Genomic DNA, 144,179 nt, shown 5'->3' with positions numbered 1-144,179 from the left:
TGCGGGTATCCAATTCACAACCAAACCAACTCTCGTTGGTGGACAAGGGTCACAAGTCCACACTACCCAAAAATCAAACCATAAACCATGTAATTCCTCTAAGCTACCCTCAGCAATTTCCCCCAACAAATCAACCTTACTGAGAATTAATTAGTGAAATTACCCATACCGGGTCAAACCGAGTCCTAGAAGAAGACTACTCATTAGTCATGTCTCTAAAGGCAAGATAAACAATAAAGATGGAGTCTTTAAGCATAATCATAAATGGAGGATGAATTCTACTTCTAAACATGCAACAATCCAACAATAATTGTGAAGAAAGATAATTTAATCTAATAATGAGGATGATTAAACTAAAAAACACAATCTTTAACACAAGCAACTCAAAGATTGAATCTTTGGGTGTAAATAACAAGGATGAACAAAAGAAAGATGAACAAGAGTGAATATAACAACAATCAAACAACAAGGATGGAAATTTAATATAAACAATCAAACAAAACTTAAAGGAAAAGCAAATGTAAACTAATGAAATTAGGGAGAGAAATAATACCAACTCAATAGCAAGAAAGGAATTAGGATAGAACAATAAAGAAGGAGGAACCTTCAATCTTCTTACAGCCCAATTTCTATTACTAATTAATTGAAGAACTTGTCTAATTAGGGAATGATTAACAAAGTAATTAACAAGGTTGAAACTTGGAAAAGGAAATAAATTCAGATCTGGGAGTGTGTGTACAAATGGTTAAGGGAGGGGGTATATATAGTTTGCACCAAGATTAGGGTAGGATTTGTAAATGGGCTTGAAACACTAGTTTGCGCTCCCGGCCGGTCAACCGGCTGCCGGGCCTATGACCGGCTGGGAGGTTCCTGGAAGTTGAATTAATTTCTTGATATCATGAGGTGTGCATGACCGGTCAACCGGCTCCCGGTCACTGACCGGCTGGGGGAACGCTTGACTTCAACCTTGACTTTTGGGCTATGGGGGAACGCCCAGCCGGTTGGCCGGCTGCCGGCCTTATGACCGGCTGGGAAGTTCCTCTAACTTCCTTAATTCTTCAGCTCATTGTTCTCCCAGCCAGCTGGCCGGCTGCCGGGCCACCGGCTGGGAATCCCCTTTGGTTGATTTTGCCTTGGATTGTAGACATTTGGCGTTCCCAGCCGGCTGACCGGCTGCTGTCCTACCGGCTGGGAATACCTCTCAGCATCATTTCCTTCTTCTTCCATGCGTAGTTTAGTCAACCCGTCTTCTTCACCTCATTTCTCCCGTTCCCGCCTCAATTTCTGCAAGGAGGCCACAATGTCATAGTAAAGGGAATCGGGACACGAAATGCGGGAAAGGACGAACAAAACCGACTCAAATAGAGTCGGAAAGCATGAAAATAGAGGGGAAAAATAGGGTAAAAGGATCCTATATCAAACCTCCCCACACTTGAACCTTACTCGTCCCCGAGTAAGTCCTCAACCAATGTACAAGGCACTACTAAGATAAATACGGAGAGCGGGTGCACAATATAAGCCTCACTCAACAACACTACTAACTAAGCCGATCGAGTATTAGCGCACTCAACGCCCCTTCAGCTCACAATTTGACACCCATGAGGGAAGAGTGCCCTATTGCAAGGCAAGTTGGGTCTTGCTAGAAAATTGCGACGCATCTATCATGAAAGCACGTAATCAGTCAATAGAATGCATCTAACAAAATGGTCCACTTTCCTCATCTAAGTGGCCGGATTTTCCTAACAACAAAACACGGTCTTGGTCGGGAGTACCGTCTCAGAAGTGCCAATCGAGGTGCCGACCCCCTAAGCATGACTCAAGCAACCCTCGTGTGACCAATGCTCAAGAAACAAATTCAAGAGCGGGGAAAGGGGAAGAGGGCAAGACCGCCGAGAATTACAAAACCGACACGAGATTCAACCCAAAGACCCATGACCAATAGGACCTAGGCAACGACATCCTCACGGTTTTCACTCGTCACTTAATGAAAGAACAAGGTGATTTTTTTGACCAATAGTAACCAAAATCACTCAACTAACTAAACTAGCGAAAACGTGCCCGCAATCTAATGTGTAAGACCGTCCTACGTCCGATGAAATGCAAACAATGGTAAAATGCACGCAATACGAAGCAACGGTTGTAACGGGGCTAGGGAGTAGGTCGAAATGGGATTGGTGCAAGCAGCGTTTGGATATGTGGAGCTCAAATCAAGAATTAGCCGACACATCGTACCCCATTTCTTATTGCAACACATGAGACACGTCTATGCCCTAACATAGCATGGATGACCAAAACTATGCAAAAATTGCATAAACCCAACTCAAATTGGAAAAATTTGAAAATACTCCTCTTATTTCAACAAATGCTAACATCTACACCGTAACAAAGGCTCGGTTTCCCAAGCCATGCAAAAAATGTGTAAACCCAACTCATTTTTGGAAAAACATCAATTTGCCCTTTTTATTTAGCAACGGCTTTTTCTACCCCATTTAATGATGAGGAGGGGTTGTTTCTTGCCTTTTTCTTTTCTTCACAACATGTATACACAACACAACTCATTTTTTTCTTTTTGATTTTTCATGACCTTTTTCACTTTTCTATTTTGTTTTTCATTCTTTTTCAAAACCTCCTATTTATATACAATGCCAAATTATACCAACTTCTGACCCAAATGGATAAGTATACTACCCATCACTATGACCCAAATCACCTCCTATAACACAATTACAAAACCGACCAATTCTTGATTAAGGAAGGGTGGTTATGGAATGTAGCTATTTTGGTAGGTTTGCCAAATAAATAGGCTAAGGCTCAAGGGGGTGAATCAAAAAGGGGAATAATGGAAGGGATAAAATAAGGCTATTTGGCTATGTGAGGTTCAAATGGAAACGGATTTTTGCTTCATATCATGTGCACAAAATGTAATGCAATTTCACAGTCTAAGGACGAAATGACACACTTATGCGTATTGATGTGACACGCCTCGCGAGGAGACCTACTCTCAAACCTAGATGAGGGCGGGGTATGAATGTACCCACCCTAGGAGGCTCTACCTTTACCTTTGAGTAGCTAAGTCGAGCCTAAGGTCTAGTCTACGGCCCTAGGTCTCACGAGATCGGTCTAAACTCATTGGTCAAGCCCACCTCCCTCGGCTAACTAAGAGGCCACGGGTGCGAGTCACGGGGAGGGGAAAGGCACAATTGGACACAATAGCTCATCATGGGGGTACTTGGTTCCCTTCCTAGACCATGTTCTTTCTTAAAAACTTTATTTACAAACGGATACAAAACATGAATTTGAAAAACACGTATATACAAGAACATATGCATGCGAAAATCAAATACAACAAGAATAGAGAAATGCAACAAGTTGACTAAGCCTAACAGCACATCAACACCACAATCCAATAGTTCCCCAAAGGAACATCCAAGGCACAAAAACCCGTCCTCCTCCATGTTACATAACAATATAAAAAGAGAGAGAATGGAAAAGGAGAAAGAGATAAGAACGTGTATACCAAGCGGTCTTCTAGTCTCCTTTTTGCCTCAAACGGTCAATTCCTATGTCAATGGTTAGCCAACAACAACATATATATATACAATGCAATATTTTTGTATTTTTCAGAAATTTTTCAATTTTTAGGCATTTTTTTGAATTTTATCAAATTTACAAGTATTTACAAATATAAACAAATATTCACAAGAGTGGATATTTTCCTCCCCACACTTGAGATGTACATTGTCCTCAATGGATAGGGAGTGAATAAGAAAAAGAAAGGAACATATATTTTTGAATTTTTGAAAATAAAAAGACATATTTTTGGTGATTTTTAATATATGAATTTCCTCCCCACACTTATTTATTTACATTACTTCCAAATGGAAATAAATGTGTGGAGGAAATTAAAATGAAAAGGCATGTTTTTGGGGTATTTTTTTTAGGCCCTCCCCACACTTATTTATAGACATGGGAGGGCATTTAGAGGAGTAAATTAACATGTTTTTGTTGGTTTTTGTCATTTTTTCATTTTTTTTTGTGATTTTATAATATGAATGCAATGCATGTTCTATTCTATATGCAATATTTAAATTACAATGCAAGCTACACTAAGTGAATACAATGTCTAAATGTGACAATATATTACAAATTGAAAATCTAATGCAATCCTATATGAATGCAACTATGTGAATTTCTAACTAAATGCATGCGAAAAATTAAACATGAATGAGAGAATTTGGATTAAGGGGAGGGATCATACTTGTCATTTTGCTTGAAAGGGAGGGAGTGGAGCCCTCATTACTAGGCTCTACTCGTACTCGGTCTCATCACCATCACCATCACCATCACCATCACCATCCCCGTCACCATCCCCTTCATCATGACTGACCCCGAACTCGGACTCATGGATGAAATCGTCCGTGTTCAAAGGGGCATCCGAGCCAAACTCCCCCATTCCCGTGCTCATGCCAACGAACATCTCCGTGCTCCCTCCGGCACCGCTAGAAGTCCCCTCAGTGAAGATGGAAGGGGCACCCCCGAACCACCTCGTGTCGTGTCCCTCCCCTTGAGTGGAAGGCGGGGTGGGAAAGACCGGGGCACTATAATAGTCGGGCTGCATGTTGATGTCGCCGTAAAGGATCCTCCCATCTTCCGGATGTCCGCCATCTGGGAATAAATAGTAAGAAGGGTGAAGGCCGTAGGGATGCTTGTATTGGCGCCTCATCATGTCATCATAGACCGGGAATTGATCAAGGCAATGGTCATAGTAAATCCGGTTGAGTCTTTGTTGAAGCTCATGCCGCTCACTAGCGGCGGTTTCCATGTTAAGCTTCATATCCTCCATAAAGTAGATGAGTTCGGTGTGGAGAGGGGGTGGTTGTTGAGGTTGGTAACTAGAGGACCCATCCCCTTGTTGGAAAGGTCCGGCAACGAAAGGGGAGGAGGGTGTAGCATACCGCAAGGTGGGTCTCGTGGGGATGATAGGTCGCTCACGAGTGTAGCGAAGATTGGGATTTTGTTGTTGTGGAATGGAGGGATCCTCGCGGCTTTCGATTTCAAGCAAATAGTGTGGTGAATTAGGCACCACTTTCTTCTTCTCGGGGTTAGGAAGGGGGATAGAATTTCTGTCAACACCATTCACCCGTATTTGCCAATAGTGAAGGCCATCATTTGGGTTAGTCTTCAACTAATTGAGGTTGTGGTGGATGTAGTTCTTGAAAAGCATTGTATCCCCAATGATGTATCTCATACCACTCAAGTTGACCCTTCGATTGAGCCATTTTGCCAAATGGGTGATGAGTCCACCCACAACAATTGACGTCGTTTGGCCCGGAGAGTTGCTAAGGCGATGCAAGGGCCAAGTGGTGAGCAATGTCAATTTTGAAGGTGGTGGGGTTGGAAAAAAGATAAGAGCCGAGAATTTCCAACTCCTCCGTTCGGAAGTTGTGATTCTCCTCACGGCCAAAAACAGTCCACCCCATAAATCGGTGCCAAACCCGAATAGCCGCATTATGGACAGTGTTAGCGGCTCTCTTGACCCCCGGGAGATCGTCTAAACCCGTAATTGCCTTCCATAAGGCCCCATGGTCAAAGGTCTCGGGTGCCTTGTGCGGAGGGCTTGTGTCAAGCCCGAAATGAGAGGCAAAGGTAGGTAGGGTCAAGGAGTAATCCTTGTTCATCAGACGGAAATGCAAGAAGGCTACCTTTTGGGTTTGGCAATGCTTATCAATACGAAGGGAGCTCAAAAACTCCCATGTGAGTCGGGAATAGGTTTTCTCATGAATCCCATACATCATTTTCATCCCATCAAACAATTCAACAGTAACTTGGTCTAGCCCTAAATCCCGCATGGATTGTCTATCAATGAATCGGGTCGGGGTGAGGGGGCGTTTCTTGAATAAAACGAATTTACCTTTTATGGTGATGGATACAAATTGGATATCCGGAAAGTCGGGATCGAAACTCATATCCTTCGCCGCCGCCGCCGCCACCATTTCTGCTTGTTGGAGGGCCAAATCTCCCTTTCTCACTCTTTTCTTTGGGGCCATATTGTGGTTTTTGTGGAGGGTTAAGGGTTAGGAAGGTTGTTGTGGTGGTTGTTGGTGGTAGGGAGGTGGTAGGAAGTGGTGGTTGTTGAGTTTGGTGGAGAGGGTTAGGGTTAGAGGGTGAGTGAAGGGGAGGTTGAGTCGAAAGAAAATGAATCAAATTGGGTGTTTTTCGTGTAAAATTGAGCATTAGAGTTCTCCCAGCCGGTCAGAGGACCGGCCGCCGGTCAACCGGCTGGGAAAACGAGTAATTTCCAAAATATTTCAAAAGTTACAGAAACCTCCCAGCCGGTCATAGGACCGGCCGCCGGTCACCCGGCTAGGAGGACACCCAATCACCAATTCTGCCATATATGCATTCCCAGCCGGTGGACCGGCTGCCGGCCTGCGGGCTGGGACATTCCTTTCTTGTCAATTTGATACATTTCACCTTCATAGCGCATTTCCAGCCGCTGGACCGGATACCGGCCTGCCGGCTGGGACTCCTCATTCTTCAATTCTTTACATTTCAATAAAAAGTTACAGGAACTTCCCAGCCGGTCAAAGGACCGGCTGCCGGTCACCCGGCTGGGAATACGTTCCCATGTCATTTTCACCAATATGCCCCTAGTCCCATATCCCATCACCTATTGGCCTCGACTGTCATGTTTTCGACTTTCAAAACCGACTCATGACGTCGGAAGAAAAAAAAAATCCAATCGATGGTAAAACGCTTGTTCATCAAACAAAATCCCAAATTCTTCAACAATTGCAACCAACATCAATCAAAATGGCAAGAATCACCCGTCCAAAATTTCTCATTTCCTACCTAATTGTATGATATTTACAAAGTTGCATGGGTTGCCTCCCATGTAGCGCCCTTGTTTTATGTCGTAGGCTCGACGAAGTCATGAATCACAATCAATTATGGAGAAGGTAGGTATTGATGGAGCTTACATTCTTCATGATAGGGGTTCCGGCAATGTAATGCTTGAGCCTTTGCCCGTTTACCTTGAAAGCTTGGTCTCCATCGGATATTTCAATCGCCCCATGGGGAAAAACTCGGACCACGGTGAAAGGTGCCGACCATTTTGACTTTAGCTTCCCCGAAAATAACTTGAACCTTGAGTTAAAGAGGAGAACTAACTCTCCCACCTTGAATTCCCTTCTCAAAATTTTCTTGTCATGAAACTTCTTAGTCTTCTCCTTGTAAATCCTTGAGCTCTCATAAGCCTCTAGCCTAAACTCTTTTAACTCATTGATGTCAAGAAGTCTCTTTTCTCCGGCACTCTTCAAGTCAAAGTTGAGAAGTCGGATTGCTCAGTGCGCCTTGTGCTCCAACTCTACCGGTAAGTGACAAGGATTTTCGTACACCAACCAGAACGGTGAAGTTCCTATCGGTGTTTTGAAAGCGGTCCAATAAGCCCATAATGCATCGTTGAGCTTAGTTGACCAATCCTTCCTTGACCGGTTCACGGTCTTCTCAAGAATCATCTTAATCTCACGGTTTGAGATTTCGGCTTGTCCGTTTGCTTGTGGGTGGTAGGCAAGACTACGCTGATGTTGCACCCCATGTTTCTTTAGAAGAGCATCTAGAGTCCTTTCTCGAAAATGCGTCCCGCGATCACTAATCACAATTCTTGGAACCCCAAACCTTGGAAATATGATAGTTTCCATGAGTTTTGTTACCGACTTTGCATCACAAGTTTTTATTGGGATAACTTCAACCCATTTGCTCACATAATCTACCGCAACAAGGATGTACTCATTCCCATTGGATGAGGGAAAAGGACCTTGATAGTCAATCCCCCCATACATCAAACAACTCTACCTCTAGGATATAGTTCATTGGCATCTCATGCCTCCTTGAAATATTGCCGCTTCATTGACACTTATCACACCCCTTGACGTAGGTTGCCACATCATGAAATAGGGTAGGCCAAAAGAAACCGCATTGGAGCACCCTTGCGGCGGTCTTTCTTGAACTACCATGCCCTTCACTTGTCATATCATGGCAATGTGAAATTATCGGCTTCACCTCTTCACTTGGAATGCACCTCCGAATTATCCCATCCGCACAAGATTTGTATAGGCAAGGCTCATCCCAAAAATATTGCCTTAGATCATGAAAGAATTTCTTCCTCTTATGTGAGTCATAATCATGTGGAATTATCCCGGAGACCAAATAATTGAAAATATCCGCATACCATGGCGCCTCACCCAAACTTAGGGACAACAAGTGATCATCGGGCAAATAATCATTGATAGGAAGCCCATTGTCAACATTGAGGTTGATTAACCGGGCTAAATGGTCGGCCACCACATTTTCAACTCTTTTTTTTATCCCTTATCTCCATGTCAAACTCTTGTAGAAGTAATATCCACCTAATCAACCGAGGCTTGGACTCCTTTTTGATGAGCAAGTGTCTCAAAGCCACATGATCGGTGAACACTATCACTTTAGCTCCCACCAAATAGGTCCGGAACTTCTCCATAGCAAAAACTACCGCCAAGAGTTCCTTTTCCGTTGTTGAGTAATTGGTTTGAGCTTCATCAAGAGTTGTGCTTGCATAATGAATTGCATCCACCTTTCCATCCTTCCTTTGGCCTAAAACCGTGCCCAAGGCTTGATCGCTTGCATCGCACATTAGCTCAAATGGCAAGTTCCAATCCGGAGGTTGTATGATTGGAGCACTTGTCAAAGCTTCCTTTAACCTATTAAAAGCATCAAGACATCGGTTAGAGAACACAAAAGGAGTATCTTTGGCTAACAATTCGGTCAAAGGTCTCGCAATCTTGGAGAAGTCCTTGATGAAGCGGCGATAAAAGCCCGCATGTCCAAGGAAACTTCTCACCCCCTTGACATTGGTGGGAGGTGGGATACTAGCAATGACCTCAACCTTAGCCTTGTTAACTTCTATTCCACGATTGGACACTATGTGTCCCAACACAACACCTTCTTGTACCATAAAATGACACTTCTACCAATTAAGCACAAGGTGAGACTCTTGACACTTGTTCAAAATTTTCTCCAAATTTGTCAAACAACTTTCAAAGCATTTCCCCACAACCGAAAAATCATCCATAAAAACTTCCATTTCTTGTTCAACAAAATCGGAGAAAATGGACATCATAGCTCTTTGAAAAGTGGATGGTGCATTACATAGGCCAAATGGCATCCTCCTATAAGCATAGGTGCCAAATGGACAAGTGAAGGTAGTCTTCTCTTGGTCACTTGGATGGATAGGGATTTGGAAGAATCCCGAGTAGCCATCCAAGAAGCAAAAGTAGTTGTGTTGAGCTAATCTCTCCAACATTTGGTCCATGAACGGTAAGGGAAAGTGATCCCTCCGGGTGGATTTGTTCAACTTCCTATAGTCCACACACATCCTCCACCCGGTTACCGTTCTAGTGGGAACTAATTCATTTTTGTCATTTCTCACTACCGTCATTCCTCCTTTTTTCGGAACTACATGAACCGGGCTTACCCACCTACTATCCGAAATAGGATAGATAATGCCGACATCAAGTAGTTTGAGGACCTCTTTCCTTACAACATCTTTCATTATGGGGTTAAGCCTTCTTTGTGCCTCAATGGAGGAAGCATCCTCATTTTCAAGTAAAATTCTATGAGTGCACAAAGAGGGACTAATCCCTTTGAGGTCACCAATTGTGTACCCAAGGACACCCTTAAACCTTTTGAGCAAAGAAAGTAGATTTGAGGTTTGGGTGTCATCAAGTTCACTATTGATGATGACGGGAAAAGTGGAATTATCACCGAGAAATTCATATCTCAAAGAAGAGGGAAGAGGTTTAAGTTCAACCGTAGGAAGAGGCGTGGAACTCTCCTCCTTCTTACCAACTTCCAACATTTAAAACTTGGGATCTTGTTCATGAATTGGAGCGGAATCCAACATCCACACATATGCAAGAGTTTCAACATCTTTGTCATCAACTTCATACCCATTAACAAGACAAGTTTCCAAAGGATCCATAGAGGAAGCTTTTGGGTCATGCTCCTCCATGGGATTCTCTAGAATGTCCACAATGCCGGTTGGCCGGCTGCCGGCCTTATGACTGGCTGGGAAGTTCCTGTAACTTCCTTAATTCTTCAGCTCATTGTTCTCCCAGCCGGATGGCTGGCTGCCGGGCCACCGGCTGGGAATCCCCTTTGGTTGATTTTGCCTTGGATTGTATACATTTAGCGTTCCCAGCCGGCTGACCGGCTGCCGGCCTACCGGCTGGGAATACCTCTCAGCATCATTTCCTTCTTCTTCCATGCTTAGTTTAGTCAACCCGTCTTCTTCACCTCATTTCTCCCGTTCCCGCCTCAATTTCTGCAAGGAGGCCACAATGTCATAGTAAAGGGAATCGGGATACGAAATGCGGGAAAGGACGAACAAAACCAACTCAAATGAAGTCAGAAAGCATGAAAATAAAGGGGGAAAATGGTGTAAAAGGGTCCTAATCAAAGATCACCGGTTGGCGTATGTGTATTGACTATCGTAAATTAAATTCCGCAACAAGAAAGGATCACTTCCCCTTACCATTCATTGACCAAATGCTTGAGAGGTTAGCCTCTAACAAATTCTTTTTCTACCTTGACGGGTATTCGGGATTATTTCAAATCCCAATACACCCGGATGACCAACATAAGACCACCTTCACATGCCCTTATGGTACTTTTGCATATAGGAGAATGACTTTCGGGCTATGTAATGCCCCCACTACCTTCCAAAGATGCATGATGAGTGTCTTTTCCGATTATCTAGAAATCATAATGGAAGTTTTTATGGATGATTTTAGCGTTTATGGGAAAGACTTTGACTCTTGCTTGTATAACCTTTCTCTTGTATTGCAAAAATGTGAAGATGTTAGTCTCGTTTTGAATTTAGAAAAGTGTCACTTCATGGTCAATGAAGGTATTGTTTTGGGTCATTTACTCACGGAAAAGGGCATCGAAGTTGACAAAGCCAAGGTTGAGGTGATAGAGAAACTCCCACCTCCCGTGAATGTTAGAGGGGTGAGGAGCTTTCTTGGTCACGCGGGTTTTTATCGCCGTTACATAAAAGATTTTTCAAAAATTGTGAAACCCCTCACTCAACTTTTGCTTAAAGATGCCCAATTCCAGTTCACTGATGAGTGTGTTAAAGCCTTTAATAGAATCAAGGAAGCACTTATCTCGGCACCAATCATCCAACCACCAAATTGGGAATTACCGTTTGAGATCATGTGCGATGCAAGTAACTACGCCGTTGGAGCGGTTCTTGGCCAACGGGTAGGAATGGCTTTACATGCTATCTATTACATAATCAAGACTCTTGACTCCGCACAAGTGAGCTACGATACCACCGAGAAGGAGCTCCTTGCCATTGTCTATGCCTTAGACAAATTTCGTTCCTATTTGCTTGGATCGAAAGTGATTATTTTCTCGGATTATCGTGCTCTTAGACATCTCTTGATAAATAAAGAAGTAAAACCAAGATTGTTGAGATGGATTTTTCTACTCCAAGAATTTGATTTAGAGATAAGAGACAAAAAGGGAGCCGAGAAAGTGGTGGCGGACCACTTGTCAAGAATTCGATTCCATAGTGATAAGGGAGAGACACCGATCAATGACTCTTTCCCCGATGATATCTTAATGGACATTCAATCACAACTCGAGAGACAAACCACACCATGTTTTGCCGACTATGCTAACTACATTGTGGGAGGAGTCCTTCCTCTAAATTTGAATTACAATCAAAGGAAGAGATTCTTGTTTGAAGTAAAGAGGTACTTTTGGGATGATCTCAATCTTTATAAGGAATTTAGTGATGGACTTTACCGAAGATGCATACCACAATGGGAAGTTCAAGGTGTTTTAGAGGGATGTCATTCGTCCCCATATGGAGGACATCATGGAGCACGAAGAACTATTGCTAAAGTCCTTCAATCGGGCTTCTTTTGGCCTACCATGTTTAAAGATGCTAGGGAATTTATTCTCCATTGTGATCCTTGCCAAAGAACCGGGAACATTTCTTGGAGGAATGAGATGCCACAACGAGGAATATTGGAGGTAGAAATTTTCAATGTATGGGGAATTGACTACCAAGGACCATTTGTATCATCTCAAGGAAACACATACATTCTTGTAGCCGTTGATTATGTATCAAAGTGGGTAGAAGCAATTACTACTCCAACCGATGATGCCAAAACGGTCACTAAACTCCTCAAGAAAATTATCTTCCCAAGATTTGGAGTCCCTAGGGCAATCATTAGTGATGGAGGGACACATTTCCATGAGAAGAAGCTCACATCCCTTTTGACAAAGTACAGTGTTTAACATAGAACCGGCTTGGGATACCATCCTCAAACAAACGGTCAAGTTGAAGTTTCAAATAGAGAGATCAAACAAATTTTTGAGAAGGTTGTTAAAAAGACCCGTAAGGATTGGAGTATGAAGCTTGATGATACTCTTTGGGCTTATAGGACGGCCTACAAGACTCCCATAGGAGCCTCCTCTTACAAGCTAGTATATTGAAAAGCATGTCATTTGCCAATTGAGCTATAATACAAAGCTTTTTGGGCAATCAAAGCTCTCAACCTTGATCTCAAGCTAAGTGGCCAAAAGAGGATAATGCAAATCCAAGAGTTGGAGGAATTCCGACTACAATCCTATGAGAATGCCAAGATATACAAAGAAAGGACAAAGTTACTCCATGATAAGAGAATCAAGCAAAAAATCTTGCACAAGGGAGACAAAGTCCTTCTATTTAACTCCCGATAACGACACTTTACCGGGAAGTTGAATTCTAGATGGATGGGACCTTATGTGATTACCGAGGTAGGAAAATATAGAGACTTCGAGATAAAGTCAGAAGATGGAGACAAATTCAAAGTCAATGGCCAAAGGTTAAAACCATATTACTAAGGAGTATTCATTGGAGAAGTCGAGGTCATCTACCTCGAACCTCCCCCTCCATGAGAAGATCATCAAAAAAAGAGTTTGGTGGAGTCCTCTCCAAACCACCATTTGTAAATATACTAACTCTTTTCACTTGTATTTTTAACTTTACCGCATTTTAATAAGAAGCATGATTCTTGACATGAGAGTAGTGAGGGAGGGTCACTAACTCCTTTTGATGAATGACGGAATTAGAAATTCAGGTGTGGGGAAGCGCTCTCATCAATTAAGAAAGAAGAGGACCAAAAAGGAAGAGATTACCACGGGCAGACCTGGGCCCGTGAGAGAGACAGGCAACCCGAGAGTCCCAGTGAAGAGCCGCTCGTCTTGGCATGTATCCGAGCATTCTGGATACAATCCGCTCGTCTTGGTGTACCTGGAAGCTGAAGAAACTGCGCTGACTATGTATCCGAGCGTCCCCTGGATAAGACGCTCGTCTCAAGCAAAGACGCTCGTCTCGCTGAAAATCCGAGCGTCCTGGCTACTTCAAAATATGGGATTCTGCTCTGACTATGGATCCGAGCGTCCCGTGAGCGATCCGTTCGTCTCCGGAAGCTATGATCCGAGCGTCCCGTGCTCGATCCGCTCGTCTCCCTGCCGTCCTACTCTTCTATTTTCTCGACAATTAAAGCACCTCCCCACCACACATTTCGTGACACCTCATCCTTCCTTCCTCTATAAAACATAAAACCCCCTCACATATAACCCACAACACATCAAAAGCATCCACTTATCTCTCTAATTCAAAAACCCCCAAAACCTAGGGTTTTCAAAAAGGACCCCAAATTACAAAAAACATTCTCATCAACAAATCAAATTCAAGATCTATTTCTAGATGAGACCAACAAGGCCTTTACCTAGAGAAAGGAGGAGAGCTAGAGTGATTGGAAGTTCCTCAACTTCCCAGCTCAACACTCTAAGAAGGAAAAATGAAGAAGTTGTAGATTTCTCAAGACAATGAATTTTCAAAAATTGAATTTGTTAATGATGTCCAAAGGCTCGTATTTCATCGTTTACTCGGTAAGAACATTCTATCCACTAAATTTGTTTGTCATGACACCTCGAGAAAACTTGGCATCCACGATCAAACCAAGGCACTATTCGAGCTATTTGGTCTTTCTAGTATGTTCAATATGCATGAGCTCACCTATAGGCCTTTGGTTCTTGAGTTTTTGAGCTTCCTAAAGTTCTCCACTTTAAACAATACAATGTTTGTGCAATTCCGTCTTAAAAATGAAACCCGGATGATGACATTGGTAGAATTTGCAAGTGTGCTAGGTCTCGATGTTTCGCCTACCCGAACATCTAGACCTTGAAACTACTCTATAGCACCCCTTTGGCGAGCTTTAACCGGTCGCGACTTTACTTACATCAAAGAATGCTCGGCCTCATACATTCAAAACCCCATCATTCGGTGCACCTATCGGTTCCTCACGGGCACATTTCTAGCCCGCCGCGATCCCGCGGTCGTCAACGAACTCGACCTTGTTTTCATGGAATCTTACCTCAAAATACAAGGGAGGAGTGGCTACCATTTCAATGCACCACTAGTACTTCTCGAGAAATGGGCCAAGTTTAGGAATGGAGACGATGATGGCAAGATACATATTGTTAATGGAGGGTTAGTAACCAATCTTGCAAAACACTTTAACCCTAACTTCAATCACAACATTGCCTACACCCCTCTTCCCGGAAAAACAAGGATCGATTAAATGTTACTCCTACAACAACATCATTGGATAGCCCTTGAGGGCTTTGAAAAAAGGATAAAGTGGATCATCAAAGGGAGCACCTCTATTTACCTTCCCATGGACGGATTGACAAGAATTTCACCTAGAAGAGGACTCCTCTCTCAAGTCCCGTCTTACCTCATCCCGACAAATGTGAACCGGGCTAACCAAGATCAACCTCCTCCTCCACCTCCACAACAAGAAACCCAAGCAAATGACAATGAAAAAGTTGTGATCCCACCATACCCCTTCCAATATCAACCATACAACCACCCGAACCCTTTCATCCTGCCTAGAGATGATTTTGTCACGGGTATACTACAAGACATGCATCTACGGCAATTTGAGGCCAATGTGGATAACTACTATGCTTTGTGTCCTCAATTCCACCGATTGGCCCGGCAAGGACACGTTAGTGAGGAGGGAATTCTTCCCTCTTAGGCCCAAATGAATATCCTCTTTCCGAATTCGGCTAACGCCAATGGTGGAGCGCATGATCAAGAAGAATAAGAGGGTGAAAAATCGAGTGGTGGTGATACGGTGGAGTTAAATAGTGAGGAGGATGAATTCACGGACTTTCATGAGAGTGATTCATCAAGAGAGCCTTGGGATAACAACTTCGGAGGAGATGATGATGACCTTTGACGAACACTTCATGAGCTAGGTGGAGCGGGCATGAGGCACCCACCAAGGCCAAAGTGAAGTCTTTCTTTTCCACCTCATTTCAAGTTCATGACAATAATTTCATGTTTTGTTAACTTATTTCACCATTAATTGTTTCATTCTTGGTGTCCTTGTAAAATTGAAGGACTATATTTCCACCTAGGCAACATTTGGGTGATGATAGATTAATTTGTTCCCACTATGAAAAATCCAAAATGACAATTTTAGATTCATGCATAGCATTTTTGTGCATGAACTCCCCCATTTTGACATTAGAAATAGTGTCTCGTTTGGTTTGGGGAAGTTCAAGCATACGCATTGGGAGTTAATTTAAATTATGTTCTCCAATCAAACAAAAATTCATGCATCATGTAACATAGCTTAGTTTGCATTCACTTTTGTATATATATCATATAGTTTGCATTTAGCTTAGGAATCATGCATTTTCATATAGCTTGCATAATTTCCTATCGTATTGGCCATTGAGGACAATGCACATGCTAGTGTGGGGATGGGAAATTCTAACATGACTTATAAAACAAAAATGATAAAAATTGAAATTTTTTGAAAAATACAAAAACATGTCCTTTTTATTTCATAAAAACATAAAATTCATAAAAATTTGAAAAATGCAAAAACCCAAAAACGTGTTCATTCCTTTTTAGTTTAGAATTGTATATATTGTATGTACTTGTTTGTTTACTTGTTTGTTTATCCTTTTTCACATTGATCGACAACGCCACATCCGAGACATGAGGATATTGAAGACCGCATGGTATGATCTTTCCAATCTTCTTTTTCCTCTTTATGTTAATGACTATGTGGCTTAATTTTGATTGATGCGGTATAAACAATGTGATTATAGGATTGCATTTAGATTATTTGGCATACTAGTTGGTAGAAGCATATGCATTAGGTTGTATAATTGTTAGTTACATCATGGCATATAGTTGCATTTAGGAAAAGATTTTGTGAAAGCATCTATTTGGGAAACTTGACAAGTGTATATAGGCCCTTGTAGATACTTTTTCTTTTTGAAACTTTTCTTGTTAGAGTACTTGTAAAACACCCTAGGATGTGTCATGCTAGTATCCTTTGACCCATGGATTAAGGCCTAGTCAAAAGTACCTTGTGGTGTGATAACTCCTTGGCTACCGTTTATTCCAAGGTGACCCTTGAAACCATGCAACCAATTTCCATATTCTACCACATTTTGTCATCAAAAAGGGAATGGGCACAAAAATTGTTCAAATTTGAGTTCAAGAATTGAAATGAAAGTCAAAAAGTTTGCAATTGCATCAAAAGAAAAGAGGAGTAACAAAAATGAAAACTCCTATGCTTCAAATACAAGCACCCTCACTACAAATGGGGTAGCTTTGAAAATGTTCAAAAGAAAATGCAAAAAGTTGAAATTGTCAAGTGTTGAAATGCCAAACATCAAAAGAAATGGTAAAAATAAAGTGTTCTCAAATGTCAAATGCCACAAGAAATTGGGGGGAATAACAACAACAAAAGGCAAACTCCCACATGAAACTCAAATTTTATTAATCCCTTTTCCATCATATCCACTTTTGTGCATGATAGAGAGGGGACGACCCTTTTTCTTGTCTAGGCAAGAAGGGAAATTCCGCGATCCTTCAGTGTTTCTAACACCAAAGGGAGCATACTCTTGACGAAAGAATTTAACGATTGATGACAAAGGTACCCTAGCTTGACACAACTTGGAGGTGATTTATTGGTATCCTTCTAGGCTTAGTAGTTTGAAGAAACCGTATCTATGATGGAATGTGTACCCTTAGATTGCTTCCCTTCTAGATAATTTCCGCCACTTAGATGAGGAAAGTGGCTATTCATTTTTGTAGATGCATCCATTACTTGATTTGTGTGCTTTAGTGATTAGATGTATCGCCATTTTGGCAAGCCCCACCTTGCCTTGCAAAAAGGCATCCTACCTCATGGTTGTCTTGTTGTGAGTTGAAAGGGAGGAGTGAAACCCGCTAATTGTCTCACATCGGCTATATTAGTAGGTTAGTTTGAATAAGGGTCCTAGTTTTTGTCACCTCTTTATTCGGGACAAGCAAAGGTTCGGTTTGGGGATGTTTGATGTGACTCATATTTGAGCACATTTAGTCCCCGAATTAGCCTCGTTCCTATGCTTTATAGTGCATAATTGGGTCATTTACTATCTTTAGTTTCCCATTTTGCATATTCTTTGAGGTTTTGTTTCCTTGGTAGGAGAGGAGTGCAAACCTTGCATTTACATGGCGAAATGGAGCTAAATTGTGTTGGAATATGTGTCCTCCGACAATAATGCGATCACAACTGTCGATCATGATGATCACATGTTTAAATCTCATTCTAAGAATACATGTGGGAAGTAATATTTTACTTTCAACTGGTACACACATATCGGTAATGATTGGCTGACTAGAGTTTGACATTACTGTCGTGCGACGGTGGTGATCAGTTGATCCCCTTAGGTCATACCTAAAGGGTAACACTATTAATTGATTATTTAATTGATCGTATGATGATACAGGTTAATTAAATTACTTAAAATTGACGGACAATTTTGGAAGTAATATTTACGTATCTCATTATAATTTGATTAAATGAGATACGGTCTAAGTGATCGAATTGTTTTATTACTTAGTTGAAATTATTGTTTAAGGAAACAATTGCATTAGAATGAATAATTCATTATAAATACAAGATATTGTGATTTATAATTGGTAAGTTATTTGGTACAAGTAATTATGAATTACTAAAGTCGATTTTGTACATGACGTATTTTTATTAATGCGTTGATTTTTAATATGTTAAAAATGCATAACAATTTTACATGACTTGTGACATGTGACAAATTGACAAAGATAAAATGGAATCCATTTTATCTTAAATGGACTGAAATAAGGAGTGTATTAGGCTAAATATTGTGTTGATTAATTTTAAGTGGAAAATATAATCATTTACCTAATTGCTAGCCATGCAAACCTAGTTGTTTTTGTGAAGAGCAACTTGATCATGCATTGGCCAACACCACCCCCACCCTACCCGGTTTTGTCATAGTGAAAAGCCAAGGGTTTTTCTCTATAATTTGTCTAATATACACTATATGCATCTTAGTGTATTATTCATTCAAACATCATCTAAAATATAGAGTTTTAGAGAGATAAATTACTTCTTCTTCTTCCTTCTCTTAAACCGAAAATTAAGAGACCAAAAACAATATTTTTGGGTCAATTTTATTCAAAATTAATATTGTTCTAGTATCAATAATATTATTTTTATTAAGAGGTTATCTTGGGTATTATTCCTTGGGAGGGATTCTATACTTGAATCCTTTGTTCATCCATATTAGGAGAGCTCAAGAACAAGTGAGTAGGAGATCTCACTTGTGCCCAATAATCCGAAATTTCCAATGTAAGAATGATGATTTCTTCACTATATTTACTTATGTTTGCATGCATAAGATCTAATTAATTTTATGACTAAATTAAATGGAACATATAAGAATATGTCGAGTATTATGAGATATAGATTTCTATCAAGTGGTATCAGAGCAATATTTAATTTTTGTTTTGCATTTTATTTATATGTCGCATGCATAGCTAAATCGCCATAACTAAAACATGCATTATCATTAAATCGAGTTTATCGACCGTGTCAATTACAATTATCATAGTTCACCGCTTTAGTTCACTTAAAACGTGATAGATAATAAATTGACATGACCTCTCGCTAAAATAAACAATTGAGACTTAGCCTTACCAAAGAGTAGAAACCATGAAAACCTATTTCGTGAGGGAGTGCACTCGGCCACACCGGGGTAGAAACCTTGTTACGTAGGGGAAGTGGGTGATAAATGTCTATCCACCGAATTCATGTTGATAAGGGATGAATTGGCTACACCGTGCCCAAGTTAATGTGGATTTGGATCATGGACACATTTATTCGAAATTTGGGTTGAACTCAACAAAAGTATTGATAAGGGATGAATCGGCCACACCGTGCCCTTGTCGGATATGTTTTGGGCTAAAGATAAATGTAAATGTAATTTTATCGACCAAGAGTTCTAAAAGTAGAATCGATTAAAGCGTTAATCCACCGAGTTATATTGATAAGGGAAGAATCGGCCACACCGTGCCCAAGTTAATATGAATTTGGATCTTGGAATCATTTATAATAGTTGGGTAGAGGTCACTATATAAATGCTCATATCTTGTTAATTTATTTACAAGTATGATATTAAAAAAACAAATGTTAATATTTCCTTTTCCTCCATACTTGTAGTTCATTACAATGAATCCACCAAACGCTACTACACCGATAACTATTGAGTCTTGCCACAATGTTTTTGACGATGTTTGCTTCAACAATGATTTCGACACTACTAGAGAACTTTATTTTGGGATTGGTTCGGATGGAAACCTAAACTTCATCACTTCTTCTAAACCTCTTACAAGATCTCTTGTAAGCCGGTCTCAGGAAGACCGCCTCATAAAATCTATAGGATCTTTGTCTTTGGAAGATAAAGATGCCAAAACTAGTGGGAGCTCAAGCAATCAAGTTCTTGCTTCAAAGGGCAAAAAGTTCAAGAAGAAGGGAAAAAAAGGGAAAAACTTCAAGCAAGTTGAAGATGAGGGCCATCATTGCTATGGCATGGGACATTGACTTAGGAATTGTCCCGTATATTTGCGAAATATAAGGGAAGGAATCATCGTTCCAAAAGGTAAAATTCCTAAGGAAATTTATGTTATTGATATAAATTATACTTCCACTACGACATGGGTACCGGATACCGGTTGTAGTTCTCACCTTTGTAATCATTTACAGGGTTTAAGAGACGTGAAGAGGCTTAGCAAAGGAGAGTGGATCTACGCCTTGGAAATAGAGCTCGAGTAGCGGCCGAATCCAAAGGAACTTATGTATTAGCTTTGCCTAATGGATTTGAGTTGTATTTACATAATTGTTTTTATGTGCCTACACTCTCTAAAAATATTATTTCTATCGCTATGTTAGACATGGACGGATTTTGTTTTGTCATTAAGAACAATCGTTGTACTATTTCAAGGAACGACTTGGTTATAGGCCAAGCTTCTTCCATTAATGGCATTTACATTTTAGAAACCTCAAATCCGACTAATGATATCTATAATATTCAATCAAAGAAACTCAAATCAAGTGACCCAAATGAATCGTTCATTTGGCATTGTCGATTAGGTCACATAAACGAGAATCGCATCAAAAGATTAATTTCAAGTAATGTGATTACACCATTTGATTATCAATCATATGGAACATGCGAATACTGCCTTTTTGGCAAAATGACTCGTAATCCTTTTAGAAGTAAAGGAACTCGAGCAAGTAAACTATTGGGACTCATACATACCGATGTATGTGGACCAATGAGTATCACCGCTCGAGGAAATTATGACTACTTCATAACCTTCACCGATGACTTGAGTAGATATGGGTATATCTATTTAATGAAATATAAAAGTGAAGCTTTTGAGAAATTAAGGAGTTTCAAAACGAAGTAGAGAACCAATTGAACAAAAGAATAAAGGCACTACGATCCGATCGTGGTGGAGAATATCTTAGCCTTGAATTCGATTCACACTTGAAAGGTTGTGGTATTATATCACAACTTTCTCCACCCGGAACACCACAACTCAATGGTGTTGCCGAAAGGAGAAACCGAACCCTACTTGATATGGTTCGATCAATGATGAGTCAAACCGAGCTACCAAACTCGTTTTGGGGATTTGCGATTCAAACCGCAATTAGATCTTTGAATAATAGTCCCACGAAGTCAACCGAAAAGACTCCATATGAGATGTGGACGGGAAGAGTTCCTAATATATCCTACATTAAAATTTGGGGATGTGATTCTTAAGTCAAGGCAAAAACCGACAACAAGCTTGCCCCAAGATCCGAAAAAAGCATCTTTGTAGGTTACCCCTCGACCTCTCGAGGTTACTACTTCTACAAACCTCAAGAAAACAAAGTGTTTGTGTCTTGCGAGGCTGTCTTCTTAGAAACAGAATTTATTTCTAAGAGACAGAGTAGGAGAAATTTTGAACTTGATGAAGTTCAAGAGCCACAAACCGAAGTAGAGAAGCAAGAAGATGTTCCTTCGTCATCTAGCGCGGTTGTCCCTCCTCCTCTTAGAAGAACTGGCCGAGTTATTCGTCATCCCGATCGATATGTGGGACTTATTGAAAAAGATGGAACACTCGATGTGTTGCTTTTAGAAAGTGACGAGCCCGCCACCTACAAGTCCGCAATCTCTAGTCCTAATTCCTTCTTATGGCTTGAAGCCATGAAGTCCGAAATGGATTCTATGCTTAAAAACCAAGTTTGGAACTTGGTAGATTTGCCTAAAGGGGCAAGACCTCTTCAATGCAAATGGATTTTCAAAGTCAAGAATGGCATAGAAGGACATGATGATGTCTACAAAGCTAGGCTAGTGGCAAAAGGATTTACCCAAGTCCAAGGTCTCCATTATGATGAGACCTTCGCCCCGTAGCCATCTTTGAGATCCATACGGATTTTGTTAGCGATTGCCGCATTTCATGATTATGAAATATGGCAAATGGATGTCAAAACCGCTTTTTTAAATGGGCATTTAGAAGAGGAAGTGTACATGATACAACCCGAAGGTTTTGTTGATTCTAAGAATCCTAACAAAGTGTGCAAACTAAAGAGATCCATTTATGGTCTTAAGCAAGCATCTAGAAGTTGGAGTCATCGATTCGATCATGTTATAAAAGAGAATGGTTTCACTCGAAGTGTTGAGGAACCATGTTTATACATGAAATTTAGTGGGAGCAATGTTGTGTTCCTAATCTTGTATGTCGATGACATACTACTCATTGGAAATGATATTCCGATGTTATCTTTTCTTAAGAAGTGGTTAGGTAACCACTTCCAAATGAAGGATTTAGGAGAGGCACAACGCATATTAGGTATCCGGATCCATAGAGATAGATCCAAGAGGATATTGGCACTAAGTCAAGAGTCTTATGTTGATAAGATTCTTCGACGGTTCAGCGTGGACAAATCTAAAAGGGGATTGGTACCTATGGTAACTGGGACTATATTGAGCAAGTCTCAATCTCCCTTCGAACCCCATGATGTCGAACGCATGAAGATGATCCCTTATGCTTCCGCTGTTGGATCAATCATGTACGCCATGATATGCACACGTCCTGATGTCTCGTATGCCTTGAGCATGACGAGTAGATATCAAGGAAATCCAGGTGAGAGTCACTGAATAGCCGTCAAGAACATCTTTAAGTACTTGAGAAGAACTAAGGATTCTATCTTAGTGTTTGGAGGAGACACCAAGCTCCGTGTTAATGGTTACACGGACTCAAGTTTCCAAACGGATAGAGATGACATGAAATCACAAGCTAGTTTCGTTTTCATGCTCAATGGTGGTGTCGTTAGCTGGAGAAGCTTCAAGGAAGCTGTGACTGAGGATTCAACAACGGAGGCTGAGTACATTGCAACATCAGAAGCTGCCAAGGAAGCTGTGTGGATCAGGCAATTCACGGAAGGTCCAAGAGTAGTACCTACCGCCAATGATCCCATCACTCTCTATAGTGATAATAGTGGGACGATCTTCCAAGCTAAAGAGCCTAAATCTAGTATTAGATCTAGACATGTACTTAGAAAATATCATGTAATTAGAGATTTCATTGAAAGAAAGGAAATTGCGATATGTAAGGTTGGGACGGATGATAACATAGCCGATCCGCTCACCAAGCCTTTATCGCAGGCCAAGCATGATGGACATGTTGCGTCCATGGGACTTAAACATGTACCAAGTTTATGTTAGATTTTGAAATGAAATAAAAGGGTTGTTTTTGTTCATGTTCATAATCACATTTGTCTTTTATCTTTTCTTATACATTGTTATATCCAAACGGGTTGTAGTGACAAAATTGAACCCCGTTAAAGTGAACACGGATTAACATTGTATTCGCCCATAGTCACTTGTATGAGGTGACGTCTCGAAGTGACTAGAGTGTTATGCGATTGATGGCAAGTTCAAATGACATGGAGTCATATGAGAATGACTAGTCGATCACATAGGCAGACTGTTATGAACAATATATCGGGCCTTATGACCGCTTATAGAGTTCTGGCAAATTTATATAGCCTGGTCGTGGCGAGAGCTACTATAGTATTCAAATGAGTCGATTCTTTTGACAAAAGACTATTCGCCTAAGATGGCACAGTTTCAGATTAACTTTGATTTGTGTAACTACGACCTTCGTAAATGGGGTCAAATGGGCATATTTTGGGTTATGATGGTTGTGGCTACTCGAAGGGAATAAGTGCGATAGGAATTGTCCACCCCTTGTCAGGGTTATAACAATATCTCAGGGCCACTCGAGGAGTAATGAAATGGAAATGCGTGGCCACGCTCAGAAGGTATCCATGGTGGATAAATTCCGGTCAATAAGTTATTCTCCAGATCGAGGAAACCACTCTTGATATGATCACTTGCAAGTATGACCTGAAAGACATCTTGCATTGAGTGAGAGATAGTAATAGGACAAGAGGATTGGTGATGCAAACTTGGCGAGGACAAGTGGGAGATTGTTGGAATATGTGTCCTCCGACAATAATGCGATCACAACTGTCGATCATGATGATCATATGTTTAAGTCTCATTTTAAGAATACATGTGGGAAGTAATTTTTTACTGTCAACTGGTCCACACATATCGGTAATGATTGGCTGACTAGAGTTTGACATTACTGTCGTGCGACAGTGGTGATTAGTTGATCCCCTTAGGTCATACCTAAAGGGTAACACTCTTAATTGATTATTTAATTGATCGTATGACGATACGGGTTAATTAAATTACTTAAAATTGACGGACAATTTTGGAAGTAATATTTACGTATCTCATTATAATTTGATTAAATAAGATACGGTCTAAGTGATCGAATTGTTTTATTACTTAGATAAAATTATTTTTTACGGAAACAATTGAACTGAATGAATAATTTATTATAAATACAAGATGTTGTAATTTATAATTGGTAAAGTGTTTTGGTACAAGTAATTGTGAATTACTAAGTCGATTTTGTACATGACGTATTTTATTAATACGTTGATTTTTAATATGTTAAAAATACATGACAATTTTACATGTCTTATAACATGTGACAAATTGACAAAGATAAAATGGAATCCATTTTATCCCATTTGGACCGAAATTAGGAGGGAGTATGGTGTTTAAATTATGTTAAATTATTTGAGTGGAAACAAAATAATTAAACCTAGTCTCCTAGCCATGCAAGCCTAGTCTTTTCTTGGGAAGAATAGAGGCTCATGCATTGGTCTTTTCTCCCTCCCCTACCCGGTTTTTCTAACCTACACAAGCCAAGGGTTTGTCTTTTGGTACATACACTACTCTTGAGAGAGATAAATTACTTCTTCTTCTCCCTTCTCTTAAACCGAAAATTAAGAGACCAAAAACAATATTTTGGGTCAAGTTTATTCAAAATTAATATTGTTCTAGTATCATTAATATTAATTTTATTAAGAGGTTATCTTGGGTATTATTCCTTGGGAGGGATTCTATACTTGAATCCTTTGTTCATCCATATTAGGAGAGCTCAAGAACAAGTGAGTAGGAGAACTCACTTGTGCCCAATAATCCGAAATTTCCAATGTAAGAATGATGATTTCTTCACTATATTTACTTATGTTTGCATGCATAAAATCTAATTAATTTTATGACTAAATTAAATGGAACATATAAGAATATGTTGAGTATTATGAGTAAAATGTTGAGTATAATTAATTTTATTACTTCTTCTTCTCCCTTCTCTTAAACCGAAAATTAAGAGACCAAAAATAATATCTTGGGTTAATTTTATTCAAAATTAATATTGTTCTAGTATCAATAATATTAATTTTATTTAAAATTTTGAATTTATTTGAAATTTTTATAATTTATTTGAAGTTTATGGCTTTTATTGTAATTTTAAGTCCTTTTATGAACAATATTAAGAAATATAAGTTAATTATTGTCAAATGTTAGTGGAGACTAATTTTGAGTCCTAAGATGGTTAGGGTAATTAACTAATACATAAATATGATTTTATGTAATTTATTGTGATTTTAAAAGGTTGAATCACACAAATCCGTAAAAACCGATTAATATACGATATTGGCTCCTTAAAGTTGATTTAGCATAAAATTGGGCATGTTCATACATATTATAATGCTGCATTTTATTTATGATTGTCATAACTTTAATTTATGTAATTTTTGAATTATGTAATTTTACTTAGTATGGCCTTAGTTTTTAATTGGTATTACCCGAAATGTATGGGAATATCGATTCGGTTGTAATTTATTATGATCTCGTATCACCGTTATGTAATTTAATAGATTTCTTTTATTTTAATTACAAATATAAAATAGGAAATTATGTAATTTGTTATGTAATTTATTTATTCCGGAGTTCCTTGAAGACGGTGCCACTCAAGAAGGCGATCCATTAAAGACGGTGTTATCTCGAGATGCGTGCCAAAACCGAAGTTCAAGGGACCAATGGAGTTGGTTTCCGAATTTGTAATAGTTTATTAGATTTACTATTTTAGGATGGCCATACTAGGATTTAATTTATGCTTTGCATTTTATTTATATGTCACATGCATCGCTAAATCGCCATAACTAAAACATGCATCATCTTTTAATCGAGTTTATCAACCGTGTCAATTATAATTTTCATAATTCACCTCTTTAGTTCACTTAAAACGTGATAGATAATAAATTGACATGACCTCTCGCTAAAATAATCAATTGAGACATAGCCTTACCAAAAAGTAGAAACCATGAAAACCTATTTCGTGAGGGAGTGCACTCGGCCACACCGGGGTACAAACCTTGTTACGTAGGGAAAGTGGGTGATAAATGTCTATCCACCGAATTCATGTTGATAAGGGATGAATCGGCTACACCGTGCCCAAGTTAATGTGGATTTGGATCATGGACACATTTATTCGAAATTTGGGTTGAACTCAACAAAAGTATTGATAAGGGATGAATCGGCTACACCGTGCCCTGGTCGGATGTGTTTTGGGCTAAAGATAAATGTTAATGTAATTTTTTATCGACCAAGAGTTCTAAAAGTAGAATTGATTAAAGCGTTAATCCACTGAGTTATATTGATAAGGGATGAATCGGCCACACCGTGCCCAAGTTAATATGAATTTGGATCTTGGAATCATTTATCAAGTTAGGTAGAGGTCACTAGATAAATGCAATAAAACTTGTTTAAATTAATTTTTACAAGTATTATTATTTAGAAAACAACATATGTTTTATTCCTTCAATTTCGTTTTGTAGATCGCATCTATTTCTCATAACAAATGGCCACTCCAAACACCAACGCCACACCTCTCACTAATACTTCATGGCTCCGATCCTTCATGGATCGTTGTAAACTTGAAAAGAATGGGTCAAATTTCTCCGATTGGGATGCCCAACTCAAATTAGCCGCTCAAGGTGACGACAAGCTTCGTTACCTCACCGAGGCCTCTCCACCCGAACCTAATGCTAGGTCGAGTGCCGCTACTAGGGAAGCATATGAGGCTTACCACAAGGAGTCCGCCGCAATGAAAAATGTGTTGATTTTTGCGATGGAGGCGGATCTCCAAAGGAGAGCCTTTAAAATGGGCACCGCTAATGAAATCTATTCCAAGCTTGTGACAATGTTTTCACAAACTCCGAGAATCGTCCAATATGAGGCGGCCGCGGCATTCTTGGATCTCGACTTTAAGGAGGGCCAAAAGGTTAGCCCTCACGTGCTCAAATTGATGGAGCTAGTCGAGACTTTGAAGATTCAAAAGGTTGAAATCCCCAAAGAGCTCATTGTATATAGGATTCTACACTCCTTATCCAAAGTCAAGGTATATGTTTAATTCCGGGTGAATTTTAACATGCAAGACAAGGACGTGTCTCTTGAAGAGTTGCACAAGTTACTTGTGCAAACCGAAAGAGACATGGGGTTAAATATTAACCCACCTAAGGATGTGCTTAACATAAGCACCAAGAGCAAGGGGAAGTTCAAAAATAATGGGAAGAAGGGTAAGAAGCAAGCTCCCACTTTCACCAAGGCTAAGACTTTTGAAGCTAGCACTTCCAAAAGACCAAGAAGGGTCCTCTTGACAAATGCCATTATTGTAATAGTGTTGGACATTGGAAGAGGAATTGTTCCAAGTATCTTGGTGACATCAAAGCTGGAAAGATCACTCCAGTAGGTAAATGACTATCCTTTCTTTTATGTTTCTAATTCAACTATGGTATTGTGATACAAAGTTGTGATAATGTATCCCCTTTTTATTGTAAATAGGGCCTCCACCAAGCAAGGACATGGGAAAGGAAAAGCAAGCTTGAGAAACCATCAAGAAGCTACGAGTAGCTTCCATGAAACTTGACTTTTTATTGTCTTATTTTAATTTATGTTTCGGATTTTTAGAACCTTTTGATTTCCGTGTTCGACATGGAAATGTTTGATCCTTTCTAAACAATTGTTGTATTTTGGATTATGGTGGCTTGGTTTATTTGCAACCCAAGTCACCCGTTTTATCGTATTTTTCTTGTTCTAAAAATTCGTCTATATATGCTTGCACATAGAAACATATGATCATCCACTTAAAGTGATATAATAGACAACTATAATGATGGGATTCATTATATGTCCACAAGCTTAAGGCTTGTGTATGATCAATTATAAAATGATGATTGAGTTGATGAACTCTCTTAAAGGAATGTCAATCACCAAGTACACTTATCAAATTTAAAACTATTAGTCAACCTATGATATAGTCCTCCTTATACTTTAAAAAATCATTATTTGTGTCTCATAAGCTATCTTTGAATCTCTAGTGTATTTATTCTAAAGATAGAGTGGGAGAAAAATGAAGACAAAAAGAACACAAAGCAAATTTGTGTACTTGTGTATATGAGATCTACGCAAGAAAGAATGATTTGTATACCTATATTGATAGTGTACACGAATAGATGAGATCTATGGTCTCGAATAGATGAAATTTACATGACAAAATAGACCAAGTGAATTAATCAAAAGAATATGTTCTCAAGATAACTACACGAGGAGACCAAAAGAAAATTTTGGAAGAAGAATGACTAATGTAAAGTCTTAACAAGAGATTTGGCTAGTTTATGAGCGACTTTTGACAAATAGTTTCAATATTGAGATTTACTTAAGAGCCTAAATAAAACAAAGTCGCATCCACAAAAATAAATGTGATTTATGACTAAAAGTTGCAAAGAAAGATATGCCGATATCTACAAAAGCTAAATTAATTGTTAACCACGCTAGTGTCATTACTTAACCTCATTATGAAAATGAAATGGTTAAACCTCCTTCCAGAAAAGGGTATTTTGAGAGGGACGTATATTAAATGAAATTCACATTTAAATAATGACATTGCTACGCATCATTATAAAATGAATGAGTTAGAGATTAAAATCTCTTTCCATAAGTTTAAGATTGAAACCTTTTCAAAATAGGTATTTTGAAAGGATATGCTGAGAACATATATGGTTTTATCTTAATAACTTGGCAAAGCAAAATATATTTCAATTCTTGAAATATTTCGATTAATTAGTCAATTGCGAAACATGTGGAATTAAGTGGGAGTTGAAAATTATCATGTGAAGACATGGAATTTAGTGGGAGCAATCATCTTCTAAAAATTTATAACTCATTACTCATTGAGAATGACGAGCTAATACTATCTTTCACAAAGAAGTATTTGAGTTTTCAATTCTGGATGAAAATGGACTATGATGAATCCAATCACATCAGGAGATGTTGGATAGGTATTGAGATATACACATCGAATCAACGAGAAACGTAGGTTGTTCATGTCAATGAAAATGGAATTGCCATTAGCAGTCATGGTCGTTCATTAAACCTAAGAATGGTTGATCACATGATTATTAGTTACTAATGTTTCCGCCATTAGAATAATCATTCACATGTCCAATAATGAATCATATGCATAAGAGCATGATGAATCATTGGCAAGCCATAGAAGAATCGTCATGAATTCTCGAGGAGAACTAATGAGTGATTCCAGTGATGGACAGAACACTCTGTTATGTGCCAAGAGGTTGTACGTTTTGAAGTTCGATCACACGTAAGGATTTATGAAAATCCTAAGCTATTCAAGCTAAAAGGAGAAATAAGAAGCTTTGAAAAATACTTAGTTGAAGTAAGAAGTTACTCAAAACTGATATTTTCTAATATGCTAGGACTTATGAGAAGTGCTAGGCTAATCATCTTGACAATTGTTGCAAGACTCTACAAAACGTATACCTAGTGCATTGTGAGTTGGTACAACACTTGACCAGTGCAAGTTATATCATCCACCACAATTCATTGGTTATGTGATAAACAACAAGAAAGTTCTTTATAGATAAAGAACCCAAACCTAGGTTAGGAACCTATATGTGTACTTGGTAAGGTTCATGCTATGAAAGATAAAATGAATATAAAGGAAAATGCAATATAAGAAGTTTGAACACATGGACACTTGGTATGTTAAACTTCTATTGCAATCAACTAGTGTTTAGACACTTTCGATATACATCACAAGGTTGTAATATGGTATTGACTACCCGAATGTGATGTCGACGTTTGTCGTTTGAGTTATTATTAACTCACCTTATACTTTGTTACATCCAAACGGGTTGTAGAGACAATTGAACCCCGTTAAAGTGAACACGGATTAGCATTGTATTCGCCCATAGTTACTTGCATGAGGTGACGTCTCGAAGTGACTAGAGTGTGATACGATTGATGGCAAGTTCAAGTGCCATGAAGTCATGTGAGATGACTAGTCGATCACATAAGCACACTGTTGGGAACACCTTGTTGGGCCTTATGACCGCTTTCAGAGTTCTGGCAAATTTATATAGCCTGGTCGTGGCGAGAGCTACTATAGTATTCTAATGAGTCGATTCTTTTGAGTAAAGACTGTTCGCCTAAGATGGCACAGTTTCAGATTAACTTTGATTTGTGTTACTATGACCTTCGTAAATGGGGTCAAATGGGCATATTTTGGGTTATGATGGATGTGGCTAGTCGAAGGGAATAAGTGCGATAGGAATTGTCCACCCCTAGTCAGGGTTATAAAAATATCTCAGGGTCACTCGAGGAGTAATGAACTGGAAATGCGTGGCCACGCTCGGAAGATATCCATGGTGGATAATTCCGGTCAATCAGTTATTCTCCAGATCGAAGAAACCACTCTCGATATGATCACTTGCAAGTACGACCTGAAAGACACCTTACATTGAGTGGGAGATAGTAATAGGACAAGAGAATTGGTGACGCACACTTGTCGAGGACAAGTGGGAGATTGTTGGAATATGTGTCCTCCGACAATAATGCGATCACTCAATCGATCATGATGATCACATGTTTAAATCTCATTTTAAGAATACATGTGGGAAGTAATATTTTATCACAATGGTCCACACATATCGGTAATGATTGGTGACTAGAGTTTGACATTTTCGTCGTGCGACGGTGGTGATCAGTTGATCCCCTTAGGTCATACCTAAAGGGTAACACTCTTAATTGATTATTTAATTGATCGTATGATGATACGGGTTAATTAAATTACTTAAAATTGACGGACAATTTTGGAAGTAATATTTACGTATCTCATTATAATTTGATTAAATGAGATACGGTCTAAGTGATCGAATTGTTTTATTACTTAGATGAAATTATTGTTTAAGGAAACAATTGCATTAGAATGAATAATTCATTATAAATACAAGATGTTGTGATTTATAATTAGTAGTTATTTTGATACAAGTAATTATGAATTACTAAAGTCGATTTTGTACATGACGTATTTTTATTAATGCGTTGATTTTTAATATGTTAAAAATGCATAACAATTTTACATGACTTGTGACATGTGACAAATTGACAAAGATAAAATGGAATCCATTTTATCTTAAATGGACTGAAATAAGGAGTGTATTAGGCTAAATATTGTGTTGATTAATTTTAAGTGGAAAACATAATCATTTACCTAATTGCTAGCCATGCAAACCTAGTTGTTTTTGTGAAGAGCAACTTGATCATGCATTGGCCAACACCACCCCACCCTGCCCGGTTTTGTCATAGAGAAAAGCCAAGGGTTTTTCTCTATAATTTGTCTAATATACACTATATGAATCTTAGTGCATTATTCATTCAAACATCATCTAAAATATAGAGTTTTAGAGAGATAAGTTACTTCTTCTTCTCCCTTCTCTTAAACCGAAAATTAAGAGACCAAAAACAATATTTTCGGGTCAATTTTATTCAAAATTAATATTGTTCTAGTATCAATAATATTAATTTTATTAAGAGTTTATCTTGGGTATTATTCCTTGGGAGGGATTCTATACTTGAATTCTTTGTTCATCCATATTAGGAGAGCTCAAGAACAAGTGAGTAGGAGAACTCACTTGTGCCCAATAATCCGAAATTTCCAATGTAAGAATGATGATTTCTTCACTATATTTACTTATGTTTGCATGCATAAGATCTAATTAATTTTATGACTAAATTAAATGGAACATATAAGAATATGTCGAGTATTATGAGATATAGATTTCTAACAAATTGATCGCATCTAATGACCAAGCATCAAAGGGAAGACGATACTAGAAAGCCTATGTAGATAATAAAGTAAAACGGGCAATGATGAAAGGATCCTTGCATCCCCGGATTGATCCTCACGGATTATGAAAAAAGAAAAGAAGAAATGTTGTCTGCCAAGGGATCCGAGTGGATCACATAGGATCTGAGCGTCTCCCCACCACCATCAGAACGTCCCGTGACCAAGACGCTCGTCCTGAAGCAAGAAGATCTGAGTGTCTCCCTTGACAATCCGCTCGGATCGTACCCTAGAGAGCCCGTGCCTGTTTTCAAGTTGCTCGGATCATGGCAAGACTAGCAAAACGGAGATGCTCATTTCCTTCGAGAGGAGCATTTCCTCAACTTTTCTTAAGGACTTAATAGTCATTTAAGCCCTTAGTAACCCTAATTTATGTACCTAATCTTTAGTATAAATGCCCCATTGTACTACTTAGATTAGGATGCTATCTTAATCATCTAGTAATCAAGTTCTAATCAATTAGTAATCATTCCTTAATCTTGTAATTAACTCTTAATTTAGTCTTAATACAAATCTCAATACTTAATCTTTCCTTAATTTCTCTATTGTTCATCATTTATTTTAGGTAATTAGAAGATCATTTGGGTTTATTGGGATATTGACAACCTTCAATCAATCATCAAGTACTTCTATTATTCTTTGCATTATTATTTTGGAATTTCCATAGGTATAATTCTCTTAATCCTTGGTTTAATTATTGTTAATCATTTTCATTCATTCATCATGTTTTGCCTTGTTAATGTGATTGACAACCTTGTTAGCATGTTAAACTTGATCATGAGTGAGTAGTTTCCTTAGTTAGGATTAATGGGTAATTAGGAAACCAACATGGGGAATGATTCATGCTTAATCTAATATGTTCACATAATTTATTTGCTTGCTTGTTGTGATTTCAACTTATGCACATGTTATGTTTGATGAAATGCGAGCCTATGAATCCTTGCATTTTTTACCCATCACTTATCTTTTCAATAAGGCTTGTAAGACATAAACCAACTCGAGCCTTATTAGACCATGCATAATGTTGAATAGGAAGGATTAAGTCGACTTGTAGGTGTTGTACAATCTAATCGTGTAACACCCCAAAAATTTGAGTCAGTTTAGAAATATGTGGAAAATATTTTCGCTAAAATAAAATTTTAGAAAGAGGAAGGAGAATATTTGTAATGCAAAATTCAAATTTGAATAGTAAAGAAAATCGTACATCGATTTGGAAATCGAATTGAAAACCAATAATAACTTGAAACGGAAAAGGGAAAGAAAACAAAGGACGTGCGATAACTATAATTAAGAACGCAAACTACCTCGTATTTAAAACCTTACTTCAAGGTGAAGTACTTGGGAGTCAAGCTATATAACTTAACGTTAGTATCGTTTCGTAATTAAAATTGGCCCAAATACAATTAGAACTAACTTTATTATATATAACCAAACCCCCCCTTTCTCAATTCTCGTTTTTCTTTCATTTAGTTCTAATATTTAAATTTGTAAACTAATGAGGTAATGTCTATTACTCAGCTCGTGTTTGTCCCATTTGGGCTACCTGTCATGGTGACGGTTTATTTTCAGGTTGCTTCTGCTGGCTATTCAAAAGGATTTTATTTCAAGACAAGATTTTATTTAAAGATTTCTAAAAGTTTTATTTCATTTTGTGTAAAGAATTCGTAATTTGTAAGACGGACTTTGTATATTGATTATAATACCTCCCTATTTTGGCCCAAAATTGTATGTAATTATAAATTTTTAATTAGCTGAAAATGAGGGGTGTTACAATTGGTATCAGAGCGATTCCGTTCTTGGTTTGGTGTTGAGATCTTCACATCTTAACATCGCTAGTTTTAGTTTTCAAACTCTTTTTAAAAATCTTGAGATGCGATTTGTTTTGAATTTTAAATTTAAAGTTGAACTTTATCTTAAGGTGGGTGGACTGTTCAGTTTTGACAAGTCTTCATTATGGATTGGTAGTGTTCTACATTGCAGCAGGAACCCTTTCGTTCCACTTATGAAGACTGCACTTTTTGACAACTTTACTTACGCTTTTTGGAAAAACGTAATTTTAAAGGATTTTCACTTCGAGTATATTTGTAATTGTTGGTTTTGAAAGCTGATTTTTGTCCTTACAACTTCATCATTTCGTATTTTCAAGTTTCGAGTCCGAAACTTCTTTTTAGGGGGAGTGACTGTAACACCCCAAAAATTTGAGTCAGTTTAGAAATATGTGGAAAATATTTTCGCTAAAATAAAATTTTAGAAAGAGAAAGGAGAATATTTGTAATGCAAAATTCAAATTTGAATAGTAAAGAAAATCGTACATCGATTTGGAAATCGAATTGAAAACCAATAATAAATTGAAACGGAAAAGGGAAAGAAAACAAAGGATGTGCGATAACTATAATTAAGAACGCAAACTACCTCGTATTTAAAACCTTACTTCAAGGTGAAGTACTCGGGAGTCAAGCTATATAACTTAATGTTAGTATCGTTTCGTAATTAAAATTGGCCCGAATTCAATTAGAACTAACTTTATTATATATAACCAAACCCCCCTTTTTCAATTCTCCTTTTTCTTTCATTTTGTTCTAATATTTAAATTTGTAATCTAATGAGGTAATGTCTATTACTCAGCTCGTGTTTGTCCCATTTGAGCTACCTGTCATGGTGACGGTTTATTTTCAGGTTGCTTCTGCTGGCTACTCAAAAGGATTTTATTTCAAGAAAAGATTTTATTTAAAGATTTCTAAAAGTTTTGTTTCATTTTGTATAAAGAATTCGTAATTTGTAAGCCGGACTTTGTATATTGATTATAATACCTCCCTATTTTGGCTCAAAATTTTATGTAATTATAAATTTTTAATTAGCTGAAAATGAGGGGTGTTACAAATCGATTCGGTTCTGGGACCCAAACCTTCTTAGGGATTGTAAGATATACACTAACTCGATCCCATCACAGCAATAATTGATTGATTATAATTCGAGAACATGTTTGTATGATCAACTCCCAAGTATTCCCCTATGAACTCATGATACCCTAGTGCTTTTAATCAATTGTTTACACCTTCATTTTATCTACCTTGCTTTGTTTTCATTGTTGATTAGTTTTAATTGATCTCCTATCTCAACCCCAATTTGTGACACCCTAAGACACGACCATTTACAATTGAAAATCCTACATCAATACCCGTCCCTTGGGATCCGACCTTTACTTGCCTCTTTACTAAGAGTAGTTGGTGAAGTTATAAATATTATTTTGGTTGGGTAACTTTTGACGACGAGTTTAAAAACCTACAAACCAGTACTATCTCGAAAAATCGAGATGCTAACCTTATTATTTACTTGGGAAGATCTTGCTAAAGGCTCCTGGAAAAATGGGGGTGTTACAATAACTCACATCCTACGTGTTTTCCGAGTCATTTTCAAGTGAAATACGTCACTTAAAGCCATCATAATGTATGTCTATTTCAAATTCAATTTACAATCTCGACTTTCGAAAATAAACCTAACCATTATATAAGCCAAAATAATGTCGATTTCAAAACCTGTCTTTCAAAAATAAATCTGATCATATTCTAACCAAAATAATGCTGAGTTTAAAACCCGTCTTTTGAAAATAAATCTGATGATTTTCAAGATAATATAAGATAATTTCAAATCCCGTCTATGAAAAGTAAATTTGATTATTTTCTTGATAAAATAATACAAAATTTTACCGGTTATTAATAGGATCATTAGTATCTTCAATGTCTTCTTAAATAAAATCAATCACCACCAAGTTGTTTGGTGAGCCTAGTGATAGGAAACTATCAAGTTTGATTTTAGAATTTGTTGGATTAAAGATTTTTTTTTTTAAATCATATAACCTAATTCCCGAACTATTGACCTTACTTGTTGACTTAAACATAAATTCTAAAATATGATGTTTTAATATATTGAATTAAGGACTAATTAAATTTTGGCTAAAGAAAAAAAAACCAAAACAGACATAATGTATATGAAATTGAAAATTGAGTGATAATTTTTGCCTTAATTAGAGCAAGTTCAACGGTATAGCTTAGGGATTTGCTTACAATTTCTCAAAATTGCAAGTTAGTTGCTACACCATTGGAGAAGGATATGTTGAATGACTTGCCTTAACTTGTTGCTTCATTAAGCTACTTGCTTAGATTGGCCCATAATTACCAAGCAACCAATAGAAAATTAGTTCCAATAATTTTTTAATTTTTTGTAGTGTTTATGAAAAAAATAATTTGGCATGTGTCTCCCATCAAGCTAGTATAAAAGCTAACTACACCATTGGAATAGTTTACTAGCTTAGAAAGGTTGTAGCTTAGGAAATAATGTGGATTTATCAAGCTAATTGATTGTTGCTTACCATTGTAAAAGATAACCATTTTGAATCAAATTTTTTATTTTATTTTTATTTTGCCTGTTATTGTGGAATTTTATTACGTGGCATAGGTTATTGACATTTGACAAATATGTTTAGCAAATGATACACGACAAAACAACGTTTGTTAATATGATTTATTAGAAAAGCATTTTAGATGTATTTTTATTACACAATCTAATAGTTTAATATTCCCTCCAATTTCCTATTATCTTCACTCTTTCCTTTTTTGACACTAGTTTGATTATTTTCCTTCTTTCCTTTTTTTTGGTAAGTTTCATTCTTTTTTTATTATTTTCTCTCTCCTATAAACTTTACCACTTACACTACTTTATTCATTCTTTATTCTTTATTATTTTCTCTTTCCTATAAATTTTACCACTTACACTACTTTATTCATTTTTTATTAGTTTTCTTATTTGTTGTGCCCAAAAGAGAAGGGAGGATCAATAAAAATTGAAGGGAGTATAATACTCCCTCCATTATTCAATATAAGACGTTTTAGCTCTTAGATAAATTTTCTGTTTTACATGACGTTTTACATTTTCAAAGCCATAAAGACTCCTTAATTGATGTATTGAATGCATAATGCACGCTTAAATTTGCTATTAAGTTTGAAAGACTTCACATGATTGGTTAATTTGCTTGGGAGAAATACATTTTCTATTCCAAAGTCCATAAATACTCCTTAATTAATGCCATAATAATGAGTAAAGAATTTTCTTAAAAAGTGTTTTTTTTGTTAAACGTCATATATAGTATAATGGAGGGAGTAATATACTACAAACCGGCCCATTCATAGAACAAACATTAACACCAATAATGTTTAGTAAAATTGAAAATCAAAGTCAACTACCATATGACGTAATTAAACAAAAGTAGTTTTAAGACCGCTTTCATAGGTAAAAAAAATAGATGAATAAGAAAACAGACCCTAATAAGCCAGCCTTCTTTTAGATGATTCTACATAAAATTAGGGTCATAGTTTTAGTTCTTCAAATTACCTCTCTGTACAATTCACTTACTTCTCCTCATTTTTAATATCCTTTACCACCATATTACCCAACACGGTAGTTCTCTTTTCCCTTACCTAAGTGTCACAATAATGGCATCATCAAGCTTTTTTCGGCGAGCCAATAATGTCTACCATTCTCACCAGCGTTTCCTCGTTGCAATTGCCATCGTCAGGTCTCTTCTCTCTTTCTTCACTATATTTACACAATTTGAGACACATTTTATCGTTCTTACCTTTTTATTCTTAACCCGTTAAGTTGATAATGGATGAGTATGATGATAGATAATATAACATTGAAAATAAATATATTTGATTCTGTTCAAACCCAGAAATCTTCATGATTGATTGTATGAACTATAAAATTATATGATAACTTTGTATGATGAAGAGAGGGAATGAGAGAGAGAGAAACGTAGAAGAAGAATGATTGTATTGATTATAATTGTGTAAGAAACAGAATACAAGGATGAGCTTCTATTTATAGCATAACTCATATTGTTGGTTGTAACAAATTCTAACCAACTCTCTAACTTGAGTTAATTAACTATAGTTAATCTTAACAAACTTTATATTCTAATATTCCCCCCTTAAGCTGGATGTTCTTTAAATACTAATCCAAGCTTAGAGGAAAGAAATTGATGTTGTTCACGCCCAAGTGGCTTTGTCATAATATCGGCCAACTGCAGACCAGTTCTGATGTGCTTTGTAGTCAGGAATCCTTCCTGTTGTTTGTCCCTTACAAAATGGCAGTTTATAGATAAATGCTTTGTTCTCTCGTGGAAAACGGGATTCTCAGAAATATGTAGGGCTGCTTTATTATCACAATAAAGGATGATGGGACAAGTTAGTGGTATGCAAAAATCCTTCAATAATGCTGATAACCATACCAGTTCTGAGGTAGTATAAGAGAGACTTCTATACTCAAATTCAGCAGAACTTTTGCTGACTGTAACCTGCTTTTTTGTTTTCCAAGACACCAAGGATTGCCCTAACTTGACACAGTACCCACTCAGGGATCTGCAGGAATAAGCGCACTTACCCCAATCTGCATCACTGTATGCAGTCAATTGCAGATCAGTGTTGCGTGTATAAAATAATCCAGCATTAATGGTCCCTTTTAAGTACTTGACAACATGAAGGGCTGCCTGAAGATGAGGCAGTCTAGGTTGGTTTACAAACTGAGTTAAGTGCTGAACACTATATGATATGTCTGGTCTTGACATATTAAGGTATAGCAATCTCCCAACAAGTCTCCTATAAGGCTCAAGATCAGGAAGAAGGTCACCCTGATCAGTGGATAACTTAAGTCCTTTCTGCAGTGGAAAAGATACCGCCGTGCAATTCTCCATTTGCAAATCTAACAATATATCCATGATATACTTTCTTTGATTGATCATAAGCCCTTTGTCATTCCTGGAAATTTCCAATCCTAAAAAGTACCTCATACTTCCCAATCCTTGATTGAAAATGCACTATCCAACTGACCTTTAATATGACTTATCTCTGTTAATGATGTTCCAGTCAATAGAACATCATCAACATAAACAAGGAGTACAGTGAACTCATCAGTCTGTTGATTATGTTTGGTAAACAATGAATAATCATTCCTGGACTGTGTATACCCATGCTTAACCAAAAAATTTGTCAATTCCTTATTCCATTGTCTTGAGGCCTGCTTCAACCCATATAGGGATCTTTTTAGTTTACAAACCAGTCCTGATTCAACATTATAGCCCTCAGGAGGTTTCATGTAGACATCTTCATCAATAAAACCATGCAAGAAGGCATTATTAATATGTAACTGATATAATGGCCAATCTCTTGCTGCAGCAATAGCCAAAAGTGTTCTAACAGTTGTGAATTTGGCTACAGGTGAAAAGGTGTATTTGTAATCTTTATCTTTTACTTGATTAAACCCCTTTGCTACCAACCTTACCTTGAATCTTTCCACACATCCATCTGGTTTATACTTGATCTTATACACCCAGTTGGATCCTATAGCCTTATATCCTGCTGGCAGCTGTACTAACTCCCATGTGTCATTCTTTTCCAAGGCTTGTACTTCATTTTGCATAGCTGCAAGCCTGCAACCCATCTCTCATCTGTTTTTGCCTGATTATATGTATATGGCTCATGCTCTTGTATTACATTAGCCAGAAATCCAATATATGCTGGACTGAAATTATCCAAAGAATGTAACACACTTGCTTGAAAAGCAGTGGCAGTCGTTTGTGCAGTTGCAGTTGCAGTCTTGTGAACATTGTTAATATTCCTGATATTCTGACCAGGCAACTTGACTTGATATCCTTGTAGCCAGGTAGTTAATTGTCTTGATCTTGTGGACCTCCTTACATAGAATTAGTATCATTTTGCTGCTGATTTTCAAGTGCATCAGTAACATTGCTTATTTCAGTGGTATATGCCTGATCTGAGACAACATCTTCAAAATTACCAGTAACAGGTGATACCGTCGTAGAGTACCAAAGATAAATTTATATTTCCAAACTACTAATATAGCTAGTGGCAGTCAGGGTCGAACCACATAGAGGAGAATGTAATTTATAGTTGTCTAATTCTAGTCTAAGGTAACAAATATGAGGGGGATTTGAGTTGAGTTGATCTATAACTAAAGGCAATAAATGAAAAGTAAACTAAGCTAGTAGATGAAATCAAATATCAAAAGGGTGCTAAGATGGTCGGTTCACTATAGTTTCGGCGGCAGCATCCTAGGTAAGTCTGAAATAATCACGTGAGACGGGAAAATAAGAAGTCCTCTCGGTCCTTTCTTAACAGGTAGCATCTTTCGATCCCGCTACAGGTCCCTAATATCACTAATGCTAACTTTCGTCCTGAAAAGTGATTTAAAAGACTAAATTAACTTATCTCTCGATCTTATTAATTTAGTCGTATTAATTAGGTAGTCTATTTCCCTCCCCTATCTTTCGATCTTATCGATTCGGTCAATTCCTAAACATTCAACTAGTCGCGTGCACTCGATTTGTCAAATATAGAAATAAAATTAATTAAAACGAAGGTAATCTCACGTGGCCGGTCGATCGACCAGATAGGCCGGTCGATCGACCATGGCGCGATTTCAGGTCACTATTCTACGCCGCCTACTTCTACAGATTCCCTACATCCTAGCACAGGGTATTTAGCTACTCATGTTTGCGATAAAAACAACAACAAGATTAACGAATAAAGATACTGAATTCATGGCTAAATTAATTAAATGAACAATTAACATAAAACCATAATCGGCTTTGGGAATTCTAACCTAACAATTCTATACTACGAATGAAAGTAATAAAACTGAATATTAGAACAGAAGAATACCTTATAGAGGAATTGCAGGGGAAAGATCAAAACCGAATGCAAAAAGAAACTTTATTAATGAAAGAACAAACTAAACTAATGACTATCGAATTGTAACTTAAGAACTTGATGATAAAACTGGATGATTATTCTGAAAACTAAGGTTACGTTATATAGGAATACAACGCAACTCTTATTCCTAAACCTAATTACAATGGGCTTCGGAAATCTCGTTCTATTAATTCACGTCAGAATTAACGGTTTGGTCGATCGACCATGCAGCTCAGTCGATCGACCAACCTACGCCGTACAGTAGCTTCTGTTCTTCGTGCTCTGGTCGATCGACCATGAAGACAGTCGATCGACTGCTTTAGCTGGTAGTTGGCTCCTAATTCTTCATAAAGTTGTCTTTCAGGCCTCGAGATGCGCACCAAGTTCGTTTCTTGTGTAAATACTTCATGTCAAATGCAATGCAAGATACTCGGGGACGGATTTAGCTAGATATCTACTTATTTCCGCATAAATCTGCAATATTACATAAAAATACGAAAGTAGACGAAATGGGGCAAATAGTAGCATAAACTACACAAATGAGCTCTGAAATGCGTGTAAAATAGGGCGTAAAACAACATATTTAAGACACGCATCAAACTTCCCCAAACCAAACCCTTTTTTGTCCCCAAGCAAGAACTAGACTCGATCCTAAAACCTAATGGAACGAGTTCAATCTCAGAGCAAAATGCAAACCGAACAGTCTAAACCAATTTAATGCAATAACTAACGATCAACTAGCAATATGAATCATGCAAACGAGTTATGTAGTCGTTAAAAACTGCTGAACCGTCAACTATAGAGGCTTATCAAATTGGACTCTCACGGGTCGCTCGAATCACTCATAAGCACTGGTGAATAATGTATAAGATAGAAAGAATTCATTTTTTAGTGACACTCACCTGACTACGACCTATAAGAACATGCCTGAAATCTAATATGAAAATAATCTCTACAACCATACATATGCATTCCAACCAAACAAATGACCATGACACATGCCGAGGTAAGTATGGATATGTGAGGCTATGGGTAAGAAGAGGCAAAACAATTATGAGAATGCGGAGGTATAGGTGATCAAGCTAGTACCTAAACAAAACCATATGACAACATCCAACTTCTTGCTCAAAATTTCAATCGAAACGGTGCTAATAGCAAGCACAAATCTCACAATCTCCGATATAATTGTAATTCCCCAAATGATGATAATAAAGCATAGGAATAAAATCACCAACTAATCAAAACTCCAACCATGTGATTTTCGAATTTTCTTTTTCTCGGGCTACAGTCGATCGACCAAGATGGTCAGTCGATCGACCGGATTTGGCTCTTTTGTCGAGCATGTTCTCGTTTTTGTTCTCTTTTCTTTTTCTTTCTTTCATTTTTCAATTGTTTTTTCTCCTTCATTCTTTCATTTTTCAATTCTTTCTTCTCCTTCATTCTTTTTATCCAACATCATCTCAATAAGAGCATATGCAACCAAAAATAATAAGAACATTCCCAAAGACTAATACTACTAGCTTGACAAAGGCGGGCTGAATATAGGATGTAGTAAAAGGGACAAAAGGCTATTTTTGGCTTTGTGAAGCTTATGGGCAAAATGAATAAAGGAAACCTCTTCCACATGTGTCAACAAACCACAAACCGAATGCATACAGGTATCAAGCAGATTAAGTTCATATTTATGCAAATTAATGTAGCATGCCTCATAAGGAGTAACTACTCACAATCCTAGATAAACTGGTCATGAATGACACCAGTTATAAGCTCTAAAACTCAGAAATATAAGTAGTTTGCCAAAAAGCTAAGTCCAGTCTCAAGTTCAGCAAGAAATGTAACGAAAACTTGTAGACTATGCATATAGGATTCTACTAATAACATGTCAATTAGCAAGGCTCAGGCATAAACAGATGAAAATGCAATGTCATCATTGAAATACTACCGTTCCGACTCAACCTATATGCTAAAATAAACATGCATTTTTTGGATTTTCTTTTGAAAAGTTTTCAATTTTTTTGAATTTTTTGTATATATAAGGGAAATGAAATAACAAATGCAAACTGAAATGCAATAAACGTGAAACAGAAATGCAATAAAACATGTGAATGCAATGCAAAACCCTTCCCCAAACCAAATCACACAATGTCCCCATTGTGCAAAATCATGTAATGAAATAAAAAGGAAACGGAAATTTGCGATAAATTAACTAAACAAGACACGAAGTAAGGACTCGGAAACTCACAAGACTTTAAGCGCAGCAAAAGGAAACCTCCCCAACCCAGCGTGAGCTAGGAGGTTTCAGTAGCCAGCAGTGCTACCATAAAGTACCTGAAAAGACAGAAAATACCGCGCATTATCCGAGAAAACAAAAATGAAGCGGAAATTACGTGCAAAGAATTAAATTGAAGAAATAAGTACAGCAGCTACAGAGGTCGATCGACCGATGGTCCTGGTCGATCGACCAATTCACGATGATCAGAGGGTACTGATCTTTGCCGAGGGCGATCGATCGACCCGGCTAGGTCGATCGATCGACCTACCTACCCGATTTAAACTTGACTTCTTTCTTCGGATTAACTCAATGAATTGAGTTAACTTGGTTTAATAACCTGTAAATGCACATAAAAACGCGCCCAAAATTGCGCTAAACCCAATTGTGTGATCTAAAGACGGAAATTAAACTAAGCACACACTAAGAGTTCTTATTTATTTTTTTAAACAACTACGAATTTTATTCGCAAAACTAAACAAATCACATCCGGGTTGCCTCCCGGCTAGCGGTGGTTTCAGACCGGTCCCGCTCGACCTATTTTTCTTCAGCAACTTACTCTAATGGAGCCCAATCAAAATAACTCAAGGCTCTCAAAGAACCTATCATACATCTGCGCATGTGCTACACAAAACTGTAAGTAGCACCATAAGATAGAAATAACATAGGAAATTAAAATGTAAAATCATTTAAGCCTAACAAATTTCCTATGGCAACTCCTAAAATCATCCACAAAATAATTCTGCCCTCCAGCTAAGGGCGGAATATAAAAGCTCAAGTTAACCACAGGTGGAGAATTAGAGAGCTCAGGAGCAATTGACTCAAAAATAACGCGAGTAGAATTAAGATGCTCAGACGGGTATGAACTGTGAGGTGGAGAAGTCTGGTCAACTAAGGGAGAAGGTGAATAATCGTCCCAAATGCATGGTATAGTAAAGTCAAATGGGTCAATGGGGTCTCCTAAAATAGGCTCATCATCTATATCATCATAAGTATCCCATTTGACCTCAAGACTGTCTAAATCTACCTCCTCACTCTTCGCATCGCTAGACTCGTCAAGATGGAGATTCTCATAGAGAGCCTCCAAATCATCCTCACTATCTGTGTAAGAATCATAAAGGGATTGTTGACTATCCTCATAAAAAGGATTGTCAACCACGCTAGTGGTCTCCTCTATGTCTCCGTCAGCATTTCCTAGATTGGTTTCTAAGGTCTCACCCACCCCATCATTCAAGTTAACATGAAGAGAAAAAGTAGGTTTAAGAGATTCAGTAGCAAACCAATTAAAGAATTCTAATACCTCAATTACGGGGATTCCTTCGAAATACCACTTACCTATAGACTCGAGGTATGCTCGCGTAAGGTCATTCATATGCCGGAAAATAGTGCAGCATATTTGGAGATCAGAAAAGGCATCTCGTCTGGGCTCAATAAAATCCCAAAGTCTGGCTAAATAAGCACCAAATATTTCATCCTCTTCCTGTGGAAAACTTAGAACATGAAACATGAGAATGTTCTCAAGGAACCGAAGTTCCCTGAGACTAAAGAAAGAAAGACTAAAATTAAAGACAACTAAAACTAGCGCTGCCTCTCCGACAACGATGCCAAAATTTGATACCGTCGTAGAGTACCAAAGATAAATTTATATTTCCAAACTACTACTATAGCTAGTGGCAGTCAGGGTCGAACCACAGAGAGGCGAATGTAATTTATAGTTGTCTAATTCTAGTCTAAGGTAACAAATATGAGGGGGATTTGATTTGAGTTGATCTATAACTAAAGGCAATAAATGAAAAGTAAACTAAGCTAGTAGATGAAATCAAATATTAAAAGGGTGCTAAGATGGTCGGTTCACTATAGTTTGGCGGCAAAGATCTAGGTAAGTCTGAAATAATCATGTGAGACGGGAAAATAAGAAGTCCTCTCGGTCCTTTCTTAACAGGTAGCATCTTTCGATCCCGCTACAGGTCCCTAATATCACTAATGCTAACTTTCGTCCTGAAAAGTGATTTAAAAGACTAAATTAACTTATCTCTCGATCTTATTAATTTAGTCGTCTTAATTAGGCAGTCTATTTCCCTCCCCTATCTTTTGATCTTATCGGGTCGGTCAATTCCTAAACATTCAAATAGTCGCGTGCACTCGATTTGTCAAATATAGAAATTAAATTAAATAAAACGAAGGTAATCTCACGTGGCTGGTCGATCGACCAGATAGGCCGGTCGATCGACCATGGCGCGATTTCAGGTCACTATTCTATGCCGCCTAATTCTACAGATTCCCTACATCCTAGCACAGGGTATTTAGCTACTCATGTTTGCGATAAAAACAACAACAAGATTAACGAATAAAGATACTGAATTCATGGCTAAATTAATTAAACGAACAATTAACATCAAACGATAATCGGCTTTGGGAATTCTAACCTAACAATTCTATACTACGAATGAAAGCAATAAAACTTAATATTAGAATAGAAGAATACCGTATAGAGGAATTGCAGGGGAAAGATCAAAACCGAATGCAAAAAGAAACTTTATTAATGAAAGAACAAACTAAACTAATGACTATCGAATTGTAACTTAAGAACTTGATGATAAAACTGGATGATTATTCTGAAAACTAAGTTTACGTTATTTAGGAATACAACGCAACTCTTATTCCTAAACCTAATTACAATGGGCTTCGGAAATCTCGTTCTATTAATTCACGTCAGAATTAACGGTTTGGTCGATCGACCATGCAGCTCAGTCGATCGACCAACCTACGTTGTACAGTAGCTTATGTTCTTCGTGCTCTGGTCGATCGACCATGAAGACCAGTCGATCGATTGCTTTAGCTGGTAGTTGGCTCCTAATTCTTCATAAAGTTGTCTTTCAGGCCTCGAAATACGCACCAAGTTCGTTTCTTGTGTAAATACTTCATGTCAAATGCAGTGCAAAATACTCGGGGACGGATTTAGCTAGATATCTACTTATTTCCGCATAAATCTGCAATATTACATAAAAATACGAAAGTAGACGAAATGGGGGCAAATAGTAGCATAAACTACACAAATGAGCTCTGAAATGCGTGTAAAATAGGGCGTAAAACAACATATTTAAGACACGCATCAACAGGTGTGGCAGCTTGGTTTTTAGTAGAACTAGGAATAATAATACTATAAGTGGCTGGATTAACCAGCTCAGAAGTAGTGATCATAAGATCATCATTATTTTTATCTTTTGAAAAGAGAAATATTTTCTCTTGAAAGGTCACATCCCTTCTAACAAAAACTTTATGAGCATACAGGCAGATTTATGAGTTGTAAAAACATGAGAGTGGACAGAGTACTTACCTGCAAAATTAGCAGAAGAAAGATGAGGTTGTTGATCAGAAATTCTTTTAAGAACCTGACCAACAACAGAAGTAATAATCCCATCTAGGACATCAGCATTTAGTGAACCAACTGCATTAGAACTGTTATTGTTATCAGCAACATTGTGACCAGAATGTGTAGCAAGCTCCAAAGAAGCATCATCCAAAGGAGACTAACCCATAACATCTGCAGAATTAGCTGATTTCTTGGTCTGATTGTTCTTGACAAAATAACCTTTACCTTTGCCCTTCTTATCACCAAGAAATTCTCTTACAGAAAAACAATGATCAGGATTATGACCAGTTTTATTGCAATATGGGCATTTAACCAATCCAAAGCAAGTTTCCCTGGTGTGTCCATCCATGTTACAGTGATCACAATGTTTTATGACAACTGCACCAGGATTCTTGGAACTCGGAAAACCATCCTGCCTTTGTTCAGGTTGCTTGAAACTCGCATAAGCATTAGAGTCAGTTAAGCTAGCAACAGAATAAGTTATCTGCTTCTGTCGCTCTATCTTTTGCAGAAGCCCTAACACCTTGTTGAAACATGGAAGTGGATCTATAGAAAGAATTTGGGTTCTGATGTTATCATAGCCATGATTCAAATTCATCAAGAATTGGATCAATTTTGCATTGCTCTCCCTTTCAACCATCCTCCTCATCAGGGTGAAGGAACAAAGGTCAAGTTTACCACAAGTACAAACTGGCAGAGGGTCTAAACAGTCCAAGGTTTCCCAAAGATTCTTTAGTTTGCCATAATACTCTATCAATGAAAGATTGTCTTGAACTATATCTCCCAACTCCTTAGTCAACTGATAGACCTCTAAAGAATTTGCTTGACCAAATCTTTCCAACAACTCACCCCAAAGTTCTTTAGAGGACCTTACATACTTCAGACTTTCCTTCAGAGACTTCTCTAAAGAATTTGAAATCCAGCGCAAAACCATATAGTCACATCTTAACCACTGATTAAATCTTTTATCAGAAGTAGGTGGTTTTGGACAAGTCCCATCTACGAACCCAACTTTGTTCTTAGCAGCTAATGACATAAGAACCTCCTTTTTCCACCCCATGAAATCATGGCCATCAAAGGGTAAAGCAGATAAAGACGCAGAGGGTTGATCAGTAGTAGACAAAAATAATGGGTCATCATAGTAATCATAACTAGAAGAATCCGAATTTCCAGTAGAATCAGGCATGATTGAAAGAACAAATCACACATTAGCAGAAAATTTAGAAGAACTTAAGGAGAAAAGAAGCACAGAAACGATGTATAAACGAATCGAATGCGGAAGCGAGATTATTATACCTATTTCTTGATCAAAAGGCAGTCAAGAAATAGAACAGAAGGAAGCCAGAATCTCAATACTGAACGATGATACCATGTTCAAACCCAGAAATCTTCATGATTTGATTGTATGAACAGTAAAATTATATGATAACTTTGTATGATGAAGAGAGGGAATGAGAGAGAGAGAGAGAGAGAGAGAAACGTAGAAGAAGAATGATTGTATTGATTATAATTGTGTAAGAAACAGAATACAAGGATGAGCTTCTATTTATAGCATAGCTCATATTGTTGGTTGTAACAAACTTCTAACCAACTCTCTAACTTGAGTTAATTAACTATAGTTAATCTTAACAAACTTTATATTCTAATAGATTCATCTTGTTTATACTTTTAACTTTATACTTGATTCGATATATTTTCATGGGTTATTTTAATATTTCAAAGTTGGTGATATAATGAACTTGCTATGTACCTTGGTAATAATGGGTAGTCTACTACATTTTTTTGTAGATGAAAAATATTTTAACGATGCGCTATGTCAATTTTTTAAATAAACCTTAAATTTGAGAACCTATGGAAATCTATATCTTCCTTGTTCTAATAGGAGATTGGAACAATTGAACGAAGTTGTTTTGGATTATTATGTTATATATGCATTTTTGAATAAAAGTAGTTGTTTGAAATATGACATTTATTTAATCACTAATAATATGTGTTATGGAACATAAGAAGCACGTACCTATACATTCTCTACATTTCTCTCTCTAAAAAAAGAGAGCTTTTCTCCCAAGAAAAAGGGGAGCTAGGGTTCTAGTATTCTTCACGATTATCAATTCTCTTTTCCAATTATTGGATATTCTTCACTCCCTTTTCCGAAAAGTCTATCCCCTAATTAATCATTCTCTTTGTTGGTTTACGCTGCTAGGGTTCTAGTATCATATGATTATGGAAGGGGGAATTTAATTGGGTTTTTTCTGGGGAATCTATTGGAATCATTTATCCAACTCTTAATCTACCTTCATCATTGCACTGTTGCTCAATTAATTGGGTCTTTAATTTTTGGGTGGCTCAAGTAATCTTCTGCATCCCTCTTCTCAACTGTCACTCAGTTGGTTTTGCCAAGAAACGATCCATTTTCTGGGTTGTTTTTCTTCCTATAAATGACACGATGGGGTTTTGTCCACCTTCAACCCCTCCACTTCCTTCAGAATCCAATAATCACAAATCATATATCAAATCCTTACTTCTTCATTATCTTAATCACTCTCAATCAAAACCAAAACAAATGGACTTCGAAACTCAATTTGGGCGTTTTGGGAACGCTGCTAATAACAACAATGGTGCGGTTCAGGGAGTGGATGTTCATCAAAATTTTTACAATCATCAAAATTACCATCAATCCCACCCAAATACTGATTTCCAACCTCAGAATCCACTGCACATTAACCTCTGGCGCTTCCCTAGGTCAGGGGGAGTGATGAATGTTGATCCTTCCAAACTTGGGAAGTCTAGGGACTTTTGGGGGAAGTGTATCTTGGGGTTCCTTGTTGACTACCGTCTCTTTGAGGCGAAAAAGGTAAATGACATCATTAGGAAAAAATGGAGAACTAAAGGGCGGGTTAGGGCATATAAAATGGGAGAGATTTATGTTCTATACTGTGAGGATGATGATGATAGGGCAGGGCTTCTGGAGAGGAGTACTTCAACAATGGATGGAGCTATGATGGTCTTTGCGCGCTGGTATCCTGACACAGTGCCAAGGACGATAAGGTTCCCCTTTGCTGAGGTCTGGGTCCGGGTCTGCGGACTGCCTTTTGAGTTTCTAACCATGGATGTGGCTAATACAGCGGGTAAGTTGCTCAGTCACCGTTTCTTCGTTGAACCTTTCGATGTTGTTCCAGAAAATGATTACCTTAGGATTAAAGTTTGTATTAAGCTGAATGAACCCCTAATGCCGGGTTTTTTCCTGGCTATGGAGGGAGGCTACCTCCTCTGGGTTCAGTTTCGTTATGAAGAGCTATTCAAATAATGCATAAAGTGTGGGAAGGTAGGGCATAAGGGGGCACAATGCCGAAAAAGTGTTACTGCTATTGTGTCAAATGTAAATGGTGTGCTTGATAGGATTGAGTCTAATGGCTTCGTAGTTTTTCAATCCCATAGTAATCACACCATGTTTAACCTTGATTTACGAGCTACCCCACCCACTACTAGGTTCATTAGTTCAAGGGTCCGTCTGAGAAATGGGGTGGATAGAAGCAACAGGCAAGGCAGAGAATCTCCTGAAAGGGTCATTGATTTTGACCTGGGCATTACTCTAGGAGGTAGGGTTCTTCTAGGGATGATTTTTGCTGTAACGGCCCAGCCTTTTGCTAGGCCTGTGGTTTTTCAGGTGGGCAATGAGATGGGTAGTGAGGATGGGGGAGCTGATGTCCAGGGACAGGGCCATGACCATGGTATTGGTCCGTTGGGTGATGCTGTTATGTCTGATGCTCAGGAGGGTGGCCCTTCAAATGGTAACCAAGCTGCACATCATGATCTGGAGATGCCTGATGTCCACCTTTCTTATCATGCTCCCATCAGCGGGGAGTTAAATGGAGTGGAGGCCCCTTCTGGAGCTGGGGCTGTGACAGGTGCTGGAGGGTGGCTTGATGAGGATCCAAATCTAAATGAGGACTACCATAGTGTGGGAGATGAGTTTGATACACAGGGTGATGTTACCATGGCTCAGTTGTATCAGTTGCATCAAATGCAGCAAAATGATCCCTATCTGATTTACACTGGGCATGGTAACCTGAGTGGAGTTCTTGACCGTGATCTACGCATTCAAGAGAAGATTCTGAGCAGAGTGGAGGGAGACCTGGACTGGGCTAGGATGGATGATGATCACAAGGGCTTTAACCAAACTTTTGACACCCCTCCTGGTGGGTTGCCCATCAGGTACCATCAACCTGATGGTACTACTATCCATATTGCTGCTGAGGACCAGATTTTTAATCAAAATGTGGATTCTTCTGGTGGAATCAGGAGGTTCATCTGGTCTGGTCCTTTCTGGTGTTGTGAACCCTATTGCTGCCACTGCTTCTGCTGGAAACACTGATGCAATGAATCAAGCTGATCTTTTTCTAAATGAGATTATCTATATTAGTGACACTGACTCTGAAGCTGCACCTGCTTCTCCTGCTCCTGTTTATTCATCTTCTCCAAGCGTGCTGAACTGGGACACTGCTACACAAGACTCCTCCAGTTACAGTCAGGCCATTAACCTGATTTCTGAAGATGCTCACACCACTGAGTCTCATCCAGTTCCTAGGCGTGTTGTCTTAAACAAAGTTAATACTGATCTTGTTCTCTTTGTGGGTTATAATGGAGTTGTTAAAGCTGAAGATAACTTAGACATTTTGAAGCTCCATGATGCTAAAGGTGACCTTTCTTCCACTGCCATCACCAAAAAAGGCAAGGAACTTGATTTGGGATCTACATCCCTTTTACCTTTGGAAGTTTTTTTGATGGGAGTTGAGGTTAATGTCACTGAAACTTCTGCTGCTGCTGCAATGAACTCTCTGGGCATGCTGAGGACAACTTCTTTGTTGTACCAGCTGTTGGCAACAAAGCTCTTCTTCATGCTCACATTGAAGTCCATGGCTCCTCTGATTGGTGTATGGGACTGGCTGACCTCTACTGTCATTCTGAGATGAGTTCGAGCTTAAAGGAAACTATCAAGAGGGCTAAAAAGAGGAAGTGTTGCACTGAGTTGGCTGATGGCCTAGTCAATGCTGATTATGTGAGCTCTTTAGGACGAGCTAGGGATTATCTGGGTCATTTGGCTAAAAAGAGGTGCTGGGATAAGGGAAATAATGCTGCAACAAGAAACACAAAGGTTGTTCAAGTCAAGACAGCAAGTTTTTGTATCAAAATCACTGATGATGAGGAAATGGTGGAGTCAGACTCCTCGGTGAACTTCGACGGTGGCTTTGCGGAGGTTCGGTCTTCACAACCTCCTCTCTCGCCATGAATGGACTTATTTGGAATTGTAGGGGTCTAAATAACGCGCTCGCCCCTACGATTCCTAAAATAAGAGCGCTTACTAGTAGTAGTTATTATGATTTTCTCTTTCTTATCGAAACTAAATGTAATGTAAATAATGTTAGTCCTTTATTTCGCCGTTTTGGTTTTGTTATGACCGCTGGAATTGTTGCAAATGGTGCGGCGGGTGGGCTTTGGGTTGGATGGAAGAAAGAAGAAAAAATGAGCCTTATTGAGGCGTGTAATAATTTTATGGTTCTCCTAGTGGAAAAAATGAATGGGCGTTTATGGTACCTTGTGTTGTTCTATGGTGCATCTAAATTTGAGTTAAGGGAGACGGTTTTTGAGAATTTAGAGGCCTATTTACACAAGCTTTCTCATCCGTACCTCATTGTGGGGGATTTTATTCAAGTGGATTATAGGAGTCATAAATTAAGTGCCCGTAATTCGCACATACGAGGCGCTTGTTCCTTCAACAATTGGAAGTTACGGAATGAGTTTATTGATATTCCTTTCAAGGGGCCTAGGTTTACTTGGTGTAACAATAGAAAGGGAGACCACAGAGTTTATGAACGACTTGATAAGGCGCTTGGATCTAAGGAGTGGTTTACACTGTTCCCTGAGACGGGCATCAAGCATCATCTGATCCAGATTTCGGACCATGTACCTATTGAGCTTGATCTTCACCTTACTAAACCAACCGGCAACAAACCTTATAAATTGGATGCTTGGACTTTGGATTATCCAGAATGCATTCAAGTTATTAAGGACGTTTGGACTGTGCCTGATAATGGTTCCCCCGCCTTCCGAGTTGCTCGGAAGCTTGCTAGGGTTAGGCAGCATGTTAAGAAGTGGGCCTTAGATAAAAGGAATGACTGGTCTGACAAATGAGATGATTTTGACAAACGTCTGGAACATGCCATGGAAATTGCTACTGCGGGAGGTGGGGAGGAAGAATATGAACTTGTAAATACTGAGGTTCGTGAGTTTGCAAGGGTAATGGCAATTTACCGGAAGCAAAGAGCAAAGTTGAAATGGTTAGTCGATGGTGACACTTGTACTAAATATTTCTTTAATTGGGTCAAGGGGCGAGCGGGAAGGAATTATATACTGGGCATTAAAAGAAATGATGGAATCTGGACTTACGATCATGAGGAGATTAGCAACTGCTTTCAGGAATCTTTTATCAACCTTTTTTCTAGGTCGCGTCAGGCTCAGCAAACTCGTGGAGGCTTTCCCTCCCCTTTCACTCAGATACTCGGAAAAGTTCACAAAAGAGTAACAAATGATGATGCGGACTCTTTGGGTAAGCCCTTTACTGCTAAGGAGGTCCGACAGGCTGTTTTGCAAATGGGGCCGATGAAGTCTCCTGGCCCTGATGGTATTCCGGCAGTTTTCTACCAGCGTTGCTGGCATCTTGTGAAAAAGGATTGCACGAAGGCTATCCTTTCCATCCTCAACTCTGGTGCTGTTTTGAAGGAAATGAATCGTACTTTCATTGCCTTGATTCCCAAATGTGATAGCCCTGAAGAGGTCAAAGATTACAGGCCAATTAGCCTTTGTAATGTGTTTATGAGGATTATAACTAAATGTATCACAAACCGCATGCAAAAAGTCATGGGATACTTAGTAGGGGACTACCAAAATGCTTTCCTGGCTGGAAGAAGTATTAGTGATAATATTTTGTTAGCCCATGAAGCGATCCATAAGGTTAACACTCACAAGCATGGAAAATTTAGTAAGGTCGCCTTCAAAGCTGATATGAGCAAAGCTTTTGACCGAGTACGGTGGGATTTCCTTCAGGCTGTTTTACTTACTTTTGGTTTCCCTTCGAGGCTGGTTAGCTTGATAATGAACTGTGTCTCGACTGTAAGTAATGAAATATTATTGAATGGAGTCCCCCTCCGCCCTTTTAAACCACAATGTGGCCTCCGGCAAGGTGATCCTCTATCACCTTATCTCTTCATCCTATGTATGGAAGTTTTATCCTGCAATATCGAGAGGGCACAATCCAGGGTATTCGCCTGTGTCGTGGAGTGTCCCCCTTAACGCATCTCTTATTCGTGGATGACTCGGTTTTCTTCTTGCAAAACAAAGGAATGGCTGTACGCCATCTCAAACGTCTCCTCGTTAATTACTGTGAGGCTTTGGGTCAGGTCATTAATGACGATAAGTCGGGGATCATCTTCAGCCCAAACACCACTCTACGGCAGGTAAGGTCTTGTTTAAAATGTCTCAACATTAAGCATAACAAAGGATTTGGAAAGTACCTTGGCCTTCCAACTGAGTTCCAGGAATCAAAAAAGGCGGTTTTTATGGATCTTGTAGAAGCTGTTATGAAACGAATTTCTTCGTGGAATGGGATTTTTCTTTCTCCAGCTGGAAGACTTACCTTAATTTCCTCCGTCCTATCCAATCTCTCCATTTTCTTTCTATCGGCATTCAAAATTCCGGTAAGTGTGACTAAGAAGATTAATGCTCTCTTGTCACAATTTTGGTGGGCTGGATGTAAATCAGGTAAGTGCCTCCACTGGTGTAGTAGAATCTTTACTAGTCTACCGAAGAGTGAAGGGGGACTTGGTATTCGAAATGTGGGTTGTCTCAATCAAGCATTATTGGCAAAATATGCGTGGAGACTTGTGTCAAATGAGGCATCGCTTTTCTGTTCGGTTTTCAGAGAGAAGATTCTGGGACCCTTAGGAATAGAAAACCATACATGGCTTTGTAGTAAAAAATCCTATTCCTGGGGGGCTCGGAGCATCACCCATGGCTTAAAGCTTATTAAGGAACATATTGGCTGGAAACCTGGGATTGATTTTAATCTTAATGTGTGGGACAAGAAGTGGGTAAACGGACGAACCCCGGAGCCTAAAGACTGCCTTCTTGAGGAAAGCTTTATTTTCCTAAAAGATCTTCGTGTTAAGGATATCTGCATTAATAATGGAGGGTGGAATGAAGATTTTATCAAGTTACTTTTTACTGAAGAAAGCGCGGATCAAATCTTGGCCATCCCTCTTTGTGCTTCTCAATCACGAGATGAGATCTTTTGGCCCTTCACTAGCAGCGGCATTTACACTGTTAAGAGTGGGTATGGCATTATCTTCCACAATTATTTCAATGAACATGGATCTAGAAAGGATAAAGAACGACTCCACGCGAACTGGAAGCTCTTTTGTAGGAAAAGATTATGGAATCTGCCGGGACCTCAACTTTGGAAAATTCTTCTCTGGAAAATTATGGCTAGTTCCCCTCCGGTTGGAAGTGAGTTTGCTAAAAGGGACTTGAACTGGGCTCCCTCTTGTACTATGTGTAACAATGCAGGCGATTCCGTGGAAACTCTTGATCACCTTTTCCGTGACTGTCCTCTTAGCTCAAGGATTTGGGCTGGATCGGGGCTGGGTATTAATGTCAGTCACCTTCCTACTCTTGATGTTTGTGACTGGATTTTAAACTGGGTTCTGTACCTGTCCGGTCTTGAGGATGGGGTTAATCTCGTTTTAAGCTTTCTCGTGATCTTGGTTAGTATTTGGTCTTTAATAAATAGCATCCGATTCAGGGGTGAAGTCTTTAACCCGGATGTCTTCTTCACCAAGACTCGCCAATTGATTAAAGATGTTCTTCAAGCAAATGATAAGAGTAACAATGCTCCTTTGCATCTGCCTGGTTTTGAGAATGGTGTCTCGGGCTCTTCCGCTGAAGACGATATCGACTATCAGATGCTCCGTGTGGGCCGGCCCTTATACAATATCGGAAGTTTCTCTTCTTGTCCTATGGTACGTATATATGTTGACGCCAGTTGGAAAAAATCGTGTCTGGCGGGTTATGGATGGATTGTCATTGGGCCTGAAGGGGAAACTAGATATGAAGGTTATCTATGTGGTCGGGCTGAATCTCCTCTTCAAGCTGAAGCACTTGGGGTGAAGGAGGCCATCTCTTGGGCACGACAGGAGGGAATTCTACACGTTGAAATTTCCTCTGATTGTCTTTCGCTACTGACGCAATGGATGGGAAAGCAGACAAAGCATCATCATATTAGGGGCATCTTACATGACATTTCTCTTATTTCATCTGGTTTTCATTGTTTGTGTTTTAGCTATGTTCGCAGGGACTGTAACTACAGAGCTCATGCCTTGGCAAAACAGGCTATGAGTTCGCAATAGAAACCTTTCTTTCCAGCTGCAAAAAAAAAAAAATAATAAATAAATAATGTGTTATGTTTGTTACGTTATGTGTTTCATCTTTTTGCTCAACAACCACTCGCTCACGATATAAAAAGAGTATTCTCCAAAACAAACCAACAAGTCTCATTGAAGACGAGCATATTCGTCATAAGTTGAAGACAGGTCAAGTAATATCCAAGTGGGAAGATAAGACAAAAAGCAGAATGCCTAGGGAGTAGTATTCTGCTTTTGTCTTATCTACCCACTCGGTTATTACTTGACCCGTTTTCAGCTTGTCCCGGATATGGTCGTCTTCAATGAGAATTTGTGAAAACAAAACATCCAAACTTAATTTAATTCTAGCTATCTTGGTATGATGGCGAATGTTACTCAACTTAATTATGCGCTTTTTATTGAAAATAAGATTACTTGAGTTGTTATTAATATGCCATCTTAATAAATACGTTTTCGAGTGCAATAATTTGTATTTCTTTCATCCTCTAAATCAACAATATTGTAACACAATATTTATCAATTTGCAATAGTTTATATACGATAATAAAATCATTATGGGAATTCCATGACTATTTCAAATGATGCATTCCGAAAGTTTTCTAGATACATGCATCAACGAACTTCTATTTTAATTTGCTTTATTATTTCATACTTCTAAGTCAAAGAACATTGCACCATTAGTATTCTATTTTAATCATGATACAAGAAGTATGATCATATAAGTTGTTAATGACAATCATTGATGATGATGATGATGATGGCGGTACTCGTGGTGACAGTACTGGAGGAGGGACACTAGCATACACAACATACGCAGACGCTCGAAGCATCGTTGATGATGCACCAAAGAAGAAAGTGGTGGTATTAGGGACTGGTTGGGCAGCAACAAGTTTTGTGAAGAACTTGAAGAATTCATCATATGACGTTCACATTGTTTCTCCTCGTAATTACTTCGCCTTTGCGCCTCTTTTGCCTAGTGTTACTTGTGGTACAGTTGAAGCTCGTAGCATTGTCGAGCCTATTCGCAACATTGCCAAGAAGGTACATGCATCTATTATTTTTATTTTCTTGGCTCTTTAACCTCGAGATATGTTGACAATGATGGAATAGTTTAGTACAATGGTGGTTTGATGTGCTTTCATATTTTCGACTATAAATTTTGCTTCCTTATGTAGTATAGAGTAAAGTAAGTGTTTTTTATATATCAGAACCATAGAAGTGCATTCATAGCGTGAGAGCAGAACGAACCCTAATTTATTGAGGACCTAATCTGTTGAGTTTATCGATCCGGTACTTAAGAGGGGAGGGGGTGAATTAAGTACCCTTTTAAAAATTAAAGCGAAATTAAAGCACTAGATCGTTCACGAATTTCCTTCTGAAACAATACACAGGCCAATTGAACAATCTCGGTGACTGTTCAAACAATCAGAGTTGTGCTGTATTGTTCGTTTGCGTAAATACGTGAACCCAAAAAGAAAAACAACTAAAAACAAGAGCAAACGAAATAAAAGAAAGCAAGAGACACACAATTTTTAACGTGGTTCGACCTACTCTCTAAAGGTATACGTCCACCCTCTCTCTTATTAATATTTCTTTATAACCAAACTCGATTACAAAGAAAGCCCCCACGATCAACTCCGATCGTGCGACTCGAGTACACGGCTTAAAAAATATTTTGCAAAATTCAGAAGAGAAAAAATAAAGAGGCAGTTCAAAACAGATTTGTAAAATACGCTTTTCAAGAACGAGCACTACTGACTTTGCTGAAAACTTATTTTGACTCTCAAACATCACGTGAATTCTTGGTAAACATTTAACAAATGATTTCCGTCTTATATAATTGCTAAGGAGTTGACCTAATTATATCTTTGTAGTTAAGCAAATAACAAAATCTTTGACCATGATATTTTTTAGTTGCCTTCTCAAACACAAACTCCTCAAAACAAAAAGATATTTTTGAACAAACAAAGGAGGATCCCACAGAACACTTTTCCACCAAAAACAATTATAAGGAAAACATCTTATCTTGAAATTATTTTGTCCAAAATAATAAGCCGTGAGTTATTGGACCGAACAAAAGAGTAAACACACATTTTATACTCTTACATATTTCTAGACCCAATCCAAGACATGATCCAAGTATCGTCCATGTTTTCTTCCGAGCAAATACGATCTACTTGTGAACCTGTCATACACACGTCTAGCACACAACATTAATTTAGAGGGATATATAAAAGTTAAGGACTTGTCATCATCAATAAAGTAGGTGCAACAAATTCCCCCTTTGATGATGGCAAGTCCCTAAAAAAGTTCTGAAACAGTTCCCCCTCAATAATGGAATACTCATGCAAACTTTCAAGAAAATCCAAGACAGCAATAACAATAGAAATAGGAAACAACACGATCAGTGTAAAATAACTAAACCAAAGTTCATGAGAACGTAGAGAGAAAGATCGTCACAATCAAAAGTCTAAATCCATATAGCTACTAAGTACTAGAAGTCCTAAAGCTTTCCCCCTCTTGACATCATCAAAAGGAGAGGGACGATCAAAAGATGTTAGCACAGAGTACCACAGTCAAGATGTTAGCACAGAGTACCACAGTCAAGAAGGCCTCAATGCAACTACCGGAAACAGTCAAAATAGACATCATCGTAGCTAGTACCGACCATGAGACAGAGTATTAAACATACAGTCTTAGCATAAGAAAGCATAAGCAAAATAAAAGGGTGAGGTCAGGACAAATCAAGGTGGATGGGGTAGACGAGTTATAAGACGCTCAAGAAGGTCAGGTAAGGCAAGGAGTGGGGTAAGGGCAGATTTGATAAGCTCGATGTCAGCTGCAAATTGTCCCCAAGCGACCAGCCAAGATGTCATGAAGAGCCCTCAACTGAGACGAGATACCACGAATGGTACTAGCACTGCAACCCGCCCCTACATAGCCATCTCCACTCAACCCAACCAGCTTATCATCCACAATGCAAAGATGCATTTGACCCAGCAACCCATCCGTCATACAATCCTTCATAAAAACACAATATTTATCAGAAGGCAATGCTTTCTTCTGCCACATGATGTGGGACAACCACATACCATACAGGAGCTCTCTTTTAGTCTGAGTCACCTTCTCGATTTCTGCTTAGTGACAGCGATCACACCCGTCTGTACCTCGGCCGCAACTTCCTTTATGTGGAAGAACATGAGAGAAGCCAAGTTCACAGGCCGCCCCGTCATTAAGCAAAACAGAACCAACAGATCGGGGATAGAGCAATAACCGCGAGAGAGTGTGCGGGGTTTGATAGTGCGACGAATGCAATTAAACAAGAACTGATGTGGTCCATCCAAACGACTAGGAGGAATACGGGTTTCCGTAGTAGCAGGCGGGTCAAAATATCGTAAGACAACCAGAGAACCAAGACCGTCTATAGGAGGCCACCCATTTGAATCAGACAGCTCAAGACCCGTATTTGGAATATGGAACATTCGGGTAACCTCATCAGTACTAACCATAAACGATTTCCCATTTACCACCGTGGTCAAAAATTCACCAGAGGGATGAACAGTAACAGACTGGTAGAATTGAATAATTTTGGTAACAAAAACCACATAATAATCAGAAAACATACCAACCCAGTTTTGAGCTTTAAGAATTTCCAAGAAAAAATTAAAAGCTTGCTCAGATTGTAGCCAATGTTGCGGGTAATAGCGACCCAGAAGAATGGAATGCTCAACTAGGCGAATGCAATGTTGTAGTGTCGTCTCCGACAGTCCCACACCTTTTAAAATTTCAATAACTCGGTCTTGATCAACCGAGGTGCAAAGAGTCGCAGATACATCATCATCATCCGAATCATCTTTAGCCCGCTTTCGTTTTACAGATCGGCCCTTTGCTTTGAAATCATCTTTAAGCACATCATCATTATTGGCATCATCCCAATCTTCATCACAAATATCCTCTTCCTCCACAACTTTTCCTTTCCCTTTACCCAACACAACCGGATCTTCCTTTCGGTTCTCGGACTCTGTGGGTTCATATATGATAACCCCTTTGCTTACCCCCTTTCGTGTTCTCGTATCTTTTGTGACTATGGGTGTGGTGCTCCTCGAATCTGGTGCAACAGCAGACGGCTCCTTGACTTCCGTGACTGGTGGCTCAGTTTCAATTGCATGCAATTTTTTCGAGCGGGTAGATACAAAGGAGGGTGAAGGGTTGGGTTTTGAAGTTGGGATTTTGGATTTGGGAGAGGTGTTGATGGGTATGGTGTCGTTTTCTGGTGAAGGGGTAGAGTCGGGTTCAAGTGGAGTTTCGGGATTGTCGGAGGGAGGAGTGTTGTTGGCGGTGTTGGTGAGGGCGGCTTTGGATCTGGTGGTGGTAGCGTAGCGTTTTTGAGGGTGGTCGTGGCTTTAGCAGTGGTGGATTGAGCTTTCTTTTTAGCCATGGCGCCGTCGAAGGAGATAAGGGTTTATGATTGATTTTGGGATTAATTTGATGAGGGAGAGGTAGATGGAGAGTTATGAGGGTTACGGGTATGAGGTGAGGTTTTATGAGGTGGGTCGGTTGGAGGATATTTAATACGGATTAAATAGGGATTTATTTTGCCATAATTAAAAACGCATAAGTCAGATACGTTAATATTCCACTATGGTCAACTCGCTACTAATCTATATGAGACATAGAAACGACTAGAGTAAGCAGATTGCACCTCGACCTCAATGACCTAGGACAAATTGCAAACACATAATCACGACTGCTCCAAATTAGTCAATCATTGGGAGATAGATTTTAGGACAAAATAGACTACGAGCTATCATTCAAAAGACCCAATTCCAACCGAATTTTCTCAAATTGTTAACTAGCCAAATGTTTAGTAAAAATATCGGACAACTGATCTTCTGTTTTACAAAATTTTAAGCTTATGTTCCCTTTTTCTACGTTATCACGAAGAAAATGATGACGAATGTCAATATGTTTTGTCCTGAAGTGCTGAACGGGATTTTTAGAAATATTAATTGCGCTAGTGTTATCACAAAGAATGGGAACACAATTAATGATCATACCATAATCCCGCAGCTGTTATCTTACCCATAGGATTTGAGCACAACATTGAGCAGCAGCGACATATTCACTCTCAGCAGTAGATAAAGCAACCGTATTTTGTTTCTTGGAAGCCCAAGAGATAAGACACGGTCCTACAAAGGTGGCAATACCAGAAGTACTCTTTCTTTCAACTGAGCAACCTGCATAATCTACATCTGAATACCCCGTGAGGGCGAAATTGCAATCCATAGGATACCATAAATATAAATCCTGAGTTCCAATCAAATATCGAAGAATGTGCTTTACAGTTGTTAAATGTGATTCTTTGGGATTTGATTGAAACCGGGCACACAAACAAACACTATAAAGAATATCCGGACGACTAGCTGTGAGATATAAAAGTGAACCTATCATACCTCGATACACCTTTTCATCTACACTTTTACCTTTTTCATCTTTGTCAAGCTTGAGTGTAGAACACATAGGTGTAGGAAATGGATTAGCCGTAGTCATACCAAATTTCTTTAGCATCTCCTTGATATATTTTCTTTGATGGATCATTATGCCATGTGTGGTTTGCTTTATCTGAAGACCCAAAAAGAATCCTACCTCGCCCATCATGCTCATCTCAAACTCCGATTGCATAAGATTGGAAAAATATGCACATAAAACATCATTAGTTGCTCCAAAAATGTTATCATCTACATAAATTTGAATAACTAATAAATCCTCCTTCACCGGTTTTGGAAATAGTGTTTTGTCAACGGAACCTCTTTGAAAACCATTTTCAATAAGGAACTTTGATAGTCTATCATACCAAGACCTAGGTGCTTGTTTAAGACCATAAAGTGCCTTATCTAATTTATAAACATGATTAGGAAAATTACTATATAAAAAACCGGGAGGTTGTTCAACATATACTTCCTCTTGCAAATAGCCATTAAGAAACGCGGCCTTAACATCCATTTGAAAGAGTTTGATACCCATATGAGCGGCAAAAGCAATAAGGAGACGAATGGCTTCAAGTCTTGCCACGGGTGCAAAGGTTTCATCGTAATCGATCCCTTCCGGTTGATTGTATCCTTGCACTACAAGTTTAGGCTTGTTTCTCACAATCACACCTGCATCATCCAATTTGTTTCGAAATACCCATTTCGTTCCTATGACGGAACGATCTCTTGGGCGTGGTTCCAAATGCCACACCTTGCTTCGCTGAAATTGATTTAGCTCTTCCTGCATAGAAATAACCCAATCAGGATCAGTTAAGGCGTCATTAACATTAGAAGGATCCAATTCTGATAAGAATGAGTAATGAGCACAAAAATTTCTTAGAGAAGATCTAGTTTTGACTCCCTCATGAATGTCAGTCAGAATGTTATCCATTGGATGTGAACTTTGATGCTTCCAACGTCGAGGAACAAATGTTTTACATTTCGGTAGATTGAACAAAGATCTTGAATTATGTTCGATTCTCTTCGACATATGTATTCGTAACCGAACAAAGACTGATCTTTGTTTCGATTCTGCTCAACATCTGTATTCGTCTTTCTTGACGTATCTGAGCTACTGGAAGCCTGATTTGTCTCATTAGACGGTGCAGATGTCTGTTCAGGCTCGGCTGAACTTGATGATTTTTCACGACTGGGCAGATCTGTGTTCTGTTCAGTTCCCCCTGAATTCGTGGACTGTTCTGCACCTGTTCCTTCCAACGATGAAGTCTCCTCCTCTAGTTCAGGTGGATCATCTCTTACAAATCCAATCTCAAAGTCATCATCATCCTGCAATTCAGCGTTAAGCACATTAGTTTCATCAAAAATTACATGTACACTTTCCTCAAAACACATAGTTCTTTTATTGTAAACTTTATAGGCCTTGCTTTCGTTTGAATATCCAATGAAAACCGCCTCATCGCTTCTTGGATCAAATTTTCCTAATTTATTTTTGCCATTGTTATGAACATAGCATTTTGATCCAAAGCAGCGGAAATGTGAAATGTTTGGCTTTCGACCATATAGAAGCTCATAAGGCGTTTTCTTATGGATATATCTAATAGCGACACGGTTACGAATATAACAAGTTGTGTTCACAGCTTCGGCCCAAACGTTTCTAGGTAACTCGCTACAAAGTAACATGGATCTGATCATTTCTTCCAAAGTTCAATTCATTCTTTCCACTACAGCATTTTGTTGCGGTGTCCTAGGAGCAGAAAAGTTATGATCAATACCATGTTCCCTGTAAAAAGATATAAACGAATCATTCTCAAATTCTCTTCCATGGTCGGTTCTAATGGAGATCAATTTGTGACCAAGTTTGTTTTGAAGTTTCTTAATCAAAACGTGGAATTCTTCAAAGGTTTCACTTTTAGCATGTAAAAATAAAGTCCAAACAAACCGTGAATAATCGTCCACTAGAACACATACATAAAGACTTCCACCTCCGCTTCTAATCCTCATCGGACCACACAGATCCATGTGAATGAGTTCTAGAGGCTTGGTGGTGCTAACGAACCTTTTAGATTTAAAAGAACTTCGGACATGTTTGCATCGAGCACAAACATCACAAACTCCGTCAATTTCAAACTTCATAGGAGGTAGGCCTTCCACTAAATCGAGTTTGTAAAGTTTGTTTAGAGATGAAAAGCCAACATGTCCAAACCTCTTATGCCATAGATTAGGATCGTTTTTCATTACGGATAAACATTTAATGGTTTCCCTAGGAATGCTTCCAAAGTCAGCCACATAGATGTTATTAACTCTCTTACCTTGAAGAACAATTTCATTAGTACTTTCTTTGATTACATAACAAAGGTTTGCATGAAACTCGACTTTATTTCCTTTGTCACATAATTGAGTAATACTAATCAAATTGTGTTTGAGACCCTTTACAAGCAGCACATCATCAATGGAATGTGAAAGAGACTTACCGACTTTGCCAATACCAATTACTTCACCTTTTTTGTTGTCTCCAAATGTCACATTTCTACCATCGTAGGTAGATAATGAGAGGAATTTGTTTCTATTACCTGTCATGTGTCGTGAACATCCGCTATCAAGATACCAACGGCTGCCTCCTCTCATGTGGCCCTGCAAAAGAGAATTAGTTAGATGATTTAGGAACCCAAACAAGTTTTGGTCTTAGGACGAACGGTATCTAAAACATCTTTTCTAATCCACATTTTCTTAACAACTCTTATGTTTCGATCCAAATGACCTAAGCGTTTTTTACAAGCATTAAATATGTGGCCTGTGTGCACAAAATTTGCAAAGAATGTATTCAGGTAAACCCACGTACTTATGCTTGCGATAATCTCTCTCAATGGGTTTAGGTCTTTTAATCTCAACAGTACTGGCGTTAGTCTGAATTGAACAGTCGGGAGGAGTGTTTACTTTCTGTTCAGGGATCCAGATAGTACGATACTGATAACCGCTCTACCTGAAATCAGAACGTGAGTCATAGCCTAATCCAAGTTTATTGTTGTTCTTAGATTGATTGACTAGAAAATCAAGGACTATAGTACTACCTTCCCATTTAGCAATTACATTTCTTGCATTACTTAAATCAGTTTCAAGATTGTTGACTACTACGGGCAACTTTTTATTCTTAGCAAGGAGAGAATTATAGTCATTATTAAGTCTATCAAACTTAGAACAAATTTCAGAATAAGAAGTTGAACTAGTAACATGCAATCTTTTAATCTCATCTAGTTCATTTGTTAAGACGTGGATTTTATTAATAAGAGACTCGTTTTCAGCAGTGAGTTCAGATTGAACAGTCTGGTCGACTGTTTGTTTCTGTATGTTTTTCAGATTTCGTCTTAACTCTATATTCTCCTCCGCAATACTTTCAATTTCAGATTGCATAGCCTCAAGACGCTTGTTTTGTTCATAACTAGTATCCAAAGTCTCATCAAGCAATCTTACAATTTTTTCTTTAGACAAAGATCTAATCTTAATTTTGAGATTTGAGAGATTTACCTCATCTTCGGATTCGCTATCCGATGCATCAGAGTGAGCCATGAGACACCTTAGAGAGTCGTCATCCCTTTTTCGTTGAGATCTAGGCTTGTATATAGACCCTAGGCCGAATTTCTCATCTTTCTAATTTTCAGAAGGTTCCTCGTCCTCTGAATCGGACTCACCCCATACAGCAGCTATCATTGCACGTTTGTACTCCTGCTTAGACTTTTCACGTTTATCCTTAACTTTTTCTTCTTCCCATTTAGGGCAATTTCGGATCTGATGATCCCGTTCACCGCATTTGAAACATCCCATTCTAGATATAGAAGGAGATGAGGAAGACGAAGAAACAGATTTCTTTGGTTTATAACTTTCGAACTTTCCTTGATTTTGCTTTCTAATTATTTTGGCAATTCTTTTAGACAACAAGACAACTTTCTCCTTAAGATCACTTTCATTATCACTTGAGATGGCATTCAAGGCCAGACCCTTAGCTTTGGGTTTCTCTTCGGCATCATTTTCAAGTGTTATTTCGTGTGCCATAAGAGATCCCATTAAAGCTTCATAGGTAAGAGTGGCTAAATCTCTACACTCTTCAATGGCCGTGACTTTTTGCCGCCATTTCTTGGTAAGACTTCTTAAAATTTTACGGACAATGTCCTCAGTTTCAAATTGTCTACCAAGATTTGAAAGTTCATTAGTTATACTTGAAAAATGTGGAGACATGTTTTTTATAGGTTCATCCTCGTGAATTTTAAAGTTTTCATATTGTTGTATTAAGAGATCAATACGTTGTTTCTTTACTTGCACGGTCCCCTCATAGGCTAGTGATAAACTGTCCCAAATTTGTTTAGCCGTTTTACATCCTGCAATTCGACTTGTTTCTGATTCACCAATTCCGGATTGCAGGAGTGATATAGCCCTAGCATTCTTCTCCGCCTTTTTGTAATCATCGGATGTGTAGTCCTTGGGCTCTTTTACACTAGACGCACCATTGGCATCGGTGGTAGTGATAGCCTTCGATGATTACCCAACATTCATAATCTGTTCCTTGTATGAAATGCATCATACGATTTTTCCACCAGCCATAGTCCGTGCCATCGAAGACAAGACATTTGACAGATTTGGAATTCATTGAGAAAAACAAAAGAAAAACTGATAAACTCAAAAGGATCAAACTCTTTGCGATAAGGCAATCAAGAGCACGAGGCTCTGATACTAATTGTTGAGTTTATCGATCCGGTACTTAAGAGGGGGAGGGGGTGAATTAAGTACCCTTTTAAAAATTAAAGCGAAATTAAAGCACTAGGTCGTTCACGAATTTCCTTCTGAAACAATACACAGGCCAATTGAACAGACTCAGTGACTGTTCAAACAATCAGAGTTGTGCTGTATTGTTCGTTTGAGTAAATACGTGAGCCCAAAAAGAAAAACAACTAAAATTAAGAGCAAACGAAATAAAAGAAAGCAAGAGACACACGATTTTTAACGTGGTTCGACCTACTCTCTAAAGGTCTACGTCCACCCTCTCTCTTATTAATATTTCTTTTATAATCAAACTCGATTACAAAGAAAACCCCCACGATCTACCCCGATCGTGCGACTCGAGTACAACCCCGTACCCCAATAAACGCTCTCTCACAAAAGAGAAAATCACAACACAAATTGTCTCCTTATATGGTTCAACAATTGGAACGATGGAGACAAAATATTCTTATGAGTATAAGAACTTGTGTACTCAAGAATGATCTTATAAAACACGGCTTAAAAAATATTTTGCAAAACTCAGAAGAGAAAAAATAAAGAGGCAGTTCAAAACAGATTTGCAAAATACACTTTTCAAGAACGAGCATTACTAACTTTGCTGAAAACTTATTTTGACTCTCAAAGCTCACGTGAATTCTTGGTTAACATTTAACAAATGATTTCCGTCTTATATAATTGCTAAGGAGTTGACCTAATTAAATCTTTGTAGTTAAGCAACTAACAAAATCTTTGACCATGATATTTTTTAGTTGCGTTCTCAAACACAAACCCCTCAAAACAAAAAGATATTTTTGAACAAACAAAGGAGGATCCCACGGAACACTTTTCCAACAAAAACAATTATAAGGAAAACATCTTATCTTGAAATTATTTTGTCCAAAATAATAAGCCGTGATTTATTGGATCGAAAAAAAGAGTAAACACACATTTTATACTCTTACATATTTCTAGACCCAATCCAAGACATGATCCAAGTATCGTCCATCTTTTCTTCCGAGCAAATACAATCTACTTGTGAACCTGTCATACACACGTCTAGCACACACCATTAATTTAGAGGGATATATAAAAGTGAAGGACTTATCATCATCAATAAAATAGGTGCAACATAATCTCAACTAATTCATTCTTTAAAAACTAACCATAGTGAAATTATAAAATATAACTTAACAAAATGAAATATGCTTCATTTCCCCTTAGAGCACCATGATTTAATTTCTACCAACGTAATTTAATACTTCCTCCATTCAACCCCACTCTACCACTTTACTTTTTCACGTTTGCTAACGCATGTTTTACGCGGTAAATATCGTTAGTTACGTATTTGCAAAAATTATAAAAGTTACATATTTTTAATGTACTCGTAAAGACGAATCAAATAAAATCTCACTTGAATATATTTTCACTTATGTATTAAGAGAAAATTGCAATTGAAGATTCATTTGTGAATAGTATGCAAAAATCAATATGATAGAGTGAAGTTGAATGGAGGAAGTAATATTTTTGAGTCAATGATAATTAATCCACTCGGTTCTTTCCATAGTTTTTGTCTTTACTCTCTAAATTTTCTTTATTTTCCAAAAAATGGTGGGACTTCTTATTTGATTTATTTCAATAAAGATCTTTTCTTTCACTTCTTATACCATCTTAGCTTTGGTTAAAAAGATAAGGTTTTCTTCCTTAATTGTCTCTTGACTTGTCGAAGTAAAAAAAATTGCCAATGAATGATAAAGTTCATTGATTGCTTAAAATTTTTTAAAATTGGTCTTACTGAAACGTTAGTAATGGTAAAAAAATAAAATACGAGAACAGAAATATAATTCTAAGAGCAACCAAAATCAATGCACTAAATTAAAAGCTACATGAAGAGAGTGGTACAAGGACAGGCCGATTTGTCATATCATGTTTTGAGATCCTTAGTTTTACAAGAGAAATTTATCATTTGGCCTCTATTAGATTTGTTTTCAACTATACCTATTTTTTATAAGTGTCGTTTGACTATTTATTAATGAATTGATCCTTCCTTTAAAAAAAAGGGTTATTTCATGGAATAATCCAACCTATGCCTGTTCTTCTTATATTAATCCAACCTATGTTTTAACTCATATTAACCTGATCTATGCACTCATTTATCTTTCACTGAACTTGGCTAATTTTTACCTGTTATAACCTGTAAAATTTCCGGTCATACAACTATGGCCTATACCTTGTTTGCTCTTCTTCACTGAACTAAGGTCATTCATTTTCTTCCTTCAACTTTTCCAAAATTAAAAACACAATCCAGAAAATCACATCTCTAAAATCTCTCAATCAATCACTCTAACACCCCAGAAAAACGAACTAATCAAATAACCTACCCAACATACAAAAATCCTTCACCATCATTGATTAATGTAAAAATAAAAATATGGGGGTTGAGTACTGAGACACAATCCTAGGTAAACCTTAATTCCCTTAACTTCTTTTCTCTTATCAACTCACAACAATTTGCTTCACTCCCGCCACTCTCAATAAAACATTAACCATTTGCATTGCCTCTTATAAATTGCATCAATCCTTCACCATCATCATCTGGCTCTTCAGCCTTATTGGCATCATCAAACCCTTGATCAATCTCACCTGGGTTTGTGCTCTGATCGTGCATCGAGGCCTTTATTGCGGTCGGAATCGATGTAGATTTAATTTGGATGTCGTGTGTGGTGTGTTTAGCCAGGTTTGGAGTTTTAATTTGAGACACAATAAAGGTCATTTTGCCTCCTCCATCAACAACAAAGATAATTTTATAGAACCCTAGATCCCCAGATTAATTTGGGGGTAATATTAATTTGGGGTTTGGGGGTTGTACAAGGGAGAAGATAAATAATGTAGAATGAGGTCATATAAGAAAGAAGATGATTTATTATGAAGAAAGGAGCAATGATGAGATGAAACGATTGTTTGGTGATTGGTGATGAATGAAGGGGATGAAATATTGTTAAAAAGGTTATTATTGTTTTTAATTTTTTTAGGGTGACCTGACAATCAAATAGACGGTTATCTGGTTTATTGTGAGAAAAATGAGTGTATAGGTTAGATTAATATGGGTTAAAACATATGTTGGATTGATATAAGAAGGAGAGACATAGGTTGGATTATTCCCGTGAATTAACCCTAAAAAAAATCAATGCACTAAATTAAGACGAACACTTATTCCAAAGTTCTTTGCAGAGGGTCTTCCGATTCTTTAAGACGACCTTTCAGTTGGTACTATCTATGAATAATTGTAAAGTTATGAAGCGCAAATTATAAATACTTTCATGACTTTAAGTATTGTATTTATAAATGGTTTTACTTATATTATACCACGTTTAATAACAATCTTGATATTTTATTATCCTCCCCTTTTTCATCCCTCTAACCCGATTTTTTGTTTCGATACTAAGACAAATGATCTTACTGTCTTAGTGTCTTTGTATAGTATGTATCCAAAAAAGTCACATAGTAAGTTAATCCTAGAAGTGGACTCAACATTAACTCAAAATAAAAAACACGTCAAACCTCACCCGAGCCCACCGCAGTCCGCATGATGCGGCCTGCTCGGGTTGGCCTTCTTCCATTTCGAGCTTCACTTTTTTTGCTTTTCTTTGAATTTCTTTTTTGACTTTAATTGACCCTCATTTTATGACTGGGGTTTCCTTGCTTTGAGTTCACATATGGACAGATTAATTCTCCAACTAAAATCAGCATCCTCAAAGCATGATTACAAAAGGGGTTTAACAAGTTTACAAGCACATTACAAGTTTTTTTTTTTTTGGGAAAATGTAAGCATTTCATTAATGATCATCAAACCACTCATACAATTTTGCACCCCTTACAGCTTTGCCTTTGAGTTAGGCCACAAAGAACTCATACATCATTAGTTACTACAAATTTTGTTAAACCAATCATGTGTCTTTGAGAATTTAGACAAAAGTCTACAATTGCTTAATCGCATCTGAATATCCTTCTTGCATCTCTTCATCACCACACTTGGCATAGGAACAAACTCTTCAATGCGACATTTATTCCTGCACCACCATATGAAATACATCTGCGGCCAACACAAAGAAGAATCGCTTGTTTGTTGGAGAGATCTGCACCTCAGGTGCACCCACCATGACAGAAAGTTCTTATCAGGGAGCTGCAACTGAAGCCAATCAGAGAGAAAAACTAAGCATCGTCTGCTGAAAGAGCATTGGAAAAACAAATGCTCCAAGCTTTCCTTGTCATCACCACATAGGTAGCAGCAATTCAGAGGAATGATCCCCATTCTAACCAATCTGTCTTGTGTTAAGAGTCGTCTATGAGCCAGTAACCACATAATAAAGCCATGCTTGGGGACAATTAACCTGTTAGAAGTCCAAGCATGCCAAGAGACATCCATCCCCTCATCAACAAGCCAACCATACCCAAGCTTGATAGAATAATCAGTAAGAGTATTATTGAACATATGAGGTTTAACTAGCTCTTTAACCCAGCAAATTTTCCTCCATGCCCAACTAGCTCCACTGCCAGGAACATAGTCCTCCCAAGCTTTATCTTTCATATAAACTGCATGAATCCAGCGGACCCATAAGTGATCAGTCTTTTGAGCAATCCACCAGGCGTATTTTGCAACTGCAGCTATATTCCAACAGTACAGATTTTTCATTCCAAGCCCACCCTTCTTTTTTGCCTTACAAACTTGCTCCCAAGCAACCAGAGCAGGACTCTCTTTTATATCAGTGCCATGCCAAAGGAATTGTCTGCATAAGGAATCTATCTTAGCAAGTATAGATTTTGGCAGGATAAAAATTCGTGCCCAATAGTTGTGAAGTGTACTTAGGACAGCTTTGATCATCACCACTCTACCAGCATAAGACAATTTTCTTGCCCCCAAACTTCTTATTCTGGTAGTTACATTATCAATCAGGCACTGACAATCATTTACTCCCAATCTTTTAGGAGATATGCTCACTCCCAAATATTTGAAAGGAATTTTGCCACTGTGCATTCCAGAGATTCTAAGCATCATTGCCATGGTGTGCTTATCAACCCCATTGCAATAAATCTCAGATTTTCCTTGATTCATTACCAGACCAGAAGCTAATGAGAAAGTCTTAAAAGCCCTCAGCATCAGCAGAAAAGATGGTACATCACCTCTGCAGAACATCACTAAGTCATCTGCAAAGCATAGATGACTGAGCTGCACTCTCTTACAAAGAGGGTGATATCTGAACTCAGTCCTCCTCTGAACCCACAATAGAATCCTACTGAGATAGTCCAGGCAAATAGTGAAGAGAATGGGGGAAAGGGGGTCCCCTTGTCTCAGTCCACGTTTCCCTTGAAAATACCCAAAGACATTCCCATTTAAGGCCATAGAGAAGGTGGGAGTACTCACACATTGCATAATGAGCTCCACCCAATGACTGGGGAAGTTTAAAGCATTCAACATTTGTCTCAGAAAGGCCCATTCCACAGAGTCATATGCCTTTTGTAAGTCAATCTTCATCATTACTCTAGGGGAGCAAGCTTTCCTTCTGTATAAACGAATTAAATCTTGACAAATGAGCACATTTCCCACAATGTCCCTCCCCTTAATGAAAGCACTTTGAGAGGGGCTAATTATCTCAGGCAAAATAGTATTCATCCTATTACACATAACTTTTGTAACACATTTATAAATGGTGTTACAACAAGCTATTGGTCTAAATTGGGTGACATGCTCAGGAACATCCACCTTAGGTATCAGAGTGAGGACAGTTGCATTACAAGCTTTCAGAATTTTTCCAGACTTAAAAACATTCTGTACAGCAGCAAGAACATCCTTCCCTATGATGGTCCACGCATCTTTGAAAAACTGGCTACTATATCCATCCGGTCCAGGAGCTACCCGGAATGGAGAATAGTGCAGCCTTTACTTCAGCATCAGTGACAGGAGCAAGAAGGCTATCATGATGTGCAGTAGTTAAGCAAGGGCCAAGCCTGACAACCTTCATATTAACAGGGTCCACAGGTTTGGATGTGCCTAATAACATGCCATAATATTCTTCAAATGCACCCTGAATCTCCTCTTCTTTCGGTGCATAACACACCATGCATATTCTTAATCTGATAGACTCTATTCTTCATTCTTCTGTGTTTAATACTAGCATGAAAGAATGCAGAATTAGAATCTCCCTCATCCATCCATTTTTCCTTTGATTTTTGTTGGAGGTATTGATGACAAGCAGTTTTAAGGACTCTCAATTCCTGAGAACAAGCATATTCAGCATTACAAAGTTCCTGATTCAAAGGATCCATCCTAAGTTGTTTTTGAAACCCCTCAAGAGCAACTGCAGTCACATGGGTGATGTTCTCAATGTCACTGAAGTTACGTCTATCCAGTTGTTTTAAACTATGTTTCAAGGATTTTAGTTTCTGAGTAACCTGAAACATAGGGTTCCCATACACAGTTTTCTTCCAATGTGTCTCAACCACCCTCAGAAAATCGTCCACCAGAGACCACATATTAAAGTACTTGAAAGGACTACCCCTCCTCTCTCTTTCTTCCTGAAAGTAGATCACACATGGGCAGTGATCAAAAAGCCCTTCAGGGAGAAAATTGGCAAAACAGTCAGGGAAGTCATTCAACCATTCAGCATTTACCAAAACTCTATCAATTTTGCTATAGACTTTGGACCCATTTTCATGCTTATTGTTCCATGTAAGCACATTACAAGTTATAACGCCAAATTACAACAAATTCTTAAATAGGCATATTACGTTGATATTCAACTAAAACAAGGTAGGTGAACAAGTTTATTATGATAAAATGATCCTAAAGACTTGACCTCAAATAAACAAAATCAACTAGGGAATACTCCCTCGACAATGTACCCATTTTTCATTTTAGGACAATCCAATGTACCCATTTCTTTTATTGACAAAAAGTGGACCAACATAGCCTCATTTACAATATTCTATTTACGCAAAATACCATCAACTCTTATTCACTCTACTCACAAAAACTAAGGGTATACGAGTCTTTTTAACATTACTAGTCGTTGCTCCGCGCCCTCCCGGGCGCGGTGCCCCAATTTGGTTAATCGTGTAGGTGACCTCATTAATAAGCATCGTAACGGAAATGGATATTGCGATTCACATTCCCCAAAATTCATATCGAAGATAGCAAGTACTATTCTACATACAGTCATACACTACAATGGTGCAAGCTAAAGAATGAATAGTACTGTAAAATACCCACAATACAACATAGTTTAGCAAAACGCACCAGAGGCATTGTCATATGAATGGACGCGGCTCAACAACCAGACATATACGTACAGGGAACACAATTAACACTATAACTTAGCTTACGTGTAGTTGGAGTAAGATGAAGTTAGTAATGCAAAGCATTTGTAGTAGTGTTAGGTTAACACTATACAACGTTAAATTGACACTTATTGATTCAAAATTGGCTCCTAATTCAAGAATTTCCTTCACTAACATTTCCTGTGTCGTTGGGAAGGGTACCTTGTGGTTCAAGCATTCGGATCAATTGCTGGAAGTCGGATTCTAAAATTATTGAACGAACTTCCATCGGCCTTGCCATTATCAGACCCAACATCGCCGCTTTCACCTCCGTTATATCAGCGCACCACTGATGTCTTTCCGGCTTAACTGATGCGCGCTCTACATATCCCAAGTGATCCCGCGCCACAACCCACGCATACCATATCCCTTATCATTATATGTTGCAGCTACTTCAGTAGTTCAGTGCCTGCGCTATACACCAATTCCAAATAATTGTTTCAATATTTTATTGCATTTCTCAGAACATATGGTTCACCTTCAACTCCGCCATTCTTTACCGTATTCTTATCATTTCATATTGCCAAAAGCACCATAAACGTTTTACTGAAATCCTTCATATCCTTTGTCTTTAAATTACTTCGGCTCCATTCCTCATTAGTTTTGAATCGATTCCATGCTTCATCCGTGTCAATGGTCATAGACTCCCATACTCTTTTGATAAAAAGGCATTGAATTAGAGCATGTACCTCCTACTCAATTGTCAAATTACATCGGCTGCAAGTAGGATTAAAATCGTGTACAAGGAAGAGCATAGACTCCCATACTCTTTAGTAAATTTGCGGCACAAGGAAGAGCATCACAAAAGCCAGCAGGCGCGCCACAGGAAATATCTGACCTTAAGTGGGGTTTCAATCTTCCAAATAGCATTCCAGATGGGGTCTTTTCTGTCACTGCTTCTTAAGGCTTCTTCACAGCTCATCCACCATCAAATGAAAGCAAAACACCTCTTCACCAAGTACACCCCATCCCTGGAATAATGCCATATCAGTTCATCCTCCCTCGGGCCTATGCATATAGGAATTTAAGTAATCTTGTTAACTTCAATTCCTAATACACTTTCGTATACCTTCCCTACACTCCATTCACTGCCATCCAACCATTCTGACACTCGAACCTCCTTATTCGCAGCACAGAAGGACCAAACTCGGAAACTTGTTGCCCCAAGCATCCATGCTTCACATAACTGTAACCCTGAAGCTCGGTAAAGAACATCCCAGCAATGGTCTTTCAAGGTTTGACCGTTTGTCCCTTTTGTAGTTCAGAACTCGAAGCTGGTACAAAGTACAAGAGAAGTAATAAGAAAGGAAAAACACAGAGTAAAGGGGACGTGTTACACATCACGTGAGATGCACACAAAAACTATATTCGGAATAGTGTAAGAGTGCTTCTTGTTTTTTAATGTGTATAGATAGATATACTAAACTAAATGCGAGAATTGGCTGGCACGATGTTGATGGCTTTATACTTTCACATTCTAAATTTGGAAATCTCTTCGACACGAATAGAATTTTAGCTCAAGCCCTTCCCATAACATTACCGTTCATAAGCTACTTCGGTGGGAGCTTAGAGTTGTAACAAATGACTAGAAGCACAAAGAAGCCGCAAAGAAGCTTGGGAAGACTGACATGACGCGAGACCAAATGAGACCTAAGCAGAATTATACGAGAACAGACATATATTGCAATTGAGACGAACTAATTGTTGTTGCCCCGAACTTTATTGGACACAGTGTTGACCCATTTCAAAATGGATCAGCACAAAAATAATCAGATCAAAACTACCAGAAGACACCTAAATTTTCCGAAATTAACAAATTGAAATTACGCCCAAGTAAATCTACATAACAAATGGCACGAATCTTAATATAGTACTCCCTCCATATCTTATTGATGTTTCCAGACTATTAAAATACTCGTAACATCATTAAAAAATGGAGGGAGTAGTAAATAAAAACTCCAGAGATGAGACGACATCACAGTTGAGCCCCGAAATAATCAGAAAATAGCACACATGAAATAAGATTTTCCAAAGTGTCAAATACTCGAATGACTGACCAGAACTGACTCAATCCTTAGCTAATTTGAATGAATAGACTGCCAGCTGCATATGTATGTTGTATAGCAGGGCGCTACCCAAGCCGACTACTGCTAGATGGAATTCAAATGCAAAATATTTCTGGCAAGCGAGAAGTCGATATGCATTGCCTAGAATGTTGTGGGCTTGGTAGTTCATGACTTTATGGTCGCACTTCATTATCTGTATAAGCCCTTCGAAACATGACATCTATTCATATGCGTAGGTAAAATGGTTTGCATAGGAAAACGAAAGCAGATAAAAAACCAGGCAATTAATGTGAATCAAAAGAGAGACGGAGGTTACCAAAGCAAAACAAAAAAAAAAAAGATGAAACTGTCAGATAAGTAACTTCCTTCCGGTTAAGCCTACAAATACAATTGATATTGAAAGTTAATAAAAAAAAATGGATTAAATCCTCACAACAAACACACCTCAACCTCTAAATCTTTTGATGATGTTAAAAATAAAGAACGAGACATAAATCTGGAATGCGAAGGTAAACATAGATTGCACGACCATAGTTTTTAAAAAAACTGTGATTTATGATTTTAGCAAAACCATAGTAGTTAAAAAAAATGTGGTTCATCCCAGACAACATTCCAGGAGGTTAGCGTGGAACCTTGGTACGGCAAGAGTCAAGGTATGAAAATTTGAAATGAACAAATTATACCGGTTTATATGGTTCCACAAAATCCTTCGGGAGTATTAACAACTCTGACTCTAATGTGGTGATCAAACCACTAAATCAAGTCTGAACAATTATATCAGGTTAATATTCCATCGAAAATGGGGGCTAAATTAACATTTCCTATGTCTCCGTCTACAGCGACGACCAAATATGAACTTTAAAAACGTCAATTAAACACAAAATTCCACTAAACTCAATTCAACCTTATTTGGAAATATCTCAATTCTCAAACAAACACTAATGACCCAGTCAACTGAAAAACAATAGCAACCCACGAAAAATAAACAAAGACTCACTTCAATCAAACCCTAAAACCAGTTCAATAAACATGATCACTATATTTTTTTCTAAATTAAGGTACAATTTTAAAGGATAAATAAGCTTCATCACAAAATTCCATATGCTTCATCTCACATATAAGCTAGTATCACATGATTCATATGTGCATCTAAGAGCGATGCCATACAACATAATGAAGGATAAATAATTCTTATTGTACCAAAACTATCCTATACATGTGAAGATGGTAAACGGAGAATCGGGAATAAAAGGAAACACGCTTGACAAGTACATAAACAACCGAAGGAAGGTGGAGAAGGAGAGTTGACCGACATATTAACGAATTAGTAAATGTGTTACAGGCTGCCACTTTCTCAAACAAATAGTGCCTTCTCCATATGTACTTGTGGTCATTAAGTTAGCTTTTAACAGCTTAATAGGCCTCTCACATATTCCCATATCAAAGATGCGCTCGATCCTGGGCCGTCTCAACAATCAGTTACGTCTCTATTTCAGGTAAGTTATGGGCTATACTTATGGGCTATACAAGCACCCCATCACAAATGAAGATGATGAACTACCTTGTCACGTAATGGATTATATACACAGAGAAGAAAGAGATAAAATAAATCTCAACCACCTGGAACTCTCAGTTGTTTTAGTATATAATCTTAATTAATTATGCTCACAACGGTCACAGATATCAGCTTCTATAATTAAATGAGATTTCCTAGACATGATCCAACGTGTCTTAGTTAATCTAACGATAATTCTCAAGGCTTGATAAAGCTTAGAATCGTAATTAATTTAGCTAACCGGGTTTACGAATGTGCTAATTGAGAGGAGGCCAAGGTTTGCCTCAAATCCCACCATTTTCAAACCTACATTTGTATCTAAAAATGAACAAAACTAATGAACTTACCAATGAAATGAGGACCTCCTGAAACAAACCTTGAATAAATGAAAGCCAAAACCGCCTAGAAAAAGGATATGCCACCTTCAAGGAAATCCTTCATCAGAAATCCTACCCCAAAGTCAAATAGTTTAAAATATTCAGTATAAAAGTAAGCTACATTTAGATCACAAACCCAACCAATACTCACCAGTCACCATACTAACAGTAATGCATTATGCCAAAAAAATTCAGGATATGTGTTTTAGCGTAGCCGATGAAATTTTCAACCTTAAAGCGGTCATCACTTCCCTCATGTTGCACCGAAACTGCAATTTGTAGCACAATTCATTTCAAACCATGAGTGTTCAGATCAAAAACATATGTTAACAGATTAAGACAACAACCATCACCCCAAGAGTACCATAGGGAAGTAAATGTTCCGCTCCAAGATACTACAAGTAAAAAAAACATACAAACAAATAAGCACAATCAACGAGAACAAGGAAAAACCCCTATGGATGCGCTGGCATTGCCTGCTAATCTGAAGGAAACTAAAAGGTAGTCAAATAAGCGGTAAAGAGTTGTCGGGTGACCGGTGAGTGTTGGCGTTTGAAAAAAAAAACGGTGCTGCCCAAGAATGCAGCACATAAATTCCGCCTTCGGGCCCTTGCCAACAGCACCTCCATGCCGAGTAAACACGTGTACACATGATAGTGCCGCAGGAAAAGAAGAAAGACGACCATGGAAATAACATTTCGACTAAGTTTGATTTATGTGTCCGTTTAACAGGTTTTAGTTCTCTTTTATTCACCTGGTGATTTCAATTGCTTAATTAGGGATCTGATACGTGTTTAGTTTGTGTGATTAGGGTTTTTATTAAGCATAAGTACAGGTTTCAGTGGCCTAATTCTTCATGGCTATAGTAGATGAAGTTCTTTCGTTTAAAAGAGTAAGGATGTAAGGATACTATTCTCAAACCCAAAAAAATTCAGAAAACCCATATCATCAAGGCGTGAAAATCAAACGCACCAGTGTCAATGACTATAAAAAGAAATAATGCTTACGACACAAGCAGGTCAAATATAATATGAGCGTATCCTAGCTTATGTGAAACAAATGTAAAGGAGGAGTTAAATCTGTAGGCAACAATTAAAGCTCAATCAACTTGTAAGTATGTGGACTAAAGATAATTATACCAATACCAATTGTGAGATCCTAGGGGGTCCGTTGTTGTCTAAAAACAATAACTACATCTATGTCACAATTTAACCTCAAACCACTGCCAGACAATGAATAAATTGGAAAAATCAGAAGAAACCCAGATCATATAAACCCATCTATTCATCAACTAAGAACAGCAGGAAAATTATTTGCCAGTTCCTACACCACAATATTATAGTATGATCCCTACATACAACAAACCACCAAATTCAACTAAGATCTCATTTGAGTCTATCTCACTGTGAAATAATCCACGATCAAAATAAAAGCGGTCCAAAAAACAATTGAATACTCTGTAGTATTTAGCAGCAGTCATTTAACATGAGTAAAATGGGTGCATAATTAATAAAACCACAAACAACAACAACAACAACATCAGAGCCTTAATCCCACAAAGGTAAACAAAAATAAGATGGCATACAGAATAGTTAATACATGGTTCTCGCCGCAGCCATCATCGTCATGGCCATCATAAGTAGAATCCCCATCATCTCATCTGCGGCTACTCCAGCTGTTCCTGCCTGTCAATTAATCCGAGAGCATTAAGGAACACTCTTTTGCGAGTTGGGACTATAGTACAATGACATAATAAACTCACCACCTAATTTTATCTATAGTTATAAATATAAAAAGACTATTTTTTGCACAACGCAAGACAAAAATTGTTCATGGTGCTGCTGCAGTGTGACCTCATAATACAACAAAGGTCGACAATTTACCGCATCAACAAATAGATACGGCTTGTCTGCACAACCGTCGCACCTATTGTATTCCATCCCAGAAAAATCACACCGCTAGTCTGTGCATGTTTGCGGAGCTAAAAATAAAAACAATGAAATCCTAAAATTAGGGAATAGAATAAACTACAAAAACGAATTTCATAATCAGTATCAAAAACAACTAATTTCAGGAATCATTATAATACCCTAGCACAATAGAAAATGAATTCAAAATTGCAATTAGAGAAATGAATAAACAAGGGAAATGAATTTAAAAACCAAAATTCAGTATAATACGCTAACCAATAACGGATTCAAACTGAATAAAGAAAGGAAAAAGAATTCAACATCGCGTATACAAGGGAGAAAATGCCTTTGATGAGTGGTGAGGGAATGAGTGAATAATGAGAAGGATACAAAGAATGGCGTAAAGGTAAAGTTGTGGCTGTGATTGTGAGAGAAATGGAGAGCTAAGATCATAAGGGTAAATCAAGGGCCGAGGGAGAACTTGGGTGTGCACTACTCATAGCTACAGTAAAGTTCTCTCTTTTTAAAGTGTAGGGATGTTGTAAATGGTATTCAAAAAAACTTAGGACATGTAGTAGTCATCAAAACCACCGCAGAAAAAGAAGTCCTCGGAGATGGTACAACAAAAGTAAATCAAATGTAACAGTGGCAGGATCAGCATAATACTACCTTGAGGTCCCAGCCGGGATGAAGAATCCCCAATCTCGACAGTCCAGCAATAGTAAGCAGCTGTAAATGTACTTTGAGGAAGTGTAGAGAACAGCTATGGTAAGCAAACTTAAGGATCGCATACATCAACAATCCAGACATCCAAACTATCAATACCACCACGGGTCAGTATGCGCGTAGATCCTAGATACCATGAGCTCCTGAACATGCGATAAAAGTTGTGAATGTATTTTGCGAAAGCAAGGTCAAAAGTAATTTGAAAGCAAACTAAAAGATCGCATACATCAATGCCCCAACACAAACAACCAGGGAGACGAATACATACAGGTCTATAGGCGCCAAAAGCTTGGTACCACGAGTACCTGAAAGTACAATAACAAATTAGGATGACCAGTCAGCGCGTCAGTTTAAGATAAAATGACGACACTGCGAATTCTTAATTGGTCAGCCATAACAACTATCCCAAGGGACAACTACCAACGAGTACACAACAATGTAAAACACCTGCGCCAGTATGCAATCTACATGACCATGTCGGGCAAACCGAGGGCTAAACCTCTAAATCAGCCAAGGACAATGAAAAAGCTACGGTTATGAACTTATTAATAACTTGTTTGGTCAAGCAACAGAGGGCGCCCCAATAAACACCTCCAAAAGGACCAGCACAACAAAAAATGATCGTACACACCAACACTACTACTAAAGAAACTGCAGTCAAACACAACGGAAGAGCGCCACAGACCCGGAAACCGAATGTTTTGCTTTCGACAACAATAAGAACAACTAAAGTAATACCAACAAACAATCCGGGTAACAATAAGGACCATAATAACAACGACAAATTAAAATAAAAAACATAGTAACAATAATAATAATAGTAATAATACTTTGCATATGAACCAGTAAAAGTTATTCATATAATGACAGTTAGTGATATACATATATAACTACAACCTGCACAGTGAATAAAGAATATGGCCGAGGGGAGTATGTGGTGCCTATGTTCCAGTTAACGAAAGCCTAATCTTTTTCTTTCTTTAATTGTCCACAAATAGGCAGGGTGTTGTTTTAGACAGGTGGCAGTCGCAACGTTTGGAATGGTCATAGTCTCTTGCAATAAGGCACTTTTACGAAAACCCAAACCGTTTAGAGCAAGCAAACCAAGTCAGTGCAATATGATATGCCCGATAAGGCACTTTTACGAAAACCCAAACCGTTTAGACGCTTACCACAGACATGCATGTAGCTTGATGTTCCTCCCGGTAAATCTCAGATATATATGCCTGACAGTATGAAGTAAAAAAATCGTATGGGTGAAAGAAGCTGCAATTTGGTAATAGAACATATTCAGATAGTAAAACACCGAATCTTCATTCCATCGATATTCTTTCAGTAAATATGATATTGCCTATATACCTTGACAGGCCCAAATAATCCATTGAAATTTCCCAAAAATAAACTTGTCACTGGCATCCACCGACGCATTTAGGAGTGAGGGTAGATCCGTACCTACAATGATGAAGATCAGGTTTACTCGCGAAATTTAAAAAATAGGTAAAATTAATTTTAAAGGTAAATAAGATGAGAGAATGTCATAAGGAATTTTGAGAAGGAGCTACTGAAGGGATTATCTATGGAGTCTGTGGGTATGGTAGGCAAGATGAGTGGCTAATAGAGTTTTAATTATACGAAAGCTATTGACTTTCGAGATAGCGGAATCAAATCAGAATTAGGGTTAACATCGAAACAACCAGATCTGAGCACAACCGGATGTTTTTATGTGATTATTTGCAATTTGTATAGAATAAACAAGATTTGTGATTGTATTTGTGAGAATAACGAAAGTAATCCAGCAAAAACATTTGAAGGTGACATCCACGGACCACTACCGTCACCAATCACGCCACAGCCATCCTGAACTACGACCAACAACGATTGCCACCAACGAGCATAGAACAACTGCCTATCACAAATTCACAACCACCATCAATGAACCGATCAAAGTGCAGCTAGCTTTAGCTAGCTTTAATTTGTGGCTAAACTAATATACCAGCAATACACCTAAAAAACCGAAGAGATAAATACCAAATCTACATTGAAGGATGAACTTGAGCTTGATGGTCTCCGTCCTCAAAAACTACTGCACCTGCATTAAAAACCCCACACATCAGGATTCAACCGAAAAAGGCAAATGATGACGAAAATAAATAAGCAAAATGAGTCAGACGAAAAACATCAGACGGTCACCACATTTCTCCTATTCATCATAATCTCTGTCAGTTCCAATAGTTCCATGTATAAAGTCAGAAACTTTAATACGATGAGGAACAAGGATATAAAAAAGTCAAATGATACCTCTGTATATGGACTCAAAAATTCATTCGGAAGTGTTAACAAATCCCTCTCTAAACAACCATCAAAACTAAGACCAACATTTAAATTAGGTTAAAACGCATCAAAAATCTAGCTAATTCAAGACTCTTGTTTCATAACCTAAATCCATGACCAGCCTTGAGATATAACAAACTTCAATTGAACATAAAAACCCATAAAACCCCAAATCAACCCTGAAAGAAAAACCTCAAACAAACGCAAAACACTCGATCAACTTGTAACCCCAAGAAATTAAGCAATGACCTATTTAATCAACACCATTATCATAATATTGCTAATCTTTTTTTCCCTTTACCGTGATTCCACTTACAATAATCCGCAAACTTGATTGACAATTGCCCGAAAGAAAATTCTAACTAAATGATCACATAATAACACAAAAGTAGCAGCATAAGTACTATTCACGCCAATGATAATAATGATAATAGCAACAGCAGTACGCCGCCATCGACGATCACAGTACATCAACCCAACCTCCATTCTAAAATCGTGTCTAAGAGATGCTCCAGCAAAAACTACGCATATAGACTTATCAGCAACATGTTTACCGCTTAACAATAAGTTAAACGAGAACGGAACCAGAGTAGTTTGAAAAAATCAACAAATAATAGGATTTAAGATTAGAATTAAATACCTAGATCTTGATTAGAGAAGCGTATCGCGCCGAGAAGCAAAAGACGGATGAAAATTAGGAGAATGGAAGAAAAGAAAGCATGGGTAAACCGTTGAAGGAGGGGTTGAGGATCGAAGAAGATGAAGCTTCGATTGGCGCGCGGCGGATTGAGAAGAAGGTTGTTGATGGTGAAGCAGTGGAGTAGGATGGAGAATGAGGAGGAAGATGAAAAGGCAGAAGGTAAAGCAATGAAAAAAAGATAGGTTAAGTTAGAATGAAAGGATGAGATTGAAGGCAAGAGATCAACGGTGTACATTGCACACTTACTATTCATTGCTACAGTCCCTAAGTTGGGGCTTTTTAAATGGTAAGGATTAGGTGTGTTTTCTTACATTTGTGCCTGAGTCCATGAGTACATTGAATTGGATTGGAGGGTGTATTACATAAGGGAACAATTACAGCATGGAGCATACGGGGAATGTTTTAGTTGTATGATGGCTGGTAAAAATGAGTGGAGATGATCTCTAGTTATAGTTTTAATCACCCTTCGCACTCCCTTAAAACTCTTTGGATAAGAAAAATTTAGAGTTGTATATTTATAATCATTCCTAAAACCACCATTAATGTTCTAAACTCTACTAGAAACTACTAACATATTCATGACCCTTGATTCCTTGAAGGCTATTCACAGACTCCATACTATTTAAATATTCCAACTATCTCTAGCTAAAATATTATAGATGACTCCACCATGTACTAGAAACTCTACAAGACATTACATGATTTCGGAAACTTATAGATCGTTCTTCTTTCTTCAAGACTCTTCCACCAATCTCAACCCCTTGGTTTTTGAAGCGTGCTCGATGCGTGAATTTTCTTCGAACTTTCTTCCTCAGCAAAGTTGTAATCGTTCTGTCATTGTCGACCCTTGATAGCCATGCTCAAGTGGTTTTATCGGTAACCAACGATTTGTCATCTAATACCCTTTGTTGAACGCATCCCCGCTGCATCGCAGGGTTCATCCCTCCTTATATCTGTAGTCGATGCCAACTCCTTGGCGGCATCATTCCTAGTATGTAAAGAATCCGTCATCGCCTTATTCATCTTGTTCAAGCCTGATATTAATTATCGCTCCATTTTAACATGATGGTGACCATGTCTTATCCATATTGCGTAACTAGGTCGATGAACCTCACACGAAGCATCAAACCTTTATCATCTATGCTGACTACAATAGATTTGACCTTCCCCTTTTACTTTCCCACGAGGACTGATACTCTATACGACATCCATTGTATTTACGCAGCTTTAGGGTGTGTTTGGATTGAGGGATTTGGAGCGAAAAAAAGGGAGGGAAAGTAGAGGATTTAAAATCTCTTGTTTGGATAGCAAATAAAGGTGGAGAGAAATAAAGGGTGAGAGATTTGGAGGGATTCATTTTCCCTTATCCAAGGCAAATCAAAATCTCTCCACAATAGGCAAGATTTGGAAGGAAATAGATAAGGCAAATCAAAATCTCTCCACAATAGGCAAGATTTGGAAGGAAATTGTATCCAAACACCCACATCCCATTTGCCCTCCCCTTTCCTTACCTTCCTTTCTCTTCCCTCCTTCCCCTCCTCTGTTAAGAATAAATAACCAACCTATTTATTCTTCCTTTATTCAATCCTATTTTCTAGTCTTCTCTTAGCTGTTAGTTGAGTCAATTGTATATCATAGTTGAGTCAATTATAAAAACACATCCTTAAATTACATTTTATTCAACTCACCCTCAATTTTGGTGTATCATACGCCAATATCCTTGGTCATCCTAAGCCCACTTAGTTATGTGTTGCTCTTATGTCATTTGTACCGACATCAAGATCTTTTGCCTTTGTGTCTATTTGTTCTTCTAAGTAGAGAGAACAAAAAATTGATAACTTTTCAAGTAGGTATGCATTAAATATAAAACCTTCAACTAGAATTTTGTTACCAATTTTTCTTTTCAAATGATTTATGTACCTGCAACTCTGCAAAGGTATTAGTCAAGCAAAGAAAATGAGAGTTGTCAATTAACAATAAAATGCCAATTAATGATTCAAAAACATACGTCATGACTACCTCCAAAATGGGTATATATCTATTTATATTGAACGAGACCACCGACTTTGACCACGTAAATATTGCATACTATGGTAAATAATTAAGGGGAAATATTTTCTCCATTTTGAAAATGATCTCAGTGATTTTTTTTTTTCTCGAAACTTGTCATATTTTAAATTTTCACACTTTAAAGACACTAGACTAATCTCATTTATCTCATCTCATTCCTTCTTTGTGAGGAGATAATATTAGACCTGGCAAATGAGTCAACCGAGTCGGGTTCGGTCGGGCCAATTCGGACCGGGTCAACTTAGGTATGTCATATGATCAAGTTAGTTCGGGTCAGGTCGCATTGTTTCGGATATGTTAGTCGAGTCATTTTCTAGTCAATAAGGTGGGGTTATTTCGGGCCCGGGCATTTCGGTTAATGATTAACAGAGAAAAAAGTATGTTTAGTATAATTGCTTATTTTTAGTTTAATTTTGATAATTGATTCTTTATTTTAACATAAATAATATTACGTGTGCTTTGAAATTAGTCATTTTAAGTCTTTTTTGGTCAATTACAGTTATTTTTTGTCGGGTATTGGATCTAGTCATTTTGAGTCGGGTCAGTTTTGGATCGTCAAAGCTTCGGTCATGTTTGAGCTGGGTCGGGTCAATTTGGGATTCGGGTCACATCCTGGGATTATTGTTCAGGTCAATTTCAGGTCTCAGGTCGGTCTTTTCGGATCGGGTTAGTTTGCCCTGTCTAGGAGATACCATAGACAAACAAATACGTAGTAAATGTTTCGTAAATACATAGATAATCACGACTTTTTAGCCAAACTAGTTTTATACCCGTGCAAAAAAATGCACGGATTTACTATTTAAATTTAGTTAATTATAAAATGATAAATAAAAATAAACAGATTATTATTAAAATCTATATTATGTGTTCACATATGAAATTAGCTATATTAATATTAATTATTATTAATCACAAATGGGTATTGTAAACTTTCGAAAATATGAAATTGGTCATATATAAAATATACATAATTTAAAGTTTAAGGTCATATAAAAAAGAGATTGTATATTGTAAACTTTCTAAAATAAAATCCGAAATTGATGGAGTTTTTTAAGTGGTGGGGTAGGGGTAAAAAAAAAGTCTTTTGGTTTCCTAGTTTTAAGGAGCCAATCAGAAGAGTTTAAAAAAACTCAGCTTTTATGTCTTTCAGACTTTTTAAAAAAGTTATTTAAATATTATTGTCTTTAATTATTTCTGTTTTTTTAAGTATTTTTCCATATGTTCATCTCATTCAAATTTAAAGGATTTGACTTTTAACATTAAAGCTAATTAAAGTGAATAATCGGAACAACTTCATGCATGTAAGTATGATACGAAACTTATATTTCCTCCTTTTTATATTTCTTTGCATTTATTTTAAAGTTTATATTTTTTTCGATTTGGAACGGGAACTTTTCAAATCTACTTGTATTATACTGGTTATGTTATATTTAGTTCTTTTTATATTTGCTTTCATTTATTTTAAAGTTTATATTTTTTTGATTTAAAAAAAAAAAAACTCTCTTACGGAGTAATCTATTTTCTACGAATTTTTTTTATCTACCTCTACTATATTGTTTATGTACGAAAATTTAAAAAAAATGACATATCAATATATTTTGTTGTTAAAATGTTAAGAACTAATATACTTTGTTTTTGTGATGTTGGAATATAATAGTCATACTGATTTTTTTTTTTTTTATTTACACAATGAATTTAACTACTCATTCCGGATGATTAATCAATATGCATTGTTCACATTTTATTTGTTCAGGTTGGAAGTAGGAGGACGATTATTTGAAAATTTTATTAATTTTTCGTAATTATAATTTATTAATGTGTAATTGTATAATGTATGATTTTGTGTAAATGTAATCTTAATTAAATAAAATTAAGATGGTAAGAAGAGTGTAATTAATTATGTAGAGATCATGGCGGTCCCCACGTCATAAAAAAAAAAGGAAAAAAAAAATTTATAACAGCCAATAGAAATCCTTTAAAGAACCCATCTTTTATACTATGTAGATTAGAGCATACACGTACTATAACTCCAAGTTAAAAACCTACAACACACCACCATTTTAAAGCCTTTTAAGAACAAAATATCTGATTAATACTGAATTTTACAAATTTATTTCAAGTGTTTTTGTGATCAGGATCAAAGATGTTTTCATTTTCACATACATCACCATTGGGAATCACTTGCTCGAAATAATTGTTTTCAATATGCGTGAAATACAAATTATATTGATTTAAGAGCGTTCTCCAATATAGAAGCTCCCAAAAAAATACTTTATTGTCATCTATTCTTCCCTTTTCTCCTTCAATTTCAAGTCATCATCAGATGCATCAACGATTGTGGTAAATATTTTACACATTTCATGAAAGAATAATATCAAAGATATTATTCTTGGGTGATATATTGTATTATGTGTAATCTAGTAATATTAGTAAAGTGTATAATATAGTTACCTATATTATAGGAAAGAAGATTAGAGGTAGAAGATTTGTTAGGGTTTTAACATTGTATATATGGTTTGGTTGTACGCTGCTTTGTTCAATAAGAAAGATACATTAACTTCCTCATTCCTCTGTGTTTAAGTTTTCACATGGTATCGTGAGCATAAAATCGATCCAATTTTTTTTTTCTAAACCAAATCAATCATGGTAGGAGAGGATAGCAAATCAGGAAAGGGATCCGGTCCAAAGACCATTCCCACAACATCACCTTTATACCTTCACCCATCCGACAATCCAAGCCTTAATGTTACACAAATTATTTTCGACGGCAACAATTATGATTTGTGGGCAGAAGCTCTCAAGAATGGACTCGATGCCAAGAACAAGTTAGCATTCATCGAAGGAAAGGTCAAGAAACCAACCAATCTTGACGATGAAGAAAGTGTTGAGGCTGTGGCTTGGAGATCGTGTAATGCTATGATAAGAGCGTGGCTTCGGAACGTAATTGATCCGAAGTTACATGCTAGCATATCGTTCTCTCAGCCAGTAAGTGAAATTTGGAGAGAATTGGCCGATAGATATGCGGCAGGGAATGCACCCCGCGTTCATCAGCTAAAAACCGAACTGAATGAATGCAAACAAGGGGGAGATTCCATTGTTGAATACTACACACGGCTCAAAACAATTTGGGACGAATTGGCGAATTATAGCAAGGCTAAAGACTGCACCTGTGGAGTGGCTGCCTCGCTGTTGAAAGAACGAGAAGAGGAAAAGGTACACCAATTTCTCATGGGATTGGACTCTAAATTGTATGGAAACATACGATCTAATTTGTTGATGGAAGACCCGATTACCACTCTTACGCGCGCGTATGCTCTGATGCTTAGAGAGGAACGACATGTTTCCTTAACCAAAGTTAAGGAAGAGAAAATCGATTCCGCCATGGCAGTTCGACATCATGGCACTGGTAGGGGAAGAAATATCAATTACAAATCTGAGGGTGAGGAAGAAATCAAGCCACCAAAGTGCAATTATTGTGGGAAATTTTATCATAAAGAGGAAGATTGTTATGATAAACATGGTTATGAGGAAGTGAAGGCTCGAGAAAGGGGACGAGGAAGAAGAGGCGGCAGCTATGGACGAGGAGGATATGGACGAGGCAGAGGTCGAGGACGCAACAATTACCAAGCAAATGCAGTTGGAGGTAGCTCGGGAATAAAAGATAGCGGGTCCTCGAAACAGAACGTGCCCTTCTCGGATGAAGAAATTGTTCGACTTCGAAGCTTGATCATGGCAAGTCCAGATGGTGTCGACAAATCACAAGGTATGAAATCTCTTATTAATGTTGAATGGTTGATCGACAGTGGAGCGTCGCACCACATGACGGGAAGCCGAGACATTCTGGAGAATGTTTGGGTAGAAGATGATTCCACGGTTGGCTTGCCAGACGGACGAAAAGTTACTGCCAACATTCATGGACAAGTAAAATTGAACGAGAATTTTATTTTGAAGGATGTATTGTTTGTGCCAACCTTGACTTGCAATCTTATATCGGTGAAACAATTGATAAATGAAAACAATTGCGTAATAACATTTTACTCCGACTATTGTGAAATGCAGGACAGGACTTCGAAGATGACGATTGGACGGGGTGAGCATCGTGAGGGAGTTTATTATTATCGATCAATAAAAGAACAATCGGCTGCACAAGTGACGGTTTCCAAAGAAGCACGGCTGTGGCACAGACGATTGGGACATCCTTCCAAAAGTATTTTTGCACGTTTTTCTTCTTTAGTTGGCTGTGATTTGCATTGGACTGCCGATGAGGTTTGCGATTCATGTTGTAGGGCAAAACAAACTCGTAATTCTTTTGCTATTAACAATAAAAAATGTGGTGAATTGTTTGGTTTGATACATTGTGATATTTGGGGTCCATATCGAGTTGCTAGCTTGACACGAGCACATTATTTTCTGACCATAGTTGACGACCATTGTCGAGGGGTATGGATTTATCTCATGAAAAATAAAAGCGAAGCAGGAGATTACCTTAAAATGTTTTGTCAAATGGTGCAAACACAATTTGAAAAACATGTTAAAATCATCCAAAGCGATAATGGGACGGAACTGTTGTCTGGTGATATGCAATGTTACTATAAAGAAAATGGAATTTTGTTTAGAACTAGTAATGTAGATACACCACAACAGAATGGTCGGGTCGAGAGAAAGCATCGACATATCCTAGAAAAGGCACGAGCCCTACGGTTTCAAGGGGGGTTACCACGATTTTTTTGGGGAGAATGTGTTATGACAGCTGCGTATTTAATAAATAGAACTCCCACACCCTTATTAGATGGAAAAACGCCCTATGAGATTTTATATCGGAAGAAACCCAACCTTGAAAATTTAAAGATACTAGGATGTCTATGTTATGCGCACAATAAAGATACGACCCGAGATAAATTTGGTGAGCGTGGGAAAAGGTGTGTGTTCATAGGATACCCTCACAGTAAAAAGGGATGGAAACTTTATGATTTACAAGATAAACGAGTCTTTGTGTCTCGTGACGTAATTTTCTATGAGCATGTATACCCTTATTTATTGTCGGGGAGTGATTCTTTATCACAACACGAGGATGGTGCTGTTTTAGGATCGAATACGGGCAAGAAACTTGCATTCGATCATTGTATTGTGGATGATATACCTCTTGTTGTGAGGGGGAGTGATGATGAGTTAGAGGAAGAAGAAACAAGGCACCTGGAACTGGCCGAAACAGATGCCACAGCAGGAGAAGCCATTGGAACCAATGGAACGAATGGTACAACGACAAACACTGTTGAAGAGGAAATTAATAATGAAGGGGCTCGTGAGATGCAACCTGAGGGACAAAATGTCGAAAATTTGGGTCGAGGTGCGCGAGAACGATTTGAGCCAGCTTGGAAGAAGGACTATTATTGTAAGTCGACAAGAATAATTCCCACGAAAAACGATGCTCACCACACACAATCGACATCTTCACAGTCAGGTACGCGTTATCCATTAGTTAACTATGTTGTTACCAATTGTTTTTCATTATCTCACAGAGCTTTCATAGCCAAGTTGGACGAGAATCGTGAGCCCAGCCATTACCATGAGGCAGCGAAAGACTCGAGATGGCGGGAAGCGATGAGTAAAGAAATTGAAGCATTGGAGAAAAATGGAACGTGGAAGGTAGTCCCGCTGCCAAAAGGAAAGAAACCCATTGGTTGCAAATGGGTATACAAGATCAAGTATAGAGCAGATGGAACAGTGGAGCGATATAAAGCAAGGCTAGTAGCACAAGGTTTTACCCAAGTGGAGGGAATAGATTTTCACGAAACTTATGCACCTGGCCGCAAAGATGACCGATTATGTACGATGCTTACTAGCAATTGCCGTGATGAAAGGATGGAATATCGAGCAATTGGATGTGAATAACGCATTTTTACATGGAGACCTAGAAGAAGAGGTCTATATGAGAGTCCCACAGGGCTTCGAAAGGAGAGGAGACAACAAGGTGTGCAAGTTGATGAAGTCAATTTACGGTTTGAAGCAAGCTTCGCGTAATTGGTTTGCAAAGTTAACGGTCTCGATGAAGAAATACGGGTTTGTCCAATCTCTTGCCGACTACTCCCTGTTTACCTTGAATCATGACGGCACTTATATTGCGGTGTTGGTGTATGTAGACGATATGATCGTTGTTAGCAATGATAGAAAGGAATGTGCGAAATTCAAGCAGTTTCTTGACAAAAGATTTGGCATAAAAGACTTGGGAAAGCTCAAATATTTTTTGGGTATTGAGGTGGAGCATGGCAAGGAAGGATTGTTCTTGAATCAACGCAAGTATGCAGTGAATATTGTTGAGGAAACGGGGATGAAAGGAGCCAAGACAGCTAGCACACCGATCGCGCAGAGACATGGTTTGGCGTTGGCAAAGGGATACGTCCTTAAGGACGTCATGAAATATAGACGTTTGGTTGGAAGATTAGTTTATTTAACAATCACAAGACCGGACCTTGTGTATGCAGTACACATACTTTCGCAATTTGTGAATGAACCTCGTAAAGAGCATTGGGAAGCGGCGTTAAGGGTTGTGCGATACATTAAACGAAACCCAAGCAAAGGCATTTCCTTTAGGAAGAATTCGGAATTTCAAATCCAAGGGTATTGTGATTCGGATTATGCTAGTTGTCCATTGACGAGGCGTTCATTGAGTGGTTATTTTGTTGCATTAGGTGGTATGCCCATTTCGTGGAAGGTGAAGAAGCAAAACACAGTTGCCCTTTTGACAGCTGAAGCGGAGTATCGGGCGATGGCAAAATTAGCAAGTGAGCTCGTGTGGATTAAGTCATTCATGGCCTCGCTAGGAGTCTTTCACTCACAGCCGATGAAAGTCTTTTGTGATAATCAAGCGGCCATTCACATAGCAAAAAATCCCGTCTTTCATGATCGTACAAAACACATTGAAATAGATTGCCATTTTGTACGACAATATTTGGTGTCAAAGGTCATCGAAACATCTCATATTCGAAGTAAGGAACAAATAGCGGATCTTTTTACCAAGGCACTTGGAGGAGAGTTGTTCGATCATTTGCAATACAAGTTGGGTCTCGGATTACCAAGAGCTCCAACTTGAGGGGGAGTGAAGGTGATATATTGTATTATGTGTAATCTAGTAATATTAGTAAAGTGTATAATATAGTTACCTATATTATAGGAAAGAAGATTAGAGGTAGAAGATTTGTTAGGGTTTTAACATTGTATATATGGTTTGGTTGTACGCTGCTTTGTTCAATAAGAAAGATACATTAACTTCCTCATTCCTCTGTGTTTAAGTTTTCACATTTCAATATTCTTCTCCTGTTAATCTTTAGTAAAGGCAGTGTTATTTCGAAGGAAATGTCTTTTTAAAATAAATACTTGTCTTCCGAAAATAAATGACGAGTCGGTAAAATTCGTCTCAAACAACCGAAACAACTCCATTTTCTGCTAATCTTAAACTGAAATGACTTAGTCCATTTTCATACAATATGGACAAGCATGTTGACCCACAATGGCCCCATGTGCCTTCAGCAAAAATATCACCGATTTTCCACAAATATGCAACTATTAGATCAAAGTTTTATTTCTTTAACACATTGTAGGTATACATTTATATATTCGATAATAGTTTCATTTTGTGAATCAATGGTTGGAACTACGCTTCTACGTTTTAAATGGATTCTAAGGACAAGGAACAATGATTGACATGAAAGTGATCGCTTTATTAAAATACAAAACCACGATGGCAGGTTGTACAAAGTAGTTATAACGACCAACATGAGTACGACTTCTTGAATTAACTAAACGGTGAAACCCATCAGTGCACCGCCAAAGTGGCTCTCTTAAAATACATATGGATGCTCCCAATGAAAATGTTTCCGTGCCTCATCATTAGACCTGTCAAACGGGTCAGGCGAGTCGGGTCCCGGGTCGGGTCATACGGGTCGGGTCAGAATACGGGTCGGGTCAAATACGGGTCGGGTCAGATACGGGTCGGGTCATACGGGTCACGGGTCGGGTTAGGGTCAGAATACGGGTCAAGAAATAATTTTTAACGCCTTTTTTAAACGATTTTTTTAATTTAAAAAATATTTTTTTAAAAATTAAAATATGTTTAAAATTATTATATTAGTCATATTCATCATATACAATAATTATATTGATATAATTATTAAAATAAAGTTTTTTTAATAATTATTTTATTATTAAATATTATAAAAGTTATATAAAATTGACTTTTTAGTTGAATTTTTAATTTTAAGTAATAAAAAAATAATTTTTTAACTATATTTTCAAATATAATATATAAATAATAATATTTTTAATAAAATTCATGATTTTCCCTTGACCCAACGGGTCGACCAGTTCGGGTCGGGTCTCGACCCTAAAATAACGGGTCATTTCGGGTTCGGATCAAACGGGTCGCGGGTCGAAAAAACCGGGTTTGTAACCCTAAGAAAACGGGTCGGGTCGGGTCGGGTCGAGTTTTGACAGGTCTACTCATCATCGTCACTTCGATGATACATTATTCCACTGACAGTTTTTTTTTTCTTTTAATATCACTCATTTTCCTCGCTATGTTCCTTGTTGCCTTGGCAACCTTGGTGTAAGATCAGAGTCAACACTTTTAACTTATTTGTCACTTTAATTTGTTTTATATTTGTATCTGATAGAATTATATTCCGTGATTCATTCATTATCAGAAGTTACAATATATACTAGCATTTACAATGGGAACGCATAGCTAAACTAGGTAACTAAATATATATAAATATATTATTTACTAATACACCCCCGCAGTCGAAGCGGGAGGAGGATGGATGCTGAGACTAGAGCGAAAATGAGTGAAAAGCTGGAGAGGTAGTCCCTTCATAAAGATGTCCGCGTATTGAAATGGCGAAGGAACATGAAGAACTCGAACGCGTCCAAGCTGCACCTGTTCACGAACGAAGTGTATGTCTATCTCAATATGTTTCGTGCGCTGGTGCTGTACGGGATTACCCGAAAGATAGACGGCAGAGATATTGTCACAGTAGACGATAGTAGCATTACGTAGTGGCATATGAAGTTCGAGCAAAAGGTTACGTAACCAAGTTGTTTCGGCCACTACATTAGCAACACCGCGATATTCAGCTTCGGCACTAGATTTAGACACGGTTGCTTGTCGTTTGGATGACCAAGATATCAAATTGTCCCCGAGAAATACACAATACCCGGAAGTAGAGCGGCGAGAGTTGGGGCAGCCGGCCCAATCAGCGTCAGTATAAACAGTTAAAGCATGAGATTTGGACACGGAAAAAGTAAGGCCGAACTCTAACGTACCTTTGATGTAGCTTAGAACACGCTTCATGAAATGCAAGTGTGGTTCCCGTGGGTCGTGCATAAATAAGCAAATCTGCTGAACCGCATAAGAAATATCAGGACGTGTGATAGTAAGATATTGAAGTGCACCTGCAATGCTTCGATAGAGCGCGGGGTCAGCAACTTTCGGGCCGTCCGTGGCACTTAATTTAGCCGAAGTGTCTACTGGAGTAGCCGTGGGATTGCAGCCAGTCATAGATGCCCGTGCAAGAATAGACTTAGCATACTGTTCTTGAGAAAGAAATAAACCGGTTTTGGAACGAGTGACCGTAATGCCAAGAAAATGATGAAGTTTACCGAGGTCCTTCATTGCAAATTCACGGGACAGAGTGGCAATTATTTGCTGCAAAAATTGTGGGGAAGAAGCAGTAATAACAATATCATCATCGACGTAAAGAAGTAAATATGCAGTATGGTGGCCTTGTCGATAGATAAATAGAGAATTATCACAAATACTGCTCCGAAATCCTTGCGACGTGATGAACGTAGCAAAACGATGGTACCCTGCCCGGGGGGCCTGTTTGAGGCCATATAATGATTTCCGAAGTCGACATACATAGCCCGGTTTAGTCTTATCGCTGAACCCGGGTGGTTGATGCATAAATACCGTTTCGTTCAAATCACCGTGTAAAAATGCGTTCTTAACATCCAATTGATGGATTGGTCAAGAACGGTTAACAGCTAAGCTTAACAAAGTACGAATAGTAGCCGGTTTAACAACAGGGATAAATGTCTCGTCGCAATCTTTACCCACCTGCCGTGTTTTACCATTAACCACCAAATGCGCTTTATAGCGCTCAAGCCTACCATCGGAGCGATACTTATGGCGAAATAGCCACATGCACCTAATCACATGAGCATCGACGGGTCGGGGTACTAAATCTCATGTACTATTTTCAATTAGAGCACGATACTCGGCTTTCATTGCGGCTGTCCAATTCGGGTCACGAAGGGCGTCTTTGGGAGACTTGGGTAGGGGACTGATGGGTGTGGGAGTGTGGTTGAGGAGGTTTTGACGGTCGATGGGCTTGAATATACCGTGACTAGCACGAGTAGCCATTTGGTGGGTTGGGTGCGGTGGAGCTACGGGGGACGCTACAGGGGATGTAGCAGGGCTGGTTGTTGGGTTTGGTGTCGTGGCAGGGGTAGTGTGATGTGGTGGGGTAGTGTGAGGTGGTGGGGTAGTGTGGCTGGTTGTTGGGCTTGTGGGCGAGGGAGGGGTTATTGATTCGGTTTGGGCAGGGGGATTAGGATAGTTAAAGTTGTCGAGGGGTAGGGGTGTTTGGAGGAAGTCGTAGGTGGAGGAGGTGGTGGGGTTAGTGGTGGCAAAAGGGAAGGTGTGTTCGTCGAATGTGACAAGCCGGGACAAGATAATTTTGCCTGAGATGAGTTCAAGACACCGGTACCCTCGGTAGTTAGCGGGATAGCCTAAGAAAACACAACGAGTAGACCTTGGTTGAAGTTTATTTTGACGAGTGGCGGACAAATTTGGATAACATAAACAACCAAAGACTCTTAAGTGGGAATATGTGGGGTGATGGAGAAAGAGAGGGGAAGCGGGAGATCGATAGGATAGGAGTTTGGATGAATTTTTGAAATGCTTCGGATTTGAATTTGAGTGGATAATGTGGGAAATAATCTGTATACTTCCCTTAAAATGAAGGATTATAACGAATTTAATGATGACGATCACTAGTCATAAATTAAAATACATAAACAAAAGTAAAGGATTCAGAATCAACCTTCGGTCCTAGCAAATACGGCCAAAGAACAATATCAAAATAGATATTCTCCTATCAGTTGCACCCAAGATGCTCCGAGAAATGCCCTTGATTTTGCTAGAATCGATCCAAAAATTAAAATAATTTTTAGGTTTTCTTTGTGTTTTCCGATGAGAGAGGTGGCAAAAATGAAAAATGAATTAGGTCAGAATATCCTCTCCCTCACTCACCTAACCGAAATAAGGAGTATTCTTTCCTTATTTTTGGTTATTCCAAAAATGTATAAAATGTGTTAAATTGCCATCTAGTGAGGATCGAACCCATGACCTCTTGGTTTGTGTACCCTCACTATCACCACTATGACACATTCAACTTATTGATATTAAATATAACCGATTACATTTAATTACGAATTAACAAATTAATTCGTCCAAGCTAACATTACATACATTTAATTAAATATAACTTATTATATTTAATTTACTTAATTCTGATTAATTGTCTCAACTAATATTATTTAATCTTCATTAAATAATTGTCTCATCAACACATTGACTAACTGTTTAGTCATATTAGGCATCAATATGATCATATTTCTATAACCACATCTCTCAAATACATCCTATTGGTGTGACCTTTAGGGACCAGTTGATCACCGTCATCTGTATGATAATAACGTCAAACTTTCTAGCAAGCCAACCGTTATTAGGTAAACGTTAATCAACTGATTAAATATACGAAGTATACCCTTGTGAACCTGTAAGAGATTTACAAATATTATCACACTAATTTGTGGAGGACACAAGCTCCAACAAACCCCCACTTGTCCTCACAAGTGTATGTGCGATAACCGATTCTCATATCCTAAAATTTCTCCCACTCAATGTAAAACAATTTGCAAATCTGTATTCATAAAATTCGTATTTTACAAGCGATCATCATCAAGAGTGGTTTCCCCGACTAGAGAGTAATTTAACTGATAAACGAATCAACATTCGAGCATGGCCATGCATTTCAGTTACAACTCCTTGAGTGGCCCTGAGAAATAACTATACCTGATAAGGGTTGGATATTTTCTTCAACTCGAATCCTGCAGATGTAAGCACAGTATGAAATGACCCAGAAAAAATCTACTTAGCCTCCGTTTCGGCAGACCGTGAGAAAGAAACCAAAGTCACCCAAAAACTGCCTTAATCTCAAGAGACAGTCGATAGTCAAAAGAATCGACTCTAGGAACACAATGGATATCCTATCCACGACCTGGCACCGAATGTTATTAAACATTTAGGACTCCATTACGTTGTCACAAAAAAGTTGTCCTACGAGGTATCGTTATAATCTCGCATCATCCGTGATCGATCATCAACCGTTTGATTTATGGCTCGTTGAACCCACCATCAATCGACCGCACAATATAATAGCCGGAGTTATCAGCTCACATTGGCGATTACGGACCAAAACAAATATAATGTAATTGATTCACTTTGTGGCGTTCAATTTTGTCAAGACAATCCACATGAAAAACAAAATATTATATATAAAACGATGAAGTTATAAATAGTATATATGAAAAAGATAATGTATCAAATCCATAATCAAGTACTACAACTCAGGAACGCGTTTAATTCCCATGGAATTAACGTGCCCTACATGCTTATCATAATTCAACGGTTTAGTGAGAGGATCCGCGATGTTATCATCCGACGCAATCTTGTCTATCACTATTTCCTCTTGCTCCACATAATCACGGATCAGGTGAGCTTTCCGATGTACATGTCTAGATTTGTTGGCAGACTTTGGCTCCTTAGCCTGGAAGATGGCACCTCTATTGTCACAATAGATGGTGATCGGGTCATTCGAAATAGGAACTACCGTAAGTCCTTGTAAGAATTGACGCATCCATATCGCTTCCTTTGCTGCCTCCGAAGCGGCATAGTACTCGGATTCAGTAGTAGAATCTGCTACAACACTCTGTTTGGAACTCTTCCAGCTGACCGCAGCACCATTAAGAGTGAAGACGAACCCGGACTGAGATTTTGAATCATCTCGATCCGTTTGGAAGCTAGCATCTGCGTAACCGATTGCGCATAGCTTAGAATCGCCTCCATAAGTCAATACCCAATCCTTAGTCCTCCGTAGGTACTTGAGGATGTTTTTAACAGCTATTCAGTGTGTTTCACCTGGAGTCTTTTGGTACCGACTCGTCATACTCAATGCATATGCCACGTGTGGACGTGTTCATATCATGACATACATGATCGATCCTATTGCAGATGCATAAGGAACACGACTCATGCGCTCAATCCCTTCAGGCGTCGTGGGTGACTGAGACTTGTTCAACTGCATCCCAGTCGTCATTGGAAGGTTCCTCTTCTTGGAGTTGGTCATGCTGAACTTCTCAAGAATCTTATCCAAATAAGACTCCTGACTAAGTGATAACGTCCGTCGTGATCTATCTCGGTAGATACGGATTCCCAAAATGCACTGTGCCTCACCCAGATCTTTTATCTGGAAATGGTTCTTCAACCATTCTTTAACCGAAGATAGGAGAGAAATGTCATTCCCAATCAAGAGTATGTCATCGACATACAATATCAAGAATACAATCTTGCTCCCACTCGACTTGATATATAAGCATGGTTCCTCGACCGATCGAGTGAAACCATACTCTTTTATCACCTGGTCGAAACGATGATTCCAACTCCGAGAAGCTTGCTTGAGTCCATAAATGGAACGCTTAAGCTTGCATACTTTCTTAGGATGTTCAGGATCTATGAAACCTTCGGGTTGCACCATGTACAACTCTTCCTCCAAATAATCGTTTAAGAAGGCGGTTTTCACATCCATTTACCAAATTTCATAATCATGAAAAGCGGCAATCGCTAAGATTATCCGAATGGAACGTAACATGACTACAGGTGCAAAAATCTCATCATAGTGCAATCCGTGCACTTGAGTGAAACCTTTTACCACAAGTCGTGCCTTATAGGTATCTGGTTGCGCGTCTACAGAACGCTTTATCTTGTAAAGCCATTTGCACTGTAGAGGTTTTACCTTATTAGGTAAATCAACTAGATCCCACACGTCATTCTCATACATGGAGTCCATCTCGGATTGCATGGCTTCGAGCCATAGCTTTGAGTCGGAACAGGTCATAGCACCTTTATAGGTAACGGGTTCATTACTCTCTAGGAGTAAAACGTCATTCTCCTCGACCATACCAATGTATCTCGTCCAGGAGGATGAGAGACTCTACCCGACCTCCTAGGTTCCTCGGGAATATTAACCGTATCAATAGTTGGAGGAACAACTTCCTCCATCCGTTCCTCGGTTGTTGGTTCCGGGAATCTGCGACACTCGAAGGTTCTATTACTTGTCTTGTTCTTGAGAAATTCTTTCTCTAAGAACGTCGCACTAGCCGCAACAAAAACTCGATGTTCGGTAGGCGAATAGAAGTAATGACCAAATGTTCCTTTTGGATAACCTATAAAGTATGTCTTGACCGATCGCGAGTCGAGCTTATCCTCGTGTCTCCACTTGACATAAGCCTCGCAGCCCCAAACCCGAATAAAGGACAAGTTAGGGACCGTTCCTTCCACATTTCATATGGAGTCTTGTCGCTTGACTTTAGACGGACTTGGTTAAGTATAAGAGCAAACTGAAAAAGAGCAAAACCCCATAATGAATCGGGCACTACCGTGTGACTCATCATGGATCTAACCATATCAAGTAAGGTTCGATTTCTCCGTTCGGACACACCATTTAATTGAGGTGTTCGGTGGAGTTAATCGCAGTAACGATTCCACGAGTCTTTCAGGTGTTGATCAAACTCATTTGAAAGATATTCGCCACCCCGATCTGAACGGAGTGCTTTAATCTTTCTAGCTAGTTGGTTCTGTATCCTGTTCTGGTATTCCTTGAATTTCTTAAAGGACTCACTTTTATGCTTCATTAAGTAGACATATCCGTATCTACTCAAATCGTCCGTGAAAGTGATAAAATATCTATAGCCATCTCTAGCGGTAATTGACATAGGTCCACATACGTCCGTATGTATGAGTCCTAATAGGTCACTAGCGCGCATTCCAACACCTTTGAAGGAAATTCGAGTCATCTTGCCAATGAAACATGATTCACACGTGCCATATGTAGAAAAATCAAATGCGGGAATAGTCCCATTATCGACGAGTTTCTTCACGCGTTTCTCTTTTATGTGTCCCATTCGATAATGCCATAGATAGGTTTAATCTTTGTCACCAACCTTTATTTTCTTATTATTCACGTGTAATACTTCTGTAGTTTGGTCTAAGATATAAATTTCATTCATGGAAACTGCTTTACCATAAATCATTTCATTGAAAGAGAAAATACAGCTATTATCATTTATTGAAAATGCAAAATCGTCTTTAGCAAGTACGGAAACAAAAATAATGTTCTTAGACAAATTGGGTACATAGTAATAGTTATTTAAAAATAACTCAAAACCACTAGGAGTTGGATTACATATGTTCCCTTCGAGACAGCAGCAACTCGTGCTCCATTCCCGACTCGCGGGTCCACATCACCTTTTTCTAGAGGTATGATGTTCTTTAGGCCCTGCAAATGATTACACAGATGAGAACCACAACCAGTATCAAGTACCCAAGTTCCGAAACTTGCATGGTTAATCTCAATCATATGAATATAAGAGGACATACCAACAGGAACGACGCGGCCTGCTTTGATGTCCTCACGGTAGACGGGACAGTTCCTCCTCCAATGTCCAGTCTTGTGACAATGGTGACACTCTATGTCACCGCCCGTGCTCTTTGCCTTGCCCTGTGAGCCACTAGTCTCACCAGGCGCACTCTTACCGTTTCCTGGCTTTTTAAACTTTGGCTTACCTACAGCTAGGTCGCCATGAGCCTTGCCCTTACCTTTACCCTTGTTGGAAATCGTGAGAACATCCTGTTTCATGCTCCCACTCAATTTCATATCCTTCTCGGTCTGTACGAGAAGGGAGTGTAGGTCATGAGGACTCTTTTTCAAGTCATTCATGTAATAGTTCGCCCTGAAAAGGGCAAAACCATCGTGAAGAGAATGAAGCATTCGGTCAATGACAATGCTCTCACTGATTTTACAATTCAGTGCCTCCAGCTTCTCGACATTCTCAATCATGTTAAGAATGTGTGGGCTAACCGGTTGGCCCTTCTGGAGTTTCGCATCAAAGAAGCGACAGGTATGCTCATATGTAACGATTCTCGGTGCTTTTGATAATTCGTTAGTGAGCGTAGTGAAAATCTTGTTTGCACTTTGGGCAATGAAGCGTCTCTGCAAATTGGTTTCCATTGCAAAGATGAGTACGTTCTTTATCGCACCCGCTTCCATAACGAAATCACTATAAGCGAGTGTCTCGTTGACTCCTGAATTGGGACCTAGGTTGACCGGTATTGGCTCAGTTAAGTACTTGAGCTTACCGTCGCAATGGCGCATTCCGTAGTGCCGCCTCCCGTCCGCAAAGTTGGACCCATCATTTTTCGACGTGTGAACCGATTCATCCGGTCCATGAATACTTTCGGCCAGGACGCGCGATCAAGTGTGGCACTAGGCATTGGGATTGCGTTATTTCCACCATTTCGTTTGTAATAAAGATTATGAAAAATAATCGTGTTCTACACTGCGAGAAGAAGAATAATAAAAAAAATAAGCATGTGCATCGTTTATAATTTTAAGTCTAATGAACTCACATATAACGCGAAGACTCAAAACATTTATACAATTGACCTCCCTCAAGAATTATATAAATGATCCCAAGACTCAATTCTCTGTAAATTGATAAGCTAACCTTTTAGCTAATTCTACCGTTAGAATTCTTGGTCGATAAATTTCTCGTAAATTTATCTTTAGTCCATCATAATCACGAGAAACTCTTCGGACTATGATGTTGAGGTAAACTAAGTCAACACAACTACTTACCCAACGTAGAAGGGGTCATATTATGCCTACCGACGAAGAAGGGATTCATAGTTGTTTGCCCTTATAAAGACTAATCTCAATTTCCGTTTTAGAGGAAGATCCCATCAACTTTATTTTAATTCATTTTAAGTGAACTAATATCTAGCATGCGAGAATGAATAAACTAAGGTGATGGCTTAAAGACAAAGATGATATCTCGTATGTCCATGAAAACTAACATACAACCTATATGAGTCAATTTTCATGCATTTTATTAGTAGGTGGTTTGGTTTTAGGCGGAATATGATGCATAAACTAACATGTGAATGAAAAGCAATAAGAATGAAAAACGTAAAAATAGTAAAAGTCCTAGTGTGGCCTATCCTATCAAAATGAACAATAAATACAAGTTTGGAATCCTCCTTGGACCCGAGAAGCTTGTCTTGATGTTCCATCTTGATCCATGTAGCGGGAGTGAGCTCCAATCTCCATCTTTAGTCTTCTTTTGAAAATTACAATAAATAAAATTTACATAATAAACCTATTTATTACATTCTAATTTCAAAACCCAAAAACTAAAGAAAAATAAAGGAGATTCGAGATCTCATAATTACATTAAAAAATATGTTTCCTTCATTACGAAAACATAATTTGACTAAGGCCACCCTAAGTATTACAACTGATTGAAAAAATACGTAAATTAAATTCATTCAACAAAAATAAAATATAATGCATCAACTAAAATAAATTAAACATACATGACACAAATCCTTAATTTTGTTGATTAATTTATCCAAACCACCAATTTAAATCAAATTAAGTGACAATTCCTCAATTAATCACATTAATTTCAATCTTAATCCATATTAAACTTGTAATATGAATTCAATTCGTCAAAATTTTAAACTGCTTTAAAATAATTCGGTATCTTTTAATTGTGAACCGTTTCACAATAACTAATTGGCCAAAATCAAAACAAAAATAAAATCCTTTTTTTTATTTGGTCTCGGCATAAACAAAGAAAAACAAAACAAGCATGTTTCTTATTTTATACACGGTTTTATCTGTAAAAACCGAAACAATTTTTTTTTTTTTAAAAATTCTGTCCCCTGTGAACAGTAGCACGTGAACAGTAACAACAATTTTTTTTTTTTCGGATGCTTTTCCAAAACGGCATAAACAAAACAACCGCGAAAAAAAAAAATTCACGGTTTTTAAATTAGGACCCTAATGCCTTTTTAATTTCAACTTAATCTGCATTAAATCAAACATGACGATTCCATTTATGTTTTAATTTAATCTGCATCAAATCAAACATCTACCAATTTTTCATATGATAATTTTAACTGATTAAAACAACATTATGAAAAATAAAAATGGAAATCTCGCATAAAAAAGAACAAACACCGGCTGCAAACATTTTTTTTTCAATCGGCATTAACAAAAAAAAAAAAAAAACAGCCGTGCCCTAAATTTTTTTTTCGGAAACCCTAAACGTTTACATACAATTTTTATGAAAATCATCAAAATTAAAATTCGTGGCCTTTGCTCTGATATCACTTGTGAGAAATAATCTGTATACTTCCCTTAAAATGAAGGATTATAACGAATTTAATGATGACGATCACAAGTCATAAATTAAAATACATAAACAAAAGTAAAGGATTCAGAATTAACCTTCGGTCCTAGCAAATACGGCCTAAGAACAATATCAAAATAGATATTCTCCTATCAGTTGCACCCATGATGCTCCGAGAAATGCCCTTGATTTTGCTAGAATCGATCCAAAAATTAAAATAATTCTTTTCTATTTTTCTCGGCCCATAGCCGAAATAAGGAGTATTCTTTCCTTATTTTTGGTTATTCCAAAAATGTATAAAATGTGTTAAATTGTCATCTAGTGAGGATCGAACCCATGACCTCTTGGTTTGTGTACCTTCACTATTACCACTATGACACATTCGACTTGTTGATATTAAATATAACCGATTACATTTAATTACGAATTAATGATTAATTCGTCAAGCTAACATTACATACATTTAATTAAATATAACTTATTATATTTAATTTACTTAATTCACGATTAATTGTCTCAACTAATATTATTTAATCTTCATTAAATAATTGTCTCATCAACACATTGACTAACTGTTTAGTCATATTAGGCATCAATGTGATCATATTTCTATAACCACATCTCTCAAACACATCCTATAGGTGTGACCTTTAGGGACCGGTTGATCACCGCCATCTGTATGATAATAACGTCAAACTTTCTAGCAAGCCAACCGTTATTAGGTAAACGTTAATCAACTGATTAAATATACGAAGTATACCCTTGTGAACCTGTAAGAGATTTACAAATGTTGTCACACTAATTTGTGGAGTCCACAAGCTCCAACAGATAAACCCATACTTATTGACTATAATTATCGATGAGAACCATGTAGTATTTAAATCCACTTTTGCTAAGAAGAGGGGAAGTCCACAAATCACAATGTATAATATCAAACGGTAAAGGAGACATAGAATTTGAATCATTAAATGGGAGTCGTTTATGTTTTCCGACTTGACAAGAATGACAAAGATGGGAGCGGTGCTCCTTATTACACTTAATAAAATTGTGACTATTAAGAAAACTAGTAATGTTGGAACCGAGATGGCCTAGGCGAGGGTGCCATAGGTCACGTGGAGACTCGGCAAGGACCGTAATGGGTGGCTCTTTTGATGAAGTGGCTGACACGGGGTAGAGAGTACCGGTGCTATTGTTCCTCATTATCGTTCTCCCAGTCCGAATATCGTTCATAGAGAAGCCATTTGGGTCAAATTCCACAGTAACATTATTATCCTTAGTGAATTGGCGAACGGAAATAAGGTTTTTAATAATGTTAGGGGCGTAAAGGACATTTTAAAGGGACAATTGGCGGTCTCATGGAGGTTTATGGATGCGTGACCCGAACCAAGGACGGGAATGGACTTGCCATTACCGACAAAGATTGACCGAATAGAACTCAAATTAAAAGGAGGATTTAGCGTACCTGACTCGGCGGTGAGATGTGACGAGGCACCCGTGTCCATAACCCATTGAGCATTATCAGGTGGGACCAGCGTCATAGTTTGAAATGCCTGATTCATGTTCGACATTTCATACCCTGATGGCGGAGCAAAGAAGATAGGCCGCCCGTGGGTGAACTGCACCCGAGAACCGTGGCTGATTGGGTTGCGCACGAACCTGCTGCTGCGGCTGCCAAGTAGGGGCCCACCCCTGTTGAGCAGGGTAGGGACAAGGAGGTACGCCCCAAGGAGCATTCTAAGGTGTACAAGGCCAAATAGGGACGGTGATCGCTGCCGGAACCAAGGACGATTTACTGCTACTGACATTATTACCGCCATTACCACCCCCTTTGCCAGAATTCCTCCAATTTCCTTGCTTCCCACCCTTCCCCTTATGGTAAGACTTTTTATTATTATGCCAATTTGAATTACCACGAGAGGAGGGAGACTCATTACCTGAAGATTCGGCATCAGTGGCGGCAGGGGCAGCAAGAGCAGTCGGAGCAGCTTCAGACCGAGCGGACTTTCGTTGCTCTTCTAGTTGGAGCATGCTACGGGCAGTCTCGAAGGAGGGCAATTGTTGGTTAATAAAAGCACCAACGACATCATACTCAGACGATAACCCGCGAACCAATTGAAAAACAAGACGCTGATCATCGACCTTACTACCGACGTCATTCAATTGAGTAGCAATGTCCTTCAGTTTTTGGCAATAATCATCCAAGGAAGACGCTTTTTCCAGCGACATATGAGTGAACTCGTGTTCCAACGCCGCCGCGCGAGAACCCTTGTTGTTGTGAAAATGATTTTTTAGACGAAGCCATGACTCATGGGATGTAGAGTCGGCTTCAAGAATGCGGAGAAGAAGCTCATCAGAAACGGATCCGTAGATCCATTGAAGCACATAAGAATCAATTTCACACCACGACGCGTAGTCGGCATCGGTCTCGGGTGGCGGTTTGGTACCATCAATATGATGAAGGACTTTATAACCTCGAGCATGGAGAGTAAAAAGCTTCACCCAAGCGGAGTAATTGACTTTAACTCCATCATGCATTCGAACTTTATTAAGAATATTGGAGACGGAATACACTGGATGGAGAGTGGACTTACCAGAGACTTCGTTATCGGTTTTAGGACCTCCGTTGTCGTTCGTCATTGCCGTGGCTGATGATGATGGCGGCTGATAGAAGTTTTTTTTTTTTTTTTTTTTGGAAAACCCTAAACTACTGATACCATGATAGAATTATATTCCGTGATTCATTCATTATCAGAAGTTACAATATATACTAGCATTTACAATGGGAACGCATAGCTAAACTAGGTAACTAAATATATACAAATATATTATTTACTAATAGTATCTATCTTGGCGGCTATATTTTTTTTGGACTTTTCAAGTTCAGGATTATCCATCCACAAAAACATACCATAAATACTATATTACAACCAGTTGTATATTAGCATTGTACAACCGCCTCAAAGTTGTTGAGTTCTTTACACAAAGTTGTCGAGCTATTTTATAAGTTATTGAGCTAATTTAAAAACTTATTGAGTTTAATAATTATTCCTCTTAAACTCAATAACTTTGTATTGTAACTCGACAATTTTGTTAGAAAAACTCGACAACTTTATAAAAAAACTCGACAACATTTAAAAGGTTGTATATAAATTACATACAACCAGTTGTATAATCTACTAATTGAAAACATACACATAATAGACATGCATTCATCTTCACATGTGCCAGTTGAAGAGCGTTGACCACGTTTTTTGTCTCTTGTCTATGTTACGTATCCTTACATATAATTTTGAGGAATGATATCCCCAATCACTAACTTAACAATTTTAAACAACCGAATTATATATTTCACTTGTCAATCCTTATTTAGTACTCCCTCCACTTTTTTATATATGACGTTTTGCATTTACGAGGTAAGCCTTTGACTTTAATATTTACAAAAATATATTTGTTCAAAAAATATAAAAATGGTACTATTAAATTCCTTACGAAAAACTCTTTCATATGAGTATACATATCATAATATTTAGTCTTATATTTTAAGAGATATTGAAGAGAGAAGGGGGTGTCTCGAAATGTGAGAAAGTCATATATAAAAAAATAGAGGGAGTAATCAATTTGTCTTTTATGGTAGTATACATATTCACTTCCCAAGAATGATACTTTTGGAGGAATTTATGAGTTGCAAATAAAATTTACTTCATTAGCTACAAAAATATCTTTTTTTTTAACTGTGTCTTTTTTAGAATTAGATTCCATTATTTAATATTTTTCACCATTTTAGAGTACCTAATATTGCATTATTAGCTCAAATTTAATGTTTATATGACACAAATACCATGCACATTTTTCACTTAAATATTATTAATATTTAAATTTTGGATGTTTACTAATGTATTTCTACTAATAAAATGTATTCCCTCAAGCATTACATTCCCTATTTATTTGTTTTAGAAATACCTTTTATTGTCCAGCATTTTCACCATTTTAAAGAAAAAGATATCATATGTGTTATGTTTTTTTTAAACTATAAATGTCATATTCTTGTCCTACTAAGTTAGTATATGTTTCTACTAACAAAAGTTAAAGTTTTTGTACTTTTGTAATTATTTCTAATACAGATCAAGTACAATTTATAACGACCCGACCTGCCTCTGTCGTATTACAACCTCAACATGATGTGATGTATACCTTTGGGTCCATTATTGGTCCTCATTTAAGCCCAAAAACACAAGGCCTTGTTAGTAAATGTTGGATTGAATCTCTTATAAAGATATCATAAGCTCTCCTTATTTTACCGATGTGGGACAGTTTCCTCTCAATCTCTTGGAGTGTTACCCAATTCATTTGGAATATATTTCTTTAGATGGATGGAGTAAGATTTAATACTTTTATAAAAGAAAACGACATAACCATCAAGATAATGTGCTATTTAAATTACAGAAAAATGTGAGAGTTCAATTTGAAGAAGCAGAGTGCTACAAGATTGATCCAGTCAATAAGAAGGTTTATTGTCGGTCTGCAACGAACAAGATTTTTGAAGGCAAAGAGGAGTTCAATGTGGACTATGATTACTTAGTGGTCGCCATGGGAGCGCGTTCCAATACCTTCAATACACCTGGTGTCGAAGAAAACTGTCATTTTCTTAAGGTATATCTTTTACTTGTTCAATAATTACACCACGTCTAAGAAATAATCAAGACTTCTTTAAAATTAGTGATTCACTTTAAATATCAATTTAAATCCCATATTTTAACATAAGTGAATACTTTCACCCAATTTATACGTGCTATAACTTATTAAATGATAATATGAAAATATGTAGCTCTTTCGATGTCTCAATCTAGTTACCTTAAACATCCTATCTCTAAGAGGAGAATAAATTTGGAATTAATCTAAATTTTACAAAGATAAATATCGATCTGATTTCTCCGTTCATCTGATTTATATTGATCACATTGATTTTAGTATTTAAACAAGGTCAATTATGCGATATTTTATTTTCCTCAATATTTTTTTTTGAAGGGTAAGTATATATTAATAAAAAAATCTCCAACAATTACTTTATACATCAACCATATAAAAAAATAAGGCAAAAATGCACCAACTGCCTAGACTATCCATCCAAGCTTGATCACTCCATTTCAGAATACTTCTATTTCTTCTACTCCATCTGTTTGACATTGTGAAAAATTTTAAGGATAATAATTTCAGGTCTGATGACCTGACTCTGAACTCTCGCAGTATTTCTAGCATGCCATATCTCATAGGTGAGATACTGAGATTGACTACTCACAAATTTATACTGCAACTTACTCCTTCCTCTTCCAGATTCGTACGATTGCTCAAAAAATTGACGAGGAAACCTAGTTCTTAGTATCAATTGCAGTGCTCTGTTGTATTCTTGACTGAATTCACAGTTATAAAACAGATGAGTATGGTCTTTAGGAGCATCATCACACAAATAGCAGACATTCTCCTGTCCAAATCCCATTCTAATGATCCTACCTCTTGTTAAAAGTTCCTCATGCTTGCTTGCCCAGTAGATGAAAGAAGTTTTAGGCACATTCAACGTATTCCAACATACATATCTCCATTGAACTTTTGGAGCCGGTGGCTTTAACCATTGATATCGCTCAGCAACTGTGTATGGTCAACAACAGGTCAAGTGCTATTTAGCGAGAGATCATCAACATATGCTGCTTTGAAAGTATCTTTTACATGCATGATCTTCTTCCATGACCAGCTGCAATCAGGAGGAGCAGCATAGTCATGCCATTCACTATTCTTCATATATACATGATTGATCCAACGAACCCATAAATGATCCTTTTTTTTTTTCAGCTGGCCACCAAGTATATATTCCTAGAAGTGCTTTGTTCCAACTTTTAGAGTTCTTTATACCAAGCCCCCCTTCTTCCTTAGGTTTACAACATGTTTACCATCTTACATTAGGCGCCCTTGAATAAGAATCTTTTCCCTCCCAAAGAAAGTTTCTACACAGAGAATCAATCATATTCATGATCCCATTAGGAATTAGGAATATTGTTGCCCAATATGAATGCAAGGAGGTAAGGACATAGTTCACTAGAACAAATCTCCCAGTATAAGATATGTGTCTAGTGCCCCAAGCTATAATCTTCACCATAATTTTATCAGTAAGCTTGGCACATTCATTCTTGGTCAATCTTTGAGGAAATGGGAACACCCAGATACTTAAAAGGTAGTTTCCCTCTACTAAAGCCAGAAATCTGTAGGATATTAGTAAATACCTGCCCAGGAACTCCATTGAAATATATATCAGTTTTATCTTTATTAAGACAAAGTCCAGAAGATGCGGAGAAAGTAGCAAAACCCCTCAACATCCACATGATTGAAGCCTCGTTGCCTTTACCAAAGAGTAGCAGGTTATCTGCAAAAAGCAGATGATTAAGCTTTATATGCCCACATATGGGATGGAATCTGAAATCTTCTTGTTGAGCAACCACAACCAAGATTCTGGATAAGTATTCCATGCCGAGGGTAAAGATTAGTTGAGAAAGGGGATCTCCTTGCCTTAGCTCTCTTTTTCCTCAACATTTGTTACCTACCCCATTTTTCAAATATTGATAAGATAAATTAGTTTTGTTAACATATTGATTTAAAGCCGATGTAAATGGAAACATAAATGGTTATGTTTAATGCTCACTACGGTAGTTAAACCTAAATAAAAAAATGAGATGAAGATAGTATTTTGCTTTGAAAAGGCTAGTCTAGCTCATTTAAGTGACGATCATTGTTGTGCGGAAGCGTGAATATCCCGTGTTGGGCCTCTGCTGCATCTGTGTCCACAATCCATAATAGTACGATATTGTCCGTTTTCGGTCAAGCCCTCACGGATTTATTCTTGGGCTCCTTCCCAAAAGGCCTCGTACTATTATATTTTCTGGACACTTATAAAGATGAGCTTCCATCTTTATTCTACCGATGTGGGACAAGGGTTTGCACCCTAACAATCATAGAAAAACGTTATTGCAATTTGTGGTTGTTGGCGGAGGCCCAACTGGCGTAGAGTTTGCAGCCGAGTTGCATGACTTTGTGACCGAGGACTTGGCAAAACTTTACCCAGCTCTTAAACCTCTTGTCAACATTACTCTTGTTGAGGCAGGGGATCATATTCTTAACATGTAAGTTGAAGATGATTATACATTATTCGATTTTACTCATGCCTAAATTTTCATAGATTATGTGGTACACTATTTCGTGATCTTGGTATTTCATATGTTAAATTGCCCTATTTTAGGTTTGACAAAAGGATCACTGATTTTGCTGAAAAAAAATTCCAAAGAGATGGTGAAGAGTTAAGAACGATTAACACCTAAGAGGGGGAGGGGGTGAATTAGGTGTACCCTTTTTAAAATTTTATTCTTAACTTAGTTAATTAACTATTTTAAGCTAAGAATAAAGAAGTACAAGACTTGAGAAACTTAATTGAAGGTAAGTTCACAAGAAGATCTGCAGATTCTATGTCACGGTATAGGTGGTGTGACACGTAACTTGATTAGGTACATGCGAGAAATAGCAAAGTGGAAGAACGTAAAAGTAAATGAACAAACAAACGACATTTTAAAAATTGGTTCAGCCTTTACTCCGAGGCCTACGTCCAACCGTTATTTTATTGCTTGTTTAGAAATTTACTCAAACTTACTAAACCCCTTACAATGAAAATAACTCGCCAACCTACTCCGGTTGCACTCAAACTTAAAGCTACTCCGCTTCAAGAGTTTATGGGTTCTATCTCAAGGTGTTACAGAATCTTGAATCTCAAGAGTTCACTTAAATGAACATGGAGATTACAATGAAGATCTAACACGAGAATCATGGAACAAACTCATCATGTCACAAGAAATGAACCGATACTTGGAGGTTTTGACTTTTTCGAAAACAAGTTTTGAAGACTTAAAATCGAAAAACGTTTTGCAAATACTTGAAGAACAAAGCTTTCAATGCACAAATGATTTGCAAGGTTTTTACAATAAATGCTTTGGAAGTCTTAAGAAATAAATGTGACTAAGACACTCTATTTATAGTGGATTTAGTCTTAGGTTAGTACACTTTGAAAAATTAAATCCAATATTAAAATGATAGCTTTGAGTGATGGTAAGTGTTAGACTTGTAGGCTTGGGGCTTAAGAAATCAGAAAACTTAAGCTTCTACACTCAACATGTGACAATTTACCAAAATGGCAAAAAGCCTTTCTTACTTTAGAAGTTTGACAAGTCTTCTTTGCCATTTTTGGTAAAAGGTGTTTGCACAAATCTAGAGGCTTAGTCAAGTGGGCTTGTGACTCCAAAATTTTAGATTGTTTTCAAGTTTCTGAAAATTCAAATGTTTAAGGTTTAAGGTTTGCAAAGTTTTGACACTCAAAAACATTTGGACGAAAAACTCCTCCGTATGATAGTACCGAAACCACGGTGCAACAGTCGTGCACCGTTGCATGGTTTTGCCATTACTTGACTTAAATGAGAATGTTACACTTACTCTTACATATATCGACTAAGGCTTTGGAAAGTATCATTGTCTTGACTTCCTTGAATGACTTGATCATCTTGAATCATTGTTGAAAGTCCATTTGATTGCTTCATTCACTAATTATATCAACTAAGAGCAAACAATCAAATAACAAGGGGACTTGGCATCATCAATCTAATGTGTTCTAACAAATTCCCCCTTTGATGATGACAAGTCCAAACATGTGTGATATTCCCCCTTAGCCCATGGTTAGTCGGTCTTTGGTCAATTTCAACATAAACATAATTAATAAACATGATCAAGGTATTCGAAAGGGTGCAACATGCTTGGCCAAAGTAAAACATCTAATCATGGAAGCTAAGACATAATTAAGGTGGACGTTAGCCTAAGAGTTAAAAGATCACACATGGCATAATTAAACTACTTCCCCCTCTTGACATCGTCAAAGGAGGAGAAAACATGTGCAAAAGGCAAGCAACACGATTAAAACACACGCAAATAGTTCAAGCAAGATAAAAACAAACAACCGAAGGTGCAAGAGAGTGTCTTAAAACAAAACAAAGAGCCAAAGTTCAAGAGGAGAAACGGGTTAAAGAGGTATGAGTTTAGGAGGCATTTCGAAGACGTTCAAGGAGATCTTCATTCATGGTGCGAAGATCACCGACTTCATCCCTCAACTTGCCCTGTTCTTTGACCAACCGGTTCACAATCCCAAGAAGCTCATCCAACTTTGCAAGGACCACACCCATTTCAACGGTAGAGAACCCACTTTGTAGAACCCGACCGATTCTTCCTTTCCAATTTGCCATTCTTAATCTCCAAGTTCATTCGAGAAAGAAGACCCGGTGTCATCTCATCACTCAATTTCTCAATTGCAGGGCTTCCCTTCAACACTAACCCTTCCCTCATGAAAATTATCGAGAGCCACATACCATAAGGAACTACGGCATTTTTGTCAAAGTTCCCGCTTTGGAACTCAGTGGACATCTCAAGTATGCGGTGAAACATAAGGCGAGGAAGGTTAATGGGTTTGTGCTTAACAATGTGATGAATTAGGAGCATGTCAAGAAGAGAACATCTCCCACGGCTATTGTTGGAAGGGACAAGGTTGCGAAAAACCAGGTTGAAGATGAACCGGGTGGGTGCGGTTAATTCAAAGGCATATATGTTGGTAGGGCCATCATCATCATGAGGTCGAAGAACCTTCATGACCTGGGTAGAGGTAACCTCATCAACTTCACCCCAATCACGTTTGGGAAAAGAGGTAAGCCCGACATTACAGATATCAAGATGAGCAGCAAGTTGGTCAAGGGTTAGGACAAAGGGTTTTTGATTGATAAAGGCAGAGAGAGTTTCAGATTCAACATCCACTTTGACTGTTGCATAGAATTGGATGATTTCGGACAAATACATGGGGCTATATTTGTCCAACAAATTCACCCAACCTTGTGCATACATGGCCTCTTTGAAATATTTAAAAGCAGGAGAGGTGTCATACCAAGATTTCTTATAACGACGACCATTGTGGAAGCAACAAAGCAGCATACCGTGGCATATCTTGAAGATCTCCTCCGGGAGATCAAGAGAATTGAGATGGTTGAGGATATCATTCTTGAATGATTCGGCAAAAGGAGCAATGACAAGGTCCATACATGTGTTGAGAGGCACCTTCTCCTCAATGATCTCATCCTCATTTATGCTCGGTAAATCCCGTTGATAACGAGCCCTTTTGGGTGCTTTTGATTTTGACCCGGATCCCCTTTTTCTTTGGGTAACCTTGGGTTTTGGAGGGGATGCCTCCGGGGTTACATCCTCGTCATCATCACCGAATATTTCAAGCATCTTCCTCTTGGACCGGGTTCGTGATGCGGGTTTTGAAAATAATGGGTCAAGCCCATCATCAAACACCACTGTGGCATCATCACGATCCTCAACATCAACAACTTCATAATCGATTTTCTCAAAGATTTGAACCGATTTCCTTTTCAACAGTGGAGGTCTCCGTTGCATCAATCTCACTCCTCTTATCCTTCTCTAAAGTGTCACTCACCAAATCCTTTAGAAGCACATCATCATCATTCTTTTCAATTAGAACATCACTATCCTCCTTCCTTTCCTTTCCGTCTGAATCCCTCTCATTTTTCTTATCTAATTTTTCTTCACTTTCTTTTGATTGCTCTTCATCTTTTCTCGATTTTTCCTCACTTTTTGATTTTTCGATTTTTCATCACTTTCTTTTTCTTTGTTTCCCTCGATTTTTCCTTACTTTCTTTTCCCTCTTTTGATTTTTCTCCTTCAAGTTCCCCCTCGTTCATCTCACTTGAGTGATCTCCCTTTTCACTTGTTTCGATAACACCACTTGATTTTTGACTATCTTCATTCTTTTTGGTTCCCTTAGAACCGGATTCTTCTTCATCGGTTTCAATGTCCACTTCAGCATCAAGTTGTAGAGAAATAGGAGGATTCCTACTTCGACCTCCTCCCCACCACGACCACCGCCCTTTTTGGCGGTTGTCTTTTTCGTTAAATCGGCGGTTGGTTTTGATGCGAGAGGTGATTTCATCTAGTTTTGCAAAGCGGTTTTGGGAGCCATCTTTTTCTTGGCAATGTATTTTGGATTAAAGGAATTTCTGAGTTGAAGTAATTCTTTGGAAAGTTTTGGAGGTATTTTGAAGAGAGTGGAAGAGGAAATGGCTTTGACGGTTTTGGGAATCCGAAAAAGTGAGAGTTGGTTGTTTATTTAGTGGGTAATAGGGTGTGTTTAGTGGAAACATGGAAGTAAATGAGGGGATGGTGTAGTTATTCTAGGTGAGGGACGGTTGAGTGTTGATAATGTGAGGCTAGGGTGTAGGCTTTTAAGTGATGGGACATAAAGTGATTTTTTGGAAGCTCAATGCAAAAACAACTCAAGTGCACTCATTCGGCTGTCAATTACACTTGTTCGATATTTGCATGCATTCTACCACATTAACTAACATTTAATTACATGTACATCCTCCCTCTAATCAATCATTGGAAAACGTAATTTTAATTTAGCGGTATGTCACCTAATAAACCAATTTAAAACCGAAGTCTTTCGAATTGTTCTCTTTCTAACGGTTTTGTAAGAATGTCCGCAATTTGATTTTCCGTTTTACAAAAGCTTAGACAAATATGACCTTTCTCAACTTGATCACGTAGAAAATGATGTCGTATGTCGATGTGTTTAGTTCGTGAGTGTTGTATAGGATTTTTTGATATATTAATTGCACTAGTGTTGTCACAAAAAATAGGGGTAGTCTCGAAAGTAAGGCCATAATCATGCAATTGTTGACGTACCCAAAGAATTTGTGCACAACATAGAGCGGCACTCACATATTCGCTTTCGGCCGTGGACAATGCAACGGTGTTTTGCTTCTTCGAAGCCCATGAAATGAGACACGGTCCTAGGAACGTAGCAATGCCCGAGGTGCTTTTCCTATCCAATGTATCACCGGCATAGTCCGCATCCGAAAAACCTACAAGATCAAGTTCGTAGTGAGTTGGGTACCAAAGATATAGCCCTTGTGTTCCAATCAAATACCTAAAAATCCGTTTGACGGCTTTGAAATGAGATTCTTTAGGATTTGCTTGGAAACGGTCACAAGCACACACACTAAATTGTATGTCGGGTCGACTAGCGGTTAAGTAAAGTAAGGAACCGATCATACCTCGATATACCTTTTCACTAATGCTCTTACCGTTTTCGTCTTTGTCAAGCTTGACTTTAGACACCATTGGTGTAGGCATAGGATTAGAATTAGTCAACCCAAACTTACTTAGCATTTCTTTTAAGTACTTTTGTTGGTGAATCATCGTTCCATTCTCACATTGTTTGATTTGAAGACCAAGAAAGAATCCAAGTTCTCCCATCATACTCATTTCAAATTCCGAAGTCATCAAATCAGAAAAGTACTTATAAAGAACATTGTTAGTTGCACCAAAAATAATGTCATCGACATATACTTGTACAAGCAACAGTTCATCTCCTTGTGACTTGATAAACAACGTTTTATCCACCGACCCACGTATGAAACCGTTTTCCAATAGAAACTTTGAAAGCCTATCATACCAAGCCCTAGGAGCCTGTTTTAAACCATAGAGTGCTTTATCTAGTTTAAAAACATGGTTGGGAAACTCGTTGTTTATAAAGCCCGGAGGTTGTTCAACGAACACTTCTTCATCAAGGTATCCATTTAAAAATGCGGTTTTGACATCCATTTGAAAAAGCTTTATACCTTGAAAAGACGCAAAAGCTACAAGCATTCGTATGGCTTCAAGCCTAGCTACCGGTGCAAAGGTTTCATCGTAATCAATTCCTTCTTGTTGGTTAAAACCTTGCACCACTAGTCTAGCTTTATTCCGTACGATTTCTCCAACATCATCTAGCTTGTTGCGAAAGACCCACCGTGTACCAATTACAGTACGTTGGGAGGGCCTAGGGACAAGATGCCATACCTTGTTCCTTTCAAATTGCTCCAATTCCTCTTGCATTGCAATCATCCAAAGCATTCATCGATCAAGGCTCTTTGTGACATGGTCCGGTTCGATTTTTGAGATGAAGGCATTGTGTGCACAGAAATTTTGAAGCGATGATCTGGTTTTTATTCCAGAGGTTAGGTCATTGGTTAAGTTTGATAAGGGATGTGAGCTTTGGTGTTTCCATTTCTTGGGAATAAGTGAGTTAGAAGATTCGGTTTGTTCGTCTGCAACAGTCGAGGGGACTGTTGCATGAGGAGTGCTTGAAGGAGGTGATTGTGGTTCGTTTATGATTAGATTGGGCTGTTCTTCACCATCCTTGTTCCCCCTGGATGAGGTAGCATCATTTTGTGTAGGAGGACGATTAGTTCCCCCTGAATTTTGCACATCCTCCTCATGCAACAAAGTGGCTCTAATCGTTGCTCGGCTTTCTTCTACCACTTGATCCATTTCATGTCGTATCATACCAATCTCAAAATCATCATCATATTCATCATCCTCATCATCAACATGTGTGTTTGACACAAAAAGACTAGATTCGTCAAATATTACATGAACGCTTTCTTCCATTTTCATAGTCCTTTTGTTATAGACTTTATATGCTTTACTATGATCGGAATAACCAACAAAAACTCCTTCATCACTACGAGCATCAAATTTGCCAAGGTTGTCTTTTCCATTGTTGTGCACAAAGCATTTACTACCAAAGCATTTTAAGTGTGAAAGATTAGGTTTTCTTCCTCGTAGTAGTTCATAGGGAGTTTTCTCAATGATTTTTCTAATCATGACACGGTTGTAAATATAACAAGATGTGTTTACGGCTTCGGCCCAAAAATTCTTAGGAACCTTAGAGCTAATGAGCATGGTCCTAGCCATATTTTCAAGAGTTCGATTCATTCGTTCCACAACCCCATTTTGTTGTGGGGTTCGTGCGGCCGAAAAGTTATGACTAACACCATACTCATTACAATAGGACTCAAATGACGAGTTCTCAAACTCGGTTCCATGGTCGGATCTTAATGAGACAAGTTTATATCCAAATTTGTTTTGAACCTTTTTGACCCAGATTAAGAACTCATCAAATGTTTGATCCTTAGAACTTAAGAAGAGAAGCCAAACAAATCTTGTGAAGTCATCTACAATGACACAAATAAAACGACTTCCACCTCTACTCACCACTCGCATGGGACCACATAAATCAATATGAATGAGTTCAAGAGGTAAGGAGGTGCTAACAACCTTTTTGGATTTAAAAGAGCACTTAACTTGTTTCCCTTTAACACAATCATCGCAAAGTGATTTAAATTCAAATTTAATGTTAGGAATGCCGTCAACTAGATCAAGTTTCTTAAGGGTGTTAAGTGTCTTAGCATTTACATGACCAAGTCGTTTGTGCCAAAGCCAAGGGTCGTTCTTTTGAACACTCATGCATGATAGTGATTGACCCGACAATGCATACAAGTTAGTCATATAGACGTCTTTAACACGTTTACCTTCAAGTATGAGTTCTCTAGTTTTACCATTGATGATTCTACATTCACTAGCAAGAAATTCAACAATATTACCTCGATCACAAAGTTGTGAAATGCTCAAGAGATTGTGTTTCAAACCTTTGACAAGCAACACTTTGTCCACGCATAATGACTTTGACTTACCAACCTTTCCAATACCAATGATTTCACCTTTCTTGTTGTCGCCAAAAGTCACCATGCCACCATCGTAGGCTTCTAGCGAGAGGAATTGGTTTTCATCTCCCGTCATGTGACGAGAGCATCCACTTTCTAAGTACCAATTCTGCTTTGCCCCTCACTAATGCCTATAAGAAATCAAACATTTAGTTTAGGAACCCAAACAAGTTTGGGCTCCTTCTTGACAACGACCTTTTTGACTTCTTCTTTCTTTATCCACACTTGTTTAGCATTCTTAGTGTTTCTTTCTAAGTCACGGACTCTTTTGTCACAACCATTAAACTCATGACCTGTTTTGCCACAATAGTTACAAATGATGTACTCAGGAAGACCAAAGATACTTTCTTCTTCTAAGTCGGTTTGACTTGGATCCTGGTTTCGAGTGCAACAGTGTGTGCTACTGTTGCATTTGAAACCAAGTCCAGCATTCTTTGCAAATTTTTCGTACTCTTGTGATTGTTTCAAGAGAAACTCCAAAACATTTTGACTTCCTTCCCATTTTAAGTAAAACATCTTAGCCTCATCTAGCTCTTTAGTTAATGTTTCAATTTTAGCAAGATGATTAAGATTCAATTTACCTAAATTGTCAAACGCTTGTTTTGCAAGTCTTGCTTCGTCACTAAGTAACATCCCAATTTGTTCCAATTGTTTATTATCTCTTTGACATAATTTGAGGTCAGCTAGAAGAGTGTCACGTTCCTTAGTTAAAGAAGACACTAATTCCGTGAGAGTATCTATTTCTTTTCTTGAATCAGATGCCACAGTAGAAACCTCGTGGCATGAGTCCTGTTCACTTTCTTTAACATCTCATTTTGAGCAAGAAGGTCATCATTTAGTTTTTGAGCTCGTTCTAAGGCACTTTTGACATGACTCGACTCATCATTTAACATTTCAGCAATCTTAACAAGATCATCTTTTTCGTTGTGACAAGTAGCTAAGTCAATCAAAAGTTGGTCACGTTCTTGTGTTAGTGATGACACATTTCCTTTAGAATGGATGCAACAAAGTGCAAGGATCATGTTGATCTTTGGTTTCATCAACTTTGTTGGCTAAAAACAAGTTTTGTTTTCGAAGTTTTTTGATTTCTTTTTCAAGACCCAACATGGAACTAGGTTGATCATTCTCATTTAGACTTTCTTTAAGGACTACATTTTCCTCAGCTATGTCCTCAATTTCGATTTGCATAGCTTCCAACTTATTAGTTTGGACACGACACTTATCTATGAATTGATCTAGGAGGAGACAAACTTTGTCTTTAGAGAAAGATCGAACCTTTTTCTTGAGCTTAATTACCTCATGGTCCGAATCGAGTCCGAATCCACGGAGTGAGCCATAAGACACTTGATGTCTTCTTTCTTTGATGATTTGGAAGTATTTTTTGAGGAACTAGACGAGATGCTAAGTTTGGCGTCTAATTCATCCTCAAGGACATCGTCCTCTTCAGAATCAGACATGCCCCAAATAGCAGTCATTACCTTGTTTTTGTAATCACGTTTTGCAAAGTCACGTTTTTCCTTAGATTTGATATCGTTCCACTTTGGGCATTCTTTGATTTGGTGACCTTTATCACCACATTTAAAGCAACCAACAGTGGAGTTAGATCTTCTCTTAGGAAAACGGCGTTTACTAGAGTTGTTGCTATACCTTTGAGAGTTTCGACCATTGATCATGCCAACAATGTTTTTAGTGAACATTGCAAACTCATCATCTTCATCCTCCTCATCACTTGAGAGAGCATTAAGAGCGAGTCCTTTCCCTTTAGAGCTTTCACTAGAACGCTTCATGAGAGTTAACTCATGAGCCATAAGTGAGCCCATAAGTTCATCAAAGGTGAGCAATGAAAGGTCCTTAGCTTCCTCAATAGCCGTAACCTTCGGTTGCCACTTTTCAGTTAGGCTACGAAGGATTTTACGGACTAAATCCTCGGATTGAAAACTCCTACCTAAACTCTTAAGGTCATTGACAATACTAGAAAAACGTGAAGACAAACTATTAATTGACTCATCTCGGTCCATATTGAACATCTCATATTGTTGCATGAGAAGATCAATACGATATTTTTTGACTTGTGACGTTCCCTCATAAGCAAGGTTTAGGGTGTCCCAAATCTCTTTGGCCGAGGCACATCCAGATATACGATTAATCTCTTGGTCACCGATTCCATATTGAAGAATGGACATGGCCTTAGAGTTTTTCTCGATTTTCTTATAGTCGGCCTCAACATACTTATCCTCACTTTTCAAGGAGCTAGTGCCATCAGCATTAGTCACTTCGATTTTGAGGGGACCCTTTTGAATGATTAACCAACATTCATAGTCCGCACTTTTGACATAGTGCTCCATGCGATGTTTCCACCAGGCATAGTTTTCTCCCTTGAAAATGGGATACTTAGTGTGTTTTGAATCGTCCATAACTATAGGATCAACTCTTTGGATTTAACCAATATCAAGAGCACAAGGCTCTGATACCAATTGAAGAGTTAAGAACGATTAACACCTAAGAGGGGGAGGGGGTGAATTAGGTGTACCCTTTTTAAAATTTTATTCTTAACTTAGTTAATTAACTATTTTAAGCTAAGAATAAAGAAGTACAAGACTTGAGAAACTTAATTGAAGGTAAGTTCACAAGAAGATATCTGACTCATGTCACGGTATAGGTGTTGTGACACGTAACTTGATTAGGTACATGCGAGAAATAGCAAAGTGGAAGAACGTAAAAGTAAATGAACAAACAAACGACATTTTAAAAATTGGTTCAGCCTCTACTCCGAGGCCTACGTCCAACCGTTATTTTATTGCTTGTTTAGAAATTTACTCAAACTTACTAAACCCCTTACAATGAAAATAACTCGCCAACCTACTCCGGTTGCACTCAAACTTAAAGCTACTCCGCTTCAAGAGTTTATGGGTTCTATCTCAAGGTGTTACAGAATCTTGAATCTCAAGAGTTCACTTAAATGAACATGGAGATTACAATGAAGATCTAACACGAGAATCATGGAACAAACTCATCATGTCACAAAGACAAATGAATCGATACTTGGAGGTTTTACAGCCTTTTTCGAAAACAAGTTTTGAAGACTTAAAATCAGAAAAACGTTTTGCAAATACTTGAAGAACAAAGCTTTCAATGCACAAATGATTTGCAAGGTTTTTACAATAAATGCTTTGGAAGTCTTAAGAAATAAATGTGACTAAGACACTCTATTTATAGTGGATTTAGTCTTAGGTTAGTACACTTTGAAAAATTAAATCCAATATTAAAATGATAGCTTTGAGTGATGGTAAGTGTTAGACTTGTAGGCTTGGGGCTTAAGAAATCAGAAAACTTAAGCTTCTACACTCAACATGTGACAATTTACCAAAATGGCAAAAAGCCTTTCTTACTTTAGAAGTTTGACAAGTCTTCTTTGCCATTTTTGGTAAAAGGTGTTTGCACAAATCTAGAGGCTTAGTCAAGTGGGCTTGTGACTCCAAAATTTCAGATTGTTTTCAAGTTTCTGAAAATTCAAATGTTTAAGGTTTAAGGTTTGCAAAGTTTTGACACTCAAAAACATTTGGACGAAAAACTCCTCCGTATGATAGTATTAAACCACCATGCAATGCAGTCAGACCGTTGCATGGTTTTGCCATTACTTGACTTAAATGAGAATGTTACACTTACTCTTACATATATCGACTAAGGCTTTGGAAAGTATCATTGTCTTGACTTCCTTGAATGACTTGATCATCTTGAATCATTGTTGAAAGTCCATTTGATTGCTTCATTCACTAATTATATCAACTAAGAGCAAACAATCAAATAACAAGGGGACTTGGCATCATCAATCTAATGTGTTCTAACAGATGGTATTGATGTGAGACTTGGATCAATGGTAACAAAAGTTACCAATAAGGAAATTTCAACAAAGGACAGAGATTCTGGTATCGTGAAATCCTTGCCATATGGAATGATTGTTTGGTCTACTGGCATTGGAACTCGTCCTGTTGTTATGGAATTTATGAAACAAATTGGCCAGGTAACCAATTTCACTGGCATGAAAAGTCTCTATATAGCTCTTATGCCTACCACTTGACTCATGTATAATGTTAAAAAGGATAGGTAAGAATGATGAGAATATTTTTAGAATGTTCCTTTGACTTATTTGAAATGTCCTAAACATAGTTAAACATACAAAGGGAGTAAATTTATTCAACGAGCCATATGAAGGAAAACTTAGCAATCTCAAACAATTTGGGGTCTTTTATATTATTTTTGTCAAACTCAGTTTTCAATATATTAACTTAAATCACAGGCCAATAGACGCGTTCTTTCAACAGATGAATGGCTAAGGGTGGAAGGCACCAACGACATATATGCATTGGGTGATTGCGCCACTATTCAACAACGCAAAGTCATGGTAAGTAAATTAACCATTCAAAATTCCTTACACTAATTGCAAAATTATCGTTTGTCATTGTGATTTATATATTTAGGATTATAATTTATAACAGGAAGATATTGAAGAAATCATCAAGAAGGATAACACTGACACTCTAAATGTGAAAGAACTGAAGAAAGTAATTAAGGATATTTCCGAAAGATATCCTCAAATAGAAATATATATGAAAAGGAGGCAGTTTAAAGATATTGTAGAGTTAATAAAAAATGTAAAAGGGAATGATGAGAAGCAAGAGTCTACTCAAATAGATATAGTGACATTTAAGAAGGCTTTATCAGAGGTTGATGCCCAAATGAAGAATCTCCCTGCCACTGCCCAGGTAACATCATAACAATAATGACCAAAGGTAGATCCGTCTATATTCCAATACCAATTTTGTTGCTCAGATTTTTAATGTTTTGCAAGTATATATTTGAACGTCACACATATAAGTATACGGAGTATAAAACACAACATTATATCAAAGGGCACAAAAAGTAAATATTGTTTCATAATAGTTGAACCCGACATATTGTTTCATACGTATTAGATATTGTTTGAACGTAAATATTGTTTCATAGTAAATATTGTTTCATAATATTGTTTCATAGTAAATATTGTTTCATAATAGTTGAACCCGACAAAAAGTAAATATTGTTTCATAGTAAATATTGTTTCATAATATTTGAACGTCACACATATAAGTAAATATTGTTTCATATTAGATACGTATAAATACTTTTAATAACTTAGGACAACAACATCGTAGATACTTAAGTCGTATAACACATTATCTTTGGCTATTATGAGCATAATATATGTATTTTCTCGTCGAGTGGAACCTTTGCCAATTTAATTTACTTTAATTATATAGTGATTCATATACTTTTTATCTAGTCAATGCATGATGAATAACAACACTTGCCAGATTTTGTATTTGTGTTACCTTATACTACTACATACTGAGATTTCAACTATGCTAATTAGTTTGCAAACATTCTAGGTTGCAGCGCAACAAGGAGAATATCTTGCTGATTGTTTTAACAGAATGAAGGACTGTGAGCAAAACCCTGAAGGCCCTCTGCGAACTAGAAAAGAAGGACGACATCGATTTCATCCATTTAGGTAACAAAATGTTACACGCTTGCAAATTAATGGTCCTTGTAATTCTTATGCTCATCATTTTTTAAAGGTACAAGCATTTAGGACAATTTGCTCCTTTGGGAGGTGAACAAACTGCAGCCCAGCTCCCTGGTGACTATGTCATTCACGGTCACAGCACCCAGTGGCTTTGGTATTCTGTCTATGCTAGGTACAATACTTTTTTTGTTTCCTCTATAATTTTTTTAGCAATCTCATTTAGGTTCCTCTCTTTATTTCTAAAAGAAGTCACATATTATAGTGTATGTAGTCTTATTATAAGATTTAAGACTAAAACATTAGCAATAAGCCCAGTTAGTAATCAAGAACATTATTCAGTTTTATTTTAATAACTAAATATCTAACATTAGGTTTTATGTAAAATGAATCTACATGGCTCACGGGGTTTGAATTTAGTGGTTAAAACTATGGTCAAACTCCAAAGGGTATCAGGTTCGAGCTTCTACAAAAACAAGCTTGTAGAGGTTATTTTTGACCTAGACTATGCTTTTTAGACTTCTAGCATGTCACCCTTAGGTGGTTGACCTGGTATATAAGGGCTGGAGGTTATTATGTTACTCGAGGGTTTATCTTGTGCATACAAAAATTAGAGGTTGTAGGTTCTTTCGTTATCCAAAAAAAAAAAAAAAAGATCCTGCATGTGTGGATTAAATACAGTTAAGTTCATACCTTAAGTTAACGAACACGCTAAAATAAGTTTACGGTTATTTGAGTCTACTATTATGTTATTTTACTATGATATTACAAAATAAAATTACATAGGTTTTTGCCGAAAGTTTGTAATAATAAAAGAAATATTTGAGGTAAGTCTACCTCATATGTCTTTTAGGATCATTATAAATTCACACTTTATCAACTGTAAGTGTTTTACTTTTTTTGTTTGTTTATTACAATCAGGGGCGGATCCAGGATTGGAATATATGTAGGGCTAAAAAACTTACTCGTATTTGGTTATTTATTATGCTTATAAAAAAAACAGACAAAAAATTGTTGTTAGTAGGGTTTGATCCCTCGCTACACAATTGAGGAGCACTAATTGTAATACATAAGCCTCTCCAACTAACTTTGCTACATCCACCAATTGAAACCTTAGTAAAGTAAAATTTATTTATCCTAAAAGCATGTCGGGCTATAGCCCATACAGCCCATAAGCTGCCTCCGCCCCTGATTACAATACAACATTTAACTGAGATCGTCTAATTTTATAATAACATTTTATGGGAAATTCTCATTTTTTATTAGTATTATAATGATTTAGTTGATAAAAGTATTCATTTGAACGAAATATTACTTTTTTTTTTTTTTTAATTTTGTAAACCTTAATACAACTAAATGTATCTGACTTCTGTGGCAGTAAATTAGTAAGTTGGCGCACAAGGATGTTGGTGGTTGGTGATTGGATGAGGAAATTCATCTTTGGCAGGGACTCGAGCCGAATCTAGATAACCTAATATTATTATAGTAATTTTATTTTCAAACATTTTTGTCATCATTCTTTTGGAATACAGGATCTATCATTAATTCATTATACAGATAATTCACAAACTTTTGCTTCTGCACGTAAAAATGTGTGAAATCTTTTCATAACTTGTTATGAGATTAAAGTTAAGCCTATGTTCTTACTTCGTTAAGATGGTGTTGCATACTTGCCAACGGTCGGCTGATCAACCAAGCTTGGCAGCACCGGCCGGGGGCAATCAAAAGCACACGGCACTCTCAACCTTGGTCTCGGCCAGCGCCATTTTTCTTTTCCACATTGGATGTCCATTACACAACCATGTGGAGGGGGATATGGTACGGCCTGAACAGAACCAAGCCGAGGAAGAAGAAGCCGAGGAAGAAGCTCAACATGCGCAGAATACGCTCAAAACTCATCGAAGGTCCATACCACGGCATAGACTACGCTGGGGGCAAATTGATGGGGCATATTCTGCACCCGCTGACCGAGTCAACATATTGAGCAAGGTCAAAGCCAAAAGACAGCAAGTCAACGTAGTAAACAGCTTAACCGACGCAGCCTGTCGGCCTGTCACTTGGGTCTCGGTCTCGGCAACTAGCCGGCCGAGAGACATATCCGCGTACTCACATCCAAGTCCCCTCGGCATGGAGTCAACCAGGCCTGTCGGCCTGCCATGGGTCCCTCGGCCGAGGGTAGAACAGTCTTTCCACCTGCTAGCCACTTGGCCACTTGGCCACTACGTGACAAAAAGTGAAAGTCTATAAATACTCCACTTCTCTCATTGAGAAAAGGATCCCAAAAACCAACCGAAAATCTGGTATAAACTCCCTTATCTCTCTACAATATACTTTGCCAAGTTAACACACAACTTAATCTCTTTAAGTTCACTGACTTGAGCGTCGGAGTGAGTACGCTCGGTACCAAGCCGAGCCCTCAGTTTGTTCATCTTTACAGGAGAGACCGAAAGGAAGAGACAAGCAAAAAGACGTCATTCATCAAGCTTACGTGGTCACAAATCCTGCTCCGGAATTACACCCGGAACAATTGGCGACGTCTGTGGGGATAGATACTAAAAGCTAGTCACCTCCCTTACAAAAAAAAAAAAACAAAACAAAACCATTCAAAGAGCTAAGAAGATGTCAAAACAACAAGAAATAATTGTGAGTGATGAAACTGCATTCTACCAGGATGACGCGTTCCCTAATTCTGAGATTGGGCAGTCCCCCGCCGGCCGAGTCATTGAGCCGGTGAAGTACGGGATGCCAAGAGAGCCAGAAACACCGCTGCCGACCGGCCAAGTCACTGTCATGGGACATGTGGTCGATGCGGCCAAATTGAAGCTATTCCTGGACCTGATGGGTGGTACGCCGGTTACCCCTGTCACGACGACGGGGCGCGGCGCCTCCACAGTGACCGGGGCCCATAAAGTGACTCCGAACAACTTGACCGGAGTATTACAAGGAGCTGGGCATGCTAGGACGCCGGCGGAGCCCGTGGTGCCAGTGGCAGACCAAAGTCCTTCCCCCACTCGCGGGAGGACAGCGTCGCCGCGGCAACGAGGCCCGCCCCGAAGAAACGAAAGAAGTCCGACTCTCCAAATTCGGACAACAAGAAGCCCTTCCCGCCAGACGGAGAGAAGCCGGACTAAGGTTGCGAGGAGCCGATCGCCGCGTGTCATTCGACACGTGGTCAGACAGCCCCTCAGTGCATATGTCCTCGAAGTCTCTGTGCCGACTAAACTAAAGTTGCCGCCCCTATCATACAAAGGGGATAGCGACCCAACCGACCATGCCGAGGCTTTCGAGTCGTACATGTCGGTATGGGAGCAGCCTGATGAGGTATGGTGCCGAGTCTTCCCAACAACCCTTCATGGGATGGCCCACAGTTGGTACAAGGGGCTACCTAATGGCTCGGTATACTGCTATGCCGACCTGAGAGACAATTTCATAGCCCAGTATGCTTGCAACAAGAGAAGGGCCGTGGAGACATCAGATCTCCTCACTATCCGACAGGGGGAGGACGAGTCCCTCCGGAGCTACGTGAAGAGGTTCGACGTAAAAGTTCAGTAGATCCGTGAGCTGAACATCGAACTGGCGGCCTTCGCACTGATGAAAGGCTTCCCAAAAGGCGAGTTCAAAAATGAGCTGATCAAATGCGAGGACCTCAACCTAGACCTGGGTAGGCCACAGCGAATCTGGGCACCCAGAGAGGAAGAGCCGCCGGGAGAACGTTGATGAAGGTCGCCGTGACATGAATCGGTCACGGCCCGAGAGATTTAATAGGAAACAGAACTCGGCGGGCGCCGGGGGGAGTTCGGGACCATACACCCGATAAAGCGATCAGACAGTCTCACCCCCCTGGTCAAATCACGGCCGAGGTCTTTGCCCTAAGCAAGAATGAAGGGCGAGAAATGGGCAAGGCCCCCCAAGGCGAGGGGGGACGGCGACCTTAGCCAGTTTTGCGATTACCACGGCCAAGCCGGCCATAAGACCGACAATCACATCGATCATCGAGGAATGCCATCGAAAAGCTAATCCGAAAGGAGGCCCTCAGCAAGTATGTAGCGGAGGCACGAAACAAGCTCCGACGGGGCAAATAGAAAATCGTATTCCCGAATAACGGGAGTGATCCAGGTTGTCATCGGGGAAACGAGAACGGTGGGTCAGCTAATGGGCACAAATGGCACCAGAATGAGCTATACCAAGCCATCAACTTTGTGCCCAAAACAGCGATCCCCGCTTCCACAATCCCCGATATAACCATTGGGAAGAAGGACTACGAGGGAGTCGTCGCTCCGCACAAACGACCCACTTGTAGTCCACCTAGACATAGCCAACCACTTGGTCAAAAGGTGCACGATTGACACGGGCGCCTACACAAACATCATGTTCGGGAGTGCTTTCTCAATCTCGGTCGAAGATTGAAGATCGAGCCCCGCACCAACCCGCTATCTGACTTCTCCGGGGTAGGCCTGGTACCCCAGGGTCAATCGGATGCCGGTGATGCTTGGCCAAGCCGATGCGGCCAAGAATGTTTTATCCGAGTTCGTGGTCATTGATGGTTCGTCCGCCTACAATGTTCTCATAGGCCGAGTCACTTTGAGCGAGGCCGATGCGATGATGTCTATCCAGGGCCCGACATTGATGTATGTCTCGGAGGGGGAAGCGCAAAAGCTCGTCTCAAAGGACGAAAAGAGACGAAATAGGCAATGTCCAAGTATACGCCGGGGGTGCAACATGCAATCCCTCAAAGTGGCGAAAAATCGAGAGAAAGTGAAGAGCCCATCCTTACAAAGCGGGAGGGTGATCCGATGCACACCAACGTCGGCATGGTCGAAGGAGCTGAGACCGAGGAAGTGAAAATTGACCCGGGCGCACCGTAATCGTCGGTGTCGGCACGGAGCCAAAATTCGAGCCGATCTCCTAGACTGCCGAGGAAGAACAAAGATGTCTTCGCATACTCAGCCGCCGAGATGCCAGGCGTGATTCGGGAGGTGATCGTTCACAAGCTGAACGTACTCTCCACCGCTCGCCCTGTCAAGCAGAAGATGAGGAACTCCTCGGCCGAGAAAGACGAGGCCATCAAAGCTGAAGTAGACAAACTATTAGAGGCAGGCTTTATCATGCCTTGTACTTACCCTGAGTGGCTAGCAAATGTTGTAATGGTGAGGAAGTCATCAGGGGCGTGGAGGATGTGTGTTGATTTTACCAATCTTAATAAAGCGTGCCCTAAAGATTGTTATCCCTTGCCTCGAATAGATAGTCTAATTGACGCAACAACAGGCTACACCATGCTAAGCCTGCTAGACGCCTTCTCAGGGTATCATCAGGTGTTTATGGCCGAAGAAGACATGCCTAAGTGCGCATTCATCACCGGTAACGGCACATACATGTATAAAATGATGCCGTTCGGTTTGAAGAACGCTGGCGCAACTTACACTAGGCTGGTGGACAAAGTGTTTCAAGATCAAAAAAGGCGAAACATCGAGGCTTACGTCGACGATGCTATTGTAAAAAGCAAGTCTGACAGCGAGCACTTGGCCGATTTGAGCGAGACATTTTGTTCACTAAGGAAATATAAGATGAAGCTTAACCCAATGAAATGCAACTTCGGTGTCTGGGCCGGCAAGTTCCTCGGCGTGCTTGTCGGCGCCGGGGAATTGATGCCAATCCGAGAAAGTCCAAGCAATACTAGACTGCCGGAGCCGAGGAATCGAAAAGAGGTTATGATCGGCCGGGAGGATGGCGGCTCTCGCCCGCTTCATCTCTCGGTCGGCCGACAAGAGCACCCCATTCTTTAAAGTGTTGAAGGGGAATAAAGACTTTAGTGGGGGAGGAACGAGCACGGCTTTCAAGCAACCGAAAGCCCACCTTCTAACTCTCCCGACCCTGTCGTGCCGATTTGGGGAGACGCTATATCTATACTTAGCGTTACCTCGACCACGGTCGGTCTCGTAATCGTCGGGGAAGAAAACAAGCAAGAACACCCAATTTACTTTATCACCATACACTGCCGGCCGAAAGAAATTACCCACGATCGATCGAAAAAAAGCGACCCTCGCCGTAGTCGTTGCCGCAAGGAAGCTGAAACCCTACTTCGACGCGCATCCCGTGACGGTCTTAACCGATCAGCCATTGGAGAAAGTGTTAGAAAAATTCGAAAAATCCGGCAGACTTATCAAATGGGCAGTGGAGCTCTCCGGCTTTGGCATCCAGTACAAGCCGAGGCCTTCGATAAAGGAGCAAGCGCTTGCAGACTTGCTGGCTGAGTGCACATATCAAGAAGAATCACATCCGGTGTGTGGGAAGTGTATACCGACGGGTCCTCCACGGCGAACAGCTCAGGAGCCGACATCCTTATCACCAGCCCTAACGGGGACGAGTTTGAGTACGCCTTGAAGTTTACCTTCTCGGCCTCAAACAACGAATCCGAATATGAGGCGGTGATAACTGGAGTCGAGTTAGCTAGAGCTGCCGGGGCGGAGCATATTGTGTTGAAGACAGATTCACTCCTAGTGACTAATCAAATCAGAGGAGGGTATGAGGCTCGAGACGACGGGATGGTAAGGTACCTGGAAAGGGTAAAAGCTGACACCACAAAATTGAAATCTTTCCAAATACAGTGCATCCCCAGGTCTGAGAACAACCGAGCCGACGCTCTCTCAAAACTTTTCAGTTCAAGCATCAAGAATGTCAGTCGAACCATCTTTGGTGGACATCGAAATGCTAAAAGCATCACCGAGACCGTCGGCATGGTGGGCGACATCGAAGCCGAGACGACGTGGATGACTCCGATAATGAAATACAAACTGACAAAAGAGTTCTGGGAGGACCGCAGATCTCTCTCGGAAGATAAGAAGGATCGCCGCAAGGTACTTGGTGTTCGAAGGAGAGTTATACAGAAGGTCCGTAATAAGACCACTTTTGAAATGTGTCGGCCACCCCGACGCGGAGCTTATTCGACAGAGATTCACGAAGGCATCTGTGGACACCACATGGGGGCGAGAACGTTAGCCCACAAAGCTCTCCGAGACGGCTACTTCGGCCGACCATCTTTGAAAGATTCGAACAAAGACCAAGAAATGCAAGAATTGTCGATGCATGCTCCGTAATACATGTACCTTCCCGAGACCGCAGAACCGGTACTTAGTCCCCTACCATTTGCACAATGGGGGATGGATTTACTAGGATCATTTCCGACGGCCTCCGGAGGAAGGAAGTACCTGATCGTCGCCGTTGACTACTTCACCAAATGGGACGAATTTGTCGCGGTACCGCCAAGACCACGGCGGCCGTAAGAAAGGTGATTTGGGAGAACATCATAACTCGTTTTGGGTTACCCCAAGTCATGGTATTTGACCACGGCCGAGAGTTTTGGAGTGACATGGTGATGAACTGGCTGGAAGAGCTCGGTATCAAGTTCGCATACTCCTCCGTCCGCCACCCTCGAGCAACGGGCGGGCGGAGGCGGCTAATAAAACAATATTGAACGGGTTGAAAAAGAAGGTTGAAGATCTAAAGGGAAGATGGGTGATGAACTACCGGCGTCCCGTGGTCACTTCGAACCACGGAAAAAGAAGCAACGGAGTACAGTCCATTCCACCTAGTCTATGAGTCCGAGGCCGTCCCGCTAATTGAAGCAGCGGTGCCGACATTTAGAACGCAAACCTTTGACCCGGTCGAAAATGAGGAAGGCCCGAGAGCCTCCTAGACTGGTCGAAGAAAGTCGAGATACGGCACGGCTCAACTTGGCAGTATATCAAAACCGAATGAGAAGAGCATACAACCGTAGGGTCCACAAAAGGGACTTAAAAGTAGGAGATCTAGTCCTAAGAAAGTCGGCCGCAACAAACAAAGGAAACATCCATGGTAAAATGACGGCCAACTGGGAAGGACCCTACAAAGTGGTTGAAGAAATGAGGCCGAGGACGTACCGGCTGACAGACATGGAGGGAGTGCCTCTAATGAGCCACTGGAACACAGAAAACCTTAGAAAATACTTCATATAGCGGCGGAGGTGTCCGAGACCGTTGTGGGCACCCCAACGCGTGATTATATCTAATGAAGAGTGATACAAGTTTTCCATCAAAATGAAGAGTCCCCTCCGTAGTCGTACCAAGGTAGACGCCACGGCCAAAGCCGGGCTGTCACCGCAATGGCAGTTGATACTCGCGAAAGCGACCAACATGCTTAAGAACGTATGAGTACAGTTGAGAACGCAAATATGACTGCCCCGGCCAATCCGGGAGTGGCAGAGGAAGCGATCAATATGTCTATAGATACGAACGCTGTCGAGCCGTAACCTCGATTGCCTCGGCCAACCAAAGCCGGGAGTGACGGGGAACAACGACTGATACGCTAACATGTTCACAACGGCAGTTGGGAAGCGCAAATCTGACCGCCTCGGCTAAGACCGGGAGTGGAGGAGGAAGCGACCGACATGCCAACATGTTTAAGAACGTTTAAGTACAGTTGAGATACGCAATCTAACTGCCTCGGCCAGGCCGAAGGTAAAAACGAAAAAGCGCTCAATATGTTAAAAACGTAAGAAGACAACTCAATGGAGAATGAGATCAAAGCCTCGGCCAAGCCGGAGGCAAATAAACAAACTTTATTGAAAAATGTTTACAAGGCAAGACAAAATCGACGGCCGTCCCCATAGGGATAGCCTAAACACAACCTACCAAAGTTTATAAAAATAAAAAAAGAAGGTACAACAAAAGGTTACAAACATAAGACTTGAAGCGCCAAAAGGATGGCAGGGAGGAAAGGCTCAATAGTTGGCCCCCGAACAGCTGAAGATGTCAGAAGGGCCGGGTGAATTTGGTGACGACCGCCCGTCTCCTATGCTTATTCTTTGCTCGCCACCGGCAGCAGTAGCAGCATCACCAACGGTGGGCGGCCCAGAGGAAGGCTTGGCAGCTTCCCTTGCCTTTGCCCTCTCAGCCTCCTCTCTAGCCTCCTTCACCTTAGCATCCCGGGCCGCCTTCTCCGCAGCCTCCTGAGCGGCCTTCGCCGCCTTCGCCTCATCCGCGGCCTTGGCCTCCGCAGCAGCGGCCTTCTCATCCAGAAGCCGGTCAAACTCTTGCCACGGGAAGGAGCCTTCAGGAACGAGATCTTTAATTGCATCCCTGGTAGCATCTTGACTTGGTCCCGTCGGGCACACATGTCAGGGATGATGACGGTCTTCGGCGTCTCAATGTCCTTCTCCCTCTGAGGAAGGATAGCCTTCGTGTTCTTATGCTCCTTCGCCTCGGCCAGATGCAGGGACTTCCATCTTTCCCTCTGCTCAACCATGGTATTATAACCGCCCTGAAGTTTCTCTCCCTCCTCCCGCAGCTTAGCGGCGTCAGCCTCCGCAGCCTCAACCTTGGCTCTCTCGGCTAGGACCGCCTTCTCAGCGTCCTGCCTAAGCTTTCGCTCAGCGAGGAAGTCCTTCATGGCGGCCTGGAAATCCTCCTTCGACCTCTCGGCCTCCTTCTTAGCAGCGGCAAGCTCGAGCCTAAGCCGTTCAAGCACAGGGGCAGCTCGAGCCATGACCTTTTCTTGCTACATAATATGAGCGCCAAGCTAGTTGACCCACTTCACCACCTCTTGGACAACCTTATGCCTTTCGCCGTAAGTCGAGCGGGGAAACCTTTCGGGATGAGGAGTCGACGGTGACATTTCTATCGCCCGTCGCACAGTCGCTTCTCCAATCGCCGTTCGGTGAGAGCGACAGGTGGCGGCGGCCGATCTACAAAAATCCGGACAAAGCATCCATGTCAACATTCATCGACATATCGTAAAGCTTTGTCATCGGGGATGCCTAGGGAACTGCTAAATCCGAGCCATGGGTTAGATCCGCACGGTCCTAGCCTTCTTGGGTAGAGGGTCGGGCCGACCCCTTCTCTTTCCCCTCGCCTTAGAAGACAGCAGCAGGCGTCTTTTCCTTCCTCTTATTTAAAGGAGGAGGACCCTCCACAACGGTGACCTCCTCTTCAACATCGACGACCACCTGCTCCTTTTGGACTACGGGGATTGAAGATTGAGCTGGAGTTGACGCCGTTGCCGCCGTAGACGTTGTTTTTGGTCTCCGGCGCGGCACGTTATTCCGCCGATCTCGCTCGAGCCGCCGCCACATCCATTGCCTTCATCGCCTGCTCTATAAGCTCGTGCGGGGCCGGTCTGCGATCACGTGGCGCGGCCTTAGGATGCAGCTCAACAACTCTCCCGCCCTGGTCGAGTCCCAACCTTTTTAGGATATCGACGGAGAGATCCTGGCCGAATCGATCTGCAAGAAACAAAGCAAGAGTTAAGTAAAAGAAGTAAACCGGGGCAAATACAGAAGCATAAAAAGCAAAAGTGGGCCTCACACCGACCCCACTCACCCTGGCCGAGGGCCGGTATGAGGCCGACGTGGCAAAGCAGCTCGTCTTGAAGGACGTTCTGCGTCGGGGGCATCCATCCCTTCGGCGTGCCATCCTTCTCAGCCTCGAACAGGCTCATTGCCCGCTCTTCGTCCTCCTTAAGATAGACCTTCTTGGCGTCCATCTTAAGCTTATTCCGGGAGACATATCTATCATGCTCCTCCTGATTCTCACACCGCATGTTGACGCGGCTCTGAAAGGACCGGGGCAGTGGATAGTCCTCCGGCACCTCGACATATACCCACCGTCCCTTCTAGTCCTTGCAAGATGTCAGCTTGGAAACGGTGACGTAACCCGGCTCGGTCTGTATGCTGTACCACCCCGAGCCGCCTAGGGTAGTCTGTCGAAGATGATGAAGCCGGCGGAACAGGTTAACCGTTGGGACCTCCCCCTTAAAGAGACAAAGCCACACGTAGCCAATAATAGTCCTAATGGCCAACGGATGCAGTTGCGCCACGGCGACGTTCATGGCTTTGATTAAGGCGACGACGTGTTCATTAAGAGGAAATCGGAGCCCATACTCCAGATGTCTGATGTACACGCCGATACAGCCTTCGGGAGGGCAACAGACTGCCCGATCACCCTCAGGGACAAAAATTATATACCCCCTGTCGAAGGAGTAATGGTCTTCAAAAAGATCAGGACCGGAACAACTAGCGAACTTATTCGTCCAAACACGATCAGGATTGATCGAGCAGGCATCGCCGTGCCACGAATAACGCGGCCTCTCTTCGTCATCATCATCATACATACCCTCCAAAAATCTCTCATCAATTTCAGGAGAAGGAGACTTGGGGCCCCCGAACCCTATCGGGGTGACAACCAGTGGCTCTTGCTTATCAGGATGCGACGGTTCGCCCCCCGGCGCAGAGGTACTAGGCATAGCATCAGCAAAAGACATGGTGACAACAATTATTTAAACAAGTAAAAAGTTGGGAAAAAATTTGTTTGTTTACCTTGGAAGAAAGTGTTACACCGAGTAACGCTTTGAAGACTAGAGAGAAATTTCTTCGAAAAAGCTAAGAGAGAGGAAATTTTTTGAGAAAATGAAGTTTGATGGCCAAAATGAGGGGATAACTGCTCTATTTATAGAGCAAAACCCATTCAGTGGACCAATCAGAGCAAAGCCCATAAAGCGTCCACCAATCAGCACCAAGCCACGTGTCAAGCATGCAGCCACGGAATGTCAATCGACATACAGTAACAAATCTTCTTCGACACGCTCCTTGGTATTTACTTGCTAACGGCCGGCTGATCAACCAAGCTTGGCAGCACCGGCCGGGGGCAATCAAAAGCACACGGCACTCTCAACCTTGGTCTCGGCCAGCGCCATTTTTCTTTTCCACATTGGATGTCCATTACACAACCATGTGGAAGGGGGATATGGTACGGCCTGAACAGAACCAAGCCGAGGAAGAAGAAGCCGAGGAAGAAGGTCAACATGCGCAGAATACGCTCAACACTCATCGAAGGTCCATACCACGGCATAGACTACGATGGGGGCAAATTGATGGGGCATATTCTGCACCCGCTGACCGAGTCAACATATTAAGCAAGGTCAAAGCCAAAAGATAGCAAGTCAACGTAGTAAACAGCTTAACCGACGCAGCCTGTCGGCCTGTCACTTGGGTCTCGGTCTCGGCAACTAGCCGGCCGAGAGACATATCCGCGTACTCACATCCAAGTCCCCTCGGCATGGAGTCAACCAGGCCTGCCGGCCTGCCATGGGTCCCTCGGCCGAGGGTAGAACAGTCTTTCCACCTGTTAGCCACTTGGCCACTACGTGACAAAAGGTGAAAGTCTATAAATACTCCACTTCTCTCATTGAGAAAAGGATCCCAAAAACCAACCGAAAATCTGGTATAAACTCCCTTATCTCTCTACAATATACTTTGCCAAGTTAACACACAACTTAATCTCTTTAAGTTCACTGACTTGAGCGTCGGAGTGAGTACGCTCGGTACCAAGCCGAGCCCTCAGTTTGTTCATCTTTACAGGAGAGACCGAAAGGAAGAGACAAGCAAAAAGACGTCATTCATCAAGCTTACGTGGTCACAAATCCTGCTCCGGAATTACACCCGGAACAGTTACAAAGTTGACTTGTTTGGTTCTTTGCTTTGGACGATTAATGGATGAATAATATATGGAGTTAAAAAGTAACAGGTCAACTATTATATAGGTTATAAGTTTTTTTTTTTTTTTTTTTTTTTTTTTTTTTTTTTAATCTTTTCTTAGTAGAAATATCGAGTCCTTTTATCATGTTTTATTTCCATTGTTGGTCGATGCACCAGTTCAAGTGATTTTTCTTTTCTGAATAATAAAAAAGAATTTAGCTTACAGATAAATTTTTTTCCACTAAGTTATGAACTACCATATCAACACTACGTGGAATAAAACATACAGAATAACGATGAAATATCATAGAAATAAAACTCGTAAATGTTTTATACGATGCATTTGATGAAATATATAAGTTCTTCATCCAACGATTGCGTGTTAAAACTTACGGAGTATGAGATTGTTTTGCCATGTTGTTCAGTTATATATTCACATTAATAAATCACAATTTACTAGTTTTAAATCCGTGCAAAATTGCACGGGTATGTATTTAGGTCGGTATGAATGTTTTATTAATGAATATTTCTTATTATGTATCAATTGGGCAAATAAACAGATATTGCATGGGTATATATTTAGTTGTATTTCTTATTATTCTGAGAAAATATTTCTGAAAATTATAAGATTTTATTTTATATAATAAATTACTCCGTACTAATTAAAAGAGATATGTCTCAATAAAAATATTAAATAAAAAATCCCATTTTAAAATTGGTAACATAAATGTTCATCTACCATTTCTTACACCTATCAAGTCCTTGATCGGTTCCGTTATATGTGTAACCCAACCCGTATACGAATTGACTTGTATGATCGGACTCGAGACCCAAGTATAGACCAACCCATTTGACATATATCCCTAATATTTGTGTTCTTATATGCTTGCTGCTTATCCGTCAAAAATACTCGTAATCTCTATAATACTGGTGGGTTCAATATATATTGTAAAGAATGACCCAATAACAAATTATGCTCATTACCCCTTAAACTTAGCATTATAGAGCAACCCATTTAATAGCTACAAAACTTAGCTCTTCTGAGTTCTGCCCCCAACAATACTCTTTAATTGCCCAATCGTCTCTTCATAGTTACACACAAATGCTCTTGAATTAGCATTTTGACTTCAAATCATCCTCTTCAGAACAACTTGAATGGTTATAAGTTATGATAAAATTTAAGCATCTCATCAGTTTTATATTATGGTAATGTTGCTTTATTAATTTTGATAATTTCATAGAAATTTAAAATTTTATATGTGGAGTAATATTTATTTTACCTTAATTTCATAGTATTTTATGCATGCGCCTGACATTATGCTAGTGTTGCCTATATTATTAATACCTCGAATACGCCAATATGGTCCATGGGCCCAAGTCTTATATATGGCCTAAATTTGGTAAATGGCGGAACATGCTAATTTAAAAAAAGGCCGATCCACGATATCGACTCACACAATTCCTAAAAAATCCCTAATCACATGGCCATATAAAAGACTCACTCATCAGAGTCATCACCCTCATCCTCACTCAAGCCTATCTTTCCGCCTCCATCATATTCATCCAACCCATTTCCTTCTCTCCCTAACTTTGTCACTTGCTTACAAACCCAATCACAATCACCCATCTACCTAATCCTCACTCAACTTGTCTCATTCTCTCCCTCTCAATCAATTTCAACATCTTCTCATCACATTCTCAACAAATCTCAAAATATCGATATTATAATTGACGTCCTCAAATTGGTAAAAATCGATGAAGGTGAACAAATGGAGTGCGCAAAAAATATAGATCAAGTAGAAGAAGGTACACAATTTGATTTTCACCCTTTTTTAAACAACATGCAAAACAATTTTAGTATTTTTTTTCTACATGCACTGATGTTTTGTGATATTTTTTTAATATTTAAATTGGTTCCTTTTGTTAATTTAATTTATACGAAATTTTGTGATATTTTTTTTTCGGCGATTTTAATTATCACAAATGGTGTTTTTATTTTACAAATACGTAGATGTATTCTTTTAACATTCTAATCTTACCATATTTGCAATTTTGGGTTTGACCCGACCCGAACCTCATATATTTTTCTTATTTTCTTATTTTCTTAATATTTTATGCAGATAATGAATTATGTAGCTTATTTCTATACTACTATCACAAAGATAAGTATGCTCATCTCCTGATTTGAACCTTTTTTGCTATTTTCAAACAAATACAACCTTTTGATCTGAAAATGATATAAATGATACAACCACATGAAAAGTAATCAACGTTTCCAACTTGTTTATAACTTTTATACAGATAATACTGACCGTTCTGTTTATCTTAATTTCAGGTCTCTAACTAATGAGCAAAATTGTTATAGTTGTATTTTGATAATTAAGTGTTTTTTTTTAAATTAAGTGCTTGGTTTTTATAGATTGTTGTAGTTTGTTTGTAATAATTAATTTCATAAATTTATTGTTTTTGTTCCAAATATATGTAATTCATTTCCGTAGTGTAATGTAATTTATTCTCGTAGTTATGTAATTTTATTATTAATTATGTAATTCATTCCGATTATATGTTGTTAATTTCAATCATTCTGTAATTCATTATGTAATTCATTCCCATAATGTAATGTCATTCCTTCTCGTAATTATGTAATTTAATTATTATTTAATTTTGTTTTAAAAATTATGTAATTTAATTTTATTAACTCCCATTTGTAATTCATTCTGCGTATATGTTATTAATTTTATTTACACGGAATGTATAAAATTATTTCATAATATTATTTAATAGAATTTGTTGCAAGACGAAATTTATCGAATGTTTGAAAAGACGGAAATCTGAAGAAATAAATACATTGCACACTAACGGGTCCCACTATAACATGAATTACCGAAAAAGAAAAAAAAGAGGTTGCATTAATGACGTGACGCGCTGAGGATTGAGTATTGTATTTTTTATTAATATAGATAAGATGCTATTATAACCTCATACGTTGTCTAATAAAGACTACTATTTCTTAATAGAAGTTAAGGTTTGTTCGTATATTCTAAAGACATAATCATGTATCTTGTTCTCATAATATAACACTAGTTTTAAACCCGTGCAAAATTGCACGGGTATGTATTTGGGCCAAAATTAATGTTTGTTTATGTATATTTGTTTTTGCATTTCTATTGTACCTATCATTGTCACCTACCAATTTCGGTGTGCACGGCTGATAGTTCAGATGCCGAGTTTTATATTCCAAGTACATATGCCGTTATTATTGTTTTTTGAAAAAAAAAAATTTGTACCCTGTACTTTTAAAAAATTATGTTATGATTTTGTGGTACAATAATATGAACAAAAATACATGTAATTTATTTTTGTAATTCATTTCCGTTGTATGTTTGATCCCGTATATAACTGTAATTCCTTCCTGAAATTATGTAATTTTATTGTGTAATTTTGTTTTAAAAATTATGTAATTTAATCACATTTACTCGCATTTATAACTAATTCTGCATAAATGTTATGCATTTTCTTTACACGGAATGTATAAAATTTTATCATAATATTAATTCGAAGAAGTATTCCATAAGATGATTTTATATAATTTGTTGCGAGATTTTAATTTAAAGATGTTTGAAAAGACGGATATCTTAATAATTAAATACGCCAGACACTCACGGCCCCACCATAACCCGAATTTTCAAAAAAAAAAAAATTTATGACGTGGCGCATTTGTACAATGAAAGATTGTCTTCCAATTTATATAGATAAGATTGTTATCCATGAAGTGGTTATTGTTCTTATATTTCCTTAAGACCCTCCATAAAACTCATATAATTTGATACATTTCCATGTATTTGAAAAAAAAAAGTTCATTTCTTTGGCCATCTACTAAATTTGCCAATTTTTCGCCACACACGTCCTGTGGAATGTCATTTTTTTAATAGTTGCCAACTTTTTATTTGACCGGGAATGTCTTTCATTAGAGACTTATTAATTTTATTTTTTCTTAAAGAGAAGAACCTATCAAATTTTAATCACAAGGTAACACCTTTATTTTCGAAGACATCATGTTTTGGGAAAATCAAGAACTCATTTCTTTCCGAACTTCATGAATTGCTATCGCGAGGTCGCTTTCATTCATCATCTTAGAAACCCTTTTCCCTAAACTCAACTAACAGATTGCATTTGAAAATTACCAATAGAAACAATCTCTCATCTCTCATGTGTGATATCATATATTTAAACATTAAAACATTTTATATTACGACAAGGTCGACAACTACATTTAACCGATGAGCGCTATAATTTATAGGCCACTGGCAAATAGCGCAAGTTGGTATTTTAGATCTTGAAACCAATTTCTTCTATTGTGATGCTAAACCTATAATATAAGGTTTATAACAGAATATTTATATGTAAATATACTTTCTACGCAAATTCTTTATTCAGATAGGACATTTTTGTCTGAAACAATAAGACGGGGTTTTGTGACCATATTATGGTTAAATACAACCACCATGGTAGTGCAGCTAGTGCAACAACTTATTTGTAACATTTTCTCCAAAATAGTCACATTTGGCTCTAACATGGTCTCAAACCCCACTCTTTTATTGTTTCAGACTAAAATAACCCGTCTTAAGGGAGACCAACTGTGCTTTGTATGATAGCTAATGATAAGAATAAGGCAGTGTTAGGATATATATTTAGGAAAAACTTATTAGGCTATGTATAAGATATCTGGACATCAGGAGCAGGGGGCACATTTACATTTGAGAATTTTGTTATGTTTCCTATTTTAGGTAGATGTTATCGACATCGTATAATAAATATTGGGACTTGCTACATCCAACATAAAAATTTACTATATCTGACACATATTTTCGCCTTATTCCAAATTTATCTCTTTCATTTCTCACACACAATGGGAGAGACAAATAAGAAAACCCAAAATTAAGAAATCTCAACCAGTTCATAGACTATACATCTGAGGTAGTACCTCTTATTGTTTATTTTCTGAGTTTTATTTTAAAGTTTTTGAGTTCTGCTTTAGTATAAAGTTTTTGAGCACATTTATTAAAACATTATACTAAAAAAATATAATATTGCTCAAAAACTATATTTATAAATGGTAATATGCTCAGAAAAAATGTGTATATGCTCAAAAACTACAAGGTCTGAGGTACTACCTCAGATGCGTAATCCTTTTTCTCTTAACTACCCAATGGACGACAAACGCACCACCCGGGATTCCACCACTGATCGACAATGGAGAGAGGGGAAGGGGATGTCGTCAGCGACATCGAAATTAGAAGGAGAAATAAAAAACCCTAAAAATAAGAAATCAATTAACAATCCCATGGACCACCATCCCATCATCCGAGATTCCAAGACTGACCTTCAATGGAGATAGGGGAAGGAGACGTCGGAGTTGAAGGGTCGACGACGACGGAAGTCAACTGCCGTTCATGGGTGTTGAGGAAGGGAGAAGGGGATTCGGTCGTGCTAGGGATTGGGTCGGTTCCGGTCGATGGTGATGGAGGTCGACAATGCGGGAGTGTTTGGGCGACGATGTAGGGTAGTCGTTGTCGTCGGAGGTGGGGTATGGGTCGTTGATAAATGTAGTTCAATTATTAAACATAGCATGAAAATCGAGATCGAACCTCAAGGAAGGGTGTTCTATACAACGACATTTAGGTGTTGTTTGGCCAAGTTTACCTAAAAGAGTTTTTAATTTTTAAAACTAGTGTAACACCCGTGAAAAATCACGGGATTGTCTTAAATTTTTATATATTAAATTTATTTGCTAAATCTGTGAGACAGATGTACTAAAGATTTATTTATATTTATTTCATCGCATCAACAAAGCTATTTGGTCATGCCTCTACGGAAAAGAACAAATAAAGCTCTTAGATTTCCACAAAGATCAAAAATCTGCACATAGATTGAGTACTTCAACTGATTTCAGTCCTTATAAATTTCAGAAATGAACAGGAAACGCTCATATCAATATCTAATATGAGCCCAACACGTTAACTAAAGGACAACTATATACCCATTAACCCACTAAAAACTGTGATGATTCTGCTATGAACATTCTTCATTTGCTTCCTTTGATATAGCAATGTATGCGTAGATTGCGTACAATCAACCCATTAACTCATTTGTTAATGATAATGCGAAATTTGTCCATTGCATGTATACTACAGTCTGAAGTGAGTTTCTGTCTAAGAGAATAAAAGGGAGCAATCACTCACAAGTATTTACACCCTGACATCCTTGACGACCAATTGAAATTTTTTGCCACTTTGAGATTGCTTAGGCTGATTTCCCAAGAGCGAACCTCGTTTTCGTCCCTTCGAGAACCACCACCCAAGCTCTTTTTCAACTTCACTGTAAAAAGAAGTCCAAACATTAGCACATAAACTAATATGTAATCTCAGGCATCAAGATAAAAATTACTAAGGAAAAAGCTTCAGTCAAACCTGTCATTCATCCGAGTTTTCATAGTGCATAATTGATTATCCTATTGAGGAGGACATACACTGGTTTTGAAGCGTCCCTCCATGGATTGACATCCAACACTGCAAAGGTTAAGTAAACATGAAAATATGAAATTTCTATGCCATCACATAAAAACTAATTACAACATGAGTAAGATTTTTCTCACATGAATATTGATTTTCTCAAAGGAATACATAGACAAATCAAGCATCATAAAGACTGATGAGCTTTTCTCATGGGAACACAGACTTTTAACTCAGTTATTATGGAGTACTAAATTTTTTACTCTCATTGTCATCTTTCAATTTACAGGAGAATTATAGAAGTCAATATAGAGTGACTTCCTAATATCATTAACAAACCATTTCCTTTCTGAATTTCAACTAAAAGAGAGTGAGCTAAAAAGTTCTCAAAAGATATTAATTTAATACGGAGTAACAAATTACTCCAACACTCGATAAAACTGAAATTGTAACAGTGAAACACTTTCCGTATTCTATATTTTAATAACTGAAGTAAAATGTTCAAACTATTAGAATTGGCATGTGAGCGACATTAAGCTAACAACAAAAATAACAGTCTTTTAAAATAAACACACAAAACACAATTGTGCAAAAATCTCAGTATAACTTAAGAGTCTTAGACTAATGCAGTCCCACACTAATCATAGGCGAGGACCGTTCAAATCTTAGTCAGATCAGAGGCTTGAAAGCTTAGCCCCAGCAATTTCAGATTCAAATTTAGACTCATCAAACTAAATCACATATATAAATATATATTTTTATACGAGTTTACTCTATAGAAATTCGATATCTTTATAGGGTCATAATTACACGTCTATATACACCTATAATGCACCACCACACAGCTTTTACACATGGTAACCAAAATTATTTCGTGACATTGAATAATCAAAATCATAATGAGAATGTAGAGAAGGGTGTCAAGGAATTACCAAACAGATAGGGACGGCTTGCTTGAGCGGCTTTCAAGTTCCAACCAAG

At 38.6% G+C, this 144,179-nt stretch overlaps 1 protein-coding gene across 2 annotated transcripts; it reads left to right on the top strand.

The window, feature by feature from the left end:
* Positions 1–37,523: 37,523 nt before the first annotated feature.
* On the top strand, positions 37,524–125,773 carry LOC141626836 (external alternative NAD(P)H-ubiquinone oxidoreductase B2, mitochondrial-like). Of its 2 annotated transcripts, XM_074440452.1 has the most exons (12): positions 37,568–37,682; positions 56,773–57,034; positions 108,372–108,593; positions 110,648–110,718; positions 110,930–111,094; positions 111,211–111,260; positions 122,470–122,642; positions 122,919–123,023; positions 123,118–123,384; positions 124,048–124,169; positions 124,237–124,356; positions 125,560–125,773. In XM_074440452.1, the coding sequence occupies exons 1-12, from the start codon at positions 37,600–37,602 to the stop codon at positions 125,645–125,647; spliced, it is 1,728 nt and encodes a 575-aa protein (XP_074296553.1). In that variant the 5' UTR covers positions 37,568–37,599; the 3' UTR covers positions 125,648–125,773. The 2 variants fall into 2 exon arrangements, with proteins under 2 accessions (XP_074296554.1, XP_074296553.1); XM_074440453.1 differs by lacking the exons at positions 110,648–110,718; positions 110,930–111,094; positions 111,211–111,260; positions 122,470–122,642 and having other exon boundaries at positions 37,524–37,682; positions 108,372–108,578.
* The last annotated feature ends 18,406 nt before the right edge of the window (positions 125,774–144,179 follow it).

The sequence above is a fragment of the Silene latifolia genome, chromosome Y, assembly GCF_048544455.1.
Source record: "Silene latifolia isolate original U9 population chromosome Y, ASM4854445v1, whole genome shotgun sequence".
Taxonomy (NCBI): Eukaryota; Viridiplantae; Streptophyta; class Magnoliopsida; order Caryophyllales; family Caryophyllaceae; genus Silene; species Silene latifolia.
This window is presented reverse-complemented; position numbering and strand designations above follow the sequence as displayed.

What these genes read in the sequence shown, in the direction of transcription:
- LOC141626836 (XM_074440452.1), top strand. Translation starts at nt 37,600, where the DNA reads ATGGCATCATCAAGCTTTTTTCGGCGAGCCAATAATGTCTACCATTCT. An exon ending in GGGGATCATATTCTTAACAT is followed by an intron (nt 111,095 to 111,210) that starts GTAAGTTGAAGA and finishes GCCCTATTTTAG; the next exon opens with GTTTGACAAAAGGATCACTG. An exon ending in AAAAAAATTCCAAAGAGATG is followed by an intron (nt 111,261 to 122,469) that starts GTGAAGAGTTAA and finishes GTGTTCTAACAG; the next exon opens with ATGGTATTGATGTGAGACTT.